Below are 116,397 nucleotides of genomic sequence, written 5' to 3'. Positions count from 1 at the left end.
CTCCAGCAGCCTCATCCAAACCGTAGTTTGATGACAACATGGCCAAAAAAAAAAAAAAATAGACCAGACGCACTAGACTATATCGCCTCCTGTCGCACGGGGTGGTCATAAATGAATATATAATATTTTCATAAAAATCTGATTGTAGAGAAATTCATCTGTACACACAAACTAACATTTCAGCTTTTTGTGAAAAGATTGTAGGACACTTGCCTATATAGACATACAAACAGGTTTGCAATCATTCCTCTTGTCCATACTGGCCATTACAAGATCCTTTCAGAAAGACATTTCAACGTAAGGGATGGGGCATAAAAAATTCACAGTCCTCTCCTTATGTAAAAATAGTTTATTTGAGGCTTGTTTATAGCTAATGCCACCCGAGTCACATAAGGACAGTGGATATCAGTATGGATATCAGCATGGCTGCACAACCCCAAATTTGTTGTGTGGTAATTTGATCAAACCCAAATTCATTTGCCAATTTAAGTGCAATAAAGGTGCTCTTACAAATACATTCTGAAACAGGGCAAGCATCAAAATTAGGTAATAAAGTAGGACTACAGCCTTTATCATGTCAGTTGATATTACAGTTTAGTAGCAGCACACATTGCCATATTCCTCACAGTTTTAACAGTCCAATTCTCAATTGACAGAGAGGTTTTGGGTTTTGAAGGGGCCATGGGGGTCTTGAGCTCCAGAGGAGTTGCCCGCATTCCCCAAGTGGTAAATCAGCCATGGTTATGGCTAGGGCCATGTGATTTTATAAGGATTGTTAGGTATTTGCTCATGGTTAGGTTTACCTTCTGCTTTCTGTGAACTCCTGTGATAAACGGAATCTCACAGGTTTGTTTCCTCATCAATCCAATGGACCTTACAGGCATGTCCTTAAACAAGATACCAAGCTTGTAATCAATGCAATGCTTTGGATGAGTCAGCCAAGGATTCACCCTGCACTTGTGTTACTGCACTCTTATTAATCAACAGAGATCCACCTTATAGTTGAAAAAGCACTGACCAGAAAAAGAGAAACACCACAATAAACTCAATTTCATTTGAAATGTTTGGCTTCAGTTTAGATTGTGGGCAGCCAAATAATGATCCAATGGAGCTGGTTTAAGGTCAGTCATTTAAAGATACAACACCATAAACTAAAGCCTCAATATTCACTGTAGAGCTAAATCAACACCTAAGCAATCACAAAAAGAGGTGTTTTACAAAGGTGGTAATTATTTGGAGTGATGCTACTACAATATAGAAGAGTTTGAATTTTTTCTAGAGACTCTACAGCTGCACATCTAACCTACAACCAGTTCACATGGCAGCATTGGGCATGATAAAATATTTTTATCTCACTTGTATATGAATTCAAAATCTGTTTCTTAGACTCATTTTTTTCCTATACTATTGCATTGTTCGTCAGTCTTTTCTTGCCTACAGGAGCAAGATGACCCCCCTTTCAGACATGAGTCTGCAACATTGCTGACTTCATGTTTCTGTTAAAGTGACAGTTTAGGGGCTTATAAACAATTTCTTAAGACATAATCTTGACCAAATACACCACTTGGATTATATTTCCAAAAGGAAAGGAAATTAGTCAATCAGATACTAGAAAATACAACTCAAATCGTGGTATGACTTACTGCATATGTATGATTATGGGTCTTTCCCATCTATGTGTTTCATTATGATGTTTCTCCACAGTGTGTCCTCCAAATCTCTTTAAAATGGAGAGTCTACATGGAAGGATTATGGGAAATACTAAACAGGAAGACAACTGATATCCTTAGATCTCCAGAGTTACTCTTCTGATGAAACAGCAAAAACAAGGCTAATAGCAGCTATAGAGTAATCTATGTAACCCCCCCCCCCCACCCCATCCTGCATTAGGTTCTGTGTGCGCTGACTGCGATTTGCCATGGTCTAAACAAGGAGTGCCCTGACATGATTGAAATACATTATCTTCATTATTTTAATCATGTCTGTGTCACAAAGCAGTCCTAGGAGTTTAACTGCTTGTACATAGCGGTAAATAGAAGTATAGATCAGCTTTGACCTCTAATCAAGCTGCCGGTAGAAACAAAATTATTAACATATTCAGACCTCCTAACCCAAAAAACAAATCAATTTATTGAAATGCTTTTCAAGATAGATTTGATTAAGAAAGACGATTATATATAGAAACAAGTCTTTGCAAAACAGGTGGCTCTGGTCTAATTTGTTTGGGTGGCACCGGGGAGGTGTTTCACATCCTCAGTGATCCATTATCTGCAGTCTCTCTCTAACTTTGTCATACTGATTCTTTATACTGTAATTTCAACACGTTAGTTCACTCTACATACCAGTGGAGGAATGTTACTACTTACTTGAGTCTTTTCTTCTTCTCTAGCAATATTAATTTTCAGTGCCTCTCTCTTTTTTGTCTAGAATGTCCATATAAATAATAGATTTTTAATTTCCTATTTTGTATTTTATTCCCTTCTATCTCCTTTTATATATTCCTGATACTATTGGTGCTGCCTGTAACACCCTAATTAATAAAGTGTTAAAGTGTTACCTTATCTTTACTTGTTACTTTACAATCTTTTTTTTTTGTAAACAAAATAATGGAAATGAGCAAGCACAGCTGAGGTGATTAGCTGATTAACTGACTGACAGAACATTAATTGGGAACAATTTTGATAATCATTGAAATCATTCCTCATGCAGAAACATTTCATGGCTCCACCATCACAAATAGAAGGATTTGCTGCTTTTATTTTCAGTTACTTGAATAAATCTAATTTATTTCTAACAACTTTGAGGTTTGCCAGTTTAAGATCTAGCTGGGTGTGACGGCATTTCTCACTATTTAATGATTGTTTCCAAACCAAATAAGTCAATCGATAAGTGAATCAGCAGGCATGATGAAAGAGACGTTCGTGACTCCCGCTCCTCGACGCTCCGGTCTGGGTTTTCCATACCACCGGTCTACGCTCAAGAGTCCCGGCAGCAAAGATGGCGGCTGAGCGGCGTTGAGTCTTCTCCTTAATGAGTTACCAAATTTGTTATATTTGTCGAGTTTACAGCTGAGCGAAGAAACCGAGTCTATGCCGAGAAGCTCGTCTCGTGAAAGAAATGTTGTGAGACGACGAATAAAATCTTTTCTCAAAGAGTTAGCTCCTACAACTCGATAGTTTTTCGTTGTGGCGCTGGGTGTGCATCGCCGTAGCTAACTGGTCTGTATCGTCATTGTAAAATGGCTCCGGTGCAGATTGGGTCAGATGGGCAACTCGTCCCGCTTGGAGGTCCGGTTGTCTCGGGTCCACAGCCACCACCACCTGGGGCCCCAGCAACACAGGGGGTCCGACTGAGCCTGCTGATTGAATTTCTCTTACAGAGGACCTACCATGAAATTACCCTGCTGGCGGAACTGTAAGTAGCATGTTAGCGGTGTAGGCCTCAAAGCTAACAGGGCTAACCGGCGGGCTAATCAGCTAACGTTGGTAAACTCAGAGGATGCTCCTCTTCAGCCACTGAAATTAATGCTAGCGGGCTCATCAAGTTTGGACCAGTCTAGAAGTTATGAGATGCTTTCCATAATAACGGCAGGGATGATCTATTACAAAGTGGATAGCACGGATAACAACTGTTATATGAGGGGGCGTATTAGTAGACATCATTATGTCTGAAGATCCAGAAGTTGTAGCTAGTGGTTAGCTCAGGTGGTTGTTTACATTGGGTGTTAAATCTGTGGGACACCAAGTGGACCACTTGCATTAGTGTACTGTCTTAAAGCCTGTCTGTCTTTTCACAACACTTCAGTTTGCCATAATCAAAGCAGGTGCACAGAGTTTGGGCAGGTAAAGTGTTCTCTACTTTGAGAACGAGGACAATGGCAGTTATTAAGCATTTTAATGTTCTATTTCTTTTTCCTAGACTTCCCAGAAAAACGGACATGGAGAGGTATGTTGTTTTGGATGTAATTCTGAACGTCTTTATGCCCTCACGTCTTAAAACACTCATTCTGTTAAGTTGTTGTTTTGAAGTTTTGTACAACCATTAGCATCTTTTTTTTTGTTTTGTTTTGTGTGTTTTTTCCAGGAAAATAGAGATCGTCCAGTTTGCCAGTCGTACTCGACAGCTTTTTGTGCGTCTGCTAGCCTTAGTGAAGTGGGCAAGCAATGCAGGGAAAGTTGAAAAGTGTGCGGTACGTTGTGTATAATTTGACTTTCCTAGTATCACTATGTATTTTCGGATTTGATAATACACTACCTTGTGTCTCCATCAGACACTAATTAACTTAACCCTTTCCTCTCTACATCATGTCCAGATGATTTCCAGCTTCTTGGATCAGCAGACCATCTTGTTTGTGGATACAGCTGATAGGCTGGCGTCACTGGCCAGAGATGCCCTCGTTCATGCTCGTTTGCCCAGCTTTGCCATCCCCTTTGCCATCGATGTTCTCACCACGGGCTCATACCCACGCTTGCCCACATGTATACGAGTAAGTGTGTTAATCTTCCTTCCCTGCGCGCTAAGACTGCTAATCTATAGTCTTACATGGAAAAACAAGCTTGTGGCATTGAACAGTGTTCTCTCTTGTATGTTTGGTTTGGCAGCACAATTTTTTCTTTGTCCATTTGTGCAGGATAAGATCATTCCTCCCGACCCCATCACTAAGTCTGAGAAGCAGACCACCCTGAACCAGCTTAATCAGATTCTACGACACCGCCTTGTCACTACAGATTTACCACCCCAGCTTGCAAACCTCACAGTCGGTAAGCAAATAGTTTGCACCCACAGTGGTGTGTTTTAACTGGTAGCAAATCCCATAGCTTCGTTCATAGTTTGTTTTCAGCTGTATTGATAATGATCTTACATGTGTGTTTACTTGTGTGTGCATTTGTGTAGCGAATGGGCGTGTAAAGTTTCGTGTAGAAGGAGAATTTGAGGCCACTCTGACAGTGATGGGTGATGACCCTGATATTCCCTGGAGGCTTCTCAAGTTGGAGATTTTGGTGGAGGACAAAGAAACTGGAGGTAGGGCTTGCACTCATCCTGTTCTGCTGCACACCACAATGGGCACCGTTGACAAGCAGATTGACAATACACTTCACTGCTAATGTTTTCCCTTTTGCCACTCTTTACCCATTCCCCTCCCCCGCAATGTTGACAGATGGCCGAGCCTTGGTCCACAGTTTGCAGGTGAACTTCATCCACGAGTTGGTCCAGGCACGCCTGTGTGCAGATGAAAAACCTCTTCAGGATATGTACAACTGCTTGCGTATCCTTTCTCGGGCACACACACTTTGTGTATGTCCTGCACAAAACCACTTGGCTGTAGTCCCAGTCTGATGTGAACTACTGCAGTAGGGTGGGAGCGTGTGTTGGAGCATATAGAGTATTGACTGGTCAAGCAGATGCATGCGGCATTCCAATGAGAAACACAGCTGCAGAATTACATCCCTCTTAATGCTCTTTTTCCATTAATTCTCAAACAACACAACCGCCTTTTGTTACCAACAGGGAAAGGGCAGCACTGTTCTCACTACAACTTGTCACCCGAACAGGCCATTTGAAGTGTAATTGATCTTTTATGGAGATGTTTCCCACACCTGCACTACAAATAAAACAAAATGGATGCATTTTGTTTTATTTGTACAGGCTTTTGAAAAATCCCAGCTAAATTATATTTTCTACAGAATGAAGTGTACCATGGTGTCAGCATCACCTGACCACCTGACATTTGTATTGTCAGACGGTGACAATCGTGCCATTCATCTGGCTTTTGTTACCTGTACATATAGGAAGGGAAGGATTTGTTCTGATAAGACAGTCACTCATCAGCCTGTGGTAAAATGTAGAGAGAAACACAAGCTTATCGGCAATCATGCTAATATTAAAGACCCTAATCAAGCATGCGAGCTGAGCACGACTGTCCTTATCACAATGCTAATCAGTACATCTCTGCTCTGCCTTTCCCCCACCAACGCTAGCAGTGCAGCCTACCGTGTCAAAGAGCAGTCTGTGTTGGGCACAAATACCCCTTTTACCAACAAAGTGTATGTGTCTTGAGGATATGTGTGTGAGTGTGTGTTGAATGTTAATGGGAAGATGTGTATGGTACTTTATCTCTGTTCACCTGGACTTGGTATTTTCCCACACTGTGTCTTCTTTAACTGCACTGTCTCCAGATTCCTTCTGTCTGTCACTGCAGCTCGAGGTGCTCCACTCTCAGACTCTGATGCTGATCAGAGAACGATGGGGAGACCTGGTGCAGGAGGAGAGATACGTGCCGGCAAAATACCTCACACTCACTGTCTGGAAGTAAGACTTCATATATTGCCCTCACGTATATGGACAAGAACACTGTGTTCTTAAAAAAAACTACCAAAATTGAATGATGAGAGAAAGCTCTAAATGGCATTCATACAGTTTTTAATTCCTTCTGTCTGTCATAATTTTTCTTTGTTTTTCCAGCCAACAGGTTTTAGGGAGGAAAACAGGTACAGCGTCAGTACATAAAGTCACTATCAAGATTGATGAATCAGATGGATCTAAGCCATTGCAAATATCTCACGAGCCTCCTCTCCCTGCCTGTGACTCTAAATTAATGGAGAGAGCGATGAAAGTAAGCAGAATATAGTGTTTCTAATGAAGATGGTTTCAGTGTAAAATAAAGTATGACTTATTGTACAAATTTCGTACAGTTTAATAATGATTGTTTTCTCTCAATCATCCTTTAGATTGACCATTTGTCAGTGGAGAAGCTTTTGATTGACAGTGTGCATGCCCGGTCCCATCAGAAGCTGCAGGAGCTGAAGGCCATTCTGAAGGCCAGCAATCCCAGTGACAACTGTATGTGCTTACTCTGCTTTCTCATTGTTAACTGTTTAACACATTCTTGAGTATATATTGAGCAAATGCACAGAAATTAGTGCAGAGCCATTGTTTAGGACACAGAAGGTGTAATTTTAATCCTGAAACAATCTAATTAGGGGATTTTTGTGATCTTAATTATTATGAATTACATGGTGAAAATTCCCATTGGCTCATAGAGATGTATTGTCTCACACATCCTCTTTCACCTTCTGCCAATAATGCGACATAACCATGGTGGTATTCACACCTGTGTGTTTATTGCAGCGTTCATCGAGACTGCTTTACCCACACTCGTTATTCCAATACTTGAGCCCTGTGGTCGTTCAGAGTGCTTACACATTTTTGTGGACCTGCACTCTGGCATGTTCCAACCCATGTTGTACGGATTAGGTAAGTCATGGTGTTCATGCTGTGTTTATATAAGAGTTTGGATTTGTATTGCAATTATGTGGCTAGTAAAATATATACTTGTGGCTCTGCTGCTACTGTTTTGTATGCTCACCTCTGTGAACATGAACCATTGCTTTGTTGTCTCTCTAGATCAGTCCATGCTGGATGACATTGAAAAGACCATCAACGACGATATGAAGCGCATCATATCTTGGCTTCAACAGCTGAAGTAAGTCCACCTCCTCAGTTTTCAAATGGATTTGAACATGAAGTGCATGTTCACGGCGAGACAGTATTAAGTATTTTTCTGCACAGCGAATGATAGCAGAGGCAGTTCAGAGTCATCAGTCGAAGCAAGAGTCTGACGCCTGACTGTAGCTTGTCAAAACTGACTAATTGCAGTCAGTAGCAGTAGCTCTCAGTAGCAACACTTGGCTAAGCAGGTGGCAAGCTGGGTGTTGAGATGAATCGCTAGGACTCTCAATTGCCAGAGTCTTGCATGAGTAAACAGTGTGAATGCGGTGAGAAAGAGCATGAGCTAAGAACCCTTGACTTTGTGTAACACAGAGTATTTCTTTCTCTCTGGCAAGGTTCTGGTTGGGGGAGCAGCGCTGTCGACAGTCTGTGAAACACCTTCCTACTCTGTGTACTGATGTCCTGCACCTATCCAACTCGGCTTCTCACCCTGTTGGCAACTTGTCCAAACACAAACTCTTCATTAAACTCACACGTCTTCCGCAGTACTACATTGTGAGTTCCTCAACCAATGCGTTCCTGAACAGGGCTAAACCAAAGTGACTCCACTACAAAAATAAAAAAGTTCCAGTCTGCTTTAATTTCCTCCCTCTAATTGTCCATCTTGGACATTTCCAATTCCTCTCCTCATCTATTTTCTGTAGGTGGTGGAAATGCTCGAAGTGCCTAGCAGTCCCACAGCGTTGCAGTACAAGTACTCTTTCCTGTCCGTGTCTCAGTTGGAAGGAGAGGACGGGCCCATGTGTGCACAGCTCCTGCAGCATTTCAAACCCAACCTGGAACACCTTGTCCAGGATGCGACAACGGGGAGGGGGGCCCGACCTGGCACTAAGAGAAAGGTAGTCAGTGCTACAGTATTTATGCACCAAATGTTCATATGTATATTTCTTCATACATTTTTTGTAAAGGCATACTATGATAAAATTTCAGAATTTATGTTTTAAGCCTAATATTACAAATTGCTCTGCCCCTGGTGTAACCCTGCCAGCTATGTACATGTGTAGGTTGCATTGCTACAGCATAACTACATAATGTGCACATTTTGAATGTGAGACAAGCCACCATGAAGAAAATACACATGCTCAGCTGGATAAACTAAACTAAAAAGATGTGCTTCAATGTGCAATTTGTTTTTGCCTCTTGCTCTGTAGATATCTGGGGACCAGGGGGACCCGGAGCCAAAGAAGCCGAAGCGGTCTGGAGAAATGTGTGCCTTCAACAAGGAGCTGGCTCACCTAGTAGCAATGTGTGACACCAACATGCCTTTCATTGGCCTCAGAACAGAGGTAAGTCACAATGTTTGAGACAGTTCATCATCAGTCATAGATGTGTCCTGAAGACATGAAGCATGGCAATCCCAGAGCTGTGTTTCCTGGGTAATGCAGTCTGTCTGTTTGTCTTTGAGCAGCTGTCCAACATGGAGATCCCAAACCAAGGCGTCCAAGTGGAGGGGGATGGCAGCAGTCATGCGATACGTCTACTGAAGTAATACGCCAAAGCACACATGCATAAACACATGCACACACAATGACAGCCAAATATAATTTGTATGTTAAACTTTGCCAAGCCCATTGTGACTGTACATTGTAATTGTTTTGTCCTGCAGGATTCCTCCCTGTAAAGGTGTAGGAGAGGAGACCAGGAAAGCTTTAGAGCGTTCTCTACTGGACTGCACCTTCCGGCTGCAGGGCAGGAACAACCGAACGTGGGTGGCTGAACTGGTGCTGGCCAACTGCCCTCTCAACAGCACACACAGCAAAGAGCAAGGTACAAACCTCGTACATATTGTTCTAAGTCCATCAGTAAAACTTAACACTTAATTATTTACCTTGATTTATCCAGAAAAAAATCTTAAAAATGTTATCCTTTCAGAAATCCTGAATCAAACTAAGAGTAGAGCAAAGCCGTCAAATTAATACAGCCAACACATACACTATGATATAATAAATATTCAGTATAGCAAATTTAGCACTTGACTATAACATTCTAAAAACATAGTATGCAAAAAAAACTGTCATCATTTTTCATAGAATGTCTTACATTAAATATAAAAAATGTAAAATATTAAAAATAAAATGAAAATATGGTCTTCATGTTTACATAGAAATGTCTGTATCTGCTTTGTGGCCCAGTGTCTTAACAAACCCGTCTGTTCCCTCTATTAGCCTCCACGCGGCATGTGTATCTGACCTATGAGAACCCTCTATCGGAGCCGGTGGGCGGGCGGAAGGTGGTAGAGATGTTTCTTAATGACTGGAGTGCCATCAGTCAGCTCTACCAGTGTGTCCTCAACTTCTCTCGTGCACTGCCAGGTACATGCATCATCATCTGTAATGCAAACTTTGCGCTGACATATAAGTACATGACTTGTGTTGGTCTTGGATGACAGTCTGCTCATCTTCAGTCAGTCAGTATGTTAGCAGTCATTTGCTCTCAGTGTTTGGATTGAAATGAAGGTGATACATGTATTTTCAAAGTGAGACAAACATTTTCTTATTATTCACAGAAATACATAGTTACAGGGAGTTAAGGCTTGCACTCATCAGGTTCACTTAGTGTTGAGTTAGTGCTTGACAAAAGAAACACACCCATCTAAGACAGCTGCACGTTGATTGCTTCCCCCCTTCCCAGAGATGCCATCTTACTTGAGCCTGTTCTCAGAGGTGCGGCTGTATAACTACCGCAAGCTGGTCCTGTGCTACGGCACCACCAAGGGCAGCTCCGTCACCATCCAGTGGAATTCTGGGAGCCAGCGTTTCCACCTTGCCCTGGGCACTGTGGGGCCGAACTCTGGCTGCTCTAACTGCCACAATATCATCCTTCATCAGCTACAGGAGATGTTCAACAAGAGTCCAAATGTGATGCAGCTGCTGCAGGTACGTAGGAGCACAATTCTGAAAACTGCATTTGTTTGATCAAGTCAGAATTTCAAGTGGCTTTTAAGATTCCTGTCAAATGTGTTCACTTAACCTTCATGTGTTGAACTACTTGGTAAATGGGCCTTAATATCAGTGGGTAATTCAAGTGTAGTGGCGGACAGCACAAAGTATGCTGCATGCTTTTCCTTAAATTTTCTAGCATTCTATGTTTTGTTCATGCTTCTCACTCGGCTCAGAAAATACTTGCAAACATTGCTTCTATGATCTCTATTTCTCTAATCACACACCATCTACTTTACTTAAGTGTTCTGTGTAATGTCCTGGGTAACGTTTCTATTCATCATCTTCCTCAGGTGCTTTCTGACACACAGGCCCCTCTGAATGCAATCAACAAGCTACCAACAGTGCCCATGCTGGGCCTGACCCAGCGCACCAACACTGCCTACCAGTGCTTCTCCATCCTACCCCAGTCGGCCACACACATCCGCCTGGCGTTCCGAAACATGTACTGCATTGACATCTACTGCCGCAGCCGTGGCGTGGTAGCCATCAGAGATGGAGCCTACAGTCTTTTTGACAACACTAAGATCGTAGAGGGCTTCCACCCAGCTCCTGGGCTCAAGGTAAATATTGTGACCTGTTGATATGAACTAAAGGTTCAACATTTTTGGAAGTGCGCTTGCTCTCTTTTGAAGAGTTTGATTAGATACCAAGGTCATGTCTGGACAGTAAATACAAAGTGAAGCTTCTGCCGGCAGCCAGTTATCTTAGCACAGTATAAAGACCCTCCATGTCCAGTCTTTATGCTGAGCTAAGGTAACTACGTCGTCATCACTCTAGTGTGAAAAGTTGTTAAAATTCTGTCGAACTTGAAGAGTCTTTTCAGCACACACACTGAAGTACGTGTAATGCAGATAGTACAGTTTCCTGATTAACAACTTCAGTGTTTCTGGTCCAGCTTTTTACAAATACATTCTAAATTCTGTCCTTCTAATCTTTCCCCTGTGTAGACATTCCTGAACATGTTTGTAGACAGTAATCAGGATGCTCGTAGACGCTCTGTCAATGAAGACGATAACCCACCCTCGCCAGTGGGTGTGGACGTGATGGACAGTCTGATGACCCAGTTTCAGCAGCAGCCACAGCCAATGAGAGGGGGTGTGGGAGGTGTCTATCCTCCCCTTACATCACCACCACCAAATTACCATGCTAATGTAACTCCCTCTCCGTCCATGATGCCCACCCAGTCACCAGGTAATGGCAAGCTTGGTACTCTGTGTTTGTCCAAGTATGTGTGAGTGAATGATATCCTGTATTGTTTGCATCATCCGAGCTTGTCGAGCTGCCATACAGGATTTTCAACCAACAGTTCATTGTTTCTGAAGATATCACATTGCTGTCATGATCTTCCCTGCTGACTTATGTGTACATATTTGTCACAAGAGCAAGTTGTGTGACTGTCACCGAGGAAGAGGAAGAGCCAACCATGTGTGCCCATTTTAATTTTGTGAAACCATGAGATCAATTTGTGTTTCTCATGCAACATACACACACCTCACAGCCAAGAGGGAACAAAGCATGCATTTAGTCCTGCTCTTTCCATTCCTCTCCATCTCAGCCCACCAGCCAGAGGCTGCAGCCCTTCCGCCCTGCTTTAGCACGTGTGTACGAGTGTGTGTGCTCGCGTGTGTGTAAGGAGCACTTGTCAACCTCAGAGTCTGACGAGCCATTTGGTATGTGTGTGTGTGTGTTTGTGCGCGCAGGGAACATCCATGCCTCTGGCTCCCCTAGTGGAGCTCTGAGGGCACCCTCTCCTTTCGGGCCCACCCCGTCTCCGTCTTCTCTGGGCATAGCCATGGGCCAGACCAGCTTTGCCAGTCCCCACGGTAAGCAGCAGGGTGGCCCTAAATGCTGGCCTGGTGGTAATTCTGGTCTGCTGGCCAAGGGCTGAAACGGGCTGAACTGAACGTCCTCACTGGGCACTTCCAGGCTGCAGACATTAGCAAGCATATGACAAATGGCCTGTGGTTAGTGGGCACTCAGTGGTGTATTCATCTGACTGTTTATTGGTTTAAATAAGTGTTTTGTTGCTGATGGCTGTCTCTCCCTCACCCTAGGTGCTCTGGACCCCAGTTCTCCCTACGCCATGGTGTCTCCTAGCCATAGGGGCCAGTGGCCAGGCTCACCCCAGGTCTCAGGGCCTTCTCCTGGGGCAAGGATCCATGGGATGTCCCCTGGTAACCCATCGCTGCACTCACCTATCCCAGACCCCCATTCTCCACGTGCTGGGACCAGTAAGTGTTTTTATCTTGGTGTTACTTCATCGATATTGAAATCCCCTTTTCTATTGTTATTATCATTATTATTATTGTGACCAGGATTTTTTTTTTTTTTTGAAATAATCAGTAATAAGCTTGTCTCTCTCTCTGTCTCTGGTCTAGGTTCACAAGTCATGCCTACCAGTATGCCTCCACCCCGCAAGCTACCTCAGCGCCCCTGGGCTGCCTCCATTCCTACCATCCTCACCCACAATGCCTTGCATGTGCTTCTGCTCCCCTCACCCACTCCCTGCTTGGTGCCAGGCCTGGCAGGAAGCTACCTCTGCTCACCGCTGGAGCGCTTTCTGGGTTCAGTTATCATGAGACGACACCTACAGAGAATCATCCAGCAGGAGGCCAACGTGAGTGTTGCACAAAATATCCTGATTCGGTGGTGGACACTCATGTGTTCCTAACTTCCCCTCCTCTGTCAACTCTCCTCCAGTTATCTATTGTGAACTCTAATGAACCGGGGGTGATCATGTTCAAGACGGACGTGCTCAAGTGCCGGGTGGCTCTCAACCCAAAGAACTACCAGACGCTGCAGCTCAAAGTCACTCCAGAAAACACTGGTCCCTGGTCTCAGGAGGAGCTTCAGGTGCTGGAGAAGTTCTTTGAGACGCGGGTAAGTACAAACAGTGTTTATGTACATACATAGTTCAGAGTTTGACCCGTACATGAATAAAAGTATTTTGTATTTGTTTGAACTGATCATGATTGAAAATATTGTACTATATTAGAAACATTTAAACCTCATAGGAACACATGCCTGCACTCATGTTTTTATTCCTCTGAGCCATCTCCTGTCCTCCTCTGTCTAGGTTGCTGGTCCTCCCTTCAAATACAACACTCTGAATGCCTTCACCAAGCTGCTGGGGGCGCCCACTAACATCCTTAGGGACTGCGTGCGCATCATGAAGCTCGAACTGGTGGGTAGCTGTTTGTTTAATGCAGTTGTTACATACATGTATTGAATCGTGATTGTGTCTGAGCCTCATCTATGAAATATGTTCAATATATGTTTTTCCACAAAATGTAGAAAATGACTTGAAAATTGCTGAACATCACCTCTACACACTTGTTACTACACTTGTTACAAAATACAAATTCAAGAATTTCTGAATATGCAAACTGAGTATCTTGATTCATTTTCCCACTTTTATATAAACATTTCCATTGCCTCTGTCTTTCTTTGCAGTTCCCTGACCAGGCTCAACAGCTGAAGTGGAATGTCCAGTTCTGTCTCACCATCCCTCCCAGCGCTCCCCCCATTGCCCCTCCTGGAACCATCGCTGTGGTGCTCAAATCCAAGATGCTCTTCTTTGTAAGTCTTAGTAGAACCTCGCCGTTAGCGCTTCACAGTCAGGACACAAGTTGTATACCTGTGTGGCATCATTTGAAACGCTAAGACCAACTTGCCCCCGTGTGTTTGGTCTCTTTTGCCTCACAGTTGCAGCTGACCCAGCGTATCCCAGTGCCCCAGGAGCCAGTGAGCATTATTGTGCCCATTGTGTACGACATGGCCACAGGCCTCACTCAGCAGGCCGACATCCCCCGGCAGCACAGCTCGTCAGGGGCCGCAGCACTAATGGTCTCTAACATCCTTAAGAGGTTCAATGAACTGCACCCCGCCAGACAGGGTGAGACTAGAAGAATGCTGAATAATTTACCGCACTGAAAAACTGGTATCAACCGAACGTTTGGTTTTTATCTCTTCATGAAAAATGCCTTTGCTAACTTATTTTTCTATCTTTCTCTCAGGTGAGTGTACGATATTTGCTTCTGTTCATGAGCTGATGGCCAACCTCACTCTACCCCCCGGCACCCGCCAGTAGAAACAACTAATTCAGAGCCAGCACTGGAGCTCAGCTGGATTCCCTTTGAGGCCGAGGATGGAGAAACAAGAAGAAAAAGAGAGAAGCAACTATGGTCCCAAGATGTCAAACTGCAGCATGCATCCTCTCTGCATCAGCCACTGGACTGTTGACCTGATGTATAATTGCTGTTCTGAATAGGGTTAATGTACAGTTGTTTGTGGGAGGGGTTGATGCAAAAGGATATAAATGTTATTTTTTTCCTCCAGGTGCACTTGTAAACAAGATTATCTATTGAAATTAAGGTTGTTTACGAAAATATGTACATTGTTGTATATTTGAGCGTTGAAAAGAATCAGGTGAGTGTGAGTTTTGCTAGAGAAATGTCTTTTTTTTTCCCTTTTCCTTCTTTCTTTTTATAACACAAGACTATTATTATAGCATCAGGAGATATATTACCTAGCACACTATTTAAATGTTATCTTGCCTTTACATCCTCTGCGTTTTTATTTGAACCTTTTCACTTTGGATACTGTAAAACTGTGACGAACTTTATAAGCCAGTTGTATTTTATTAAGACCTATTTTGAGTCCTCATGGAAGGATTTGCGACATTGTGTCTGACTTTACTATTTAATAAACCAAGCCCAGAGTTGGTTTGTGCTTTGAGGATCTTCCACTGGCAGTGCAGCAATGGTCAGGTCATTTCCTCCATTGAAAGTATCAATACCATGCCATAAAATACATACACATAAAGTATCACAAAGTAAATACTCTTCATGCAAAATTGCCCGTCTATCTGTCCATCTGTGCTGAAAAATGTCCTTTTTTTTCAGTTTTTGTTGGTGCATTAATATATAATTGGTGCTTTAACCAGTAGCTGTGGTGAATAAGCTGTTACTTTGATAAGGAAATAATCATTTGATGTAATTGTCCAGTGAAAATGTCAATCGTTCCCTAGTTCCAGCTTCTCCAAAGTGATTGGAAATGGCATATTTCTGCGTTTTGGACTGTAAGCTGTCACTGTGACTTTTCAATGTTTTTTGACAGTATATAGACCAAACAATTGAGAAAATAAATCAGCAGATTAGTCAGCAATGAAAATTACCATAGTTAGAAGAATGTAGTGGACTGAAAGTCACAGTATTTAGTATAAAATGAAAATCCTTAAGTAGGCCTACGATTACCTGAGAATTGTACTGAAATACAGCACTGAGGTAAACGTACTTATTTAATTTCCACCACTTAATTTTGTGTGTTTACTTGTTAGTCCTGGATCAAACCTGTGGAGAACACCTCTGCTTTAAGGCAGCATCCTCACCAAGTGATGCTCCCAGCCTCATCTCTAAAACATGACATCATTCACAAAGGCCAGTTCTCAGTGTGTGTGTGTGTGTGTGTGTGTGTGTGTGTGTGTGTGAGGGGCGTTCAAAACTGCAAATCGCAGATTGTGACTGCACGGCTGCTGTTGCTAAAGGCGTGGGCATTGTTCGTCTTTTTCAGAGTGTGTGTGTGTGTATGTTTTCCAATCGAGCTTTCAGCAGCTCCATGGATCATCCGGAGGAAGAGGGTGTTCTCTCCACCTTGCGGCTGCGTGTGAGCATCGTCACCTGCAAGGAAACGACGAATTACGGATAAAGAAACATTCTGTCGGCTTTTATTCGCCCCGCCTGAACGACGGACACTCGAACGCACCCTCTGCGATACATAGCTCCGACCAAATGCGATCAAACAAACAAACAGACAACTATCTATTGTTCTCTAGCCTCAACTAGGCTGCTGCCTTTGCCTTCCTATGGCTCGTACCAGCGGGACGCATTCAGGAGAGCAGTGAGGTAATCACCGCCGGGTCCAGTCAGACATGGCAGTGAGCGCGTCAGAGCCGCTCTGTCAGCCGTGCGCTTACCACGAAGCTTTCAAAGGTAAGTCCCATCATGGCACACTCTTTTATGTCAGGTGGTGGCAGCGTTTTGTTGAAGTCTTTCTGCTGTTTTAATGAAATGGCATCTTGGGAGCAGCGCGCCCCGCAGGGACGGGCTCATCTCAGCGCACTAACCACTCCCCTCCGGTCCACTCAGTCCTGAATCTCCGTCCTCCCGTGGACCTGTGGCACAGGTGGCACAGGCGCGATGTTTCATGGGCTGGAGAGGTGTGTTTATGAGGGTGTGAGGGGGCAGATGTCAGACAGGCCTGCTGATTTGGCTGCTGTGTGCTCAGTGGAGTTGCAGGTGAAGAGACCGCTGATGCCTGTCCAGCTGAGTCCAGAGCAGGTGGGAGTGGAGATGTTGTGTCTTTGTGGGCAACTGGACCTTCTCATCAGGGCGCAGATGCAGCAGGTAGGGTGACCTGAGCCCTGCGTGCGTCACTTCCACCACCAGACCTCACGTTCATCTCCTCCACTTTCTCCGCGGTCTTCATCAGGTCCCTGTCTGACTGACTGTCAAATGAAATTAAAGTAAAAGTCAAGAATCGAGAACTAATCAGCTTCTTCCTGTAGCTACATCTCCATCAGCTGAACCACAGCAAACGAACAGTCATGTCGGAAGTGTAATGCATCAACTAATGCACCACACATACCCTTTAAACGAGAGTTAATCAGCACTGGGTGTGCATTAATCATATCTGATCATGTGGGCCATGAATCTTGTTACAGGAGGATGACAGACATGCACTTCACAGTGGGCTGATGCACAAACTGATGTCCACACGACTACTATTAGGACGTGCACGTGCATTTCCCACCAGTTTCACTTCAGCAGTTTTTCTTTAGTTGTAAACAAAATAAAACCTTTGTGTACATTTGTAACATAATTTCCATCAAAGTGCATGAATGGAAGCCCATAAAAAAAAAATCATACTTCAGCAAAACAAATGAAAGGAACACCTCAACTTGTTGAACATTAACATCTTAAACATATGTCTCAATATCCCAACAAACTATTGTTTATACATGTGCAGTCTGTCCTGTTGTTGCTCCTCCTTTTTTTCTGTGGCATTAATCGTAGTTTCTATGGGACAGTTCCAGGAGCAGTTAGGACAAGGCTGTAGCCCGGAGGAGTCAGACACTTTCCAGGCCCAAGGTCAGTGTGGCAAAGTGTTTGGTTTGATTTGGATAAGCTTCTGTATGATTTTTTTGTCCTGTTTTCTTTAAGGATCAGAGATTCTTGACCAGATGCTGCAGTGCCTTGAACATCTACCAAAGCCTATGCCACAGCTGGAGGTATCACATCTAACAATACTGTCCAAACAAAACTGCATGCCATGTAATAGCAGAGCACTCACTTCACATATTTCCCTAAAAAAGAACTCGAGCTAAGACAATGTAAGTGCTGCATGTTGTACCATTGATCCGAGGGTTTATGTGTTTCCTCAGGACTACCTGGACATGGTGGGTCTGTCAGCAATGTTCCCTCGTGTGGAGGTGTTCCTCATTCAAGGCAGCCCAGTGGACATGCTGGAGAGGCCGCCAATGGACGGTAAGAGATCCAGCTGATCCAGCTTCCTCCCCAGCCAGGAGGACGGAGCATGTTTCAGTCTCTTACTGTTTTTGAAGACAGACTTGATCGGGAACGAAATGAATAAAACAGCTTGTTTGTAATACTTTGCAGATTAAGATTTTACATGGAATTGTCTTATAACATATGATGCGTTGTTATACAGCAGATTAAATTACCCTTTAGCTTATAAAGTATTTAACACTGGCTCCATCTTGACAGTCCATATCTTTACATATTAATGCATTAGTATTACTAAGTGCAATAAAACACTGATAGGAGCTATTATTCCACACTATGAGCACTTTTGATACTTTAAATACATTTTTCTGATAACACCTCAGTACGTTTACTCAAGTAGGATTTTGAATTCGATTTAGAGCTTTTATTTCTGATGAACTTTACATATTTTCTAATACACTTAAATATTTCTCCTTTTACTGAAGGAGCTAAATGTCCTTCCATCACGGGTTATAGCAAGATGAAAATGTGTGTTCTCTCCGCACTTTCATATTCATTTGGTTGCCTTTGAAACAATAACAATAATGAAGAAGAGGTGCTGATGCTTCTTCTGCAGAATACTTCTTCCACATTGCCAGACTGAACCAGCTCCTGGTGCTGAGTCAACAGCTAGAAGAAGATATCAGGCACCTTGGAAGTCATAAATACATCGCCCACCAGCTCTCGGTTATATATGTAAGGAGAATAAACCACATGTACCACTTTCAGCATCACCTTCAGCTTTTTTTGTTCTATTATGCATCAACCTCTGTGTTTTCATTCCACTGTGTAAATTGTGCACTTTTAAACATTTTTTTTTTTTTTTTTTTTGCAGCAAGTCATCAGCTCTTTCAGAGGAATTCAGGCTTTCTCTGAAATAAAGAAAGATATTGAGGCCAACTTCAAACAGATGAAACAGTGTCTGGTGGTGGAGGAAGGCTCCAGGCATGAACCTCAGCTGGCTGCTCAGTACATCAACTGGTGAGTTCAAATCCAATGTTAAGCTGGCAGAGATGATGACTAACGCAGCAGCGGCCTGATAACAACCATATGCTGTTCTCCGTGTAGGATATTAGAAATAACTCAAAGCTTGACCTCAGTGGTGTTGTCACTGCCGGAGGAGCTGACAGACGACCTTCACCAGGCCGTGACCTTCATATCACACTTCCTGTCCTGACTCGTCCTGACAAACGCGTCTGTGTCTGCGCATCCCGACGCTCCAGGTCTCTCCAGGAGTCTCCTGCTTCTAAATGAACTGATGTTATGACTGGAAAGGTGCTACACAACTTGATCCAGCTGATTGACGGTGGGATTGGAGAGCCTACTTAATTTCTGAATCATGTAGGTTTTTATATCGTCCTCCTGAATGTGGCACATATTAGTACCTGTAGTGAGTCGGTGGTTTGGAAATGAATGTACGTTTGTTGAATTGCTCCTTGCACTACTGTTCTCTCTTTTTTTAGTTTAAGGTGGAAAAATACAATTGAATGCAAAAGGGAACTATGTTTGCTTTCTTTCTGTTATGGGATTGTGTTTGTCCCCCACTTCAGACATGTTTGATATCCAAGAATGGACCTTTAGGGCAGACATTGTGACTTGTCATGGCAGGTAAAGCACAGGAGCAACTACCTGCAAATAAGCTAAAAACACCCTCTATAAAGGTTATTGATACTTAGATAAAGTAAACTGAAAATGTATTTATTGTATAGTCAAATGCTACATGGCTCACTGTCATGGCTCACTGGGACTCCTACAGAACAGAGCCGTTGTTAATACTATTGATAACACCTCTGCCTTTCCAACTGTTACATCGTTTAGTGTGTTTCTGTTATTGTGTGACTTTATTAAATCTGAGCTAACATTTTAAAAGACAGAAGTCACACAATAACAGGCAATCTGACTGATTGAGGCACTACAACTCCTGTGTCCTGTGAGGTAAAATTACTGCTTCTGTCAAAGGAGTCTGGTGGCTCTGAAGGGAGCACAGATGATATCACAGCTTCAGTTCCTGTCTGATGGTGAGGTAAAGTAACAATATTCCAAATACAGTGCACACTTAAACTGATATTGATTTCTTTTAGGTGGGCCTTTCTGTAGGTGACTAAAATACATTTTACAGCAGTACATCACATAGCTTCATACACCAGGACTCCAGCTGTCTCTATAAACTGGGGCCGTGCAGAACAACATCTACAGTGACTATGGATAAGTACCTCCAACAACCCTGTTTCAAAAACCTGAATTATCCCTTTAATTAGGCAGCAAGTGTTTTCTAAACAAATGCCTAAACCTGCTAGGTGCAATATGATTAATTACCAGTTTGGCAAAGAAGGCGCGTGTGCAGCAGGCCTCTGGCCATCGAGGAGCCAAAGGCTCCAGGTTTACTGTGTGGCAGTAAGTTTGTGGTAATCTAATTTAATTTGTTCTGTATAGACTGAAGTGATTCAGAAACATTACCTGATCTTCAGGCCCCACCTTGTAGAGGTGCACCAAGTTAATATCTAGTTTTAAGGCCTTTGTTTTTTCAGTTTATATTGTTTATATGGTGCATGTTCCAGCATAGATTAATGCTTAATCAAATTAGCACAAATCCTGATTAATTACAAATGAACACTTACACAATGCACACCTCGTTTTGCCTGGTGGGTTAATTCAGCCCTGGTTAGATATACACAGGCCATATTAGCCTGCATCGGGGTCCCAGGACATAATGAGCTTCTGGGCCCCGATGAACCCCTTGTATCTCCGTCTCCCCCTGCATAATAACATATCCCTATTTTGGAGACTACACAGTCGGAGGTTCGCTGTGTGGTAATTTGATAAAACACAAATTAATTTAGGAATATACACCATATAAGCACAGTACCAGCACCATTATCAGTCTCAGTATGTTTTAACTAGATTTTAATGTAGATCCACTGCTTCAGGATTTGTTAACAAACAGAATCCACCTGAAAACCCCAAATAAAATTGTACAGTACAAGTGCAGATTTCCATATTCCCAAACAAATGTTATGATTCATGACATTAAACAAACCACATCATGAACACTGGGCTTCTGGGGGCCCTGGAGGAAGCAGCTCATTACCTCCTTTGCTTGGCTGGTACTCAAACCCAGCCTGTGCTGGAAATCACTCCATTTATCCAAGAACTGAACTAGTACAAATGAGATACTTTCACTTTACTTGAGTATTTCCTTCTTCTGCTGCATTATTCTTGTAATTCAATGCATCTCAGAGGGAAATATTATACTTCAGTGCATGTATCAGTCAGGTGAAGTTACTTTAAGTATAACCTACTATACTTACTTAATTTACTTATAATTAATTAACATTGCACAAGACACATATGATCAGATACAAATATACAGCGTCACGCCTTGTCAGCCCACAAATATATGAAACAGATAAATGATCTCTATCTCTAACAACATCTATGTACTGTTTATGTGTTCATGCATCAATGATGATGATCCACTGTGATTTAACACAGACGGGATCCATTGTGCAAAAGGAGGACTTTGACTTTTGATGCTTTCATTATATTTTATTGCTAAAACAAATCTTTTGTTTGACTTGAAATGGCATCATTTTATACTGCAGGATTTCTACTTACACTAGTACTCCTTTAGGATTTGACCGTGAAACTGTCAGATCTGCTCGTCTCTGATGAGTAAACGGCGCCCCCTGCTGTTCAAAAGCCGCAAAGCGTTCAACCAGACAGCTCCCTTATGAATTAACAACTCCTCTCATGGTTAATTAAAATACACGAGAGACACAAACGGGGCATGTGAAGACATTTTACAGCAAACTGCCAGCAGGAAGTGCACACATCGTTTGTTGTGTGTCGGTCCTCCATTAAAACGTGTCTCACTCTCATGATTCATGTCGCCGCTGAGCTCGTCTGTCTTCCGTCTGCAGCGTCTCTCCTCCAGATGTTAGTTGACAGTGCTGAGGCATGCAGAAAGCCCCAAAGAACACCGTGTGTCTGTCACAGCCGCCAGGGGCGGGACCAAAGTGTGAGGGACGTTTCACACAAACCAATCGCATCAGTTCATTTGGGTTCATCGGCCAATCGGGATCCGTTAGGCTGTCCGGCAACTTGACTGTGAGAGCAGAGGAGAAGACGCAGAGTGTTGGTGGAAATGTTTGAATGTTCTTCATGTGGCAGTCCGCGGATTTAACATCACACACCTGAGAGCAACCCGGAAGCGTGAATCGACGTGAAGAAGGTGAGTGTGAGGAGTTTAGGAGCGACTGAGCTGTCAGTCAGATGTAATCTCACCGCGGGATTACTTCAGGAAATGATCTCCGCTGCTTTAGTTTTTAGAAACATACATGTCAGCGAACAGAGTGTTGTCTTCAAGCTGTCCCTCCAGCGCTCAAGTGTCCTGAAGCCAAGCAGCTGCTCTGCCGAAGTGTCCTTGAGCAACCCTTTCAATCCCTCCCAGCTCCTCCCTGTGGAGGGGCCGCAGATCAGATCATTTACATGTCCCCTCTAACAGGAGATAGATCCTCTGTCTCTGGAGATCTTTGTGCTTGCACTGGCTGTCTGTCCTCACTGTCTCTCTGTGTGTCCAGATGCAGACCCACACACCTGAGCCCTGTGTGAAGACCTGAGGGGGACATGATACCTGAGCCTGCAGCCACAGCCGCGTCCAGGCCCTCAGAGCACAAGTAAGAGTGCGTATGCTTTGTGCTGACTTCATTTCCTGGTCATGTGATCTAATTCCATGCGTTTGCCTCCCCAGGAACAACTCTCACGATGAGGCGAACTCCTCAGGGACTGTCAATCATTCAGAGGACGAGTCGGGGAATGAGAATCGACAGAAGGGCGTGGTGGGTGTTTGTCTCTTGTGTTGGGTAAGCAGGGTGTCCAGAAATGCTCCAGAAAGCACTCTGGTGTAAATTTACCGACCTGTCTTGTCACGTCTTCAGCGCCCACAGAGACGAAGGAAGAGAGCGCACAAGGTCTCGGAGAATGTCGCGAGCACGAGCGCCAAAGCCGCCCGCAGCGGTGTCAGCAGAGCGGGAGGCAGCCACGCCAAGCAGAGGCACGTGGAGGCCGTCACCCTGTTCGAGGTGGTCACCATGGGCAGGGGCGCCATGCAGGTGAGACCAGCCAACCCTCAGCTGGGATGCATCAGCTTCTTCTCTTACTGTCAGAATATTCATACACAGGAAACACACTGACTGACTGCCGTGTGACGTCTGAGCAGGCTGTGATCGATGACTGGGTCGAGGCTTATGTGACGGACAGAGACGCGTCTCTCCTCGATCTCATCAGCTTCTTCATCCAGTGCTCAGGGTGCAAAGGCAAGCAGACGCCCCCACGACACACACACACACACACACACACACACACACACACACACACACACACACAGAATACACACAGTCAGCTCTACATTCCCCGCCTGTTTGCTTCCCAGGTGTGGTCACAGCAGAGATGTGTCACAGCAAGGAGGACAGTGAGGTCATGAGTCAGATGGTGGAGCAGGTGGATGAGGTAAGAGGTGTCCAGTCTGAGGTTGGTCCTGCGTCTTTCAGCCGTTTGAACCCTCAGACCTCATGACGGTGTGTGTTCCAGGTGGCTGGTCTGCAGTATAAGAAGTTTCTGGCCTTTCCGTGGATCCTCACAGTCACGTGGCCCATGGATACGGTGAGTAGAGCCCCCCCTGCTTCAAGGATTTACGTCTTTCCCCCTCCTGTATTAGAGGTTCTCAGTGATTCTAAAGTTCTTACTTCATTCACATTCTCTGTACCTGTTGATGCACATCATAGCACGTGGCACTGCACTGTGAGTGACAAGCACAACCACCCCATGAGATTACTGTGTCATACTGTGTTAATACTGTATTTCATTGTCTTTCGTCCACGTTTGTTTGTTTATTTCGCATGGTGTCGCTCTTGGGGGTCTTAGGGGACACAGTCTCTCTCTGTTCAGTACTGCATATGAAGAGAAGTTCCCCCATAACCTTCTTACTGAACTGATATCTCACTTGCTTTAAACTCCTGAGCGATCCCTCATCGACTCATGTCCCGTCCCAACACACTCCCTCACATCAGGAAGGTGAAGATGCCTGGAGGTGACACAGTGTTTCCTCTCCCCCCTCCCCTCCCCTCCCCTCCGCTGCAGGATAGCGTGGAGTATCCCCTCATACAGTCTGGACCGTACGGCCGCTGGTTCCACTCCGAGTTCTGTGACTTTGTGTCGGTGCTGGTGGCTCAGTGTCAGCACAGCGTCATATTCGACAGTTACCTGATGAGCACCCTCATCTCGCTGCTCACCGAGCTGTCCAACTCTTACGTGCGCGCCTTCAGACACACCTGCACGCTAGCAGGTAAGATATAAGTAACCGACATTCATGCAGATACATGAAGACGTTCAATAAACTAATCCGTCCTCCTTGTTTTTGACGCGGACGTCCCTGCTCAGCGGTGAAGCTGCTGAGCTCTCTGGTGGGCGTGGCTCTGAGCCTGAGCGTCAGTATTGAAAACAGCCAGAAACTGTGCGAGGTGCAGAAGACAAAGACGCTGAGACAGAAAAGCACGCTGCAGCTGGAGAGAATACAGAAGAAGATCACGGAGGTAAGACCAGCGTGACGTTGGCTGTGTGGACAGGAAGTTGGCGTGAGTGAGTCATGTTTGCCTTTCTTCATGCTCCTCAAGCTGCGGGACAAGAGGGCGGAGATCGAGAGCATGATGGACATCATCTTCAAAGGAGTTTTTCTGAAAAGATATCGGTAAGTGTTTCTTTAAATGCACAGTAGATCATCATTTAGCGTGGAGCTGATTTTATGTGTCTGCCTGTGCAGCGACGTGCTTCCAGAAATCCGCTCCATCTGTATGGAGGAGTTGGGTTTGTGGATGAAGCTCTACAGCTCTGCATTTCTCAATGACAGCTACCTCAAATACATGGGCTGGATGATGCACGACAAGGTAAACAACAGCAAACATGGAACGCAGCACAACGTGACACAAAGGCTGGAAACAAGCTAGATACTGTGCACTCTGCACTGTTTCTGCACTGATGTGTGCTTCGTCTTTCAGGTACCAGATGTGCGTCTGAAGTGTGTGTTAGGTCTGCAGGGTTTGTATGGAGACCCTCTGCTCCTCCCTAAACTAGACCTGTTCACCAGCCGCTTCAAGGTAAACACCTCCGCCTAAAGCTGCTCCAACGCACTCAAAAGTGATTCAGTGTTGTTGGCGTTATGTTACTATCCAGAATATGAATAATGCACGTTTAGACAGATGTGTTTGTGCAGGTGTGCACTCTTGCATGATCACTGTGTGTGTTCCAGGACCGGATGATCTCCATGACCCTGGATAAGGACAATGAAGTGGCAGTGCAGACCATGAAGCTACTGGTTGTCATCTCCAAGTGAGTCTCCAGCCTGTTTCATTTTCCAATCATCCTTAATGTTTTTGTTTGGTTTTTCTTTGCATCCAACCACCTCTGACTCCTCAGAACGTCTGATGATGTGCTCAGTCCAGAGGACTACAAGCTGCTCCTCCAGTTTGTCTACTCCTCACAGCGCCCTCTTGCGGCCACCGCGGGGGAGCTGCTCTTCTCAAGGTACACTGACCTCCATCACGTGAAACAAACAAACAGAAACAAACCAGTCGGTTAATTTGTGTTTGCCTGATTATTATTGGTTCCTGTCAGGCTTCTCAACACTGTAGCATCTGATACTCAGGATGAGGTGAATGAGGAGGAGGCACATAAACAACAAACATTTGCCCAGCTGAAGGCTCTGCTGCAGTTCTACCAGGAGTCTGAGGTGAAAACACACTGGCTGCTACAGTCCATGATGCTGTGTGTCGTCCTCCATAACACGGACGGACTAACGCCGTGTCTGTCTGATGCGTTTAGCTGCACAAGCACGTGGTGTACCTGGTGGACAGTCTGTGGGACTGTGGTGGAGCCCTGCTGAAGGACTGGCCCGCGCTCACGTCTGTCCTGCTGCAGGACCCTTCCTCACACCCTCCAGGTAAATGTGATGTCTGTGTTTGGTTTACGGACGGGGGCAGGTGTAGGAATTTTTAAAAATCAGGGGCCACAGAGGGGCTATACTTTCCAGAGTGTGGCCCAGCATAATGTGGGGGTATTAGACACTTCATTTCCTAGATTCTGGTGACTTGTTATGCATGTAAATAACCAGTGAACCAACACAACAGCCAATCACCTTGGAGCAGAATTGTCTGTGAGAAGGTGTGCAGAAGATGTGTTTGTAGAGGAGTTCATGGGTGATATAAACCCAACTATGACATTTGCACATCTGTCAAAATTCATGCAATGAACTGCTCTGAAGCGCATAGGGGCACTTAGGGGCCAATCAGATTTACGTGTGTGCGTGTAGGTCTTACTCTGGCAGAGCAAGCTGTGCTCGTAGAGGTCCTGGTGGCGTCGGTGCGTCAGGCCTCAGAGGGACCGGCGCTGGTTGGAAGGAGTGGAGCAAAGAAGGTCAGTGGAGATCCGTCCTCTTGTATGAGAACAGCTCTGCATCACTGTAAGTCTGATGAGATGGCACTGACACACTGACATTGAATTATATCTTAATGAATGAGCCTGTGTGTCTGTCAGGTTTTGAGTGCCAGGGACAAGAAAATCCTGACGGATGACTGCACTAAGCTCACTGAACACCTCCTCAAGGTGCTTCCTCAGTTACTGTCCAAGGTATTAATACCACACATGCTCTGTGTCAGTATGTCAGTCGGATTCTGCATTAAGAACATGCAGATCTCTGTGCTGCATCATCTGATTCCGAGCATGTCATTCATGTCATTGTCTGCTCAGTTCTCAAGCCGTTGTGACGTCGTTGCCTCCCTGATGAAGATCCCTCAGTATTTCCTCACAGAAGCTGAAAACACACAGGTCTGCATCCCAGCCGTTCAGCATGCACAGACAGTATCATGAAGAATGAGTGGGGTCACACAGTTCCTTCAGCTGAAATCACAAAGTTAGGCAGAGAAACTTGTCAGTTATTTTGTTGTTTGATGACCCATTGATCTACTAATTATTCATCTTATAGTCTTCAAAATGCTGAAGAAAGAATGATAAATACCAAATGAACTGAATGTGACGTCTAAAAGTTCTTTGTTTTGTTAAATCTTGTTTTTTTAATGAATAACTAACTGAAAATTATTAGTAAGTCACCAAAACTAATTCTCAAGTAATAATTTTTGTGTTGTCAAGATAGCATAGATTGTCTTTATTTGCCTCAACCCCTGTGCACACATCCTGATCCTCAGGCGCTGTCCAGCCTGCTGGCAGAGATGGGAGCTGTTCTGGAGCTCCACTCCAGCCCTGCTGTTCTCGAGGCTGCAGCCCGCACCTACCTCAGTCTGTGCGGGGAGGAGACGGCCGGGTGCTCGGTGACCCGGGCTGCCAGAGACTCTCTGGTCCAGCACTGGGTGGACCAACTGACCGCGCTGCTGGGGGACTCACTCAAGGTGAGGGGCACTGTTACACTCTATGTATACCCCCCAGACAGTCCCAAGAAAAGAGCAAGGGGTCATCAGACACTGCTACTACACAAAATAATGGACAAACAATCGGAGAAGAAAATCCATTCTTCATTCTGATTGAATTGGAGGGGTCACTCGCAGACCCTTTCTTTATTCTAAGAGGTCACAAGTCAAGAGGGTTGGGAACTGTTGGTATGAATGCATGCAAAACACCCAAACCTGACAAGATGACTTATTTATGTCCTCTTTCTGTGTTGTAGGATGACAGATTTCCTGCTGATGAGGAGAAAACTGGAGAAATTCTTGCCACGCTGAAGAAACTCAGAGCTTTCCACAAGTAGGCGGCGCTCACAGTTAAGTCTGAGCCCTCAGTACACTGCCGGTGATGTATGTTTATTGGTTGTACGCATCTGTTTCTCTTCATGTGCCGTTAGCTGTCACGACCTCTTCCGATGGAACCTGTTTGAGCTGTTGTCTCCTCTGCTGTCGGTGGAGAGCAGCCAGGGAGGAGCACCGCCTGAGGTAGCGCCACTGAAAACCTAGCTACCTAGTTTTTTGGGGCTCATGTGTCCACTGTCTTTCTATTAGAAGTGTCCTCTTCTGTCTTGTCTGAAGGTGCTGCTGGAAGTGCTGCAGTGTCTGTCGTACTCCATGCTCTGGTCCCTCAACATGAGTAGCGAAACGCTGACCTCCAGAGTGAGTGGCTGCACGTTTTAGCTATGTAAATGTAGACACTTGCAGGGAAAATGTCACATACCTGAGTGTGTGTGTGTGTGTGTGTGTGTGTGTGTATGTGTGTGTGTGTTTTAGGACAAAGCTGTCGCCCAGAGGCTCCAGCTGCGTCTCTTCTGTGAGAGAGGTCATCACTGTCTCTCCCACTCTGACCACAGCGTGCGGCAGCAGGTGGGCCAGGAAGCATAAACTGATGCTTAATCAGCGACGGCACCGTTTAATAACCCGTCTGACTTCCTCTGGCTGTTCCATGCTAGGCTTTTCTGGGCATCTGTGACGTTCTGACGGCTCATTCCTACCAGCTGCACGTGTGGGATCCCACCTCCTTCGGTCCGCTGCTCTACACTCCCAGTCCCAAACTGCAGAGGGCGCTGTTGACCTTCGTATGCGTGCACGCTTTCGTTGGACCAGACAGTGACAGCCAGTGCAGCGGTGAGAGCTCAGCCTGTTCACATGAATCCCTTTTTTCCACTTTGCCTCGGTGGAAATTCGCTTCGCTCTCTGTTACTTCACGCGGGTGTTTGAGCTTCACGGTGCAGAATGAGTCGTGGGCAGAGTTTTACACTGGGAGGCTGTTTTCACATTCATCTGCTGAAGGCGGGAGAGTTTCTCTGAGCTCTGACTTTAACACCAGCATGTATGAGCAGGATTTTGTGACATCACAACAATGTAAAGATACTCCATTGCAAGTAAAAGTGCTGCATTCACAATCCTACTTGTGTAAAAGTATGAAAGTATCAGCTGCAAGTACTCACAATGGAGAAAAATGATTAGATTGCGTAAGTAGCAAGAATGCTTCTGCACTGTGTAAATGATTTTTTAGTCCAGAGGTGTCTCACTTAGGGGTCCGGCCCCCCTCCAAAGTGTCACATAATAAATCTGAGGGGTTGGAAAGGAACAAATTCCTGTCACATTTTTCTCTAATCTTTCTCCTTTTAGTGATGGGTAAGTTGACCTCTCTGAGCAGTGAACAATGATTGAAATGAAGCCATGCGAGAGGTTTAGAGGGGAAGTGTCTCTTAGGTGGACCTGCTAACAGCTCACAGACATCTGAAACAGGACATGGGGCCCCAAAACACTGCTTTTTGGAAAGGGCCACGAGAGGCCGAAATGTGTGGGAACCGCTGCTTTAATTCTCAACAACGCATTTCAGTTAATAAGCTTATACATGTTGTTCATGCAAAATAAGAAACAACATCTGTCAAATAAATGTGGTGGAGTAGAAGTATAAAGGTGCTAAAAGGGAAAACACTAAAGGAAAGCACAAGTACCTCAAAATCATGCTGAAGTCCTGTACGTGAATACATGTACTCACTGGTAGCTCCTCGCCACCACTGCAGAGACCAGACCACCAGGACCCCCATGTTGTCCACACATTTGAATGTTGTTTGCGGTGTCTCGGTTGCCCTCTGGCTGCTTTAGACGACCTCTGCTGCGCATGTTACGATGCTCAGCGTGTTCTGACATTTGCATTGTCGCACAGCTTCCCCGTCGCGGTGTGTCAGACCCGGGCCGTGTGCGGCGGCGACCACGCTGCAGCACTGCACAGCAGATGGCACTCTCGCTCTGCCGCAGCGCAGCACCTTTCCTCGAGCCCTCGGTGCTCCGAGCGAGGCAGTGACTGAGTGCGGCAGCTCACCGTGGTAATAACATGCAGATATTAAATGCATGGCCACACATTTGGCGTAATAACTGAGTGCAGAGCTGCCCGCTGACTGTAAATGGGCTCTGATTTCCAACCCGACCTGACAATTGACCCTCAATTACAAAGGAAGCCTTGTTAATATCGTCAGACTGAACCTGGCTTGACTAATTTGTATGAAAGGATGTTAGACTTTGTTATGCAAAGCGCAGCAGCTTGTAAATTGATGACGGCAGTATGTTCCTGTCGGCTGCAAAATGAGAAAAACTAGGCTGACATGCTGGAAACACATAGTCTCCTCTTTGGAAAGTCCTGCAGGTAAACTTATGAATTCATTCATGGCTGCCTGGAAGTAAAACATTTTATTGCCTTTACAATAGCTTCTTCTTTCACAGACATATTGCATCCAAATATGGGCTCGTCCAGAGAAGTCAATAGCTGTCCTGGTGGGAATCCCTTAAATGTTCAACCAAATACAATATGGGATTATTGGTTTTTGAACATGTAATAAAAAGCTATTGTTTTATTGGATTTGCCTGGTAATGGTTTTGTTATACAGACAGTGTTTTCTATTAGCTGCTGGATCAGAGATCACTCGGAGGGCAAGGGCACTGAGTTAAATCATAAAATCAGGGCAATCTCTTTCCGTGAGAAAATTCCATTAACTCTGGCTCACCTCCGAGCCTATTTTATTAGCCTTGTGAAAGATTGAAGCCACATGGTGTCACAACCATAACTCTAGTCTTATGTTATCTTTGATTTCCACCTGCTAAAGCCATTGTCCTGAAACTAACTAAAACACTTTCCCGCCTCTGCTTTGTTCTTTTCTTTCCGTTATATGATTTCTCATGATTAATCGCTCGTCTTGCCTCACCCCCATCCCCTTCCCTCGCTCTCGACCACTTCACCTCCATCCATCCACACGCTTCAACTCCATCTGGTTCCCTCAGTCAGTGAAAACTCGGAGCGGCTGGAGGACCTTCACAAGCGAAGAAATCTGCTCGCGGCTTACTGCAAACTGATAGTTCACGGCGTGCTGGAGATGAGCATGGCAGCTGAGGTCTTCATGTACTACATGAAGGTAAAGGTTAACTCCTGAAAGGAAAAATTTGACATTTTGGGAGATGTGTGTGTTAGCTTTCCTGCCAAACGTCAGATGAGAAGAGTGATACCGCTCTCATCTGTGCGATATGAAACTGCAGCTTAGCTTAGCTTAGCACAAAGACTGAAAACGGGGGGAAGCAGCTAGCCTGACTCTGTCCAGAGGTCACCTGTAAAGGTGCGGTCGGCCTCGCGTCATTTGTACGGAAAGGGTTGCTGAACAGCCAATAAACGACTGCGCAGATGTTAGGTGTAGCTAGCTAGCAGCGGACACACCGGCTGTGCGTAAGGGTGTCTCATCTTGCTCGTTTCAGAGCTGGATCAGCTCTGAAAAGGTCAGACTGAATCCATTATCATTCTGGTAGAGGAGGAAAAAACACTTTTTGTATTTCTTTAAAGCAATCCCAATCATCTTGGGTGGCGCTAAGCCCAGGATCCAACAACGATGCCCGGTGAGCCGGAGCATCACAATGGCTAAATCCCTGCAAAGCAAACAAAGCAGGCCTGTCTGATCCAAAACTTTGTTAAAACTTACCATTTTAGGGTGCTAACTGGGAGGTTGTTGCTGTTTCATGTAGCAGAAGAAGCTTTGAACAGCAGCATGCAGATAGTGGAAGAGGAGGAGAACCAGACCATTCAGGAAGTGAGACGCCCCACTGAAGAGTCATTTCCTGTATCTGTGTCACATGGCTGTTGAGTCCAGTGATAGAAGTGAACACACTTCTGTGTTGGACTTTTTCTTGGTTGCAGGAGACTCCAGAAAGTCACTGCTGCCCCACCAAGAGACAGGCTGTTGTAAAAGCGCAACGGTTTTCACTCAACAGTCACAGATTAATTACAGATTGAACAAACAAGACATAATGTGTTAATTAGCAAGCTCTACAGGTGCCGGTGGATGGATTTGTTACCTTTCGACAGAGCCAGGCTAGCTGTTTCCCCTCGTTTGCAGTCTTTATGCTAAGCTAAGCTAACCGACTGCTGGCTGTACCACGCCACAGAACTGTGGTTCATACTCATTTCTCCCTCTTTGTCCTCAGTACTATAACGACTTTGGAGACATCATCAAGGAGACGATGTACAGGACCAGACAGACGGATAAGATAGAGAGTGCTCGTACTCTGGTGCTGTGTTTGCAGCAGGTATAGTTCCTCCACACACACCTTAAACACAGGCTTCGGCCAGGCTCTGGCGTGGGCGAGCTGTACTATGCTGATGTGTGTGTCTCCACTCTCCCCAGCTGTTTATGCGACTTAAGCGAGAGCAGGAGAGTGGTGGTAGGGCTCACCCTGGAGTCCAGACCTTCACCAGCATCAAAGAGCTGGCCAGGCGGTTCGCCCTCACCTTCGGGGACGTGGTCAAGTTTCGCGAGTGCATCGTCATGATCCACAGGTCAGCACGGGCTCGTTTCTCTTGGATTTGTCTTTTTGCTGTTTTCTTTCTGTCTGAAGTTTGTGTGTGTCGATTGTGTGTTAATACGTGCAGGAACGGCATCGAGTTTGTGTTCCAGGAGTTTAGTCAGACCCCAGAAACCCCTACGCCTCTGTACCTCTCTTACCTGACCATCCTCAGCGAGTTCTCCAGCAAACTGCTCAAACCAGACAAGAAAACAGTGTAAGCTCTGCACGCGACGTTTCCAAACACGTTTTCACATATTACATAACTTGGCTCTCTGAAAGTCTCGTCTTGTCCGTGCAGGTTCTCCTACCTGCAGAAGCACACGGCAGAGCACATCATTGACCTCAGGGAGGAGTGCTGGCAGCCGCTTATCTACTATCGTGCCTCCCTATTGGCTGTAGCTGAAGGGGAGGACGCCGTGTCCTATGTGAGCTCCGACAGGAAGCCCTACCTGCCCAATCGCTCGCCCTTCTCCAAACAAAAACTGGACGGTACTACACTAAACCACAAAGCCAAGCACTGAATTTTCATGTTTCATTTTCATTAAATTCCAGGTGCATCATGGGTATCCTTTTTGTTTTTTTTTTTAGGAAGCAAGTCCCCCTGCCTGTTCAGCCCCACTGACTCCAGAGTCAGTAAAGTGCACAGGCCCAGCTTCAGTCCGAGGTGAGGCTCAGGAGCTCTTTCTCTTAGACTGTCATTCAGCAAATCTTTGTCCCCTCGCTCATGTTCATTACTCTAACCTCACGTAACGTCTCAGCCATCAGGAGAAGACAGCTGATCCGGACCCTTTTTGTGTCCCCGCGGAACCTGCTGCAAAAAGACTGAACGTGGAGGCGTCTGTCCTCAGCGCAGGCAACGAGGCGGACGATGACACTGTGGAGATCGAGCTGTAACAGTTCAGGAGGTTGGGGAGAATCGGTGCTTCTGTCTGCGTGACATGACCTCACTGACATCAAACTCTGAGAGGAACCTTTTCCTTTCTCGTCACATGTTCTCACAAGTCCAATTAATACAGGTGTGTTGAAAGGGCAATATATCATGTTTTGTAGAGGGTGATAAGTCTGTCGTGTTGTGTTTCTTACTGACAACAGATCTTATGAAAAGACCAAAACCAACAGAAAATAGTCCCCAACAAATGCACTTTTACTGCTCTTTGACACATTTACTAAAAACTAAAGTGCCCAACTGTTCTGGCAAATTAGAGACCTGTTTCTAAACAAGTCAACTGCATATTTGTGATCAGTCATTAAAGATTTAACATGTTCAGGCTTGGGGCCACACGCAGGGAAGTCAGGCAGACTAGAATGTCATAGAATTTGTCAACAGTGAGAAGACAGAGAATAACACTAAGCTTATTTAAATAATGTCCGATTAATGCCAAGTATTTTACTCACAGACATCTTTCATTTGAGGACCATGTGTATCAGTATCTGTCAAGGTGTTTCCCCACATACATGCCCATAGTATACTTGAATACAAGTGACACTAAATGATCCATCTTTTAACTTTAGTTTTGGATCACACTCAGGTCCAACATGTGCAATTATCTCTCATCTCTGGCTTTATTGTCTTTCCTGTTGCTTTATTATTGCTCCTTATAGGAAATAGTTGGGTTATGGTTTGCCAAAAACTACTTCTGTATTGCTGTAAATTCATTTAAATAAACACAAGTCCAAACAAGTACTTTTCCCCAAGCTGGGATGTTTTTCTTTCAACATGATGATACATTTAAACCTTGTTCCACTAAAAAACCATGAAGACATTTTACGACATTTCAAAGTAGTTCATTACCTTTCAGCATCTATCATGATAGACGTCTATACTAACAGTGAACATATCAAAATGACTGGATCAAAATAAACTGCAAAGTGTGTTGTCTTTACTTTTCCATTAATCTTTATTATTAATTTAAAGAAAAGCAAAACATTTTAAAATTGGTTCCTTTTGTCAAATTACATTCAAATGAAGAACTTTATAACATAGAAAAAAAGAATTTGTCTAAAACACCTGCCCAAATCATTTACATCACAGCAAGCACCAAATAAATATTTACAGTTATTTATAAATTCATCTCTAATAACTTATGACCCCATCTCACACATACATTAAATCTAAGTCATAATGAACACGGACCTGTACAATCGACGTAGTGTGTGGCGCTCTGACCTGCGTGCTCGTGTGTGTGTGTGTGTGTGTGCAGCAGGCTCAATGGTGGCTTGTTTGGCATTTACAGAAACTTCTCATTTCAACAAACAAGCACTAATGCATTTACAGTCGTACTGAAAACATTCAGCTGTGATCACTGGAATGTAACATTAGCCAATGACTTCAGAGGGTAATTAGTTCAGAACCTGAATCAAATCAACATGGTTTCTTTCTAGCGATCCAAGGAGCTCCAGCGTGTGAAGAATGTGGTTTAGCTCGTGTGAATGGGATTACACTGTGCTGATGTTAAGGTGAAGTAACACTCGCCCCAAATATTATGTGTACAAAGCATTGCATGCAGAACAGAACCTCTCCTTTGTCAGTATGTGGGGATGGAGCGAAGGTCAGCTGTGACGTCAGCTGTGGTGTGACAGGTGAACATGTGAAATCATCTGCTGGAGTGCAGTATTGTGAAGAACCACCTGCTCAGACCGCTTCACACCTCCTGTTAGTCAAATGTGTGATGCTCTATCTTCTCCAGCACATCTGACCCCACAGCGCTCTGACAGTGTCTTCTGGTTTTGCTTTCACGCCCTGTTTATTGAAGTGTGTCCTGTTACTCAGCTTGGGATCCGGGCCTGAACCTGCGAATCCCGGACTCGATGCGTTTCATCGACTAACACAGCTGGTTGAGTCGTGTCTGGGAGCGCACAGCGCTCAGCAGGGGTGACGGTCATTCAAAGTCATCTTCATATTCATATTCGTCCAGGTCCAGGTTGCAGTGCGGACTGGGGATCTCAAAGAAGTGTCTCTTTGTCAGACCCAGCTCACTGGAGATGTGTTGCCCTAATGGGCTCAAAGGAGTCTCATACCTAAACAGACATACAGAGTAATATCACTCAGACATGTGTCACTCAGACAGAAAAATAATGAAATTAAAAAAAAAAAAAAAACATTTGGGAAATTTGCTTTCTTCCAGAGAGTTAGAGGAGATAAATACAGCTGTCAAGTCTGTGTGATGAATATGAAACTGCCAACAGAAGCTGGTTGTCTTAGCTTAGCGCTGGCTTTGTCCAAAGGTAACACATGACCAGCACCTCTAAAGCTCACTGATTATGTATCTTGCTTGTTTCCACTGTTGACTGGCAACCTCATAGTAACAAGACAGCAGGAATTTACTGTGCCTGGCCAAGAAACAGTCCGGTACGTTCCCCCGTCGAAGCACGACTTATCATGTTTGTACTTAACACGTTTTTGTACAGATTGAACAAACGAGATACAAGGTGTTAATAAGAGCGCTTCAGAGGTGCTGGTAGCCAAATTTTGTTACCTTTGGAGACAGCCAAGCCAACTGTTTGCCATTTCTCAAGCCTTTACGATAAGTTAATTAGCTGCCGGCGGTAGCTTCATATTTGTCACACAGGTATGAAAATGGTAGAAATCTTCTCCTCTAATTCTTGGTAAGAAAGCAAATAGCCATAGTTCCCAAAATACCAAACTATTCCTTCAAACAGAGAGGAGATTTTCAACAAACCAGTGCCACTGGAAAGGACAAAGGAGAAACACATGAAGGTCTGGACAGAGACGGTGCAGCAGCAGAAGAGGATGGACGCAAACTGTCTGGTTCAAAAACAGACTCCCAGCTCTAACATGTGGCTTAACACTCACAACACTTCGCTGTCTGACAAAACAACTGCCTGCTGTCAACCGTGTGGTCCGACTGGTGGGTGAGGATAGACGCTAGGAGTGGGTTTAGGACTAGACTCGCCCAGAGAGAAGGATAAGGAGGAGGAGAACACTTTGGCTTTGTTCAGACTGCAGCCAAACTGGATTGGTTTGTCCACTGTTCACTGCAAGTGATCAGACTGGATTTGTGTGTCCAGACATCACCAACCTGGTAATGGCGTAGACGTCAGTAACTATGCACACTGGCAACAAGGCTTTCAAAGGCAGTGTGAGAAATGGGAGATCCGTCATCTCGCCCTACAAACCACCACTCTGTCAAACAGAAGACTGTTGTCCTCCATACTGCTTTGCTGGTAGAAGCATGGCTTCTGCTCAGCTGCATTCCCGTCACTCTTGATTTGATGTAGTCACTCTGGATTTGACATCATCGTGTTTTGTGTTGTGGGTTGGCAAAAAATCACTTTGAAATCCAATTTGAGCGGCCAGAGCATTTGGACTGAGACGTGTCTGTAGAAATCCAACTGGAATCACATTTCAAACCACCTCCAGAGATGGCTTGGATACGATTTACAAAAATCTTTATTTGATTTTTTTGTCCAGACTTTCAAAAATCAATCTGGATGTGCCAAAAAAACAGATTTTGGCTGTCAGTCTGAACAAGGCCTTTGTCTCTGCTGGTACCCTGAGTGTCTTACCTGCTCTGGTTAGCAGCCTGTCTTTAGAAGTCTGTGGTGTTCCTAAAACCGCCACACAACATACCTGTCAGCAGCCTCATCTATCACTGACCCACTTACATAGAGCCCAGTCTTGGCGACGAAACAGCACTTAGCTGATCTTACACAACAATCCGGGACTGTTTATCGAAAACTTCTAAAAATGGTATTTTTACAAATGCTGCAGAGACAACACAGGAGTAAAAATGTAGTGTGCTGTCACTGAAGAATAAGATACATGAATCAAGCAACAAGCTCCTATTCACTCCAAACTGTAGGAATAACCTTTAAAGGCAACTTTAACTGAAATGTATGCTTCGAGCTGGAACAGCCAATCAGAGACAAGGATCCAGCCTACATTACTTAGAAACATGTTATTTTGCAAATGCATTATTTGACTGAATTCCTTATAAAAGTTTATTTCATTTGTGTAAAATCATTTTCATCTCCAGAACCAGTGAACACATGAAATTAACAACAATCTAACACATTTCTAGTCTACAAAAAGGGATGAAATTGGTGGAAATTGCTAAAAAAAGAAAACTAAAGTGGAGAAGGACAGAAATTGTGCTGCTGGTCGACGAGGTACACAAAGTTTTCTCACTGCAGTCATCAAGCTCTCCTAAACTTGAGAGCATTTCAAGTCATAAGAAAAATAATAAATCACTCGAATCACAAGTTCCACTTTCTGGGCCCTGGTTTGCAGCTCGATCTAACGGACCTTTCAGGAAAATCAGACTTACACGTCGTTACACTGATCGTTGGCGGCCTCCTCAGCCACGAGGATGTCATACTCCTCAGCAGCATATTTCTCCCAGTCTGAGACCTCCTGGCCGTCTGGCTCCATCTCCTGAAAAACATTACAAGTCATGTGATCCACTTGACCTGTGACAGGAAAACAAGGGGTAATATTACCCCACATCTGGTGACATCAGCTTAGCCTTACCCTTACAACAGAGAATGGGTCCTTCTGCTCGTGGTCCAGGTATTTCTCAATGTTGAAGAATGTGTCAAAAAAGATGTGGGACAGCTTGCACCTTTTAAGGTCCCGCAGAGTGATCTTACCTGCGAGGGACAAAACAGGAATTTCAGACAGCTTCCCAGTACAGATGACTTGAGGCGTGGGTGTTCTGCCTGACTCTTCCATCCAATGGACCTTTCAAAATCAGCCTCAGACTTAGTTGACTGATGTCAGGTTTTTGGCACTGACACTCACCGGGGCTCATCCTGTAGGGGTTTAGGATGTGATCTTTTGCCTGCTGATCAAACTAAGGCTGGACCACGATATTTCAAAATTAGGGCTGCTACTAATTTTTGCTTTTATTATTTATTAATTTGTCAATCATTTCTTCCATTTCACTGAATCATCTAGCCTCTAAAAGGATTTTAAAAAGTTATCAGAATAAACCTGTCTCGTCCTCAAATTGTTTTGGTTGGAAAGCCAAAGAGATTCAATTTATAAATAGGTGAAATGAAAAAAAATCTCAGATTTCAGAATTTGTTTCAAGCAAATGTTTGGATTTTTACTGCATCAAGGATATAAAATGATTAATTATCTATCACAAACATCATCAATTTCAACCAGTTTTAAACATTATACCGATGCCTTCTCGTGCTGCTGCTTATAAAGCTGAGGTGAAGCGTGAAATGGAGTCATGTGACTTTCAGATCTTTGTAGCTGTCAAAAAATGATAGTTTCTGCTTTTGAAAGAGCAAGATAAGGGACTTTTGGGTGATGACAGAATTAAGTTCTGCATCTCAACAGCAGCATTTTCGACAATCTCCACAGGCTGTTTATGAGAACTCCATCAGGCTCATTTGATCTGCATTTGTCAAGCTCCTTGTCATCTAAAGTAACATCTCTATATAGCCGGCGCACGAGTTCATATGCCTGTAGCACAGCCCAGAAATCTTCTGAACATTGTCACATTTACTGTGAAATTTTATCAGACCTTTAAATCTCCACAGATTGAAAGAGTTGTGCTGTCGGGAGGAGGCATAACTGTGGAGCGAAGTCAAGAAGTTGTTACATCTCATATTACATGTAATATTCCACAGCTCCACTAGTACAGCATGCCACAGGGTCAAAAAAGGGTCACATTCTTGCTGTGGCTATCAATACTAAACATGCATACCCTCACCATGGACTAGTGTCTTGTAATTGGCATAGTGGTGAAGCTAAGTGCTGGAGGGAATTTGTTGACGGTGTGGATGACACCAACAGCTGGCAGCAGACAGTCCAGGTCAGGCAGCCAGTCTCTCATCTGTAAATGTCCACCCACCTAATGATCAATGCCCCGGCCTGAAACTGCGTATGTATGAAACAGTGTCTGACTGTCACTGTTAAAAAACATGGAACCTGTCAGACTCGCTCGTGTGTGAACTTCTCAGAGTGTGTATGAATGTAAAACGGTTCTCACCTTCCACCTCAGGCTTGACAAGGTCAAGCATTTGGCAGAGGCAGTCCTCAAAGGGAAGGGGCTCAATAGCCATGGTCTCCAGCTTCTGACACTGCTCCTCGTAGAAGTACTCCAGCTCGTACATGCTGAGCACCCCGTCCCCATCCAGGTCCATACAGCGGAACCAGTACTCTATACTGGACACAGTTAAAGGGAAGGAGCAGCGAGCAGGGGTGCGTGTGAGCAAAGATTTAAAGGTTACAAGATGCAATCAGTGTTGCTGTGAGTAAACATACCTGGTGTCTGTCTTCTTGTCCTCCTCAGAGATGAGGAACCACACGAAATCAGCATAACTCAGACGCCCTTCTTTATACACCCGTCTGTCTCTGAGGGAATAAACCACACAATCATTTCTGAAACTGGAAGTGAGGCAAAAACTTCAAAAAGAAATCAGAATGATACGGTAAGCATCCTCTCGGCCCGTTGCATTTTTCACTTACCTTGTTACTGTTCCTGAGAATATTCTCTCAATCATCTTAAGGGAGATGGCTGAGGAAAAAATACAGCACAGAGATGACTTATAATCCAGACTGTTGGGAAAAAAGCCTCTCTCTTATGCAACAGCTCTCTCATTTAATGTACAACTTTTTCACAACACATGCAATCCATTCTCACAGACTGTAAATCCACACTGGCTAGTGGAGCTCTTTTTTATCTTGACAATGCTATAAATCCTCCGGTCATCATTTTGACCATACGGTGGTAGAAATTGTTCCAGACATGGCGTCATTTGAGCAGAGTATATTTGCTGCTCTCTTATTGATCTTGTGTCTCATTTCCCCTGCCTCACTCACAGACCATCAACCAAGAACATGTGGTGCTGAGTGTGTGGGGAGGAAGCGTCAAAGACAAGTCTTTTTCCCCTGAGTAAGTGTTTGTGTGTGAGCAGTAAACCTGGACCAAATGACATTTACAAATGCTTTTTATTGTTATATGTTGTTTCAGTCACTGACAGTGCCAATGAATGCCAGGAAGGTTAGGGAAAGTTAATGTAGTGCGCATCTGTTGTATTCAGTACTTGGCTTTTGTTGTTTGAAACTGTGTATGTGATTATAGGATACACAGTACGCAATTCACAGTTTGATCTAGTCTGGTGTGTTTTCTTGAAGACGGCGAGCTGTTCTAGTGCACCTTGGTCATTGTGCTGTGCCAGGTCCTTCTGGTCTATGTAGAGGTCATGGTCAGTGTCCAGCTCCCAGAACTTGCAGTAGATCACGTAGAAATGTTCATAGGAGAAGAATTCTGTCAGCTGGTTCACGTCCTCTTCCTGCTCCAGCAACGCCACGTTCTAGGACAGAATGAAGGGAAGAAAATAAAAACAGTTACAGTCAGACATTAGATGTAATTACTTCTAATTAGAGATCAATATATTGTTAATATGAGCCCAACTGCCTTCTTTATGCTATAGTTTACAGACAGACTTTCTTGTCCAGCCTACTATACTTGGTGTGGTTCAATGAGGAATTATACCAACTCCAAATAAAGCAGTTCAGAGAATCTGATTAAACCACTGACATGTTTACGGCCTGTCTCATTATCTGATGTACGTGTTTTGCACAGTTGGACTTCCACATTGTAACAATGTTGCAGTGCTTCCAGACTTCATCTGTGACTTTGTTGAGAAAAATATTATCATAATGGAGTGAATTGATGGCCAAAACTACAAAAGTAAGACCTAAATTAATATATAATGGAGTTTTCATTTAATGAACCTTACATCATGAACATAGGTTTTCTTCAGGGAAAACGTAATTAGTATAAAAAATAAATTTCAACTACTTAGACTTATATATCATACTATAATTATATTGGGCTCAGCATTAAGATTTCTGTACAAATAAACTGTGACTGTGCAACTGAAGATAAAAGTTTAAAGAACTCATACATGTCTTTTTTAAGACTTTCAAAGTCTGCCATATTAAGAACATTAAATGTTCAAAGAACAAACATCTGAATTATTTTGTCATATACCTGAAGAAAGTTACTTTTCCTGAGCTCAGCAAATGTTATTTTTCCATTCCATGACCGATTCACATTGTAGAATATCCGCTGAATCACCTGAAAAACAATTGACAGTATTATCATATATAAATAAATAATGCATGAGCAAAACTTAGTCAATGCAGTGCCATTTTAATCTTTCACTGCTTCCAATGCTGCAATAGTAATGTACTGTTACTTGTGTCGTGGTAGTATACCGTGGTGATGTATCGTGAGTGAAAGTCCGGTGCCTCCTTTAGGAAGGCCAGGCCTGCGTGTGAGTTCACCACATCCTGAAAACATAAGTACAGTCAGCTCACTTTGTCTCTACTGCATGCCTGCCTCATTCCCATAAGCAGGCCCACAAAACTGACAAACACAAATGCAAAAGAACAACCCCGTGACACACTGTGTGTACTACAATAACAAATACATATGTTCAGTTAAATCCTGCAGTTACTTTTGGAGACGAGTTTAATGGCAAACCACATGTGTCTTTCTTTTTTGGTAGAGCACACGACATCCAGAGTAGGCATATAAATGCATACTTACTCAAACGTCAGAGGTTGTCAGTGTCTATCGACATCATTCTGTCATGCCATATGCTTTTTAAATTGGGCTATGTAAAGAAGAGGCTCCAGGCCTTGTTGGGAGAGGCCATCAAATTTAAATGTTTCTTTGAAGTCAGAAAACACTGGGTCGACCGGTTTTTTGGATGAGCTTAAGCCTTTCTGATTTGACAGCAAAGTGGTGAGCAGGCCAGACAAAAGATGTTTGCTTGCTAGTGACTGCTTAACCTTCTCTCCTTCCTCATGCTATAAAGTCACAGGGGGTGTACTGCATTTCAGTGAACTGTAGCTATATTCTTGCCATGAAACTCCCCCATGTCTTTTCTTTATTCTACCCCCTTCCCTTCTGCTTGGGAAAAGAATTGTTGACATAAATGTGAAGGCGGCGATGAAATTAAAAGGCCTTATTTCGGGGCAGCCGTCGTGCCTCTTTGACTCTTACTGTGAGAAATTAAATCATAGAGAAACACATAAATCACTGGGCACAGGAAACAGGCGGGGACAGTCAAATCTACTCCAGTGCAATCCGCCTTTCATTCATCAAAACAGTCAAAGGCGATTCGCTGAGCGGGACCATACAAATTACCCAGCGTGTGCCACAAGGCATCTCTGCTGGTATGCTAACGGGTGCTCAGTACAGCCCAGCTGCTCCTGCCAGCATGAAAATGAATCAGGTGAAGGGTGGGGCTAGTATGGCGCGCACACAGCTTGTCAGGCGGAATGAGAACACAAAAAGCCAGAACAGCAGGTCCACATTGTAAGACTGACCAAACAGTCTGTTATGAGAAATTTTGATAAATCTGCATCTATGTTTTACAATGTGTGTATTACATGAGACCCAGTTCAATCTCTACATATCTGCTGAGCTTGAGTCCCGCACCAGTGGAACCTCCCTTCAGTAAACTCCCCTCCGCTATATTACTGGCTTACGGTAACATCCCTAAATTAGTCTTCTGCCACATGAAAAAGCACTGCCTCAGCAGGGAAGTCCAAAAATTAAGTCCAGTTTGCACCACCCAAGCCAATGCAATTTTTGCCATCCCGCCATCCCGCAATGCCAAGTCCAGCCCTCTCCCTGGGTGTGCTGCAGCCAGTACCTGCAGGAATGGAATAAAGTCGTCTTGTTCCAGGTAATTACAGCCAGGCTTGGCCAAGAGGTGCACAAATTTAGAAGCGTCATCGTGACAGGTCTGCAGAGTTCTGGAGAAGAAAAGAGAGAACAGATGGTTGCAAGGTTACTCCCTCTTTTGCTCTTATGTTCTCTCCATCCTTTTTATCATTCTTTTAAGAGCACAAGCTTGAAATTGTTCCCCTCAAAAAGTGCAAGTGCGGGTTTAATACATTCTGAAATTAGGATTCTGAATGGTCGCCTGGTGACTCTAAGTGTTGAGTGTTATGGTAGCAACAGGGAAATAAAGCAAGTGTCTACTGTGGCCTCTCATCTAAGAATGGCTCAGTCATGAGCTCAAGTCAAAGGCCAGGTCTGTCCAGTTCTCTGGAGGCTCACGCATTAATACAAGAGCACGCCTATTGCATACAACAGCATTCAGCACACAGCTAAGTGTGCAGCCGGCATTACAAAAGCCCTATGGTGTTCCTTTCAATCTCATGCAGAAAGACACTGAATGGATGTTTTCGCTCAAATACTGTATATGCACTGCAACTATTCTCTGGTGGTCATTTGTGAGGCCTTTGTGATGACTGATTCCTGTTTACAAATGAAAAAGAAAATGTCATGATGGCACAGAGTTGCATGCAGTGTCTGCAATCTCGGTAAGTGGTCATCATTGTTCTGAGGAGATTGTATGAGCCATTTGGCTGTGAGTATACCAGTGGTCCAGTGAGAATAAGGAGCTATTGTCTTACTTTCTCCACATAGCCACGAACTTGTGTACGGACACGAAGCCGGTCCTGTCTCCTCCAGCCGAGCAGAACAATGGCATTTTCCAGTAAAGAGGGCATTCGCAGGCCTAGGGAGACAAGGACGAAGAAGGGATGAGACAGTGTGCGGAGAATTAAATACGCCCTTAAACTTCCTCGATACACATGTGATCTTTAAGGCTGAAAAGAACAGCACAACGACACATGACACTATTGGGTTGATAAGCAGTGTTGCATCACTCTAAGACTTCCCTGAGGAAACCTAGCTGTCCTTTCTCTGTTGCCTCAGGTTCCCCTAAGGTCATGTCTCACATTCCACTGGGAGACAGAGATAATATTTTCCAAGAGGTTTAAAATCAGCAAACATTCATAAAGTAAGGAACAAAATGGCACCAAAGAAAATAATCTGCTGGGTGGTAGCTGAACCTCCATGCTACAAATCACATTCCCACCTTGGCAACCTGCCCCATGTCCTCAATGGTCGCCCTTTCATTTGGGAATTGGGAAAATATTTTCTCAATTTTGGAAATGAGGCTGTCGATGTTGAGGTTGGCTTGGGGCCGGCCCTGTGGGAAGTGAAACTTCGGAATGCTTTCACTCAGCGCTGTGGTGACGGGCTCCTCCGTTCTCACCTGGGCCTGACAAACACAGAAATAAACTGTTAGCCACTGAAGCTAGCAAGCGCTAACACCTCACAGCTCAAACATACCAGGATGTGCCAAGGCTGGCCTGAACACAAACTCTATAGCATTATATGCACATCTCAGCAAACCCCAAGGCCCATCAGGGAAGCGTTGTGACTTGTCAATAATCATAATTATTATCCATTTATCTGTAATAGATACACCTGTGATATACTGTACATTCCCCTCTAATACATTGTCACTCTGTAATAGATTTAAATTAAGTTGCATCAACTGACGTTAATATGTGTAGAGTGGTTTGACTGACAGTCATTTCAGTCTGTTGCTGGAAACCACACATCATGTGTTTATCAAATACTGTCTAAAAGAGTCTGGACTTTAAGGGCTGTACACAACAGCTATCTGAAAATTATCATGACATCTGTGGCCTCACAATAATTCTTACAAATACATTTTGGACTTTAACGGAATAATTTGTAATCTAACTGTAAACAGAATGGTAGTTTTAACTAGATGTAACTAATATTTTCCTTGCTATAATGCAGATTTGGCTAATCCAAGATGTCAGGGTAGTGCTGTCAATCAGTATTCTAAATATTGCTTTCCATTGTTAATGAGGTGAAAAGACACATGTTTTAAGGGGAGTATCCCTTTCATTTTTGTGATACCGTGATGTAATGCTGCATGTCACTGCAAAAAACTTTTAGGTTATATCAGCCACCCCTAACTCTGACAAGTCAGTAAATTAAAAGACATTTACAAATGTAAATATATACTTATTTAAAATGAAGACTCAAGTTCTTTGTACATATATGGTGCATATTCTCTCACAGTCTCTTAGTTCACGGTCCATCTTTTTCGGACACTAATCATTAGCCAGCGACAAGCACTGTTCACTGTTTTGCATATGAATCAGAATGTTTGTGGAACTGTAACCTTGCTCAGGCGAAGGCTCCCAGTATGGGAATTTTGTTGAATTTAAGCTTTGTTTAGATAGGTAATCTCACTGAGACATGTAGTCACATTCTCAAGAGAGACCTGATAAAACTTAGCCACAGCAGGCCACCTGTAGGGAGTATTTGGTGGCCACAGTCATGCTTACTGTTGAACCCTCAGACTAAAATTTCCAATTGTCCAATTGTCAGTTGACAGTCAGTGGAGAAAACCACACACTGCTTGGATTTAATTTATAAATCAAGCTCTGTATGTTATGATACATGTTAACATATTTGTTCATTATGCTCAAAAAATACTGAGTGGATTTTAACATATCCCTCTGCATGACTGCATTCATCTGGAGACAATACTATCAACTAAATCAATAAATTGGCCTTTTCACAGCAGACATTTTGACAACACTGAGGGAAATGCATGTTACAAATAGCATGACTAATGGCTGATTCAAGTGTCCCAAGTGTATGCTATGAGTGTGAGCCAGCACTCACAAAATCATGAGCATGGAACTGACACATCCGAATGGAACATTGGCATTATTAATGTCATTCATTACGCCTGTGTTTTTCTGCTATGGCATGCCAACATGTCTACTGTGAAATGGAATATCAATTAAAAAGACCAATATTTTCTCCAGTGGACAGCCCCACTAAGGGCCTAGACAACCAATGTCATAATGCTTAAATGTGTGTTCCCTTAAAAAGAAGGAGTGAGCAAGCCACCTTGGCCAGGTTTTAACAATGTACCTGATTACAGGGGAACAGTAGTTGTCAATGACAGCCCTGGAAACAGTAGCAGGGTTGGCATGTGACACATGTGTGTTTTAGGTTTGAACTGCAGAGGTACAGTAAAAGTTTAGGGTCATTACCAGATACAAGGCTGAGCTTGATTTTTTAAAAATCTTTTTCTGTACCTGACCAACTCAATTCTTCTCAATTCTAACTCCAATAGATGCCACTCCAAAGTGCTACACCTCTCATTAACACAGAAACTTTTAGAACTTGGTCATCTGTGTGTCTCCTTTTAACTACAGCTGCCTAGGACCCAAAATAATAGCTTTGTGTGTGAGGGCTTTGTAGCATATACTATTAAGCTTTATTGTCATGACCACACCACTTACATAAGTGAAATACTGTGAGGAGATCATTTGCATTGTTAGAACCTCCACTGGGTATCTAGCTAAGGGCCATGCTGTGAATTGGTGAAGATATTTTCATGAACATACACATAAGAAGCCAGAATACATTAGGATCCAAATGTGTTATGATGCATGTATTAGCCAGTTACTAAAATCAGCTTGAGCAGCGCATGCTTCACTCTCAATCGTCATCTCATACCCAAAGACTATTTACACGACTCAAGAATTTGCTAACTGGTTCAGTCTCCGTGGCCTTTAATAATCACCAAAACAGACCCACACAGTCGTCAGCTAGGAGATAAAAATACCATCTTGTTTGTTTTTGGTCCAACACATTCTTCTCCCATTGTTGTCACCTCTTGCTAGATTTGACAGAGCCTACATATAACAATCATGTCAACAACAACAACAAAAAACTTTAAATAACATTGACGGAAACCTTAAAATTGCAGAGGAGAACATAAGGGGTCTAAATCTATCCATGTCCATTTCTACACGTATACATGACACTGTTTCTCTGTATTCTGTCAGTGCTAATTTTAATTCAAAGCTCATTTTAAACTGATAGATGATAAATGCTGCTGATCCTCTGCTCTTCTCTGTCCTGTGTGTTGGTGTCAGCCATGGCTATAAAAGGACATAAACATCTCCTGTTGCCCTGCCCCACACTGTCCCCTCTCTCTTGCTTCATGCTAACCACTAGCAGAGCTCTTGAGCACAACCGCTAAGCCCCATGACATTTTGCACATTCACAATGATGTGGTCTGAGAGAGGACAGCAAAGCGGCTGAGCACAACATACCACAAAGACGAAACATCATCCAATAACCAAGGCTCACATGTCGTATCTGTCTCTACGAACGAAGAATATTCTCTCCCTACACAACTGCAAGAGCAAGTCACTAACGAAAGTGGATATGACTGTGTAACAATCACATTTCACACGGCACATCACTGTGTGCAAGCTATTTTGAATTTGCATAGTGAAAGTGATGTAACTGCTCACTTGTCCTCACCTGCCCAAGGTGCAACAGGCTCCAATAAAACCTGCAGTATAGATCCACTTTGTGAAGAATAACTGGTAACAGTGAGGAATAGCTACACTTACTGAAGTTTAACAATGGCCTGCAATAATGTAAATGTAAATAACCAAGAGATGGAGCCCAAAGAAACCAGTACACATTAATAAATCCTGCCCACTGGTTGACAGGCCAGCAAAGCCAGAGTGGTAGAGGGTACACTTATACAAACACCTGCCTGTCCTTGTTGGAAGGCTCTGAGCCTCTTCTTGAACCGAGAGGGCAGAACAAAGTCACAGCCGCGTGCCAGCAGAGCCAACTCCTTCCTCAGGTCTGGGTCCTGACGCAGAGACAGCTCCCTCATCCTCATCCTTGCTCCAGACAGGACGGGGAACACATATACACAAACACAACACTCAATCCAGTGTTAGCCTCTTGATGGTACAAATCACTATGTACCAGACAGCACCGTAAGCAAAAGGCAGTGGCAGCAGTGGAAGTCCTCTGTGTCTGTGTCCCTGTGATTGTCCTCTGTCAGAGTGAGAGCCTCTTAATGCAAGGGAGCAGCTGCTACTGTGACTCTCTCTCCCATTCCAGATCTGGTCGCACAATCTCAGCTCTGCCTGCTGCTGCTCTGTCCCAGTCACTACGTAACATGCACATACACACAGGCGCACACACACACACTGCACAGGGTCAGGGAGCCCTTGCCTCAAAGCTGCTGGGGAGATAAGAAGTGACGGGGTGTATGTGTGTGAGAGTCACTTGGTGTATGTGCGGGAAGGGAGGGGTGTGTGCAATGGATCTGCCCTTTCCAGTTTGCATTCCTGAGTGCTCATGGAAGGTTATGTAAAGAGACAGACCTGTTGTTGCAGCTTGCAGCAGCCATAGAAGCCAGTTGAAGGATGCACCTCAATATCATGTTGACATGCAGTTCATACTTTCTGAAAAGCTCTCACACTATCAAATACTTCAGGGAAACTTTGTTTGTGCTCTGTTCCGTACAAACTGGAATGGCCCTCCTTTGGACAGTCCACATGGACACTAAGGTTAAAATTCAAATTAAAACCCCTGAGAAGATGGAGTATAATAAAGACACGTTACTTCTACTAAATCTGCTTAAATCTGTTATTAAATCTGCCTTAAAGTATAAATCACAAGACGACAGACAGACAACATAAACTTGATGAGGCACTGGCAAATAACGAAAACAACCAAGGTGCGACGACAATAACAGATAATAGAAATGTAGGTCAAATCACCAGATGACACACACACGACTGTAAGACATAATGTACATATAATCAGCTCCTCTGCATCCGATCTTATGGTGGTCTTTGTTTTGCCTTCGCTTAGCAAGCTTGGGCTGCCAGCCATTCCATGTCTTATTATAGTTGATGGGCAATAGAGGGGGGTGGGGGGAAGGGGAGAAATGTCAAATTCAAAGAATGATGACCGAACCAGTCTGTGCCTATTAAAAGCACCAGCAAGCACAGTTTGGGCAATCCAAGAAACTAGATCTGGAGAAACAAGGGAGTATCTTTAGTCCTCAAACAAACATCCGCTTCCGGTTGCTCCTGTCCTAGAGTGATGGCAATTACATCAATTCTCCATCAATATGCTGATCTAACAGCTTGCCTTCTCTCCACTGACTGTACACAGGGAAAGCCCAACACCTATATTTCTACTGATGTAATTGCTAATCAAACATAAATGGTATAGAGTTGTCCATATCAGTAGACTATGATAATAAACGTATATTTGTTCATGTTATTGTTATTTTACACACAAAGTGAAAGCACACCCACAGTATTTTTAGATGACAGGATCACAAAGTACGCAGTTTTCCATGGGTTTATGCTCAAACCCAGTTCCTGTTATCCCTCATACAGGACACTGCATATGCTTGATAAGCTGTTTGTGTGATGGCTTTTCACACTGGCTGCCTTTTGTTCACGCTCATCAATTCAAACCAAATATGGAAAGGAAGGCACCACGGCCAAAATAAAACCTGGTAGATCAGATGAAACTGTCAACTCACATGGAATACTGTTCTGTTCGTTTTTGTGTTCGAGCAAACAAAATCTGAAGTATGTTTCATAAACAGAAGTATCGCAGCACAGTGGGGATAATGATGTGTTGGTTTACATCTGAGGCAACAACCCTGTCTGTGTTTAAAAATCCAAGAACACATGGTGTGAACAGCTACAACACAGATGCAAGAACACACAGGTTCTGAACGTAAGCTTAATATGGAATTGCATGAAGCATGTGATTTTTAAATAACCAGACTGGACACGCACCAGCAAGCAATATCACCAACTTAATCATCTTAGGGCTACTGCAGGCAGATTTTCCAAACAACATCATCCTCTGAGGCAACTATCAGTCAGCTGCTAAAGTATTACATCCACATGCTTATGGGTCACTGTGACAAACAGAAAAACACGAGAACTTGGGCGGCCCCACATATGTCTAATGTGTAGACTGCTAAATTTGATCTGTACAGAAACATGTGTCTGTCCAGCCATGTTCACCTCATTACATAACAAATGAGATTATGAAACATACTTTCCAGAGTTAGTGATTATTGACAGATCTAGATGTTATAACTCCCAGCAGTCAGATGACTATTTACAGGTTCTTGAGATTCTTAGCCGAGCTTCTATCAAAATGGCATTCAACACTGTTGTTCAAAAACTGTAATATTCAAGTGAGAACATGCAGGGCAAACAGGCAGCTACAGCAGAGAGCAATAGACTGCGGAAGGGTGGGACAAAGCTGATCAAAACTCCCCAGAGGGCTTCTCCAAACTGTCAATACATGCATACATGGTGTCCCACAAATACTGTGTTCAGCTGGCTTCAGTATGTGCATCACTAAAGACCGCTGATCCAGTTACATGTTCCATAGTGAATCCACACAGTGGCAAATGAAAACCATCTCATGACAGTGGGGTAGAGCCACAACTGCTTCAGAGCATGGGCACAGAACCGATGCTGCTGTGAACTCCAGAAAGCTCCAGCTCAATCCACCACAATCACATGTCTGAGACAGGGATTTGGGATACATGTGAACGTGGGCCAAAAATAGGCCTGACTGACTGACAGCATGGTGGGCTAAGGGGAGGCTAACAAGAAGAACATGATGTGAGCAGATTGGCCAGCTTGCATTGAAGTAGTAAAGCAAAAGCAGAGTCAGACAGTTACCATGGAGGCTTACTGAAAAATCTATGCTGTCTATGTGGCACAGGAAATAGAGCAAAGGGTCAGTGCACCAAAATAAAGAAGCTGCAGATAAAGAGTTACAGTACACAAGGTACCCCACACTTGCACAACAGTGTTACATAACTATGTAAACACTACAACTTTATACTTGAGCGTAATTAGTTGTTCGAGACAGCAGCCTGAGAGACCAAGTGAATTTAACCTATTCATTATTGCATTGTCCATATTGTAAACACACACAAACACACACACATACACTGAACAAACTGTATTTGTGTTTATAGTTTATACATATTTACTTAATGCAATTATTTTTTAAGTTTATAATGTAGTGAAGCTGCAAAAACAACAGGTCAATTGAGACTAAGGACAAAACTAGGGGGAAAAAAATCTAAAATATCAGATCACTTTTCAGAAATTGAAACAAAACAAAACTGGGAATGCAGAAGGTGCCACTGGACCTGATAAACATTATTAAAATGCATAGGTTAACAGAAATCTTATATTACATTGTGGTATCTCACAATAGGGCCAGACCTGCTGAACCAAAACAAAACCCAAAGTCTGCCATCATACTCTTCACACTCACAAATAACCAAGACTCCAAAAAATAGAGGCCTCTTGCGGGAAACAGTTTCAAACCTGGTTCTCCCTGACAGGTCAGGCAACTGATAACATGACCCTAGACCCCTGCTTCAAATAGCTTCAATGTTGCTGAGCGCAACCAAGCACGTTATAAAAATACATCTTGAGAAATAACCTATGATCCTAAATGCAGACACTGACAAGAGAAGAAAAAGTAAGCCTCAAAGCACATTTATCTCTACTGTTCTATATCACTAAAACTACTGAGTGTCACTGTGTGTGACCTATTGCACTCACAACACAGAGGAAATTTTAGGTGTTGAGCTACACAGCAGAATTGAACAGCAAGTTGTCGTGGGAAGCTGATATTTACTGTACATAGTGTAAATAAAAGATCTAGGACCACATATTCTGACAATGAACGGCATTTATTACAAGTTGTTTCAGAGTAAATTACAGAGGATGACTGTGCTGCCACACCTCATCTCACTGGCAGAGTTCCGGGTATCTAATGCCAACAGAAGGGAACCAAGGCTATCTATATCAGTGTCTGATGTCAAAGTCAGACCAGCTGTTCTAGTCTGCATCAGCGTTGACATAAATTGAATTTTTGAGTAATCCTTTGAAGAATGCATCTGTATGCAGGAATTCATTTTGTTGTCTTAAAATAGAAGTATTACTTTATACAAGCTCCCAATCCCCTTAATAGTGTGACCACATGCCATGACACATCACAGCAGAATACACAAACTGGCCAGCAATTGCTTTATATTAATCTGGGGTGAGAAGATTGCATTAGGGGCCAAAGGTCACCGGCACGATAGAGACATGGATGTTAAAATCAAAAAGTTCAAATTCACCTGTCAAGCCTCTCACTGTCCAACTGATGACTCTCGTGAAAAAAACTACAACCTGAAACCCACAAAGGAGACTGAGGAGGCTTTTCTCTTTTTGCATCCTCTTCCTACCAATAAATTCATCTGAAAAGAAAGGAAAACAAAGCTTTGTTCTAGCTGGTTAAAGTTCATATGCTTCATGAGTAATCTATGAAATCCAGTACTGAGACACCTTTGTAGAAAATTATACTCTGGATCTGGCTTAAATTGATTTGTGATGACTTGCAGACACTTGCAGGCTCGGTATAGTCATATGCATAACACAATAATAATAATAAAAAAATCATCATCATCTTCAAGACACACTTTGCCTTGCTGGAAGTATAAGATTAGGTTGAACTGTCCAGCCCTGGTGTTTCACGAAACATGTGTTGCACCAGTGACCACTTGAACGTCTCCTCATACCTGTCTTCAGCATGTCAACATGTAGAAGGCAGAGTTTCTAAGAGCATGTGCCCCCAGCTGTCTGGCTGTCTCACTGTCATTACACTCACTATGTTCACAACTTCTCATCTTGACAGAATGGCAGTCCTTGAACAAACATACAAAAGCATTTTGAGCCCTTTAACTGCTTTGTGCTTCTTGATTTCTCCTATAATTGAAGCATCCAAAGCAAAAATTCTATTTACCTCTAGAGACTTGAGTCACAGTATAAGATATACAACATAGAGAGTGAAAGGAGTAACTAGAGTGCCAGGGACAGGCTAGGTTCAGACACTCCCACCTCTCATACCACACTAATTCGTGGGTGAGGCCTGAACATTTGGAAAGTATTTGACTAATAATCACTACATATGCCTACAGACATGGAGGCTCCACTATGATAGTCCAGATTGGACAGCCCCTTCAATGACTTTGATCCTGTAGGCTACTCAGCAGCCTCTTGTGGCCAGCCTGGGAAAATAAAGATCCTAGAGGACACATTAGGGTCAAGCCTGAGAGACTAGAAATTAAAATCTATAAACAGTCAGGGTGGATTAAATGAATTGATTAAAGCCCCTGTGTGTAGGGTCTGAAAAATGTCCACTTCTGGGTACTCCTGTCGTTTGTGTAAAAAAAAAAAAAAAAACTGTAACTGTTGTTGCAACCAACATGACAGATTCCATAATCACAAGGAAATTATACAAACTGGAGGTTAAAGGAAAAAAGATCAACAACATCCATTTACAACTGGATATGTATGCTGTCTGGTGAGCTGTGACTTTTGGCTGTAATACTGGTGCGGGATCCACTTGTTAGCACACCAATGAAAGGAGAATTGGGGGCAACATAATCTGGATCAGTGGTTACATTTTCAGGGTTTTTTCACAGATATTTTGGCCTGTTATAATAATAAAAGTATTACCACTACATCAATGTTGGCTCCATACTATTCAAGTGTCCCAGTGAACCCTGACAGTAAGCCAACATGCAATATACCAGAATCATGAAAATAAAGCCGCTAAATATCAATCATTATTAATTACACCCATGCTTTTTATACTGACCATGTTAAAATGTCTTGTGCAAAAAAGGCCTACTGAGACAATGATTTTGTGCAACCTATTTAACAACTTAATGACTAACTGTAAGTGTTTTTAGCAAACTCAATGCCTAAAAAATAAATAATGTTCAAACACATAATTTCTGCAAGTGTTACACATCCATTTGGTCTATGTAAAGTTATCATGTTTGCAATTAAGATGATTACGAACTTAACTTCAGAAACTATGTAATTCATTCCAGTATTGGAATCAGATAATAACCTGGTAACTGAGTGCATAGTCAACCAAAACACAACATGACCGTTTAAATCTATACGATGGATATGGGTCTGAGATTCAATTATAGTCAACATGCATTGCAAAATAAAGGTATATCACCCTTCTCTGACTGCACCTTAGATTTTACTGCAAGTACCCGCTGCCAAACAGAGACAGGGCTTATTGAGACTATGACTGCAACACACCCTGAAGTCACGAGTACCTCACATGGCCCCAGGACGAAGGCTGAAACTGCAGGACACACCTTGTTATTGTTATTAACAGCAACCTTGGATGAAAGCCCTGTGGCATGATATCTCAAAAAACTTTAAATCTTGTTAAACCCTGTAAAATTGTTTCATACTAGTCTGTATAAAAGGATTAAAAATGATGGCTGCGTGAGTGATGAGCTGCATGCTTATAGAAATCTGATGACAACCATTTAAATGCTTTTCAGTCTATTAACTTGCTGTTTCAGTAGATAGGTTACCTTTCTTGTGCTGACAGACCTCCGCAGTACTCTGCCATTGGGTCCGGTCACTCTGGTGTTACTGCTGCTGCCAGAGGGCAGGGTACTGGCAGAGGGTGGGCTGGAGGGAGTACCGAGGGGAGCCGTCTTCTTCTCTGCCAGGTTCTTTTGGGATGCCACATTGTTGTTCTCATTGAAGGTCAACGACCTTTTGTCCTGGGAGCCGCCACTGCTCAGATCAATGTGTTGTCCGCTTTTGATTAAGTCAAGATAATCTTTGAGTAGTGACTGGGTTGCAGGATCACTCAACCAGTTGAGAAAGAGCTCATCCACCTTCATTTTAAGAACCGGCTGGAGGACTTGTGGTGACGGCATTTTGCAGAAAATGAATTACTGGCTTCTCTGACAAATGTACCTGCGCGAAAACAATAGTAACGTTACAATACAACACTGATTCAGTGGTTCCAGCACACCCTCACTGAATACGGTGACACTGCACAACCGAGGAACAAACCGAATTATTATAAATGCAGTGAGTGACAGAAAATAACTCTTGCAATAGCGTGGTGGCAGCCGTCATTTCTATGACCAGACACCCACTGAGGTTATTGAATTTTAGCGCGGACCGTCAATGGCTTAGCTCGCTGGCAAAAGTAAATGTAGTGAACCCATATTGACCCTGGAAATGTTAGCTATTTTTAACTCCATTGTCGGCAATACAGCTCCTTTAAGTCACTCGGTACTTGTCTAGTGTCACTTAAAGCTGCCAGGCTGCTTAGGAACGAGAAGTCAGGGTCAACAGAGTTGGTAAAGTTGGTGTTAAGTTGAAACTAGGAGCAGCAGGCAACAACAGTTTGTTAGCTATGATAGCATTAGCAAGCTAACGTTAGCCGGCTAACTCAGGTACCAACCTTGGAATGAATGGACGGTACTGCCGAATGCGTTGAGAGGACTCTACATTACTTCCACCACAAGCGAAGCTGTTGCACTCATGTCTGTTTACCTGTGAATTACTGAAGAGATGCTGTAGCTCCGGTATTCATTACGGCGGTCAATGGCAGAGCTGACAGCGGTAACTTCTCGGGCTCGCGTTCCCCTGGTAACGCAAAGTACTAACGCGAGATCTTAGGCAGGATGAGAGTTCATCCCACCTTTCGTTTATTTCTCCTGCAGAAAAAGTGCTCTGACCGACCACCTGTTGAGAGTCCCCTTCACTGCTCACTGTGGTGTACAAATGTATTTATCTACTGGATCATTATCTCAAGTGGGCAGTATTGTGCTGTACCTCCCCTCATCATAAGTACTCAGTAGCTGAAGAAATACTGAGAGCGTTAACGTGAGTACAGTAGACGGTGCGGATTAAAATAGGCCCAGGTCCTTCATCCGAAATCTTTCGTAAGTAAAATAGGTAAGTATTATAAGAAAAATGTATTAACAGTGTGCAAAATGAAGTACAAGTTTTGCGGTAGAATGGCCCTGTGCAGTGTTAAATTACTGTAACATATTATGCATCAGTATTATTGATGTTTTAACACGTGAAACCCTTTGCTGTACTTAGTCTGTACTTGGTACAGCTAATTTCTATAACTTTAAAAGCTGCTGGGCAATTGAATATGCATCAATGTGTCATATTTTATAATCTTATTTGTATTATATGTCAAATCTTTATCTCTGAAGTAGCAATTATAGTTTTTAAATAAATGCAGTGGGGTAAAAAGTACAATATTTACCTTCAAATGTAGTGAGTTGTAGTACAGCACTCTAAATGTGCTTGTTGCATTCCACCTGTACAGGCATCAAGTCCATCCTTCATAAACACTGTCCATAGAGCACAGATAAATAGTGTATGGTGTGGGCATTCTTTATTTTTGCAAGAGACACATGCACGTTATCATTTTGAACACAATTACATTCATGCATTGTGACCATCACAGTTCTAATTGCCATCTACATTCTTTTTGTTGATTTATGATTGCTTGTTTTCTGCCGTGCACACTACAAATTTGAACTGGTCATTATTGCAGTATTTCCAGGAAACTCGTTCTGTGTGTTCAATTTAGCCTCCTATGAACTTGATCCTGACTCTCTTTGCATGAATAACAATGATACTGTACATCTGTGCCTGGTTCCTCTCTCTCTCCTTGTACCCTTACTCCTCGAAGCAGCTGGGCTCAGCACCTGGTGTGTATGGAGCTGTACATCCTTATTGATTACTGTAGGGAGGAGCGGTCCCAGACATCGTGGCTCCTTCACTGCATCCCTAGTGTAGAAAGCAAGCAACACAAGAAAAAGTTCATTTTAAATAATGGACACCATATTTGACACCTGGGGCTAAAAAATTGAGCGTTTCGTGTTCAGCAGGATGGGACTTTCCTACCGCATCTCATACCAAATCAAAAACTAAGTCTGCAACCAGCACCATGTCAATTTAATGCATATTTTAGAGTTAAAGAAACACATTTTCGATCGCACTTGAGTGGTTAACATGTAAAAAATTACTTGAACAGATTTCATGACCGCAGGGTCGGGCATTAATGGTATAATAACAATATCACATGGAATTATTTTCACTCACACAAGCATTGCAACCAAAAACAACAACTTAATTACTCAATGTCTCTGTGACTGCAGTGTTGCTGGGTAATTATTCTTATTATGCAAGCAACATAACAAATGTTGTCTAGACAAATCCATCCCTTTTGGCAAAGAGAAATTAGAGCCCGAAACAAAACATTTCAAACATTATTTTTTCCAAGACATTTTTTTTTTGCATGTCTCATTTGTTATGTAATTATTTGTCACTAATGCCTCTGCTTTGTTTTATGGTGCAAAGAATGAAAATAGTAGTTCTAGATGAAGACTATCACACAGTTCTATGTTAACTTGGCAGAAACTGTCATGGACATGATATTGATATGTTATGTTTCTCTGTGTTTTCAGCATGCGGGCCTTAGGGACACCTATCACCCCAAACCTCTGTCTCATTAATGACCACGTTTAAAGTGCCTGTAGCCTTTTTGTTTGAGCAAATTAATGTCGGTTGCACGGTTGTGAAAATTATTGACTGAATTCTCCTGATTGCTTCCCTTGATAACACCCGTAAATCAAATCTGAAACATTCAAAGTGTGTCTGAGGCGCAGCATGTAATGAGAAGCCCCTTTGTTCTTTAGAACAGCGTGTGTTTTAGAAACGTGTTTTAGAGCCTAATCAATATCAGAAATGAGAAGAGAAAAAGTGAAGGTCTTGAAACTTTAAACTTTGCAACTTTTCAAAGTGTAATTACAGTGTACAAATAGGATTTTACCCAAAGCAGTGTGCATGTTGTTTTTTCACGCCTTGAAGGACATTTCAAAGGTTTGGCCGAGGCTGAAACCACAGGGGGACAGCTGGTTAGCGTAGGAAAGTGTTAGTGAGGAGTTCATGTGTGCAGTTTTCCCTAACTGCTGTCAGCTATGCTATATGGGTGCTCTGTGAAGTTGGCGATAAGCAATCTGCTCTAATAAGGAGAGTGAATAAAGTTGAAAGTGTTGTGTTGTAGCTATGCGCTGTAGAGAGTTATTTGGCCTGTGCAATAATCTGTTTGCAGTAGAATAGACAATAGGCCACGGTTATTTTAAGGTTTCAAGTTTGTCACAGTGTAGATGCAACTTTGTTCTCTTATATTATATAGAAATATGATTATATTGTTACAGTTTCTCCAGAGTGGAGACAGATTTTTAATTGACTGAAGTGCAACATAAATGACTTAACAACATTTTTTGAGAAGGCGTCTGATTTACCTGCAACGTTTGACTTATCCAACTCTGATAACAAAACTCTTTAAACATAGACGGATGGTTTAAATAGTACTTTGGCAAATACTTCTCCTCATTACTCATTCCGATTACTTTGTAACTCTCAAACTGAATGTGAGACTCACAGGTGGTTGTCATTGCAAAGGTTGCAGGTCCTCTGATTCCACTGCGAGCCTTTAAATCTTCAAGTGATCCAGGGGACTCTGGTGTTGCCTGCTTTAAAGTTACAATAACCTCTCTGTAGTTTTGGTTTTGACATGATAGGTGCTTTTCTAATTAAAACTCCTGTTTAAATTGGACATAAAGGTCAATGTTGACATATGTTTGAGCTACCTTTGCCACTTCTGTCTCTGCTGTGGAGCAAAAGGTTCCATCATTCTGAATCTTAATTTTAGTTTTGGGGGAATGATTTGGGGATTCACATCTTTGAGTTGTGACTGTAGTTAAGAACAATAGAAGAGGTTGTATGAAAATATGTATATATAATAACATATGTGATTCATGCTTTCCTCCTAAATCAACCTGCCACATACTCCTGAGTAAACTGTTGCTTTTAAACCTGGGTAGGATCAACATTTTGGTGCGTTAAGAGAGGGATTATACCTAAGTAAATGAAACACAAAGACAGAGGTAGGAATTATATACAAACATTGGTACATCCAGTAGTCTGAGCTGTACTTATATCTCATCATTTTGAAAGTTTGTTAACTACTCAAACAACTCCCCACAGCAATGTTTTGCTCACCAACCACACAAGTCAAATTTCCTTCCAAGTACAAGATCAATGTTCTGCAGAAAATGGAGAAATCTGCAACAAGTTACATGAACTGTTGTTTTTAAGATTGTATGTATCTGTGCTGAAAATGTGCTCAAATAAAAGTAATATCGATGCAGACGTTACCTCTCCTCAACAGTCAGGAGAGAGCATTGAGGGCTGAATGCATGTTTTCATCCTCTCCTCTCATATCAGACTGTGCAGAAGAAAAGTCCAGTATTCTGTCCAGAAAACAATTAAAGCCAGTCATTAATGTCTATTTGAGACATCCAATTTTCACAGTTAACTACATGAGTACTTTTGAGTTTTTAAATACATGTTGCTCTTTGCTTTAAACATCTAATGTCATTGACAGTTAGTGACAGAAACCATGCAATCTGGGAGTAATACTGAAAATTTCATTATTGAATATATCCAAAAGCAATTTTTTATATGTTGGCTGATTTAACAAAACAATAATACTTGTTGTAATTGTTAAATATATATGTACATATATACACATATGCACACATACATATATGTCAATATATAATTAATAATAATGTCATGGTGGATATATATATATATATATATATATATATATATATATATGAAGGGGATTTTTTTATGTATATATAAGCAAAATTGTCACAAATAAATGGCTTAAAAAATGAAGTAGAATAAAATAATTAACAACAATAACAAAATAACGTTAGATTAATCAGTTTGTGTTTTAGGTTTTCATCTGTCTGATGTTGGTGGGAAGCATTTTCCAAGCAGAAGAAGCTCTGTACAGAACAGTTCTTATCATATAGTTTGTTCATGGATTTGATACTAGCAGATGAACATGAACAAAAAACAGTCAATACTAGTGTGACAGTTTGCATGAATAACAGAAGACCTGATTTCTATTTAGCCTTCACAGTTAGCCAAGATAATTATTCATTCATCTCACATACATTGGTATTGTACCTAAAGCAAATATGTGATATTTTCTACAATGAAATTACACTCACACTCCACTGTGTACCAAAAAAATCTAAATCTCAAACATTTTTACACCCTCTCAGGCCGTTAAAATATTATATTTAAGAATATTTCTGCTTTGTTGCACAAAAGAAAAAAGCATTACATGCTGTTGGCTGGTACAGGCTCATTTACATGTTCAGACATCACTTGCATGTTATAAACCTGAGCTGCCTGAACCACCACGATGGTCCTGAAATGCCACTTTAGGTTTCTTTGCCAGTACCCATTGTGCATATTAACACACTGCAGCATTAAGTTAAGAGGCAGGATACATTTGTAGATATTGCTCTGTGTGTCTGATTTCCAATAATAGCTAGACATTGTTGAAATAACCGTTAGCATAAAGTAACAATTTTACAAGAATGTAGCTGGTCTAGTGATATTTTTGACCAGAGATTTGCTTTGATCTTGGTCTTAAACATTCTCTGTTTGATATGGCTTTCAAATGAACTGTGGTATGAACCTCACTTTCCGCCTCCCAAAATGGCATCGGGTAGTGATGAGCCTTCTCATAGCTCTTTCATGGATACACTGTAAACACGCTACACTGTTTTTATTCCTTAAGAAAATCACAGACAGAGAATCAAACTGTCTTCAGTCAACATTTAGATTCCTAATACGCTGCGCGAAATGGAGCCGCAGAGGAGGAGACTTCTTTCATTAGACACTTCACTAACGCTCTGAAGTTTGCTCCTTCCATCTGAGATGACTTTAAAAGAGAGACAATGCCTCTGCCTATTGGGGTCTTTGGAGATTTTCTCTCTCATCACATATTAATGAAAGAGGTGGCATGTATGGAGTTGGAGAGCTTAAGCAGGAAAACCTGGTTGTGTGCATGCCAGAGAGAGCTGCCTTTATGTTCAGACACATGACAGACTCCTATGTGGTGTATATGTGAGGTTCTATATGTTGTTGCTCAACACATTTTAGCTTCAATGAAATCTGCATATTTTCCACACTCTACTATTGATACACATGCAGTGGATGTACAAGAATGTGCTGCCTGTAGAGGGCACACTTCACCTGGGATGCATCAGGGCTACACCTTTCCCCACTCTGTCTCTCTTTCTTCACACACACACACACACGCACACACACACACACACACACACACACACACACACACACACACACACGTGAACAATATTCATTTGAGTGTAATCATCTCACATCAGGGCACAGAGACACGTATGAATTAGAGGTGAGTTCATGCCAGTTATTCTGATGAATGCACTGCACATCACTTTTCTTCATTGGCCTCCGTTTCTCCTTTAATGAGACAGGCCCATCAAGATGGAGCGGGAGCTTTTTGATATCCTCAGAGGGGCACGGCGCGCAGAAACATTAATGCTCATAATTCATAGCAAATCAAGAAAGATTTTGTTGGAACAGAGGATCACACCAATTACCAGTTGTTTATTGTTTGCTATTGTTGTGTTTACTGCAGTCTAATCATATTTGGAGGTCAGCCACAGCACTACATCAGCTCCAAGTGGAAAAGCTCTTTTGAAGCCTTTCATTTCGTTGTGCCATATTAGCTGCACTGAGCAGCCCTAGACAACATGCTGCCTTTGCTTTCAAGATAAAAAGGAACAAGCATTACATCACTTTCTAAATAACTTCATGAATTAAGGAAATTGCACGTAAATTGGTCACCTAAAAAAAAAAAAAAAAAAAAAAAAGGACCAGCCCATTAACAAAAATGTGTTTCATCTATTAATTTGCCCCGAGATAATAATCGTGTGCGTAATGGCTTGAACATGGGAACAAGAGTTTGTGTTCGATTCTGGGCAAATGTTGTTGGCTGCTTATGTTTGGCCAGACAAAGCTCCCCTTTTTTCCTTCTTGCCCCTCCTATGGAATACCAGATTCGTGGCATGAAAGCAAGAAAATCATGGAAATCAGCAAGGCCTTATTATACCAAGGTCATTACAGCTGGCTTTTATCCTCCTCTGTACTTATAGGAGGTAAGAGAATCCTATTCTCCATCACCCAAGGCCTCACCTTTGAACACACACACACGCACACACACGCACACACATGCAAGCTCACACCAGGGCCAGCATTTGCTCATATATACACACACACACACGCTTGCACACGCACACAAACACATATCGGTTTCTCTTTCATTTGGCCTCCTTGAATTTCATCATTCATTTTTACATAACATTAGTGTGGCATGTTAGTGGTCGGCGTGCCTGCGTGTAGAGGGTGGCTGTTACTTCGGGAAAAGACTGAATAATGCACGGGAAAGGGCAGGGGGAGACTCGAAGGGAGCCGGCAAGAGCACAACCGTTTGAGTATACATGGAGTGAGATAAATAGATCATAGAGGTTTTTGCATTTTGCATCGCAAGACTACAAGGTAGACCAAAATGTAGGTGAGCTTTTAGGCAATGCTGTAGGGTAACAGTGAATGAGATTCAGTTTTATACAGTAAAACACATTGAAATGACTGAATAAAGCCATGAAAGCTTTGATTTCTTTAGTCATGTTCCATCTCCGTACACCCACAATAAAACAATTTGTAGATCAAGAAGGTAATGGGAACAGAATGTGAGCTGAGTGACTGAAGTATTTTCTACCTAATCCCAGTAACTCTTGAAGGAATTTGAAAAGTATTAACAGCAGATTTTGGTTTTGTCTAAGACCTGCACAGGCATCGGAAACAAAGCAGTCAAGGTTACCATGTTACATCTTTCCACAGATGGACTGGCATAATAATACATTAAGTTACTGTAATTAGGCCATTACTTTCAAAGTAACCCAATCACATGATTTGGAGCAAAAAAAAAAAGGAAAAAAGAAAAAAAAAGAAAAGAAGAAAAAAAACACATTTAAAGTTAATATTTTTAATGAGCATCACAAGACAGTTGAGTCTTACTCAGTGGCTCCATCAAAAAGGGAATAACTGTGATCTTGAGGGGAAGCAAAGTGTTCTGTTAATGTGCGCCAAAGATGGTCTCTTCAGTCTGTCTCAGCGGCTGTGTCTGATTTGAAACTCTCCATTGATCTGATACCACCAAGAACTGGCCTGCATATTAAACCGACGCTGTGATACAGCTCCTCAGAGACGGATGAATTGTGTGTGTGTGTGTGTGTGTCAGTGCACAGGCTTATGGCTGTAGTCCAGGTTCAGGGTATTGTGAAAAAGAAAGTCCAAGAAAATGTATGCAGAGTTATGTGCTGTCCATTGATAGTCATACAAACTGTAATATCCCTCAGAAGTCCAGCTCAGCGCCTGCCAACACACACTAGCCTTCAATTCTGATGCTGACATTATTTAATCTTTAGGAGGAGCCTGGGGTTTCTGTCCCAAATCCTTGATCTGGGTTACCTTACAGGATGAGCCTTACTGTCTTGGAGAATAAACAGACTCATTTTCTTGTCCAAGGCACTCTGACTGTCTCCCTGTCTTTAGATAATGAAGCCTCTGGTTGTTGCAACCCGTCCACCACGCAGTTAAAATATTTAAAGCCACAGCAAGAACATGAATGTCCTCATCTGGTCTGCATGGGAACTGACAACAGGCCAGGAGATATCCGGTTTCATGCAAGTACACATGTGAGCACATAAACACACAAAAAACCATTTCACACAGTATGAAAACAACCCTCTGCTGTCTCTCTGTTTTGGTGTCTGGGTGTATTAAAAGCACAGAAAAGGACGCGCACTTCTCAGATTAGGACTGGCAGAAGGGCTCGGGAGACAGCGTCGGAAAAAGGATGAACATTAGGCACCTGATCGGACAGGATCAATGAAAAGCAATTAGATGATAAGTCTGCGGGAGCAGCGCACAGCTACAGGGGCCGGGACCTTTGCAGCAGCGAGGAGAACGAGGGGATGAACTGTAAAAATATGTCAGATATTTTTTAGATCCTCACACATGAGGTGAAGGAATCCACCAAGCCGGGACGACATGCGTGCTGTACAGCATTCATGTGTGTTTGCCTGCTTGTGCTTCTGTCTCCTCGTGTGATTTGCACGTGGCTTATGTGTTTTGCCTAACATCTATTGTCATAATGATGTGTGATTATTAAGGGAGCAGGGTTTTCACAGCAGGGAAAAAAGGGGCTGAGCCGACAACAGGTTGGGCCTCCCTTTGTGTCTTTGTTTGAACGCTCAGCAAATACATATTCATGCTCCCAATATGCACACAATAGCACACATTTGTTTATAATCTTTGTTTATTTGGGTTGCATACATTAACGAACACTTCTTTTTTTCTTCCTGCAGTTGTAATGCAAACAGGAGCAAATGGCAACAGCAAAGACAGATTTCACGTCAAAGAAGTGGACGCAGTCTCCCGGTGTCGATGCCTTGTTATTTCAGCAGTGTCCCTGGGAGAGGTTAAGCTCTAGCAGCAGGCTAGCTATTAGGCTAAACATGCTATGTTCTGTGTGGGCTGAAAAGACAAGTTCTGACCATTAGCGTACCTCGTATGCCTGGAACCGGAGTACAAACCGCATGCTTTTTTCTTCCTATTTGTGGGTGTAATGATGACACGTAAGAAATAACTCGGCCCTTAATGCAGGCTTTGTTACTTTATTGTAATTTTTTCCTGTGTATCTGTCCCAGCTCAAACATCCCTCATTTGTGGCCCTTAAAACCGAATGAAGGTGTAAACACAGTGCACAGGCCACAGTGAAGTGCCTTTCCCCACTCACTGGATTCATGCATCTGCTCCCTTCCGACACTAGATGGCTGTCTGTGCTATGTATGCCTTGCATCGGCAGCGGCGCAGCCTCCTCGTGCTGCTTTTATTGGCCCTGGAAATGCAAGGCTGAGCAAAAGATTTTTGTTAATAATGCTTTGAGACACTCGGGTTATGAAAACACACAGCTACACAGACGTAGCACCCAACATTATGTTTTGATGTTTGAATTTGCCAACCCTTCATTTTTTTATGAAGTCACGAACAATGGATTAAATATACTGTCTTCAGAAAAGTCAGGTACAGATGCACACTCACCGAGGTGAAAGTGCATTTGAGTAGATTTAAAAATAAACTCTATGCGATGTCAATTTCAATATATATCCAGCAAATCCAGATTTTTTTTTCAAGTGGAGCAGGAAAGGCTTCAGTTAAACTGACAGATCTCAAAACAAGTCAAAGGTACTATTAGTGTCAAAAGAAGCCACTGAACACATTAGCATTATCATATAATTATTCTGACTACAGCACCATTTCTAGGACTTTATTTTCTCTTAGAGCATCCACTGTGTGTGTGTGTGTTTTGTGTAAGAGGCTATTTGTAGTTTCATTATGTGCAGTAAATGCGACCACATAGAGCACTTGGTTGCAGTATTGACTTTGAAGATTGCCTTTCTTCTTCTCCTTTAGAGGCCGTCCGTCTTTTTAGCCTGAAGCTCCCAAACCGCACAGCCGGCCAGCTCGTGGTGGCCTTTTATTATGATGTCAGCACTTCGCTTAAAGAGCATTCAATATCTCCAGGACGACTGTTGGTGGAACATCAATAGAATAATACAGACACACAGTGGACGGCTATTCCTCATAGCCGGTCAGTTCATTTGTTCATTGATTTATTGGTAGCTGACAGTGTAATGGAATTAAGTAGCAGTGATTATCACGAACGAACAGGTTGTTTGTGTGTTTTTCCTGCTTCTGTTCATTGTGGTATAACAAGTTTCAACACTGGCTGTTTAGAGGTGGACAAATGCACGTGCACGTAGATGCAGGCACGTGCATTCAGATCTGCAAACGCTCTCACGCAATCACATAAACCAAGTTTTTGTGGATTATTTGAACAATATGAGAAGATAGACCGTCCCGAGGCTAAAAACTAAGTAGTACAAGGAATGGAGGAAATAAAGCAGAGAAACAAATGAGAAAAGCAGTGGAGTAGAGGAGAAGGCTATTAGGCCTAGTCTCATTTGCAGGCCTATTAAAAGATGGTGATCTAGAAAGCAAGCAAAGCTTTGTGAGACAGTTGTACCAAAATCACCCACATAAATCAGGGTGTGATTACTCCAGGAGCAGGAGTTATTGGGTGCTAACATTGCTGTGTTCACTCTTGAACGTTATTAACACTCTTAATAGTCAGCGACAGCTTGTAACAAGGAGGCTTGCGTAACCCCGATCTCTCGTTTACAATTCCAACAACTGCAACTACAGTGGGAAACTAAACTAAACTAAACCAAAATAAAACAATAAATAAATCAGATTCATTCATTCAGCTGGTCTGTTTCATCTTGATGTTGTCACCATGATCCTAGAAGCTAAATCCTCCCAGATTTAAAGAAGTTTGATGATTCAGTGCCGAACGCTTTGTCTGGCGTGTTTGTGTACATGTGCGCGTTCACACCTCCACATCTTGATCTACGACTGCATCCCCGGCTCTGTAATTCATGCAAAATGAAATGAAAACCTTCTTAGCAATATGCAGATTTCTTTATGCAAAGCAGCATTACCTATGGTGCGCGGACGGCAGCTAATGCCTTTGATCAGTCTCTCTGACATTCTCTAACTACTGAGAAGAAAAGAACTTAAAAATTGTAAAGGCTCTTAATTGAAGTGAACATAAAAGAAGATACATGGTGTTAATTGGTATACGCTAAGAATAATCTAGACCTTGGAGACCACTGTCCCTTACCGGCCCCCCTGCCAAAGTGTCAGGATTTACATCTTTAATTCAAGATTTCCCCACATTAATTACCTCGCAGGCAGTGAAATGCGGATCACTTCATTTTAAAGTATAATAAACATCCAAATAGTCCCCCCCCCCTTCCCTATCCATGAATATCAATTTTTTGTTAGTGTGCAAAAGCCTGGTTGTCCTGTTCTTAAGGAGGTTGTGCAGGAAGAAGCGGCTTGTGAATGTGTCCGGGAAGAATTTTACAGTAATTGAGATATAGTAAGAGCGTAATTGAGGTGAACAACACTGGACAACAACCTAACTGCAATAATCATTTTTAAGGAAAAATTTGTGGAAAAAAGCACATAAAAAAGGAGAATTAAACCTGAAAGATATACTCAGAGGCCACTGAAAGATGCTGCGTTTGCTGTTTAAACCTGTTTAAAGACAAAATCCAACAGCTACAGCAGGTTTACACTGATACCTGTTTCAGAACAGCATATTTGGCATGGCATAATTTTGGCACGACAACTAATTTGTATGTATGTGTTTCTGTGTGTGTGTGATTGTGTGTGTGTGTGTGTGTGTGTGTGTGTGTGTGTGTGTGAGAGAGAGAGAGAGCCTGTGCTTTGCAGTGAAGTAAAGCAATTTGAACACTGGGCCCCAGTATGACCTTTGATTATGAGAGGAATACAGCGGTGCTCATATCCCAGGCCTCTCCGTTCCCTCTCAACATGATGAATGGGACACCCTGAGCTGCAGGACAAAACAACCATTTGAGCATCGAGGGTGACACACACACACACACACACACACACACACACACACACACACACACGTGCATGCATGTGCACACACATAGAAATGCTGACAGACAAATGACACACTGATGGAAAGTGAAGCACTTTTAAGTCCTTAAATGCCACCAGCAGCAGCAGCAGCACACACACATGCACAGAGTCCGTAACATTACAACACCTACACTTATCTCCTTCTGTTTAAAGCACATTTAACACTGTACTGCCCTTGAAAATAACCAGCTAAGCTGAGGCTTTTATCTTGCGAGCAGGTTCATGTATGGATTTATTAGCAGAAAATAGAAACACCCATTATGGCTTATTGGAACAGTTTCAAACATACCCCAGTGTGGTTAATATTATGCAGTTTATTAAGCAACAATAAGCAATTTATGTAAACACAGTTCAAACGAGCACTGCTCCTGTACACCTTAAAATCCTCCTTTTTTGAAGTGGTTTTATTTTGGGGTTTCATTGTAATTTATTGGCTCAAAGTGCGCGATACAGTGTTAAAACTGATTTGATATGGAAACCTGCAGGGACATATTAATTAAAATAGCAATCTAATTAGCATTCCACTGTGACCTAAAAGTTGAATATTATTAGAGCTGCAACCGTCGGCTGTGATGAAAAGAGCTTACATGACAGTGAAATTGAAATTCAAAGAGCTGGAGATAATGTACACACAGATCAAAAGAACAAACGGTGGGGAGAAAAATAACACACCAAGAAGTTTTACATTTCCTCACAAGGGGGAACACCAGCGTGCGCACACTCCCTCACCCACACACACACACACGCACACACGCACAGGCACACGGGAACGCACGCTCATGCTCAGTAGCAGGTAGTTTGGTGTAATTTAATCCCAAAATCTGCCAGACAAATATCGCTGCTATGACAATGAGTTAAGACCAGGAATGTGATGGAGACTGAACGCACTATACTGCTTTTTATTTGCAGGACACAGTCGGCCAACATTTTGGGCTCATATGAATCTTTCTCCATGGTGTGTAATTGATTGTAGATGTTGCTCTGAGTAGCATTAAAGTCATATAAAGACAAGATGTACTGATATATAAGTCAGGATCAGTTGTGGAAGAAGTAGCAACACCATCATTGGAAAATACTCTATGTTATGAGTAGTAGTAAGTCCATAAAGGTGCTCATAATGCAGAATGGTCCATTTCAGAGTGGTGTATTATTATGTGTATTATTTTGTTGCATTACAATTATTGATTTACTGAGTTTAATGAGTAAGCAGCATTTTAATGTTGCAGCTGGTCGAGGCTGGGGCTAATTTTATCTACTTAATATGCTTCTGAGTATTTTAATCTATAACAAGACATTATGTTTCAGAAGATCATCATATGTTTTGTATGAAAATTGTACAATATTATATAGTATTAAAGTACTTGAAAATAGAAATGCTTGAGTAAAGCACTGGATGCTCAGCACTGCCACACAGGATTGATGCTGCATGAGGAAATCTACATACATGTATCTGTTTTTAATACCAATCTGCTACATAGACTGTTTTCCAATACCTACTGACAATTTTGTCCACATTTATCCATTGCTCAAATTATCTTATCATTCCAGCGCTGTCACCACACACGATGTGTGAAAAAATAGGTTACTAAACTTTTTATTCACCACTTTGACCCATGCTTCACACTCATATTGAAGATAAGCTTTCCTGCACTGCAGCTGGAGCAAGCAGAGTCGAAGGTTTGCGTTGCTTCGATCGTTGATACTCTGCTTGAGCTGACACGTTTCATTGTATCACCAAACAAGCTAGTGCTCAGTGTCTGGTTAACCTATATCAACTGACCCAGCATGCCATGATATACAATAAACCCCATAAAGGTCATGACAATCAAAACAGTCCTCGCAGGGGTCAGAGCACTCCAGTCCGCTCAGTGTTACTTTTGTTTAACCTTGAGGGCTTCTATACTTCCTCTGCATCCCTTCAGGGAGAGTTGCATATTCCTGCATAGCCTTGTGCATGAGCTGAGTTGCCTGTTTCCTGGGGAAGGGCCTCGACGCTTCTCCTACCGCTCTACAAGTGGGTGTGTTAACATGTGTCCCTGCAGTGGGCCGACGCGCCAGCCAGCCAGTGATAATTATTCATTAGTATTCATTAGTGTGAGGTGCTGGCCGGTGCGGGGCTCATGTTGAATCAGTGTTTTGACGAGGCCTCGGCCCGGCGCGGGTCAGCGAAGAGCCAGTAATTAGGCCCACCAGTCAGGAGGCATTTTCCTAAGCACAACACGTGAGGTTGAGAGAGAGAAGATGCAACCACCAGGAGAGGGGCCTGCAGAGAGAGAGAGAGGAGGGCGGCTGAGAGAGGGTGTGTGCATTTTGCAAAAGAAAGCCAACCTTGGTCTCCTCGCTTCCCTGTCTGGGTGCCACTGAGTACCTTAACCTCTCTCCATCACTCACTCTGTTGGTGGTAAAAAAGCGTGATAACCTTGGTTGTCCGCTTTGTTTGTCTTGTGCCCTTTCTCTTATTCTGCTTCCCCTATACTTCTTTGAAGCTTTTCTGTTGAAATATGAAATTACCCTTGACTGTCTCCTCTCCTCTCCTCTCCTCTCCTCTCCTCTCCTCTCCTCTCCTCTCCTCTGTGCATATATGTGCTTGTTTCTTTCATTTAAGTGTCTGCCTTTGTTGCATGTGTTTATTTATGGGGCTTTGCATGTCGCATGCTTGATAATAACAGCAGTTATTATCACTTACAGACATAATTGGGTAACGGTTAACATGACAGAGTGGTCGCCTCCAAGGAATGCTGTTAGTATTGTAAATGCGACTGAGGCCTAACTGAATTAATCTAATTGGAAGATAATTACACTGGCTGGAACAAAGCTGGACCAGATTTATCAAACTGCTTCCTGCCCCCGTGAGCCATTAAAGGAAGAGATCTGCGAACCTGGTAAGGTTAAAGGCGTCCGGAGCACCTCAAAGCTGGCAGCGCCACAGCTGTCGGTACATATCTGACAGAGAAAAGGGGCTTTGACATTGACTGACAGGAATTGAGAAAACAAGGGGTCAAGTGTTGAGCTGTTGTGAGACAGGAGAGAGGAAGGCGCGAGCCCCCCAGATCCAAATCCCTGTGGGGGATGGCAGAATCCCAGCAGATGATAACATGTCCTGCCAACACGTAATGTCAGTTTACCTGAATTAAAACAAAGAACATAAGACACCGGCAGCCTCTCTCTCTGCCTCTCTCTCTATTTCTTTCTATCTTCTTGATTTTCTCCTTCTCGTTCACTCATGTGCGAGCGTGGATACACTTGGGAGGGGGTGAGGGAGTGCCTTGCATAGCCTCTCTGTATCCTGACATGATTTCAGATTAGACAAATTCCCTAAACTACAAGCGGATGGCATGACATCCTCCTCTTCCCCAACACCCCCCCCCCCCCTTTTTTTTTTCTAACTGCACCCCTCCTATACCCCCTCCACCTCTCCCCTTGGTCTCTGGCATGCACATTTCTCTCCTTCAGATTTATGACATCGGCATATAGGTGCACTTGACAGCTCTCAGATTGGCGCTGTATAAGAGGGAGATCCCAAAGTGAGATGGGTTATCTGGGTAAATCTATCAGGGGTCCGTTGAGGAGGAGCAGGAGGAGGAAGGGTAAGGATGAAGAGAGTGTGTGTGTGTTGGAGGGGTGGGGGTTGGTTGGGGGGGCCAAGGGATAGGTGGAGAAGGGGAGAGCAGAGCGAGGGAGAGAGGCTTGGTGGGGCCCCGCTGAGCACATAAGCTTCCATGCTGAGTGCAACCGCGGCTGGCTGACAGTTGTGCTCAGCCTTCACTGTAATAATGAATAAAAGGAAACTCCCTGCAGATTACACATCTTCCATGTTTTGACATTGACCTTAATACATAATTTAACCACAAAGCCTGAAGAGTGTGTAACGAGATAAGAGAGGACCAGAGGATAGAAAAAAAGATGCCCGAGCTAAAACATACAGGCCAAAAAAAAAAAGAAAGAAAAAAAAGCTGTAATGGCTCTAATGCGATCAGCATGAGAGGACTCTTGCCACCAGTAATGTTTTTTCTTAACAGGATGGGGAAAATTTGGGGCAGAGGACTGGGAGGTGGAAGGTAGCAGAAGTGCAAAATCATGGATGTGTGTGTGTGTGTGTGTGTGTGTGTGTGTGTGTGTGTGTGTGTGTGTGTGTGTGTTTGTGCGCATGTATTCCTGCTTATCAGATTCCCAGTGGGAGGAGAACGTAGTGCCACTACACCTCAATAGAATGGTGATGTGCCAGCCGTGGCTGCTGTGTGTGTGTGTGTGTGTGTGTGTGTGTGTGTGTGTGTGTGTGTGTGTGTGTGTGTGTGTGTGTGTGTGTGTGTGTGTGCCACTTCTCCCCTGCTTGTGTACTTCCCCCTGCTGTGTGTGTGTGTCAAAGTGTAGACTGGCTGATACCTGAAAGAGGTATTTGTCACTGTCAGTGTCACCGCTTGGTTTGTGAGTGTGTGTGTGTGTGTGTGTGTATGTGTGTGTGTGTGTGTGTGTGTGTGTGTGTGTGTGTTTTCCTCAGGGTGTGTGAGTGTTGTTGTGTTTTGAGTGACTGAATAGTGTTTAGAATGGAGTTTGCTGAGCCAGCACTCTCTGCCACAGGTTATGTCACTCTAGCTGAGGTCACAGTGTCACACACACACACACACACACACACACACACACACACACACCGTCAGGAAATGCTTTCTTTAGCCGAATTACTCAAAGGAGAAAACTAGCCGACTCGCAGAGGTGAGTGGAGCATGTCCACTGCATCCATAAGTAGCGCTCAGAGCACTGGTTCACAACAGAAATACATTTTTTTTTTTTAAAATTTAACAGTGCTTTATTTTCGTCTAGTTTGTGCAATTGGTGCATTCGTTCGTGCTTTTTTCTAGTGGGAAATGTTGCTGCACACGACTCATGCATTAACAATCATTACTACCCAATTAAGGAGATGATTACGTCACCGGTGGCCTGCTAGGTGCTGTGAAACACAGATGCAGATATTAAATATGAATTACAGAGGCCGTATCTGCCCCCCTCCTCCCCTCGCTCTCTCATCCTCTTAACTCCTCTCAAACCCTTTCGTCTTTGGGCTCTACAAAGACAGACTGCTCTGTAATTGAAGCAGCGTGTCAAAGCCGTCTTCCTGTCCGCATGTAACCCTCTGATTCACGCTCTTCTCATTAGTGTCATAATTACCGCTGGTTGAAAAGCGAGGGTCTGAGCGAGCCCCTCGGCAAGCACTAAGGTGAAAGTGCAGGCCTGTGGCGCTCTCAGTCGAGGCGGTGGGGGGGGATTGAGGCTGACCTCCAACCCAGTAGGGGGCAGCAGAGATGTGCTGAACCCAGCCTGCATGGTGTCCACAGCTCTACAGAGGAGGTCTTTTAAAGGCTACATGCTGCCTTGCATGGTAACAAGCTGTTGTGAAGGGGAAGCTGACTGGTTGATAAATGAAACATAAGGAATTGCTGGATGGAATTGATGAGCTCTGCTACTTTTTCCCCACATTTTCTGTTTCTTCTGTCATCCATCCCTCTGTGCATTAGCCCCCTTTTCTTCATTTTGCGCCTAAGATTCACACACCTGTCAGTATGTCCCCAGGCCTTGGCCTCAGTCTGCGTCTCTGGCCTCTTTGAGCTCTTCAGGGAATTTGCTTGGCTGCAGCTTAACCACTGCTGAACAGCCTCCATACTGGTCCAGCTGGTTTGGACATCTAGAATGTGTGTGTGTGTGTGTTAGTGTGCGTGTGTGTGTATGTGAGGACTTCGTGCCATCATGGCTCAGTTACCACACAGAGCCACAGCTATGATTGTGGTGGCAGTAGTACTTTGGTGCTTTGCCATCAGGCTTCCCTCCAAGGGCTGTGTCAAGACACAGAGAGACTTGGTCCGTGTGTGGGTGCGTGCGTTTGTGTGTGCGTGCGTGTGTGTGTGTGTGTGTGTGTGTGTGTGTGTGTGTGTGTGTGTGTGTGTGTGTGTTGGGCGATGCAGGGCGGTGCTCTACTTCTGCAGCAGTAATCTAATGAGCCTGTAAACACACTAATTTGACATCATTAATTGGAGGGAGATCAGAGATCCGAGAGGGGTGTGTGTACTGCGTGTGTGTGGTAGCGGTTGGAGGGTTCTCCCATCAGAGAGGGTTCTCCCAGATCAAAGATTTAGAGTGTGAAATCCTTGATTATGCGACAGAGAGACACATTAGAGGCAGTTTTCTGCCAAGCTGGGAGAGCAGCAGTGTTTGGTCAGTGCCAGCAGCAGGCCTTGATTTCACCAATGAGAAACGCAAAAGCAATGCACACAAAGCCGCCCTCTGTTTTGTCAATTTTAACGATGAGTGGTCAAATCAAAGTTGGAAGACAGGGAGTTTTTCTTGTCCCAGTTTATTGATTTTCAAGTATTGTAGCAATTTTAAACACACGGAGCTATATTTTGGACGCGTAGTGTCAATCAAAGCATCTGCTGGTGCTTTTGAAAAAAAGTTTGACTTGTCTTTGTAACTGTCACAGAGTGTGATCCATTGGCTCTAATTGTGCTGCCATACTGTTTCAGTCACATTTGTCAGCTGGATCTAAGCTGGGGGGAAACAGAGGTGTACTGCTGGAGTTGCTAGCTAGTAGTCCGCTGCTCTGACTGTAACCCAGTCCAGTCCTTAATGATCTATCTGTCTACCACCCGCACAATGGCCCACACCGCTGTTCGCTTTCATTTACAGAGTGCCAGTCTCTGAACTCCCCTCATCAACCCTTTGTTCCTGGCTGTTTCATGTTTTTGGGGGGAGTTGAATGGCATAGCTGTGTATGGGATACTTTTGAGTGAGTGGTTGAGAGAGACAGCTAGTGCAGGAATTTTCCAGTGCAATACATTATGAAGATTTCACTTTCTGCCTTTGATTCTGCACTGACAGTTGTCCTTCAGCCCTCCTTTAAAGTCTCACTTTCAATCCCTAATGGCTGTCATGTCGCTGCGCTCTCTGGACTCTTACTCAAAGTGTCATTGGCATAATGGTCGGCAGCCGTTGGCCTCTTTTGATCATCCATGCTGTGTGCGAGAGCAACTGGAGCCGGAACAGTGAGGTGTCTGAGGTGTGTGTGTGTGCGCGCGCGTGTGTGTGTGCACTGCTTGCACCTCTGCTGCCACTCCCAGGCAAAGCTCCACGACCGGAAATCTAAAATTCACTTTCAAATAGTTTTCCTCCTGTTCTTGGTGCCTAATAGCCAAGCAGTGGAAAGTGTGTGTGTGTGTGTGTGTGTGCGTGCACGTGTACGTGTGTCTGTGTGTACTCATTAAAGGGATAGCGCAGGTTTCTACTGTATCAGCATCTCAGGCTCAACCCAGTTTGGCACTCCCTCAACGGTTATGCATACTCCAACAAAGGGATGAAGGGCCACAAGGGAGCGAGAGAGAGACCAGTAGAGTGTGAAAACGTTTTTGTTGTGTGTGTGTGTGTGTGTGTGTGTGTGTGTGTGTGTGAGTGTGTGAGACGGTGAGACGAGGCCTTGGACAGACAGTGCCAAACTGCACTCAAGTTCAAACACCCCGGCCTGCGTTCAAATGTGTCAAGCCAGTCCAAGATAAATTCGCACTCACCAGGCCAGAAAGAACACATCTAAGCAAGATGATCAGGGCCAGAAAACATCCGGAAGAGCTCTGATACATTCCAACAGAGACGTGCATGTAACAGAAGCCAGTGTGTGTTCACTGAATGACATTTAGTTCAAACGTCCTGGGCTGAAACCTTGCGTGTGGATCCAAGTCGTGTCACTCTTCCAGGACCAGCGTCCTCTCATTTCCTGCCTGGTTCACCTGCCCGCCCCGTAGCAACTTGGGCCCCGGTCCAGGTGTTAGCCAGGCTGGGTCCAGAGCCCAGGGAGCTGATGCTATCGATGTCCATAGAGTTGCCGCAGGGCTGCTCCACAATGAGACAAGAGCAGCTATTCTGCTTTCATAATATGCACTCAGAATATTGTTGTTGAATTCGCCAAAAGCACCATATATTGAATACATATAGAGGTGGAGAAACATGTCTTGCATTGCTAATTATTCCATGATGCTTTCTCTTGCCCCTGTATGGCCTTTCTCCTGAATCCATCATTCCCTTTTTTCTGTTCGTGCTTGGTTTTCCTCCAAGCATTTTGCATGCATGCTTTGTTCCTGTAAATCCCTCTTAAAATTGTAAGATAGTATTCAACTATACAAAGCTCTCTGCCTCCTACAGTCTGAACTTTGAACCCACTTTATTTGATGCATACACACAGCAGCAGTGTGTACTAGCATGGTCCTACATTTAATAGAATGTTTCTATTGTGGTAGTTCCATTGAACTTTTCTTCTTCTTCTTTTTTTTTTGCCTTGTTTCCACAGAAAACTTCTACACTTCTGAGTTAATCGATTTGTCTTTGGACTTATTTATTTAATACACGCACTTGCGCACATACATGCAGCCCTCCCCTCCCCTTTATCCACAGAGGGATCCAGATCAGAGCACTCGGCCAAGATCGTGTGTGATGTAAAGTTCTGGAGAATAAAAGATGTCTCTTCCAATAACATATTTCCTGCATGTATCGAAAGACGTGTCAATTTCAGTTACACCTGGCGCAGCAGTTGGAAAACAGAGAGTTCTTCGCTTCTAAAAGACAATGCCATACCAGTCACTCCCCACCTGAATGACTGATACATTAAACATGCAGAAAGCAGCGGGAGGACACTAGGGAAGGAGTGTTCAAAGACAAAAACAACGCATCCAAAAACAAAAAAAAGAAAAATATGTTGCTCACTACAGTGCAATGCAACGCAGCTGTCTGGTGCTGCAAACTTGCACCAACATTGAATCCTAGTCTTTCCAGGAACAGAGCATTTTACTGTACAGACAATAAGGAGAAAATGAGCCATTTCTAAGTGGTTTGTGAATTACCAGTTATTATCTAGCTGCCACACAAATCTATTTCTGTATATCTGTAATATTCCAGCAATGTTCGACATTGCAAAAGTGAGCATTTTCCACACTCCGAAAGCTTTTCCAGAGAGGCAGCTGATCACACAGGCTTTAGTAAGAGAAGCTGAGGAGCATCTCAGTCCTCTTGTTCCCTGACAGGACTGTCAGAGCACATGTGAGCCTATAGGCCAGACGTGCTAAAATCCGCAGTCCTCACTGTGCTCATGAAATGCTGACACAGCTGCCCTAGGCCTGGCCTGTTGTAGAAAATTAATTCAGGCAAGTCAGAGGACACCTCAGTCAGTGAGACAGACAGACAGAAGGGGTCCTGTTAGGCAGGCAGTGCTAAGAGGTGTAGAGTCTCTGGTCTTTGTTCGCTGCTGGACACATTAAGACTCCATTAAGGAAGGCTGACACACAAGGCGATGGCTGTCTCTGTTCTGACTGAGCAAGCAACTTACCAGAAGTCTTCTGCTCTCGCTCTATTACTCTAACACAGCAATATTTAGTTCAACTGAAATTAAACTTAACTTAAACCAGTAAAATTATTGGTGTTTGTATCATTAGTATTTATTTCATTGAAATTCTAATTGCCAAAATAAAAGAAATGGGAGTTTTATTCATTTTTCAGCAGCGACAGCGCCCCCTACATTAGTGTCAGTAATGCACAAAGTTGTTGATATTGCATAGACTAAAAGTAATGGGGAGTGGCAATTATTAATAACATCAGCAAGCTAAGCTAGGATAACTAGCCTCCAGTTTCCAAGCTAGTTAGCCTAGCTTACTAGCTAACTGCTAAAATGCTGAATGTTTGTAAAGGAGCAGACGTCTTAAATTGGTACATAACCAGCACTTTGTGGGCTTGTTGAAATGAGACAACTCTGAAATGTCAACAGCTTGGAGGCATGAATCTTAGAGGTTGTTTTCACAAAAATGTCCAAGCCATCTTTAGAAAAGTGGAAAAATATGTGGAAAATGCACAATTCCTGCTGCATCATTTTACTTGATAGTTTATTGCACAAAACCTGTGTTTTCTTATTCACACCTAGAATAAGAGGATCAGTACTTTATTTCCACCTTTATTTGATGGATAACCACCAATTCCAAATTTCTTACACTTGGCTTTTCATCACTATAACTGCAGTGAATGTGTCTTGCAGTAAGTAATTTTATCTGAGGATAAAGATGTGATTTTTTTTTAATCAGCTAACAGCTTCTGTTGCTAGACCTACATTCAGATTGGAGTCTTAATCTTTAGTCTTTAGTTGGGCCTTGGGGAATCCTTGTTAATAGATCCTCTTGCTTAGGGCCTCTGGCTTAATCCTTGCCATTTACCACTTCCTATGCTAGTTCGCTAAATACTCTCAATTAGGTGGCTGGCGGGGCATTTTTGTATCACTCCATGGTCTGACCACTCTCTCTCCTTTTTTTTGGGTAATTTTTTGGCTTGACCTTGGTTCTTATAGAAATGGCCATGATGGGACCTTGGTGCTTCATCTTCAACATCTCTCTGGATATACTGCTAACTCCATAGTGAAATGATAATTAACTCCCAGCATCAATTAGCATTCAGCATGTAGAAGGGTAACGAGGAGCCAATTACAAGAAAATATACATAATCAATTATTTATTCGCTGTTAATTACAGTGAGTTTTACCCTGTTACAGCGGCGGCAGTTCAATTAATGACCTTCAGCTATCTTTATTTGAAATTGCCGTGGAGCGGAGGAATTTACCCAATACCCCACAGAGAAACAAAGCAGAGGAAACACGCACAAACACACACGCACACACTTGCACAAACTCGGAAAAAGAAACTGAACAAGGGAAACTGAGAGAGAGGAGGAAGAGCAAGAAAGAGATGTAGTGAGAGAGAGAGAAGAAAGCAGAGGAGGGAAGGGACTGGCACTGTCTGTCAGTCAGATGCCCAGAGCTGCGGTGTACACGGTGTCACCCACACGACCGAGCCGTCTGTCGAGGCCACCTGCCTCATTATGGGAAATGTATGCATCTGGGGCAGGCTCTGGCTGGCTCATCCTCAGCATGGGCAGAGAAAATGGCATGCTGGCAACTATTACTGCATTATGTTAGCAAGCTGTACACCCTGCATGCATACATACTGCAAGGAGAGAGAGAGAAAAGTAGCAAGCCAAGAGTTTTACTGAATGGGCTGGAAAATTTAGCAAGTGACTTAGTGTGTGTGTGTGTGTGTGTGTGTGTGTGTGTGTGTGTGTGTTGGTCTCTCACATGAGTTCAGACTAGGATAAGACTGGTGCCATTCTTGGACAGGCGGTTTATTGTAAATGGCACCGTGATATATAGAAATATAATACGTGATGAGGTAGAATTTAGAGTAACTGATGTCTCCTTTGTGTTTATTCAAACAGTGTAAAAGGTGCAGGCTGGTCGAGTAAGTTTGTGAGAGACAGACTGAGAAGACAGCATGTCAGTAAGTGGACAGCTGAACGTAGCGGCTGCCTGGACCCCGCGTAAATGTCCTCCTCATGGCCACAGAGTTCGACAGAAACCAACACGCTCAAATGGAACAAACTGATCACAACAGAAAACTTTCTCCCTGTCCATCGCTGCTCCCCCCTGCTCCCGCCTTCCGCCCATACCTGGCCTGAATACCATTAGACCTAATGGAGCGCGGTGTGAGGGACAGCCAATCATGATGGCGTCCCGTCAGTGACACCGACATGTATCTTGGTGCTCATTATCATCCTTGAACAGCGCCAATTTACATCTGATGCTCTGACTAATTCTGCTCCAGTGTTGTCAAGAGGCATAGGAAGTGGCCTGGCCGTGATGACAGCGCGGCTGTCAGGAGCCTGTGGATGGAGGATTCCTCGGGGCATGATTTAATGCCCATGTCAAGCCCCGCTGTCAGCCTCTCTCTCTCTCCCCGCTCCCTGCGCTCCTTCTCTCCATCCAGCCATTAGGATTCAGCCAGCGGAGAGATGGAGCGATGGAGCTGGCGATTGGCCTGCTTAGGATTCACACTCTGGGCAAGAAAAATAACACGCCCTGTTTCACAAGTGATTACCCTTTCCCTGTAAACTGCAATTAAGGCTAAAAAAGAAAAGCGGCCAAGAGGTGATGGAGAAACAAAACGTGTATGACCGCCAAGTGAAGAGGAAAACCTTGAGCATTTTCCCTCGCTGGTTTCTGGCTGCTTGTTTATCTAATTTCCGCTGACAACTTTTCTGTGGTGTTCTGCTGAGTTGTTTTGGTTTCTGTTTTGTTGTGTAACACCCACAGATTTTCGTGGCCCCTCGCCCTCCCTTTTGTAGAATGATTAACATATTGCATGATGTCTCTGGATCGTTCCCCTTGCACTATGCAATCCTCTCTTGCTCTCTCTATATTTATTTTGGTCAGGATAAAACAGCATTTTAGCACTTGTCTCATTTTCGTGGAGCGCAGAACAACCGTCTCGTCAAAGTTTATTCAGTGTGAATTTCCGCAATTCGAGACGTGATGTTGTGGAGTTGAGGATAGAGCTGTGCATATGCTTATGAGTTTTGGAGAACGAGACAGACGCTGTCTGCTTGTCTGAAACAATAGCCAAACCTGAGATGCCTGACCTGTGTTGACCTCTGCGAAAGGTCAAAGGTGAGAGGGGCCACAGATGGCCAGAGACAGCCAGCCAGGACAGAGGGGACAGAGGGGACAGAGGGGACAGAGGGACAGGGTGCAGATATTTCACAATCTCACAATAGGAGAGACTGGAGGTTATATGAGTCTGAAACATAAATCTACAGAAATCTACATTTGGCCTCAATCTGTGTGATGGCATTCCTACAATATGCTGCTGCAATATGTTGCCCACCCCCGGTTTCTCTCCTCTCTAACAAGGCAGTGACGGATGACCAGAGATCTTGCTGCCTAATGTGCAGAGTGTACGGACATATGGCACAGTTTGGCCTGTCCTTGTGAGCTCTCTTTAAACAGGAGCAGCACAGCACTGCACACAGCAGAACGCCGCAACGGCCTCAAAATAGAGGTTGGCGAGGTTTTATGTGAGTCATCAGCCTTTAAGTTCACAGTAGCAGAAATTAACCTGGCCGTTTCCCCTGCTTTAACTTTTAATGAACATTAATTAGATTCGGTTTGCCTCGTGCATGTTTTGGCTCAGCTTCATATCCTCTTCGGCCACATTAGGCTGTGCTTGCAGATGCTGATTGCAGCTCTCACAACGCTTCAGCTGTGTGAGGGAAAACACATTCGGTTCACAGCATTAGCACCGAGCAGTCAAAAAAACAAGGAATGTTTGTGTGTGATTTAGGTGATAGATGATAGGCATTTTTATGAAGTGTTTCTTTGGTAGACCCTTTTGCTGCAGCTCAGCAGTTGGCAGACTGAATGAGACGGACTGGGGAAGTGGGCTGGACTGCTTTGGGGCTCGGGCTGGTTAGCATTGGCTCTGCTGGTGAGTGTCTGGTCTAAATCTTTATGCCTACATTTCTAAGTGAGCATCCACCACAAAATGGTTATAAAATCTATTTATGATATGGGACATTTCATATGAAAAACGCATCATCTAAAGGCTAAAAATGAATAACTCAGTCCATAGATGAACAGCTCAATGTTAAAAAGACTTGAGCGAAATAAAAAATAAATGAAGAATAAATCTTCAGACATTAAATTCACATTCTTTAATTTTGGACTGTTTACTTTTCCATTTGCCAACTCTGTTATCTCATACATGGCCAACCATACCATGATGAGAAAATGAGTGGAGACACTCAGCGAGGTAGAAAATGGTGCAGACAAAAAGGATAAATCATAAATAAATGATAAAGACGTATACATCATTACTGCAATTACTGAGAAAGGTTGAGGGATACACTTCACCACCCTAATCTCAGCCTTAACTTACAGTGATCTGTGATAGTTTCACTAATCTCAACATGTGTCTCTTAACAGAACGACTGCATTCTCTGCATTTTCACATAATCACTCTAAGACTTCTGCTTGTCTGCAGCTGCCAGGCTATTTTAGGCTGTTGCACTAGCCATGTGTGCAAAACAGAGAGGATGATATGAAGCCATATGGTGAGTTATGAAAACTGCACCAAGAATGCAACTAAAGACTGTGAGAAAGAAAGTGCACAAAAGTGAAATCAGAACATCAGAAGTTGTGACAATTTAACTCCCTCCTGACTCCAGTGACACCAAAGCCTGAAATAGTGTGTTCTTCATAATTTGGCTCTACTACTACTGAGAAAATTAACAATAAACGAGGAAATGTGTGGATATCACCACTGTTAAAGGCACCCTGTCGAGCTTTTGACCACTAGTAGACACTCCGAAGCAAAATGGAATGAAATCCTGTTTTGATCTACAGGTGGCAGTAACGTACCCACAGACCTTGTAATACACAGCAAAGGCATGGGAAAAGAAGAGTGCTAGGAAGTAAACATGTATGTAATCAATGCGGGATTTAAAGCACTTAAAAAATCAAATTTGCACATGTTTTTGAGGAAGTACATGCATTCAACTTGTTTGTCAGGTCACAAGGATAAAGTGAAAAACACTGAATGTAAACAGAAACTTTGCTTGTTTACAGGATAAAAAAAAACTCCACAGGGAGCCTTTAAAATAGAAGAATAACACCACAAATTCCACTCAAACAGAGTGTGTTGACAGTGACACGCAGGTTTCACCAAAGTATTATTTATAAGAGAAGTGTCGTGTTGCACTACATAACAACGTGCTGGGGCGTCCTGGTTACCCAGTGAATATGCATGTGGGTGGACGTTCATGTCCTTAAAGGACCAGTTCACCCAAATCACCAAAACCCCACTTACCCCATATAGTATCTAGTCATTTGGATAGTTTCACTGCTGTCACAGTTTTAGCTTGTGGTGCTTAAAGCAAAATTACGTTTACAAAATTCAAAACCAGTGTCTCTTACTGGTTACAAACTAGTGAGCACGAAGGGCAATTGGAAAACAATGTTAGTGTTTTTTTTGTAATTAGGGTGAGCTGACACTTTAATGTATTGTTAGCGGCACACGTAAATGGCGCCTTTACAGTAAAATAAATAAGCCTTTGTGATAGACATAACATGTACAGTGTCACTGGGAAGAGTTGTTGTGGCAACAAGGCGCCAACTAACCCATGCAGTTATTATTTCCAGTTTGTGGTTAACTTCCTGTCTGAGGGTGGAGATTGATGGATACCCAGAGTGCTCCTGTGTGTCTTGAAGGGAACTATTGATCGCTGTTGCCGTTGGTTTCAGCCTCCATTTGTTGATCTGCCCATGAAAGCCCAACTGCATGGATCATAGAAATGACCACGGCTCTTTTTAATGATGTTTGAGCCTCGGAGAAAAAACCTGCTGCACCCACTAAGAGTCAGGCCAGACGCGCCGCATTTTCTCTCCAGATGGACATGTTTAGTTTGTTTTGGGGGAGTTTTAGCGGACGCCGGTGGGCAGCGACGCTATCAAATCGGGAAGAACTTATGCATTCACATGCACAATGAGTGCACAACAATTGCAGCAATTTTGATAATGATGCTCTCTGAATTATGACACTTCAGCTCTCCGTTCATTCGCTAAATTGTGTTTAGTGTCGTTTTTATTGCAATTTTCATCAGCGCTTTTTTTCCTCGCTTTAAGAAGAGAAGGGATCATTAGCCCAGGACTGCTCAACCATGCACAGAGGAAAAATGCCATCAAAGTTGACACAGAAAATGTCCTTGTTCTCTAATTTATAAACAAAAAACACAGATTTTCCCTTTCATGTGGCTTCTTGGAGATAATTATGACAAGATGAAAGCAGTTAAATTCCTCCCTCTGTTCTCTGCTCTTCAGATGGTTCCCCCATTGTCAAAAATGGAGATGAGATTTCATGTGGCTGTCACTGCCTGTGTCCCTGTCTCGCTCTGTCTCCCTCTCTCTTGCTCTCCTGTCTCTTATCCTCCTCCTTCCTGTCTCTCTCTCCCTCTCCCTGTCTGTCTCGCTGCTTCACTCTTCTTTGTCAGTTTTTATTGAACTCTGATATCCGAATCTGTACTGTTTTCAGAACTGTCAATCAATCAGTCACTGTGTGTCTCAGAGGTTGCTGTCCCCTAATGGAAGAGAGTGATTAGCTTTTATCAGCTCACTGATTTATATGGTTTAAAGCTCTTGAGCACAATCAAAGAGACGAATAACTCTTCTTCTTGCATGCATATGTTTCTGTGCACGCTCTCTGTCACGCACACACACACACACACACACACAGTGTTGATGGGGTGTCTACAGACCCCTCCCTCCCTCACACACTCTGAGGCAACGGGCTGGTGCACTGCGAGTGTGTCGTGCCACGCTGTGGTGTCTGTTTGTGTGTGTGTGTGTGTGTGTGGGTGTGTGTGTGTGTGCGTGCCCTCCTGGGAGGTAATTACCAGAATAAATACAGTAGAGGCCACGGCTGCTAATTTATGCCTGATTGTTGACAGTCAGAGTATTGTTTAACATGCACAGAGAGGGCCCTTGGTGTTGCGTTTCATGATCCTCCTTGTGTATGTGTATGTGTGTGTGTGTGTGCTGCTATACGTGTGTGTGTGTGTGTATGAGAGAAAGAGAGAGAGAGAGAGAGAGAGAGAGAGAGAAAGGCAAAACATTTGTGAATCCTTGTTTTCAGTGATTGCACCTCTTACTCCTCTCTGTGTCCGTGACCCTGCTGGTTAAGTAACCATACATACATTTTTACTGATTCTGTCTGAAGTGTGTGTGTGCGTACGTGTGTGTGATCTGCATCTGCTGCCTCTCCTTACTCGCTGTTGGCTTGTCCCACCTGTTCTGGGACACTTTGACACTTAAGACTTGGTTTCAGGGTTATGGCTAGAATTAGCTCAGGCACGGGGAGGTTGGGGTGAGGTTAAGCGTATCATTGTGATGGTTCAGACAGACTCAGCACTGTGTCAACAAATGCAGCCCTCTCATTCATTTCAATCGGATCATTACCATTGAAAATAAAACAATACCGTGATGACTTTGCAGAGTGGTAAAATCCTGATTTATAGTATCAGACACCACTATTCAGTGTTTAGCTCTGTGATAACCCTTCAAACTCATGGTTCTATTACTCTGATGGGCCTTCTTGGATCATATTTCTCACATTACCTGATGCAATACAAGCACACCACAGCCAATCACTTCTTTTCTTTCAATGACTCACCTTCTGATGTTCAACAACTCCCACGAAAACACCCAAACCAACATTAGTCCATCTCTCAGTACCTAACACAGCCTCAAGCCTGTTGGATGTTACTGATGACACAATTATATGTTTTAAAAGACATGTTAAAAGTAATAGTCAGGTGCCCACATGAACACTGAAACAGATTTTGCTGTGATCACTCCTCCTGCCCATAAATGATCCCATCCCTACTCTTTCATTATAAGCTGTTTGAAACTGGTTCACCTCACATATTGACTTGACTATTGTTTCAAGATAGAGTTTAAAAAATATGAACCTGTCCTTAAATTTTAGTGTCGTCCTAGAAGCAAAGTTTTTTAACAAACCGTGCTCAAATAGTGCAGTTGGAGGGTATATACAGCAGCAGGACTTGTGTGGTGGCAGCTTGTGTGGCAACTGGTTTACACCTTGTGGTTACGTGGAAAATCCTCTTCAACTCACCGTTCAATGAATTCCCCACAACCGCTTTCTATTGACTTTTCCTCTGCTCCTGAGCCACGCCGTTGTTATCAGATAGGCCGAGCTGTGGCTGTGTGGTTGAGGGGCTTTAAACGCCTCATCGACACCTCATGAGTTTTATGAGAGAATAGAGAGTTCACAGCGCTGCAACCGGGGGAGAGCTGCTAAGGCCCGACGTAGCCCGAATTATCTGCAAAAAAAAAGTCACTTGTGGAAGTTCAGACGCCGCCACCCAAATGAGGTTCGAATGAAGTTAACTCTGAGTCCAGAACTTTTAACGATAGCCTAGGTCTATCAAAGATATTGGATATTAATTCATTAATAATAGATACTAATGAGCTTTGAAGTGGGTGTACTGTTGGACTTTAGAAGTCCCCAGTGACTAATGAAGCCTGTGAAAACACCTTTGAGGTGCTGGGGGCCGGGGGGCCTGGCTGGAGGAAACACTACAAGTCTTTGTATTAGAGCTGATTGAGCCGGTCTGCGCCCCAGCTTCGTTACAGCCGACCACTTACACGCCCCGAATTCTACTGAGGAGACCGCTGATGAATTTGTTTAATTGAACGTAAATAATGAATTCCCAAGGAAGAGATTTGGCCCAGTTGTAATTGCCAGAGATCAGACAGCACAATGCCAAACTTCAAAACGCCCGAGCCAGGCGGTCGTAAGAGCCATAACGATGACTTCGAAGAAAAAAGAAAGGAGTGATATAGGAAGGGGAGGGTGCGGGGGACAACAGAGGAGGAGTAACAGAGACAGAGACGGAGAAAAGAAGATGAACTAATGAGGAACAAAGACCTAACGAGTTTCGCGAGGAAAATGAAGTGTTTCCAAAGTCGTCTTTAAACTTGGTGAGATGAAACGCGGGAGCGGCAGTTGTTTTTGACAGCTCGGGACGAGATGGGCCACAGCTCAGAGAGAGAGGGGTAATTCCCTATTCCTTTATATTACCCACTCTCTCCCTCTCTCTCCCTCTCTCTCTCTCTGCTGGGAGCCCCCTCATCCCTCTCTCCGCTTCCCTACATTGATTCTTGAATTAGACTGTTTTATTGAATAATTAATAGGCCTTTTCCCATGATTGATGATTTGCATGGCTTGAATATTAGCTTTTCAATCAAACGCAGCTTGTTCTAATGTAACCATATTGAAAACATGTCAAACACTGTTTACCCACTTTGTGCGCGATGTTGTCTTAAGTTCCGGCTGCCGAGGCCTCAGCGGTGGGGAACGGACTTGTCGAGCTGATTACAAGGCCCTTGAGTTCTGACACCATACTGAACATGCATGCAATATATACATACGTGCATCGACACACGGCTACGCATGCTAATAGACACAACGAAACACGGACAATTCCAGGCCTGTTCCTCGAGCGGGCCTGCATGTGCGCACACACCCACAAAAACATACACAAAAGAGCCCTGATAGTTTTCTTCCCACTGAAAAGCCATCAGTTCCCCAAAAGAGCCTGTCTAATAGCTACAGTAGCGCTGTGCTTACTTTGAGTGGCAGCGAGGCCAGTCTGGGAATAGATTGTCAGGCATATTGCCTCTACCATCTCAGCGCCATATCACAGAGAGAGAACACATCAATGCTGGGAGAGACACATGCATTAAGATTCCCTTTTAATTTGACTGGGATTGAAGTCGAGCGCTAAATTACGCCGTCATCCCCTCGCTCAGACGCCCCCCCCCCTCCCCTCCCCTCCCCATCGAAGCTTGTTTTTTGTTTGTTTCACTTATTTATTTATTTCCAGCTTTACTTATTCATTCATTCCAAGAGTCCGATTTTCTGAGAGTGTGTCAGCGCGCCGCTCGGCGCATGAAAGCACTTTGCGTGGCGTTGTGTCTGGTGTGTTTAGACGATTCCAAACATGTGCATGGTTAAATAATTTACAGAGCAACTGACTAATGACAGGCAGTGATCATGTCGAGACGAAGAGGCCTGGGTGACTGCTGATCAGGGACAGAGGCTGTCTTTTCCCCTCACGCTCACTGCTTGTGTTTTTGTGTGTTTGTGTGTGAGGCTGTGGATTTGGCTGTGCATGTTGTGGGTGTGGGAAGGGAATATGTTTGTGTTAGTGTCTCAGTACTGCACGAAGCTGCACGGCTCAGTCTGCCTTATATGGAGAGGATGGATCCCTCCCAAGACATTTGTAGAAAATTGATTTTGAGTTTCATTCATCACTTGGGTTTTGTGTGTGACAGTTCATTCACTGTGTATACAAGGAAGCGACTGTATGAATGCCGCATGCTTTAAGCTCCCCGGACATTTCACTGAGAAATGCATATGAACCTGAGATTGAGTGCTGTGAATAATTTTGTCTCTGATGATATGGTTGTTTATGACAGAGGTTTGTGCTATTGATCTGCATCACCAGTTATGCAGACTGACAATGCTTACCCTAACTATTGCTAAAAGTTAGGGCTCATTCAAGGCTCCTGTGAAAGAAAATCTTTATCAGTGTTTATTTTTAATACGCGAAGAATGCTGAAGAACAGAAGAAAATCAATCACACCAAATCTCATACAAAAATCTCTGTGAAAAATCTGATTTTATAGGTTAAGGTCAGCAATTTTCTATCTTTTATTACTGTTAACAAACCCCATGAGAAGACCAAAACAGTGGAGCGTTAGTCAGACTTTCAGTCCTTTCTGACGTCTGCAGCCTGTGGCTCTCTGTCTCCAACCCATTTGTTTCTACTGAAAACAGCTGGAAGTTGTAGTTACTAGAAAACGTTATTCACATGAGTAAATAATGTGTTTACTGGGGACTATTTTCAGTAGACTTTGCACGCTAGTAATTATGTACAGCACTATGACGATAGATATGATCAACTCATAATAAGATACCACCAAATGCAACCGTGCTGCTCACTGATGCGTTTTCATGGGATTTGTTGGCAGCAGCACCAGACTCAACCTGTTTGCATTTCCTGCTCTATTTTTCCCTTCACCTTCTGTCGTGAACAGTATTTCTGAGCTGTGCTTCTTGCGAAAGGACCTTGTTGACGTTGACTCGTTGATTGAACAGCAGTGGTAAGCATCAGGCACTGATCACATTAAATCAAGGCGAAAATCAATTGAAAGCGATTTTGGGTTCTGGGTGTCTTTTGAGAGGACACCTTCATTTCACTCATGTCACTCTCTAACATTTTACTTGAGGTTCCACTTCCCACGATTGTTGACTTCTAACTGTTGGTCCTGTGGAGTTTGAATGTACTTATTTTGAGTTGCGTGGGACAAAAGCGTCTGCCAAATGAATGTGATGTAAAAAAAAAAAAAATGAAATAAAATTTATGAAATATCAAAAGAATTAGATTTAATAATACATGCAGAATGCAGATAATGAGAGATTAATGCCATTAAAAGATTTTGTCTGGCTGTTTTCAGCCACCAGTCACTAAGTGGCATATTTTCATAGAGTTGTTCAGTCTGGTTGAAGGGATATAGGAGTTAGGGAGGGCTCTGGGTTTTCATTTACAGACAAAGATATTTAATAAGAAGCTAACCAGCTACAGACAAAAAACACACAAATTAAACAAAAACATGTATAGCACAATAACAACCTCCTAAACCTCAGCTCCTCTCACTATAAAGGCACCTTGAAGAGGAGGGCTGCTCCCTGGGGCTTACCAAGTATCTGATCTATTATGCAAAAAATCATTAGGCTAAATTAAAAAGCTGTTTGAGGGTAACCAGATCCTTTAATGAGGTCAGCGAGCAGAGGAGCGACATTAAAACACAACCCTAGAACAGAAACACGAGACAAGAGGAGAGGGAGGCCATCGATTATCAATCACGCAGGTCATTATCTCACTGCCTCTCTCTCTCTCTCTCTCTCTCTCTCTCTCTCTCTCTCTCTCTCTCTCTCTCTCACACACACACACACACACACACAGACACACACACTCAATTCCAAACACATTCCATTCCCCTCACTCTCTCCTTCTGTCTTTATCAGACAGGCAAACTTTTTATTGTTTCAGTAATCATCCCTTTAAGCTTCCTCACGACTTGGCTGGTCAGCCTGTGACAATCGCAGTAATCAGGACGGATTCTGCATCTCTCGCTCGTTTGTTTTGAAGTGTGTGTGTGTGTGCGCGCGCTTGTGTGTTTGTTTAGGTTCATCTGACAGTCTTCGTAGAGTTCCTGGGAAAAGACATCAGTTTATTTGGCATGGTGAGCGCCTCTGTCTATTTAATTAGCAGTGTTGAATCTCAAGCAGGCTGCAGATCTAAAAATACAACCAAAATGATGTTAAAGAGACAAGATACAGTAAAAGCTGACAATTATGATAATACAGCTCTGTTTTGAAAAAGATATACCGTGAGATGTGTCCAACCTGCCTCCTGAAGGAATGCAGTACTGGCTGAAGTGTGCGTGTGTGTGTGTGTGTGTGTGTGTGTGTGTGTGTGTGTGTGTGTGTGTTCGTGAAGGAGTTACAACAAAAGCCTGCCTTGTGTACATTAACTGCATTGATTTATAAACAGCACATATGCTCCTGCTTATATTTACATCTCATAACCATAAAGCAAACACATTATCTGAATCTTAATTGGATGACAGTCAAAGCTTTATAGCTTAAATTCATTTATCAAACGGGACAGTTAGCCTCATCGAGTGGTGCAGAAAGCCATTTGACTGAAGGCTGACTCGATGACCTCTTCTAACTTTGAATGAATACTTTGATATTCTCCCTCCTGGAGCTGCTGGGATTCCAGCAGCAGTTACAGGCCATATTTTGGCCTTTGTGGTTCAAAATCCACGTTTTTGTAATTGTTGCCGCCATGTTTACTGTATGGGGCTGAATTGCTGAAATCAATTTCTTAATGCATTACAATATTTTTTAAGAATGAATCAAACTAACTGTGTGTAATGTGACAGCTTATAGTGACATACCCTCAGAGAATTCTGCACTTTCTCTCAGCTCTGCGAAGCGTTTTAGCATCTCTTAGCTGTTTGTTTTGGGTTCACAGCCCACCACTTTAATGCTGTGATTCACTCTTGGAGCTCTCTGCAGCATCAGTTTCATGATGCTCTGATAAATCCACCTGCCCAGCACCAAACAACCAGTTCATGAGGCATTTAGAGGCAGATATCTCCCTCAGAAGTCAGTGGAGACCAAAACAGAAGTAAAAGGAGAGTGATTATTGCTCTTACTTTCACCGGGTGGCCAGAAACACAACTCCAAATGAATGTTGCTCTGGATTTGCTGCATGTATAGATAAGCAACTGTTTGCTAACACGCTTGCCATTTCAACTTAAAGTGATGATATGTCAGTGTCGTATTTACAGCTTGTTTCCACTGCCCCCCAACTTTAAGGTCAGAGAAGTGGTCTGATTTATACTCTGGTTTTAAGAAATCTTAGAAAAAGCTTTATTGCTTTCCCAAATAGCGGATTTTTGTTGTCATACCTGAAATTTTCTCTGAATTACACAATATTTTTATTTCAGGGAGGGGAATTTTCAGCAGCGTGACTTCGTCTGCACTAACGCTCTCTGATCCAAACATAGCTGAAAGGAATTCTTGGTCCACTTCTGTGCCGTTCATGCCTTATTTGTGTGTGTGCATCTTGCTTGTGCATGTGTGTGATGTTTGGAGGGTTGATTAAAACCTAAAATAGCTACCTGGTGATGTATCCAATCAATCACTATCACCCTCTCTGACCTTGTTGACCCGTCCTCTCTCCATTCCTCTCTGAAACTCTCCCTTCCCTCTGACTGAATGTCTACGTCCATTTTCTCCTCTGGCATCATCTCTCTGTCACCTGCCCGTGCTCTGGGGACGGTTTGTGCGTGTCTGTCTCCGTCAGTCGACCCCTTGACCTCCAGGGAGCTGAGTGAGAGGTCTCAGTCTGGGCCCGTATCAAACGGGACAGTTGGCACGGCTCAATCAGATGCAATTACGGTGGCTGCGATTGGCGCTGTCAGCGCGTGAAGCGGGGCCACGGGAAGAGGCGAGCGATGTGAATAATGGAGGAGTTGGCTGCTCACCGGAGAGCAGCAGCGTTCAGACATGTAGCCGCTCTAATGCTCTGGCCCTGATCGCTCTTCACCTGTGGGATGGGGTTTGCCAGGAGTTGTGTTTTTTAGCAGGCTGTTATAATGTTACTCACAGCCTTCTATGGCTGGCAACTGTCAGCTGTAGAGGCTGTGAGACAGAGGAGGCCATGATGGCTGGAATACTTAAAAGGACACACAGCATTTATTTCACATGCTGCGGCGCTTTGAGAGCAACAGTTGTCAGCTGATCTGAGGACAATTGTAAGAGCACCTGCTCGATGCTTTTTTGGCAACATGTGGCCCCCTCTCTGCCTCATGATCACTCTCGAAAGCCTGTGCAGAGTATGACACGTTCACTGAGTCCAGCTCACACACACTCACACACTCACACCACTCTTCCTTTGCTTTCCAACACAGCAGGTTCTAGCAGGTTTTTTCACCTATGGCACATGTTTTCATCTTGTAGATATTGTCTCTTTCCTTGTGTTGCTGTTTTGAGCTGTATTGACTGTGGCCCAATTAAGGAAATCCCTGACATAGTTTCCACAGTGACAGAGGGTCAAATGTCAATCCTCCAACCTCAGCCTTTGATTCCGTCCTCACGATGTAGCCCGATTGACTCTGATCCGTCGGATGTGTGATGATGACGGCAGATAAGAGCAAGGTGTGTGTTTGTGTGAGGCAGCGTGTTGCAGAGCGCCGTGTACTTTAAAAGGAATGATTGGACTTGCACACATGCTTCATGCTAGCATGCTGTCTGTGTTCTTCCTATTTGAGTGTGTTTGAGCAGTTCTCTGTGACCTTTAGGTGGTAGGCCTGCAGCTTCATGATTAGAGGGTCACTGGCTCAAAGCCCGCTCCAGCTGTTCCCCTTCAATCCCCGTACAGTCCCAGTCACAAATGGGAACAGTTTGATGACATCACCAGTCACAGAGAGGCCAGTGGGAAGCCCACCCTGCCCCTTCCCCTCACCTCTGGGATAGTGCTAATGAGGCGTGCCGTGCCTAGCTGTCTCCCGCTCTTGCCCTCTTCCTCCCTGTCTTGTTCTGTTTCCATCTGCCGTACTTCCACGGTCCTGCTCTGCTTCAGAGTCGTCGCTGGATCGCCCTGTAGACCAGGGACACCCCACAGATCCTGCTGCTGCAGCTCTCTAATAACTCGCACACAGGAGACTGAAAACTTAGCCAACGAGCAGGCCGGCACACCAGCCAGCTCCGCGCTTGTCCCTCAGATCTGAGGGACAAGCAGTGGGAGGTAACCTTCACACACTGTGATCTGAATAACTGGCTCACATGCTCGCTGATTTGTCAGCCAAATCACTCCAACAGGAGCGCTTTTTGATACGGGCTAAATGCATTGGTTCATTGTGTGAAAGCAGCATGTCCCTCTTTATTGTCTAGGGGTGAAACACCACTTAGAGTCGAGGAGTAATTAGTCACAAGGGAGCGTCCATAGTAAAAATAAAATGACTTGCTTGGTTTTGAATTAACATGAACAATGGCATGTGAAGGCAGGAGCGGCAGCAGGAAAAGAACAAAAGCAAAAAAAAAAATGTTATCAATATGCAAAATTGACTGATGTGTTTATTCCAGGCCTGTTTTGTTTTGTTTAAAGTAGAACTCATTGTGGTTTTTTGTTTTGGTTAGATACAACGAGGCTATTGGGATAGTCATTAGAAATTCACAAACAAAATAATGATTGTACCATATTTATCAGATGTTGCTATTTATTGCGAGCAAGCTGTATTTTTTTTTTCCATCCCACTCTGGCAGTTCCACGGAGAGTAGGCCAAGCTGCTCTCCCCTCACATCTGCCTGTGTGCACCCTGTGTAGTGAATTCACTTTGCCACGATCGAAGGAGCTGCAAGGTTTTGAACTCCAACCACAGTTAAAAGACAATGCAGCTGCGGTTTCATGTGACTTTGAAATCTCAAATCTTTTTCTGTTTCTGAAGGGAGCACTGACAAGACAGAGAGCGAGGCTCTCTTTCTTGCAGTTTTGTTTTTCCATTAAAAATCAAAAGACGTAGCTCGCTTTATTTGCCCCTAATCAGCATGCAGCTGCTTTGGTGGTGGATTGCAGAGGTGTAAACCACGTTCTTTTTCTGTATAGTGTTGCACATGTTTTGCAAAAAAAAGATATTTGTGCTGTACGTCTTTCAGAAAAGAAGAAGAGAGCATTTCTTACAAAAGGACCACAGCTCATTTTCACAATATACACCTATGGTTATTTTTCATGTGCTACCAAATATTTGTCAAGCATTTGTTAAGCTGCGATGCTGTAGACCACTGTTCTGCATGTGCGCTGCATTCCTGTACACCCGCAAAATATGAAAGCAGAAGGCAGCGGTGGAAGAAGTACTCAGGTCCTGTGCTCAAGTAAAAGTAGAAATATCATAGTCTAATAATACTCCTTCACAAGGAGTCTTTGAACCTTGAATCCAAAAGTTACTCTTCAAGTAAAAGTGCAAAAGTGTTGTCAAAAAAATCAAAAGTAAATGTATTCATCAAAAAAATCCCTCCTTTTAAATGTTTTTATTATTGTAGAATATTACAAATTTCTCTTTTTTATCACATATGAACACATGCAAGAGTGGAGCCAGCGCTGTGTAGATACAATACAATACTCAAGTAAAGTACAAGTACGTCAAAATTGTACTTAATTAAATGTACTTTGTCACATTCCACCACTGGCAGAGGGTGGAGCTGTGGGTGGAGATTTGTGATTATTGCTGAATACTGTATGTACAGGATAAGTGAATCAGTTGTAGCATTTTCCTCCTATTAATTTTATTAAAGCGGTGGCACGTTGAACCAGGATCACTTTTTATCACCGTGTTGAGCGTGACTTCACATGATCCAACTGATGTAATCAGGATATCAGGATGAGCTCAAAGCAGATGTTATTTTGGCCTTCTTCAAACCGTCTCTCTAGCGTGACTCATTTGGCAAATAGTTTTATTAATAACCAGCTTCTCCTCCTCCTCCTCCTCCTCCTTCCCAGCTCTGTGTCACTGAAAAACATTAGAACATCTTGTCTTGATAAATATAGAACTGCACACTGTCTTTAGCGATGCAGCTGGACAGAAGAGTGAAGTCAGAAATTGGAGGTGCCCCAGTCGATGTTCGACCCAGAAAAAGTCTCAGCGAATGAATGAAACCATTCATCATAAAGTTTGGATGCTCATGCAGTATGTTAGCGGTAACTGTGATCTGTGGTTAGTATCAACAGTAAATTAATGTGGCGTTGCTGGTGGTTTTTAACTGTGTATGCTCAAAAGTTGGGGTTCATTTTGAACACGCTGCACCGGCCCTCTAGCAAACACACAAGCACTCACTGAAACATGTCTAACATGTGTGGGAGTGATGATTGGAGAGGGAGAGAATGAAAGAGAGGGAGAGAAACAGAGAGAGAGAGAGAGAGAGGCGTGAAGGCTTTTTGCTCCAGAGCTCCAACTGTGCTGCACATTTTTCATTTCCCACCGAGTTGAAAAGATCAGGTAATTGAAAAGGAGACAATCCAGCAGCCAAGGCTCCACAGATGCCAATGAAAAGCTTCAGAGATATTAGAGTATTACACTTTGGGCCCTGTCTTTGTATTTCTTTCACATGGGGCCTATGGAAAAAAATGGCTTTATAATGACAACACCTGAAAAGTGTTTCCCATCAGGCTCATGCATCATTGTCAGCGCGGAGATGAAACCGTATTGTTTCTCTTTGGATGGGCAATGTCAATGGAGAGGTAGCAGGCTGGAGAGAGGGAGGAATGGAGGGAGAGGAAAAGAGTATGCTCTCTAAATGCAAAGTACATTGAAATGTAATAGAAATCACATCCTTAACATCTTCTGACACACACCTTCCCAAATAACAGAAAATCAGGCAGTTCAATACTTTTATTACTTTTTGGATCGTGTGCATTTTCTCTGGCCAGCGTCTGGCGATTTATACGGCTGACTTCTTGTGGTGATCGTATCAGAAGTTGTGTCCTGCAGTGCAGTCCCCTGCAGAAATCTACACAGTTAATATTCATTATCAGCTAATGAATAACTCAACAAACATGAATAAGTCAATTGTCAGATCTGAATACATGAAACGCTAAATAAAAAGTGATGAAAGTAACTCAAAAGTGGATCATTTATAGATGAGGTGAATAAGAAGATGACTCCAGTATACATGATCCTTTAATCAGTGCGTTGCCGGATAGCTCGTTTATTAGATTTATTTTTCACATGAAGGAAGGTTAAATGCAAATGTAAACAAATGAAAATGTATTCAGCTGCATGAAGACTTAACATGCATGTCATACAAGAATCCTTCATATTTTGGATGGATCTCATTTTTCCAAAACCACTGCCCTCCGTCAAGCCTTCCGAGTGGGATTTGTCTAAGATTAATAGTTTTATGATTTATAGGCTGGCAGTGTGTGAGCAGCGCCGCACCTCCAAACAGCCAGATATACAATTATCCGCTGCTCTTGCCCTATATGAATGCCATTTCCCCGGCATCCCTCCTTAAAAGAGACATGGGCCATTTGTCTCCCTAGCTGCCTCCTCACCCAGGCCAGTAATAAGCCATCTGCTGGATCTGAACATGAAAGATTAAAATGATATACAGTATGAAAGCTCTCTATTCAGTTGCTAATGTCCAAGATTCAGGGACGCAGAGGCCAAAGCTGTCATCTCTCTCAGGAAGAGGTAATTATCACTCTTCCTCTGAGGGGCGGCCGCTACCTCTGCCTCAGCTTCACGCAGGACCCGGCCCCCGTGCCGGCTGCCACCGGCCAAACCTCATTTAGTAAGGCAGAACAATGCCCGACCAAATGTCTGGCTAATCCCCACAATCCTTTGTATTCATCGAGGGCTGGTCGTATGGGCCTGAGGAGAGGGCCCCGCTGCGTGTGTGTACGTGTGGACGAGTATGTGTGTGTGTGTGTGTTTGAGGGCAGGGGGTCAACTTCAAGCCCACAGTGCTACAGGCGAGGCGGGTGATTATTTCACTCACTGTCATTAAGTCTTCGCTTGTGCGAGTGTGTGTGGGGACATGCACGTGTGTGTGTGCGTGTGCACATGCTTGGGTTAGGGGGTATCCCTTGTAAATAAATGGGAGATTAGAGTGAGACACATTTGTTGTGTGAGTTTGATCTACATCTGAGAAATGGAGCAAAGAGGAGCAAGTTAAATTGGCCACGTACAGGAGGGGATGGAATGATGGCAAGAAAACTGACAAGAAGAGACCCACACTGGCAGAGTTTGGACTTTCATATGGAATTGTATGGTATTATTTCAGGATTTGTTACTGCAGGTGGATTTTATTGTAGTTGATGGGCTTCCCCTCTCTGTTATCTCACAAGATATTGAGCAAAGAAATTTCAGGCATTGAAGCTATGTTGGCCTCAGACTGCACGTTGTCATCCCAATCCTGAATATTGTTAGGAGCCAAAATGAGAATAGGGCATGGCAGTTTGTGCTTTTATCCCGGCTAGTGTATGGTAATGGAAGACAACTAATTCTGCAGCTAAGCAGAGATTCAGCAGCACAGGGTGCTGCATTGGTGGCAGTGTGTTGTTTCAGCCGCCAGCAAGACAATGAATACAATCCAGAAAGTCCAGTTGGAGCAATAGATTAATGTGTTTGAATTATTATCAGTCCCATCAGCTCTTCCCAGAGACAATGTCCATGTAACACTGCACAGGAATGATGTCGCTGGAGAAAGATGTTGCTGTTTAACTTTTTAAATGTAATATTTCAGTGCTGTCAGTACAAAACACAAACAAACAACCCCCCCCCCATATATATATATATATATGTGTGTGTGTGTGTGTGTGTGTGTGTGTGTGTGTATATATATATGTATGTATGTATATATATTATATATATTTTAATTTTGACTTTAAAGCAAATCCAAAGGTATTCAATTCACAGTGATATAAAACAGAGAAAAGCAGCAAATTCTCACATTTGAGAAGCTGGAGCTGGCAAATGTCTGCTATTTTTCCTTAAAATAATTACAAAATCAGTTATTTAATTATTCAAGTAGTTACAGGTTAGTTTTCTTTCCTTTGATCGGCTTATCGATCAAGCGTTGCGGCTCTCAAAGCGACCGTCTTTAGAGACATAGATGTCATGTAGTGTGGTGTTGAAATAGCAGCCCTCTACAGTCACTGTGTCCGTCACCTAATGCCTGATAATGTGGCATTGACTGGTTACACTGAAAAAGCAAAGGAAATGCAGTCTTTAATCATCAAAGACACATGTTCTCCTTTTCCGTCCACTTCCCATGACTCAAATTTCTCACCGGGGTTAGGCAGCACTCCGGAGCGTCTCTCTGAGCTGCTACTGAGAGAGTAAATTAATTTTCCACGCAGACCAGAGGGCTTAATTCACTTACAATCCCCAGAGCTCATCTCAGGCCGGCCTCAGTGGAGAGAGCGAGGGGGCTCGGTGTGTAGTTGGGCTGGCTGAGGAGATCCAGCAGAGCTCTTCCCTTTAGGTGTGCCTGGCTGTCTTCGCTCTCCACCTCCGTGCATCAAACATCGGCCTGTCTCTCTCAGATATCCCCCAACTCTCCTTCTCTCTTCTCCCCCATCTCGTCCTCTGGACCGGGGGAAAGGCAGCCTCTCTTTTCCTTCCCCCTCCTCTCCCTTCCAGCTTCCTTCATCCCCCACTTATCGTCCTTTCACAGTCAGAGAAGAGATGCTCCCCTCATTCTCCTTTTCGTAAAACAAGCTTCAATTATGCATAAACTCGTCAATTTGGCCGTTCAAAGAGGAATGACATGGAATCCAGTGGAGAGGGCTGTCTGAAGATATATCTCAGATGGTGACAACGGGAAGCTTAATGCATGTCTTAGTGACTGTCCTGTCTCTCACAGTCACTCCTGTGTGACCCATCTTCACAGTAATATTATTAAACATATCCGATAGAACTTAAAACCCAGCTAGCAACTGAAATGCCACAATACGCCCCCGTGATGTATTTTTACATCTGCCAACTGCTGCTGCTGCTGCTGCTGGGCTCCATCGTTAGTCGGGTTTGAATGAAGCTGCCTGCAGGACTTGCAGATTGACCTCAGATTTCCGCCAGCCTGTTGAAATCAGCATTATCTAAAGCTGTGGAGAACCCCACGCTGAACAGCCGTCAGAGCTTTGTTGGTATTTTATTATTGTGCTGCAAAATGTTTGGCTTCAAGCTTTGCTGCATTTCCATTTCTCCATATCCATGTCTTCACTTCTTGCATGTTTAAATGAGATTGTGAGAGAGACCACCCCAGCCTCTGCTGTCTTGTTCTCTCTATCTTCCCCTCTATTTTTTTCTTTCATCTGAGTCCAACTGTACCTTCTCTGTGAGACGACATGAGTAAATGGTTCTGTCAGGCCTCTTGAGTGGATTAAAGTGGCCTTCAATTACCTTCATCATTGACCTTATGAAGCTGGTTAACTGCAAAATCCTTAACCCTAAACTCAGTCATTGTATGCTCTAATTCGGTTTTACACACATGGGGCAACAAACACACATTTGTGTTCACAACATTATAAAGGGATAGAAAATGGGTAGCAAAGATCTATAATGAAAAAATAGGTTAGGGCTAAAATAATTCATTCTGGAAGTTTTCCTTTTTTCCGATTTTGGTTGAGATCAAAGCTCGGTTTCAGGTCTAATTAACCAAACGAATGCAGATCCCAGACCTTCTGGCTGCGGGTAAGGCCTTGGAGGGATCCCTTGCTGAAAATCCACATCAGATTTAAATAATTAATATGACACCTTGAGCTCAGCAGAGAAAGAGGGGCTCCGTGTTGGAGTTTAGAACAATGTCACTGCCAAGTGTAATGCTGTTTGTCTCCATGAAAATGAGCAGGGGGAGAAAGCAGCCTCTCCATTGTACTGCCTCCTTGGCGGATCAGGGGACTGCTCTCCCCTTTGTCATGCTAACGGGGAGCTTTAAGGGGCCGTTGGTAAAGAAGGCCTGCGGCCTGCGCTCCATTCCTGGCTGGGCCAGGCTGAAGCAAGCTGGGCCTGGCTCTGGGGACCTGGAGCTGGGGTCATTTTATGGTTTTTAATCCTCTTAATCCCCGTTAGAAGGGGCTTGGTGGAGACAAATCCGCTCCCAGAGGTCCTTAGGATTCAAACGCTGCGCTTGAGCAACTGTATCATTTGATAACAACAATGGTGGAGGATAGAGAGAGAAAGGGAGAGGGACAGACGGGAAGAGAAACAGGAAGAAAGATAGAAATCCACATCGTGATTGAGAGATATAGATTTTTATCTTTGCCCTCTGGTTATTAGCTCTCCTCCTCATTGCTTACCTCTTGCACTTTTGTCTGTCAAAGTTTGTGTCAAGGTGGATAAACCGGATCCGTAACACATACATACAAAAACACTTGGTCTGAGTCTCATGCTAATGACCCTTATGTTGCCCTGTGGTCCATTAAGAAATGCAACACGCTCTCGGTTCCCCGTGTGGACAGCACAGCGGCCCGTTTTCAGAGCTTGGAGAGACTGGGGAGCAGGGGATAATCCAGAGGGCCCTATTCAAATTAATACAGTCCTGTTAACCTCATCTCAGACAAGCTCTCTTCATTATCACTCAATTAAAACTGCATATTTGAACAGGCCTGGGCTGGAGAGGCCTCAGACTGTCTGAGCTCAGTGACCGAACAGTCAAGCCAGGAGGGAGGGAGGCAGGCCTCGGTGGGACATAAAACTGCTGACCGGTCAGTACGAGCATGACCATATTGTACACTTACTAATCAGAAAGGTGTGTGATCATGACAAGGAGAGACACAATCTACCAGCTGGAGTTCTGGTAAATTATTAAAGGTGGAGATTAAGGGTCATTTTGTCCAGAAAAGTAATGTTATCCTTGCTTGTGATTATGTTTTGTTGCCAAAGTTGCATGTTTGACATGAACTGAAGGATACAGCTCAAATTCTATGCTTTGCTTTTCCAGTGCTTGTCTTAAGTGGCAGGTTTAGGATTGTACCCTTTGGTTGGGTAGAGGAGCAGGCCGCTACTGAAACATACTTCATTGCAGAGAGCGCTCTGACTTCTCTGTCATGTCTAATTGAAAGAATATGACAGGGGATGGTAAGCTTGAGTCACGATTGCCCGTGGCTCACCGAGGAACCCAAACATAGTCTAGAACGTTCCTTTTGTGGAGAATGACATGAGACAATGTGAGTTTGTGGTCAGCCATTTTTTGACGGCACAAACCAAAGCGTGGCATGAAGCAGAGGAGAAGAGAAATGAGGAGAGAGGGAGAGAAAAGTGATATTCAGGAATGAGCCTGATGCTATGCTACAGAGCTTTACTCCTTAACGTGACCGTTTACTCTTGTATTCAACTGCTCTCCTGTCCTTGGTTTATATTTCTGAATAAACAGATACTTCTTTGTATGATATCTCTCGATGTCCTCTTCCTTAACTCCCCCTTTTTTGTTTCTCCTCCTCACCGCCCGCCATCTCTTTCCTGCTAATGTACCCGGAGTGGAGTATGGGGTTGAGTACCTTCAGCGTTGAGCCCTGGTGTGGGAACAGGCTAGCTGTCTGTGTTCTGCATATAGCCTGCAGCCAAAGACTGAGAAGGAGCGAGCAAAACAACAACCACAAGTCTGGCCTGTCTGCAGAATGCCAGGACTGCTTAGTGGTTGGCAGCCTCCAACACACCAGGGGTACACTGCTGTCATTCCCTGCGAAGAAATGCTTGAGATCCCAAATTCCACAGACAGGGCACATGATACTCGGAGAGAAGAGGGGAAATCACTCCCCCAGTTTGCATGCGTAATGTTGGTCTTGGATGATGATAGTCTGCAGGTACTTGCTTCATGGCTGAAATCTCAAAACATCCCGGAGTTGAGCGGGGTGGGCTCGCGGAGAGCAGCTGGAAGCGTTCATCCGGTCAAATCTGCATATTGTTCTGTAAAGGTTTCAGAACCACTACACCTGCTCCTCTCAGTACCTGGTGTCAGGTAGTTTCACCGAAAGAATTATTTGGTCAAGTGTTAATGTGAACTGCTGCCGACCTAATCAGTTTGTATTCTTTGTGTTCTCCCATAACCCAGTTGCCTCATGATCCATTCAGGCAATGCTCATCAACGTGTTAAATTAGGAAACTTCACATAATTCTGTCATATTTACCAGGTATGTTCCTTCAGATTGTCATTGATCTGTGTGGTTGATATGTCAAAAAAAAAAAAAAAAAAAATCTCAACCATTGCTTCAGTTCGCAGCTGGAATTGTTCATCAACAAGCAGACAAATGGAAATAAATGAGTACATCATGGGTTTATCACGTAACATTTCAGCCAGCAAATTGTGGCGACAACTTTGTGGTGATAGACTTTTTTCTTCCATTTCTGACTTTACAGCTCCCTCCAAACAAACCACTGCTTTTGGGTTCTGTGAGCCAAGGGTGTCATATTGGGGGAGGAGGTGCAGGTTCCATCAAGTCCTGTGGAGGACAACCCTCATGGACTTCATGAAGATGCAAAGAGTAGACATGAAACTGGACTATCTCTCTCTCTCTCTCTCTCTCTCTCTCTCTCTCTCTCTATATATATATATATACTGTATGTATATATATATATATATATACACTGTATATATATATACTGTATATATATATATATATATATATATATATATATATATATATATATATAAATATATGAATGATATAGCCTGAGAACCACAGTGTTGTTAATAAAGTGATAAGCTCTATAATAATTATTGTAGTAGCACGAGGGTACATTCTTTGAAGAAGCCCACTAATGAAATGAATTCCCAGCGTCTACAGAGTTCACAGTGCAAGTTTGACCCTGTTGTCCTCTCCACAGTAGCAGCTAAAACTAAAAAGACCATTCGGAGCAGCAGATTGCAGTTTCCATCTGGTGGATTTGCCGTGCGACACGGGAAGATGTGTGAACATCTTTCCGTAATTGCGGTTTCATGAAGAATGACCGTGTCATTTGTTACGCTGCTCTTGCTGCACACACATTGTTTCACACTGTGGGTTGTTTTCCTTTGTCAGGTCTTAAGTCCTAACTCTACATTCTTTGATCAGGCCTGCGTTCACCACCCTCATGTTTCTATAGCCTTTGAGAAAGACAAACACGGGCAAGAAACCTGTGTAATGAGCATAGCGTGCGTGCTTGTGTGTACGTGCGCTTTACGAATCCAAATTCATTTCAAACACTTGGTTCTTACTGGGAGTGCAGCTGAGAGTGAAAACACTGCTTGTTGGTGTGTGCGTGTGTATGTGTGTGTGTGTGTGTGTGAGTATGTATTGATGTGTGTTTCCATGTGCGTTGACAGCCTTTGAGCCAGTTCTCGCCTTCACTAAAAACGCTTAGGGCACAAAGCAGCCTTCCCCCCTCTGCTCCTGAGCACAGGCCCTGCTCTCGCTCTCTGACAGGAGCTGAAGGTAAGCACCAAAGACATCCTGACACACACGCGTAAAAGCACTTTTGATGCGGGGAAAATGGACCGCTTTGCAGTGTACAAATAACAGCAAAATGTCAACAGAACGAGGCGAGTCCGACGGGAGGCAACAACACAAGCCAGGTTCAGATGATATTACAGCGAACAAAACATGAGCATCAACCACCAAAGGCCCTTTGCTTGTCTACTGCGATCTTCTCATTGTTTTGACTTTGTCTGTTTATCAAGCCATGCTTTTCTCCCGCATTCAATCAAGAATGTGATGACTTACAGGAACATGACAGAGGAAACACACAACGGGGGAAAAGGAAACAAAGCCAGCACAATAATGATAAGTGTTCATTAATCGCTAAAAAGTGTTTTTTTTTTTTTTTTTTTTTTTTTTTGTTTATTTTTGTTTTTTGCTTTTGGATCTCTCACCTTTTCTGCACCCCAAATACATCTTCCCCCATGCTGCTGTTCTTGTCACTGCAAACTCAACTGAAGGCCTGCACACTTGAGCCTGTGCGGGCATTTACTTTCACTTTCAGCCAGTACATTTTTCTATGACGTGTACTCACTTCATTTATGCTGATGAGGCTCAATCAGGAGGATGGGATCAATTAATTAAAATTTAGTTAGATTATGGTGCCATGTTTTAATAAGGCACCCTTTATAAATAGTTCAGCATTTGTATCTGAAAGCTTTATTCATGCTTGATAAATCATTTACTAATTTATGGATCATACGCCATTATAAGAACAGTTTTATGGGTTGCCAGGTAGACTGTTTGACCACTTATTTCTAGAAAAAGACCAGAGATTATTTGGGGCAAAATCAATTTCTTAACCACTTAGTGATTGTAACTGTAAAAGATGTAACTGTATTACTGCCAAATAAAGAAGACCTTACACATCCTGGCAACCCATAAAGTTGCCTCAGAGGCAGTTAATTAATGATTTATTAGCCATTAATAATAATAATAATAATAATAATAATAATAATAATAATAATAATAATAATAATAATCTATCTATCTATCTATCTATCTATCTATCTATCTATCTATCTATCTATCTATCTATCTACAGGCTTTAACTGCATCATTTATATCATTTTTATCTTCATAACTCTCCATGCGTCCATCATTTTATCTGCCTGTTTTCCTTACCTCTATATTTGCCAGTCTTTATCTCCGCACTTCTCTCCCTCTAACTCCTTACCCCTCACCTCCCCCATCCGCCTGTCCGTGCCGTTTTTCCTGTGTGGTGTGTTCGGTCGAGGGCCGGGGGTCAGGGCCCAATGATACTCTGGAAGATAAGTGTCTGCTCTAACCCAGGGCTACACCTGTAGGTCACTGCAGGGGGATGCTAATCCCTCAGCCGCCCGCTAATACTGATGATCTGCATCTGAGACCCTCTCCCCTGGGAGGTGTGTTAGTGTGTGCGCGCCTGATGTTGGTGTGTGTGTGTATGTGTTTGGTTGTGGGGGCTGACAGATGAGGCAACAGGGGCCCAGCAACCCGTGTCTGTGTGTGTGTAGTATGGGGGATGGGAGAAATTATTTCATTCTGTGTGTGCGTGTTTATGTGTGTGTATATATGTGAGTGCATCTGAGGGTGGAGCTATCTTTAAGGGATGCTGGGAGGGTAACTGGTCCATTTTCCTTGGCTTCCACCTTCAGAAGGGGCTTGGATGCTCAGATCCTGCATAGAATAATTTGTCACCTATTTACATGAAGCCAAGAACTGGAAAAATGGCAAGAGCAGGTGGTACCTCTCTCTCTCTGTCTCCCCTCCTTGTGCTACAGTCAGATACATCTGGCTGCAAACATCCCCCCATCCTCATGTCTTCTCCTGGGGCTCTCTTTCAACGCATTGCACTCTTTTTGTCTAAAATAAGAAGGCAAATAATCACTTCCCAGACTTTATCTTGCAACCACTGGAGAGGTCATACAGAGAATTTGAATTTGTTAACGTGGATAATGTTTAGTTAGAAATTTAGAGGGCAGCTGGGGACCCTCAGAAATACCAAAATATTTCAGGTTAAGTTCATGAAGAGCCAGCAGCACATTAAAACAAAGCAGTAATGGCCATTGGTCAGTGCTGCTGATCTGGGAAAGGAGGCTGTGTCTCTACCCGCTCTGCACACAAGTGTGCACAACACACTGAATATTTCTTTGTGTGTTCTGTTTAACTCTTTAAACAGCAGCCGCATGCAGTAAAACACTGAACACACACAGGACACAGAGCGATAAGGACTGTGCTCCACAGACTATGCACTCTCTGGTGCACAGAATTGTGTGCATTTTGACCTCTAACACAATGATAACCTGGTCGGTTCACAGAGAGTTGAGTTAAAAATCAATCACAGACCCAGTTTTCAGAAGACAAGTGAGTGAAACTGGGACCATCCTCCATCCTGTTAAACTGAAAAACACCTGACCACATGTGCTCAACAGCAATGGCAGTAACACAGATCACAGATGTGTTTATGCTGTAAGGAAACACGAGAACAGACTAAATGCTGCTTCACAGCTCTCTCAGTGGTGCCTTTTATATTTTTGGACTGTGAGAAGAGGCAGCATGACAAACACCTGATTTGGCTGAATCATAAAATCATATGAGATAATAATAAGATCTTGTGATTTTTGTTGCTCATAAAAAAATGTGTTTCAAGCAATATTGAATTCTTTGCAAAGATCTGCCAGATTGTGTTAACTGAAGTTTGGGAGCAGTGATGTTTTCAAATTCATATACCCAAATCTAATGCAGATTTACAGATTAGTGTACACATTCACATATGGATTGATATTCAGCGTCACACTCTCCACACACATTTGCAAATAATATTTCTACAGTAATAACTGGAAATGGAATGGAAAATGACAAGTTGAAGTTACTGAGCTGAAGTTAGGGACCATCTCAAAAGTGCATGCAAGTTACAAAGAAATCTATTCAGTTCTCTCATAATTTCTGAGACACTACAAACTAACTAACTTTTCATTCGGACCTCATCCCATAACATGTACAACTTCATCTTAAAAAAAAAGACAGAAAGAAAAATAAATCGCTCATTGGGCACTAAAGTACACTGTATTTGTTTATTCTGGGCCTCCTCCCATTATATCTCCAGTTTTACTAAATGAATAAATGTAAATAAAACCATGCAGTATGGCCAAATGCTCTTCTGACTGTTAATCCCACTGTTAAAACCTCTTGTATTTCACCCAGTACATTGATAGTCATTAGACCCAGTCTGGACCATAGGCTGCATATAAAGATGGACGACATGTCTCCATTTCCTCCCACTGTGGAAAAATGAAGCCAACATATCCGAGCACAGGCGCTGCCTGGTGACATCATTTGGTGCCAGAGTCTGCGCAGTAGTGATTGAAGTGTTTCACCCAAACACCTGTCAGTCCCCGTCACAAGTCAATCATAGCTGTCAATAATGATGTGACACTCCCATTTTATAGTATCAGGTAACTAATTACAACCAAAATTAAAAGAAAAATGAACACGACACACATCAGCATGATAAAAACTATCAAACATGACAGAAACCATCTTTAGGGAAAAAATGTATCTGGCATATACTTTGATGTTTGTCCCATCCGCTAACATGGACAGTTCTGAGTTTATGACCTATACTGCAACCAGCCACCAGGAGGTGATCTTTTGTCTTCACTTTTGGGAAGCTGTCCGTCTTTACACACAGCCAAAAGCTTGGACTTCAATCTAAAAGCTCAGTAAAATATTATTTTGTATGCGTTCCAAGCAGCTAGCACACATTAATACACATTTATAATAGGAGTATAAATGGCAGAAGAAAAACAATTTAGCATAGAAAGTGATGCAGACTCTAACTTGGGCCCCAGCCACTTCTCGTTCAATATCCAAAGACATTGTTTTTGTGATATAAACAGATAATAGTGGCTTACACCACAATATTGTTGCACCTCACAGCAAAAAGGACAGACATTACCAGCCATCTCCATTAATTCATTACAGGAAGTGAACAATGGAGGCCATAATTGAAACAAAGAAAAAAACTGAGATATTAGCCCTGAGCTTTATACTCTCTCACACTTTTGCATGCAGACTAATCCCTGCTGTTTCTAAACAGGTTAATAAAGGCATGACCACAAATATGCAACTGGTGAAACACTAACAGATCTCTGAAAATGACTGAAAGGTTTAACAGCCTCTTCGATGTCTACTGACATGATGGAAATTGCAGTGATTGTGATGTAACAAACGTTTATGTCTAACTTTGCTCTTCATCAGAACTTCACTGGACATAATTTCTAATCATAAGAGCAGCTAGCCATGCCAGTTATGATATATTGAAAACAAATATTTATAGTGATATCAGCAAGAAAAATTCCAAAATGTTGGTTTGGAAGCAATGGAGAGAAAGAAAGTTAATATGAGGCGGTTTGAACAGGGGCAAGCTTGCTTGATGAGGTGCGCAGTTAGAAAAAGGTGATTGGGTCTGTCCTCGGGCTACCCAGCTACACACACACACACACACACACACACACACACACACACACACACACACACACTCATACATGCTGGTAGTGCATGCTAATCATATTTCAACCCAATCACTAAACACACATTCATATTTGAAGGTTTATCCCAGGCGGCCATTTCAAATTATTATGTATGTGATTCCAACCACACAGAGCACAGAAAGTGTTTACTCTCTTCATTGAGGAGCTGGATAAGTTGAGAGCAGAAGCTAAGTGTACTACAGTCTATGGCAGAAGAATAAACATTTTCCTTTATAGCCCGAGGACCCACTTTTCATCTGTCAAGCATGTTTTAATAATTAATCTGTTTAATACACACACAGCATCTGCTGGGTACAACTCCCATCCTCCCATTCAAACTGACTAGCACAGCTGCCACTGTTTGGGTGTACTGTACAGGTCTGGAATATGATAAGATGTTTTTTTTTTTCTCTCTCTTTCTCTTTTGCAGTACACAGACAGAATGCTGCTATGCATGCTGACATACAGTGTATAGACACACATGCATGAACTTGTATATGCGCACACTCCTGCAAAATAGTTTATGCTGAAGGGGTGAAGCCCTGACTACGGGCCTACTTTCCCTATGTATTTATCCTTGGTGAACTGGCCAAATGGGGATTGTGTAAATTAAATACATTTCTTTTTCCGGCAGCAGAGAGAAATGATGCCAGATTAAGCCCATGAATATATACATGGGCCAAGGCTGACCTGTCTCCAGACGCCTGATTTCCCTGGAGGGGTGCTGACATGGTGAGGGGCTCCAGGGGTGTGTAGGTGTGTGTATGCGTGCGCGTGCATGGGTGCTTGCTATCGTGTGTGTGTGTGTGTATTGCACACCTCAGACAGAGGTGAGGAGATCTCTTGAACAGGTCCAAATTGAGCTTAATCTCATTCCTCATTGTGCTGGAACAGGAATGAAATTGCACAATTGCACTTTAATCGACGATCGAACACCCACACCCCCTCCTCCCCCACCTCCTCTCCTCTCCTCTTCCTCCCCTCCTTTTCATTTCTCTTGCTCCCTCTGTCTCTTTGTGTCCTTGGCCTTAAATTCCTTACATGGGCCGATGGGCATGATTGCCAGTTAGTCTCTGTCTTCTCCTCTTTTCTTTTTGTTCCAGTGGAAGCATCTAATAATGTCTGTTCAAGCAATCAGGAGGTTAATGTGGTTAGGATAAGGGCAATCATAAACCAATAAAGGCCATCCGGATGCCTCGCTTCTCCTTCATTCCACGCCTAATCCTGGGAGATTGTGATTTTGGGAATCCTGTGCTCCATCCGTTGCACTGGAGCGCGTCTCCATCATGGGCAGGAAGGATTCAGTCAGTCCCCTGGGGTTGATTACACACACACAGTCATTTGTGCCTCACAGGTGCTTCTGATTATCCAAGGTAGGAAACCTTTGCTCAGCTGAATATTAGCCACATGAAGGGCATTTGCCTTTCCAACAACACAGAGAGCGAAAAAGAAAAGAGATTTCTAAAAAAACAAAAACAAAAAACTTTTCAGTCACGGTCTTCCAGTCCTCACAGAGCGATCATATTCAGCAGTTCGCCTTTTTGGTTCTCTCTCTGAGACGTCGCTTGCAGAATCAAACAAACCACAGTCTCCAGGAGAAACTATTTTTGTTGTGAGCGAAACGAGTACAGGACAACATCTGACTCCACTAAACTAACATCGACTGTGTAAGGATTACATAGACCCATATCAGTAACCACAAAGACGCACTCGATGCGGTTGCATGCAGCTCAACCCTTTAAGTCAACAGTCTTCCATTCACGTGATGATGTTTGAGGAAGAAAACCTGTGACAGCAACAAAAATGCAAACGCTGGTAGCATGAAATATTAACAAGTTGTAAAATAGCACCCGACTAGCTCAGCAAATTGGAATTTTTGGTAACACTTTATATTAAGGTGCACATATTCACCATTAGCTACTTGCTAACTAGCATGCATATTAGTGGCATACTGGCTTTTTATTATTAATGCCTCCTTCTGCATGACCAGAGTTTTCCTTCAATAACCTCCTAATTACTTACTTTGTATTGATACTAAATAAGGACATTCTAATCTTAATAGCCTAACCCTAATTACCCCGGAATAAGGCTTTAATACGTGCTTTATAATGACTAATAAAGAGCCAATATGGTGCTAATATTCCTGCAAATAAGCAGCTAGTTAATGGTGAATATGTGTACCTTAATATGAAGTGTTATCTAATTTATTTTCCTCAGAAATATTACATATTGTTATTTAGCTAACAATACAGTGAAAATGATGTATCTTTAATTGCAGTCAGCTGAAATTTGCTCGTGTATGATAGCACAATTATTATAAAACACACTCTTGTTACAGTAATGGAATGGTTTTACAGCATTATACTCTGATGCTAACGATTTCTGCATGTCAAACTGTGTATGCAAACATAATGAAAGGAAAGTGTGTAGAAAAACATACACCAAGGCAAGATCTGTCCCTGTTACATATTTAGAGAAAAAAAATTGCAGGTACTTGAGCCATGTAAAATGTGTTGATTTGTTGCTCAAGGTGTTGGAACAAAACAATGCAACAAAGGTTCCCAGGCTGTTGTATCTGGGGTGGATGTACTCATTATAGCCCATAATGAAGGGCCCTGCTTACCGCTGTGCATCTACTAAGCAACACTGACGACCTACACGCACACACACACACACACACTCTCACACACATACATACACAGGCCAGGCCGCTGCCAGGCTGTCAAGTCCAAAAATAATTAGGCATCAAAATGAGTTTCCCTGTTTTTTTTCCTCCCCTTGTTCATTTTATTCATGTGCTGGAACTCGGGAGACTGGCTAATGCAGTTAACATGCTCTCATCATGAATTTTCATTACACCATTACATGGGTACATTACAAGAGCAGGGGAGCTACGACTACAGGGATGCCATCAACATGCACACACTGACAGAAACACACACACACGCACACACACACACACACACACACACACACATAGAAATCCCAGACACACATAAAGCCATGCATTTATTCAGATGAGCGAATGCATACCACGAGATGCTGCATTACTCTGGTTTGCAGTATTGTGATATTTGCAGCTGTGTGAAACACAACCATCTTACATTATTCGTACTGCGACGGCACGTGGTAAGAAGTGTGATCAACATTTTGGGAAATATGCTCATTCTCTTTCTTTTTGAGATTTAGATGAGAATTGATGCTACTCTCATACCTGTTTATTAAATGTGGAGCTACAGCCAGCTGCCAGTTAGCTTAGCTTAGCATACAGACTGGAAGCAGGAGGGAAACAGCAAGTCTGGTTCTGTCCAAACTCATCAGCTGACACGTTATATCTTATCTTTAATCTAACAGACAAAGGATAAAAACAACAAGTTGGGGCACTATTTCTTGGTTGGGTGCAGTGACTTCCCGAAATCTTGTCATCACCATGAGGTTCTGTGAAATTACTGTGTCTTCCAAAGAAATAGTCCCCCACTTAACCCTCCATAAAACCACACGTCATTTTTTGTGTGGATTAAACAAATACGATGAAACGTTTTGATTAGTGCTGCTAAGCTAATGCTAAGATAAGATAACTAGCTGCTTGCTGTAGCTTCATATTCCTTGTCCAGACTATGAGAGTGGTATCAAACTTCTCATAAAAGTGCTGTCAAAAAATGCAAACGAGTGTTTCCTAAATGTTGAACTATTGCTTTAAATCTGTAATATTAATGTCACATCAGTGAGTAACATCACATAGTTCACAGATTTCCTCCATACGCGTACTGGAGACAAATTATACATGAGCATGCTGTCACACAGGGCAATGAGCAACATGGGTGCTTGTAGTTGTGAGTAAGTGTGCAGGTTGCACAGTTGCTTCCAGGGACAGTGTCACATTTTGGGGGCATGTGTCTGTCTCCCTGTGAAATGGTCTTTCTGCTGCTGATCTGCTCATGCTCAATTACCCAAAGCCTCCTGGGGCTTATGGACGGTAAACACACATCAGCTGGGCCTGATTTAGTGTTTCACTGTCTCACAGCAGCCTTGAATTGAGACATTCATGCTCTCACACACTCTCACATAAACACACACTCCCTGTACAGATATGTGGATGATATGTGATAATGATTATTTACTTACAGAGTCAGTTATGATCATACTGTTGCTTTGTCAGCTGCAGCGTTTTACACAGACAAAACATCTCAAGTAGCCCACTAAAAAAGACATTTAATCTCCAAGATCAAACAGTACATTACCAGCAGACAGCGACACTTACACTGCTTACACAGCTAATTTATGAAAGTCCTAATGCAATGACAGATGAGAGAGCATTGGTGCCTTTGTTACCATGCCAAGGCCCTGTGTCCCCTAAAGCCGAAATCATCTGCCATCCCTGTCCTCCTTCCTTCCTTCCTTCCTCTCTCTGCCCTCCTTCTTACTTTCTTATTTTACATAACAGGTATCTGTATATGTGCACCTTGCCATCCTCTGGTTTTCATGCAGTATTTATTGATCCTTATGAATAGACCGTCAGTTGGGATCCTGACCGCATTAGACCCCCATTAGATCCAATCTAAAGCAAGGCATGGAACCAACACAGTATCCTTGGTGAAACATGTCAGTGCTAATCATGTGGCTAAAGGAGAGATGGAGGGAGAAACAGAAGGGAGAGGGGAGCAGAAGAGATTGGCCTGTTGGTCAGCCTACTTGTTTAATGATGAAAACACCCCGGGGTGGACTTGGTGTTTTGGAGGCCTGAGGCAAATTAATGTATGGTTTCCTTCTAACCTCGATTTCACCATTTGTCTTCACGACATTTAAATAAAAATGCACTAAATCACAGTGCATGACTAGCAAAAACATCGAATAACAAAACGTCACCAGGCTCCAAGTATGTTGGTTTATTAGTGCCAGCTCTCCAGGCTTGGAGGATGGCAATGTAAAAAAAATAAAAAAATAAATAAATAAATAAAATAAGTAATAAGTAATGTAATGTAAAAGTATCTCAACAGCTATTGAACTCAACAACATTAGACTTTGTCCAATAGTTTCATTTATGGCCAGACATGTGCAAAACTAATGACATTCCCATCAGCCTCAGATGTGCTCTCCAGTGCTAACTGGCAAATGTTAGCATGCTAACATGCTAACCTATGTTGATCATGGTAAACATTACCTTCTACACATCAACATGTAAAGATTGTCATTGTGAGTATGTTAGCATGCTGGCTATAGCATGTAGCTCAGCGGTGCAGTAATCACCCAGCTGCTAGCATGGCTGTAGACTTTCAGTCCTGTTGACTGATAGCAGCAGCATTTACATTGGTCCTTCTATTACACCAATAATCAGAATAAGTCCTTCATGATCTGTTTAAACTTCCCTGTCTTTGAATACATATGGGTGGTGTTTGGTAGTTTTGGAGAGGAAAACTGAAGTTTTAACCGCTGTTCAGTAACTCTCTTTGATAGTAAAACTTGCTGCTCCCAAAACCATAGAGGGAAATCACCATACTAAAAGTTCAAAGCACTCAGTGCAAACCTGTCTTTTAAAAAGGTTGCTGGATTCATTGTTTGGCACATTAGAGCTATTGTCTCTCTGATTACTTGCTTTGAAGCATGTAAACAAAACTCTTTGTTCGACTCATGCAAACACTTTTGGGGGATATGTCATTTTGATGCAGTACATTCATAAGTAAATAATGACCTTTGATGTATCTGCAGCCAATGAAGAGCTGTTACATGTACACGTGGTCCACAATGGCTACCAGTTGTGTTTGTTGAGAGCTCAGAGGTACTTATTTCAGGAATCTGTCTCTATTGCTTCAGTGCCAGCAAACACAGCCTGACCTACAGCTCTCGTGCTGAGAGTGTACTCACATCATCTCCTGGTATGGGAAGCTCCCAGTTATACACAGGACCAAGCTGACCCAGGTGGTCGAACAGGCCAGCAAGGCCATTGGACATAAACAACTGCAAGTCCAGAACCTATCCAACCAGTTCAGAACCAAAAAGGTCCCACTTGCCTGGAAGAATGGGCAAGAAGTCATTTGTGCAATGCCAGTGTTACCTTATCAAACCCAGGTATGTGCAGCAGCGGGCTAACAGTCTACCACTTTTCCCACCATTAAGACAATGCCTGAAACCTCCATTCACTTCAGATATTTGGTGTCTGTACTCTTATGAACTGAGCAGTGAATTGACCAGTGGACCCAATTCTTTCAAAATATTATATAATAGTATTTAACATAATCAAGTTTCAGACACAAACGGAGCCAACTAAAGAAGCCCATTCATGGTTGAAACATTGTTACATCCATTTCTCAAGTGACCATTCTTCCAAAAACCAAAACGAGTTCATTTGTGGTGAAGAATGAGGGTGCAAGGGTCAGTGCCGTGGTACAATGACGCTCATACACATACTGTAGAAAGGCTGCGTTGTAGCTGGGGGGATATCTCCAGAATGCCACTAAGACAGATGGATGAAATACAAAAGCAGGGAGGGAAGAAATGAAGGAGCTATAAAATAATGGTAGAAAAGGAGGAGCTTAAGGTGGGAGTAATCCAACATTCTCCTCCCTTTTCTCCTCTCTTCTGCCCATCTGTCCTCCTCCTCTCTCCTCTTGCCTCTTTCAAGCTGTCCTGGGTGATTGTTTGTCTTCAGAGCGCCGCTGTCTGCCAGACAGGACTGTAACATCAATGTTAGGAAGCGTTCCTTACTCTGGTGTAAGGCTGCAATGACAACGTCTGCCATGTTTCACTCTGATCTCTCCATCAGTGTGAATAAGTGTATCGCCACGCTTCCTCAGACTGTCACTCACTCCTCTGGGGAGACGCACACACCGCTTCTTATTATCTCTGCCAAGATAGACGCCTTCAGATGGAAATGCTGCAGATGTAGATGCGCAGGCGTACACACACAAACACACACACATATATTGTATATTACGTGTGTGTGTTATTAGCTTAAACACTCAGCAGAGATAGACACAAACAAGGATGCAGGCAGATGTAAATATAAAGTTCTAATAAAAACTGGTATGAATATGTGTGAATGTGTGTATTTTTACACATCAGTGGGTCAAGCTAGAAAATAGAGACAGTAGGATGTGACAGAGGGGGCCACAGGCCTGTTCTCTGTGTGTGTGTATTTGTGCACATGGATTTCATTGAGTGTGTGCAACTAGTTTGCAGTGGCTGTGTTTGTGCACTTGTGTGTGTGTGTGTATGTGTGAGAGCGAGCTGACCTGCAGTGCAGCTGCGCAGCACAAGCTGACTACCTTTATTAGATCCCTCTGTCTTTCGTGTCACATCAAAACACCTCATTATCTCCTCCTCTGTCATTGGAATTCAGACTGTTCTTTTTTTACTATTAACCTACTCAATATGCTCTCTCTCTCCCTCTCTTTCTCACTCTGCTCCCTCTGTCATCAGCAGCTGAGACAGTGTTGGGTAACAATTTCTTCCTTCTTGTTTGAAACCATTATTTAAATAACAGATGTCTCGTCCAGTGGAGGACAGGAGAAGAAAGCGGTGCACTCACACAGCTAAATCCTTTCATTATTTGTCAGGTGAAGAAGACCTCTGCAAGTGTGGCTTTACTGATCTCCATCAAACCTTCAGCTGCCTCTCAGGCAGTGGCAAGCCATATGGTGCTGTGCATCGGGGACGGCCTGCACACTGGTCTCATCTTGAGGACACAGGTTTGATTGTTCAATTAAACTAAAATCGTAGTCAAGTTTGGGAAAACTATATGGTGCATTCCTCTGAGCTTGTCTTGTTAGTCATATTAGAAAATTTGACCATGTCCATGTCAGCATACACTACTGTTGAAGGGCAAGAATTAATGATTTCACAACAGTTCTGAAAAGAAAACTGAAGCATCTCTAACGAGTCAGCTGTGCTTCACAAGTACCGGATGGCACATATTTATCTGTTGCTGGAGGCAATCTCTCTAATCATTCGTTTTGATTTACAGATGGGCATGTGTTAAATCTGGACTGTGCATTTTTGCACTGAACTTGTCCACAGAGATGCACTGTAATGCAGGCTGCAGTAACTGTAGTCGAGGCCCCGGCCTCCTAATTACAGCAAAAGTCGAGCAGGAAATAAAAATTACTTGAAACAGGAAGTTCATATTACCGTGTGAGCCTGGCTGTGTCAGCAGTGATCATTCTCTCTTCATTAGTGTGTTATTGCACCTCATTGAAACATTCACACACACACACACACACACACACACACACACACACACACACACACACACACACACACACTGCACCTGTAGACTGTGGGCGCCAGGTGTCCGGAGAATGGATCACTTTTTCTATGCCTCATTTCAAGTCACAGCTGTGTTTAAAAGGAAGTCCATACAGCAGGGACTTCCTGTAGAAGGATGCATGGGAGTTACTGTACAAATTCACATACTCTGTCTTTTCTGTGTTGTCAGTTTATAATATATACATACTCAGGACATGTTTGAGTGTTCTGTATATCGTATATGCATGCACAGTATTAGTATATGCATGAAATATGCATGAATGCAAGGATTTAGATGTATTTAGATGCTGTTTATACAGCAGATCTGCAGATGCAGATAGATACAGATAGGTTTAGTAATCACTTGCATTTTTCTTCCCGCTCACATCTTTTTTGATGCTGGCTGAATGATGACATGCTCTCCTCCTCCTCTTCTCTCCGCATGGAGGATGGAAGCCTTCTCCTCCCTTCTTCCCGCATATGAAAGAGTAGAGCGGTCGAGCGCAGGGAAGGTGATAACCCTTTTGTTTAGTCTGAGCTCCATCACAGGCTCTGTCAAGCCCAACAGACAAGCAGACAGAGCCGTGACAGGCCCACTAATCTGACAGCTCCTCCACATCACAAAGCAAAGAGCAGCCATCACATCAAAGTGGCGCGAGAGAGGCACCGGCGGTGAGAGATTGACGCCACTCCTTTGCTCTGCCATTTTTGCTGGTATCTTCATAGCGCCTCTGACACGCTGCGCACCAGGAACCTTCAGAGGAAGTATCCAGGTGGCAAAGGGGGAAGCCTGAGCTGAGGGACTCCCCTCTGGCTGAGTGGTGAGAGTGGGTAACCTTCCTGGAGGATGAGTGTGTGATACACTGAGAGTACATGACAGGCTGTTTAAGAGGATTTGTGTTTATGTGTTTGTGTTGTTGCTGGGGGTGGGGGGCTGTTTTGAAGAGGGGTGGGGGTCATATGGCGGTGTGGCTTTTTTCTGTGTATGGCTCCCAGTATGAAGGAAGACACAGGGCAAGAGATAGTTGAATTACTGGTTGAACAATGGTCATTGAATCCAGTCTCGCTGTGCTTGAACAGTTATGTTAATCTTTATTTATCCAGGAGAGCTTCACAGAGAGCAGTACCCAATCGTTTCCCACATTCACA

At 43.3% G+C, this 116,397-nt stretch overlaps 4 protein-coding genes across 9 annotated transcripts; 3 read left to right on the top strand and 1 right to left on the bottom strand.

The window, feature by feature from the left end:
• Positions 1-2,974: 2,974 nt before the first annotated feature.
• med14 (mediator complex subunit 14) lies at positions 2,975-15,209 on the top strand. Of its 3 annotated transcripts, none has more exons than XM_076746803.1 (29): positions 2,975-3,414; positions 3,919-3,945; positions 4,084-4,189; positions 4,313-4,486; positions 4,631-4,760; positions 4,894-5,022; positions 5,159-5,266; positions 6,177-6,309; positions 6,463-6,613; positions 6,729-6,840; positions 7,129-7,254; positions 7,405-7,483; positions 7,845-8,004; positions 8,154-8,348; positions 8,661-8,795; positions 8,918-8,994; positions 9,116-9,276; positions 9,675-9,821; positions 10,141-10,385; positions 10,742-11,011; positions 11,399-11,642; positions 12,152-12,274; positions 12,506-12,682; positions 12,830-13,068; positions 13,152-13,331; positions 13,528-13,635; positions 13,905-14,030; positions 14,157-14,346; positions 14,468-15,209. In XM_076746803.1, exons 1-29 carry the CDS (start codon positions 3,239-3,241, stop codon positions 14,539-14,541), a joined length of 4,302 nt encoding a protein of 1,433 aa, XP_076602918.1. In that variant the 5' UTR covers positions 2,975-3,238; the 3' UTR covers positions 14,542-15,209. The 3 variants fall into 3 exon arrangements, with proteins under 3 accessions (XP_076602918.1, XP_076602920.1, XP_076602919.1); XM_076746804.1 differs by having other exon boundaries at positions 3,090-3,414; positions 10,171-10,385; XM_076746805.1 differs by lacking the exon at positions 12,152-12,274 and having other exon boundaries at positions 2,991-3,414.
• A 691-nt stretch (positions 15,210-15,900) lies between these two features.
• Positions 15,901-19,513, top strand: LOC143330323 (uncharacterized). 2 transcript variants are annotated; one of them, XM_076746807.1, is made up of 8 exons: positions 15,901-16,441; positions 16,737-16,855; positions 17,539-17,599; positions 17,672-17,739; positions 17,893-17,995; positions 18,591-18,709; positions 18,849-18,994; positions 19,082-19,513. In XM_076746807.1, exons 1-8 carry the CDS (start codon positions 16,381-16,383, stop codon positions 19,188-19,190), a joined length of 786 nt encoding a protein of 261 aa, XP_076602922.1. In that variant the 5' UTR covers positions 15,901-16,380; the 3' UTR covers positions 19,191-19,513. The 2 variants fall into 2 exon arrangements, with proteins under 2 accessions (XP_076602922.1, XP_076602921.1); XM_076746806.1 differs by lacking the exon at positions 15,901-16,441 and having other exon boundaries at positions 16,515-16,855.
• A 2,591-nt stretch (positions 19,514-22,104) lies between these two features.
• On the top strand, positions 22,105-34,036 carry LOC143330190 (cohesin subunit SA-2). Its single transcript, XM_076746511.1, has 32 exons — positions 22,105-22,244; positions 22,594-22,689; positions 22,764-22,851; positions 22,951-23,124; positions 23,232-23,328; positions 23,445-23,521; positions 23,603-23,674; positions 24,152-24,356; positions 24,452-24,603; positions 24,685-24,758; positions 24,831-24,954; positions 25,066-25,164; positions 25,317-25,396; positions 25,484-25,591; positions 25,682-25,796; positions 25,889-26,006; positions 26,376-26,479; positions 26,600-26,692; positions 26,813-26,890; positions 27,268-27,468; positions 27,744-27,820; positions 27,918-28,005; positions 28,099-28,179; positions 28,294-28,386; positions 28,473-28,647; positions 30,808-30,938; positions 31,996-32,097; positions 32,196-32,347; positions 32,441-32,569; positions 32,654-32,844; positions 32,944-33,019; positions 33,114-34,036. Exons 2-32 carry the CDS (start codon positions 22,640-22,642, stop codon positions 33,247-33,249), a joined length of 3,540 nt encoding a protein of 1,179 aa, XP_076602626.1. The 5' UTR covers positions 22,105-22,244; positions 22,594-22,639; the 3' UTR covers positions 33,250-34,036.
• A 5-nt stretch (positions 34,037-34,041) lies between these two features.
• On the bottom strand, positions 34,042-55,576 carry ppp2r3b (protein phosphatase 2, regulatory subunit B'', beta). 3 transcript variants are annotated; one of them, XM_076746512.1, is made up of 14 exons: positions 55,374-55,576; positions 54,484-54,877; positions 44,242-44,427; positions 43,775-43,878; positions 43,006-43,108; positions 41,558-41,632; positions 41,331-41,417; positions 40,491-40,647; positions 39,800-39,848; positions 39,596-39,685; positions 39,321-39,496; positions 37,847-37,965; positions 37,644-37,750; positions 34,045-35,373 (listed from the first exon to the last, which is right to left on the bottom strand). In XM_076746512.1, the coding sequence occupies exons 2-14, from the start codon at positions 54,835-54,837 to the stop codon at positions 35,235-35,237; spliced, it is 1,746 nt and encodes a 581-aa protein (XP_076602627.1). In that variant the 5' UTR covers positions 54,838-54,877; positions 55,374-55,576; the 3' UTR covers positions 34,045-35,234. The 3 variants fall into 3 exon arrangements, with proteins under 3 accessions (XP_076602629.1, XP_076602627.1, XP_076602628.1); XM_076746513.1 differs by having other exon boundaries at positions 55,466-55,568; XM_076746514.1 differs by lacking the exons at positions 54,484-54,877; positions 55,374-55,576 and adding an exon at positions 47,782-48,281 and having other exon boundaries at positions 34,042-35,373.
• Between the last annotated feature and the right edge of the window lie 60,821 nt (positions 55,577-116,397).

Source organism: Chaetodon auriga, chromosome 13 (assembly GCF_051107435.1).
Source record: "Chaetodon auriga isolate fChaAug3 chromosome 13, fChaAug3.hap1, whole genome shotgun sequence".
Taxonomy (NCBI): Eukaryota; Metazoa; Chordata; class Actinopteri; order Chaetodontiformes; family Chaetodontidae; genus Chaetodon; species Chaetodon auriga.
This window is presented reverse-complemented; position numbering and strand designations above follow the sequence as displayed.

Coding starts and splice junctions, on each gene's coding strand:
- LOC143330323 (XM_076746806.1), top strand. CDS start 16,649: ATGTTTCATGGGCTGGAGAGGTGTGTTTATGAGGGTGTGAGGGGGCAG. Junction 17,996..18,590: donor GGAGAGGCCGCCAATGGACG/GTAAGAGATCCA, acceptor CTTCTTCTGCAG/AATACTTCTTCCACATTGCC. Junction 18,995..19,081: donor GCTGCTCAGTACATCAACTG/GTGAGTTCAAAT, acceptor TTCTCCGTGTAG/GATATTAGAAATAACTCAAA.
- med14 (XM_076746803.1), top strand. CDS start 3,239: ATGGCTCCGGTGCAGATTGGGTCAGATGGGCAACTCGTCCCGCTTGGA. Junction 6,310..6,462: donor CTCACACTCACTGTCTGGAA/GTAAGACTTCAT, acceptor TTGTTTTTCCAG/CCAACAGGTTTTAGGGAGGA. Junction 6,841..7,128: donor CAGCAATCCCAGTGACAACT/GTATGTGCTTAC, acceptor TGTTTATTGCAG/CGTTCATCGAGACTGCTTTA.
- LOC143330190 (XM_076746511.1), top strand. CDS start 22,640: ATGATACCTGAGCCTGCAGCCACAGCCGCGTCCAGGCCCTCAGAGCAC. Junction 25,397..25,483: donor CTACTGGTTGTCATCTCCAA/GTGAGTCTCCAG, acceptor CTGACTCCTCAG/AACGTCTGATGATGTGCTCA. Junction 25,592..25,681: donor GGGGAGCTGCTCTTCTCAAG/GTACACTGACCT, acceptor GGTTCCTGTCAG/GCTTCTCAACACTGTAGCAT.
- ppp2r3b (XM_076746512.1), bottom strand. CDS start 54,837: ATGCCGTCACCACAAGTCCTCCAGCCGGTTCTTAAAATGAAGGTGGAT. Junction 41,418..41,557: donor ACTCACGATACATCACCACG/GTATACTACCAC, acceptor ATTGTTTTTCAG/GTGATTCAGCGGATATTCTA. Junction 40,648..41,330: donor GGAAAAGTAACTTTCTTCAG/GTATATGACAAA, acceptor ATTCTGTCCTAG/AACGTGGCGTTGCTGGAGCA.